This window comes from Moschus berezovskii, chromosome 22 (genome assembly GCF_049115385.1).
Source record: "Moschus berezovskii isolate FMDL1 chromosome 22, NW_MosBer_1.0, whole genome shotgun sequence".
In the NCBI taxonomy this organism is placed as follows: Eukaryota; Metazoa; Chordata; class Mammalia; order Artiodactyla; family Moschidae; genus Moschus; species Moschus berezovskii.
This window is the reverse complement of record NC_142481.1, coordinates 181,157-309,627: the sequence shown is the minus strand read 5'-3', so window position 1 is coordinate 309,627 and position 128,471 is coordinate 181,157. Positions and strand designations below refer to the sequence as shown.

Below are 128,471 nucleotides of genomic sequence, written 5' to 3'. Positions count from 1 at the left end.
CTGCCATTCACAGTTGTCAGTGCCGGGCCCTCAGCCTCGTCTCCTGTGGCCCTGCCTCCCACACACCGGCTTGCAGAACACGCGCTCCCTGGAGGAGCCATCCTTTCTCCCATGGACGTGCCTTTGCCTCTGTGCCTGGAACCCTCCGTTCTCCTCCACGACGTCTCCCCTGTCCCTCCCCCATGTCCCCACTTGCGCTCTCTGCTCCCCAAGTGCCTCCTCCTGAGCCTCCTGCGTGTCATGGTTACTCCTCACAGAGCTTGGAGTTTGTCTTTCCCGAGGACACTGAGCATCCAGGAGCAGGGCTGTGTCTACTCAGTGTCCACAGCACACGGGCCAGAGGCGCTGCGTGACGGCTGCTGAACGCGTGACTGACACCTTTCCATGGGCGGTCACCACACTCCACACTGAGCCGTCCTCACAGATGTTTACATCGCTGTCTCCCCGAGTTGTGGGCCCTCCAGGGACCCAGCGCCCAGACAAGCCGGCATCCGTGGCCTCCACAGAGTGTGCCGAGCCGGCCCTCTCCATGGCCGCCGCGGCTGGCCGCGAGCCCTCTGCCTCCCCTCTCAGCTCTGTGCCCCCGTCCTGTTTGCAGGCTCCATGTCTGTAACCGATGTGGCAGCCTCTATTCCTGTCAAGGCATCAGCCTTCTAACCTTTGTTTCTCTGATGACGCTATGGCGTGTGACCGTGGCCCCCACCACACAGTTGTGTATCGTGTACTGGTCACAGACACCGTCTCTCCCTGTGTTTCTCCCTCCGTCTTGGATTCATCCTTGCTGTGTCATGAGGAAACAAAGACCTCTGACGAGCAAGGCTCAGAGCAGGAAGGCTGAGACGCAGGGAAACGGAGGTCTTGTCAGTGTCTCAGAGGGTCCCAGATGTACCTGGACACAGCGTGGCCGGGGCTCAGACGCTGGGGAACTGACAGGACATGAGGGAAGACTGGGAGGTGAGAGGCGTGTCCCCCTGCCCTCAGCCCCCAGCAGGCTGCACGGAGCGGAAAAGACCTGAACCTAACATCAGGCCGCCTTGGGGACCCCAGGTAAGTGACTTCCCTGAGCCTCAGTGACCAGTGCAGTCAGGAGAGGGGATGATGAGACCCGCAGCGCCTGATGCAGGCTCTGGGCACTGGCCCTGACTGCTGACATCTGATGCCCCCTTTCTGCCCTACCCTCCCACTCTCTGTCACTGAGGAACTGAACCTCCTCCCCACCCCGGCACTCAGAGCACCTGTAACACCTACTTTGTCTTATCTACTTTGTTTATATAAAGGAGAAGGAGCTCAGGGGAAGGAGTCTTTAAGGTCTTACATCCCATTTAAATGGTAAAATATTAATTCTAAGTAGACTGCAAAGAGTTAAGTATGCATACTGTAATCCCAAGAGAAATCTTTTAAAAAGACTATACAAAGAGAATTCATTGGAATGACTGATGCTGAAGCTTCAATACTTTGGCCACCTGATGCGAACCAACTCATTGGAAAAGATCCTGATGCTGGGAAAGATTAAAGACAGGAGAAGGGGATGACAGAGGATGAGAGGGTTGGATGGCATCACCGACTCAATGGACATGAATTTGAGCAAGCTCCGGGAGTTGGTGATGGACAGAGCAGCCTAGCATGCTCCAGTCCATGGGGGTCACAAAGAGTCGGACACGACTGAGTGACTGAACTAAACCGAACTGAAACAGAGATGATCAAAAACTCAGATGAGTTAAAAAGGAAGCTGAGAAACAAACCAAAAGAAAGCAGGAAAGGGGAAACTGACAGATAATAAAAGGAACAAACAGGAAAGAAAAAGGCAGACCAAACCGTAAGCTTATACATTGTTACATATAAATGATCTAAACATACCGATTAAAAGAATTTGCCAGAATGAATTTTTTAAAAAAAGAAAATAAGAAACTTAACCTTCAATATGATGATATAGGAGCTTCCCTGGTGGTCCAGTGGTTAAGAATCCACCTTGCAATCCAGGGGGTTTTGGTCCCTGGTCGGGGAACTAGATCCCACATGCTGCACAGAAACTAAGCACCGCAACTCCTGAGCCCACGGGCTCCGAAGCCGCCGAGCCACAGCGAGAGAGTTCTGTGTCCCAGTGAGAGAGCCTGCATGACGCAGCGAAGACCCTCAGGCCTCAGCTGAGACTCAGTGCAGCCAAGTAAATAAATATTTAAAAAATGAATATATAGGTAAGCTTAAGGTAAGAGTGGGGAAAGATATATATTATGAAATAGCCATCAAAAATGCTGCAATGACTATGTTAATATCAAACCAAGTAGACTTAAGAACAAGGAAAATTGCTAGAAATAGAGAGAGAAGTTACATAGTGATAAAGAGACAATTCACCAAAAAGACATAACAGTTCCAAATAATGTATGCATTTAACAACAAAGCCTTAAAATAACGAAGTAAAAACTGATAGAGCTGAAAGAAAATAATAGACAAATTCACAATTATAATTGGAGACTTCAACACCCCTTTCACTAGAATCAACAGAACAAAACAGAAAACCAGTAAGGATACAAAAGAACTGACCAATGTCATCAACCAACTGGATGTAATGGATGAAGTTGCCAGAAATAAGTAATTTCGCATGATTTAAGCTAAGATAAAACTTTTTAAGTCTGATATTGCTGCTGCTAAGTCGCTTCAGTCGTGTCCCACTCTGTGCGACCCCATAGACGGCAGCCCACCAGGCTCCCCCGTCCCTGGGATTCTCCAGGCAAGAATACTGGAGTGGGTTGCCATTTCCTTCTCCAGTGCATGAAAGTGAAAAGTGAAAGTGAAGTTACTCAGTTGTGTCCGACTCTTAAGTCTGATATTAAGCTGTTACTAATGTTTACCCCCAGAAGTGAATGGTCTAAGTTTCCACCTGAAGAAAATGAAAAAGAAGAAATTAATTCAGAATTTAGATGGAAGGATGATACAAGTAGAGATTCACAAAATAGAAAAGAGACAATACCAAAATGAGCACTCTCAAAAGGTAATCTGTTCTTTGATAAAGATAAAGATAAATACAATTGATAAACCTCTAGCTAGACAGAGAGGGAGAAGGGACACAGCATCAGTCATGAAAGAGGTGGCATCGCTACAGACCCTGCAGGCATGAGAAGACTACAGCAATGCTATGAGCAACTCTGCCAGTCAATCAGACCTCTCCGTTCAAGAAATAGGCAAATTTCTTGGAAAAACAGTTTACCAAGCATTAGTTGATAATGCTAGCCTTACTCACAACTGCTTTATGTCAGCACCTGGAGGGCCAGGCTGGGGCGGGTCAGTGGTCCAGGAGGGGTCCGGTTGGGGGACCATGGGGAAGAGCAGACAGGACTCCTCCCCTCGGCTGCGGGGTGGGCGGCCCGGCCTCGGCGCGGGACACAGCCCCGCAGCGCCACCTGGTGGCCGCTGAGCCGGGAAGAGAGAGCTGCAAAATGCAGCCTCTGAACCGCCTCCCATCCAGTCAAGGAGGTCCGGAGCCTCAGCTGCCTTCCACACCTGCGGGGGCTGGGCGGAGGTGACTGGGGGAGGAAGCTTAATGGGAGAAGGCAGGAGAAGGGGCCTCCACCCTCAGGATCCAGCCCAGAGACTACCCACCTTCAGGACTCAGGATCCCAGCCCGGGGGCTCCTGCCCCCGCACCTGGACCACCATGGGCCAGAGACATGTCTTAAAGGCTGTCTGCACATTTATTAGTTCCTGGGATGGATCAGGGAGAGGCGGCCACTTCCCCTGACCCCAGGGAGAACTCCAGCTTCCCGCTGCAGCACAAGGCACCGGAGGCAGGCTGGAGAAAGGAATTCCCGAGGATACCATCAGCACCTGGGTCCGCCATTGGGTCAGCTTCCTGAACCAAGTGGACAAAAGAGAGATGGTGGGGAAGGAGGCTCCCTGCGTCCTCCCTGGTGAGTCTGGGCGGGCCTCGTTGAGGACTCGGCAGGGCGGGGACTGGTCAGCTGCCCGCGAGGAAACACAGCCCCACCGCCCCCTACAGGTGCTCGTGACCACGCCCCGCCCTGCCTTGCAGTCCCCCAACACACACACACACAGACCCAGCAGTCTAGGCCCACCAGCCAGTGTCAGCGCTGGAGGGGCGCATGAAAGCGCAGCCCTGGAGGAGGGTACCATCCAGGCAAAGGCCTGGATTGCAACCCCCCTCCTCCTGGGGCTTCAATTCACCTGCCACCCGGAGCTCCACCGGGTCGCTGAGCTCCGATAGCAAGGAGTGGGGCCCGCCGGTGCGGTAGCGGCAGCTGTATGTGCCGGCGTGCTGGGGCCCCACGTAGGTCAGCACCAGGTCCGCGGAGCGGTGGATGGACCAAGCCTCCGCCGAGGGCTCCTCTTCGCCCGCGCGCATCAGCAAGAAGGATACGTCGGGCACCTGGGCCTCGCAGCGCAGGACGGCATCGCGGCCCGGAGTCAAGTCCCCGGTCCACAGGGCCCGGAGCTGCGGCCTGGGCAGCGGTTCTGGGCGAGCGGCGGGAGGTCAAGTGAGGCCCCTCGCCCCCCTCCGACCCTGGGCACTGCGCTGTAGCCGGCGGGCCTCCCCGCCCCACCCCCCAGACCTGCCATGAAGTCTGAGACCCCCAGGGGTCCCTATCACGGGCACGCAGCGCCCGGGAGGAAAACGCCACCCGCCCAGGGAAGTGGGGTTCCCGCGGAAGGCACAGCCGGGGCAGCGGCCGGGAGGTGGGACCTGTGCCCCCAGGAGGCCCGGACGCAGAAATCCGAGGAGCACACAGACCCAGGGCCGGCAGGGGCTCGGCGAGAATTACACCGAGACCCTCCGCGTAGGCACCTGCGCTCCAGGAGGGCCGGGGTCCTAATCTGACGACCACCGACAGGCGCGTGGCGCAGGGAAATCAAGGCACGAGCCGGTGCAGAGTGGTTAGGAGCCTGAACCCTAAAAACTGGATCCACCCTCCACGATCTCCACCAAAGCTCCCCAGCTGCCCGGCGCTCACGGCGGCGGCAGACAGGCCACCAGGCGGTGCGCCCCGGAGCCCTGGCTGCCGATCCCCCACCCCCTCAGGCCCCGGGCGCCTCCCATCGGATCCCGGGACAGGCGCCCGTGTAGAAGAGGGCTCCGGGCCGCCGTGCCCGCAGCTCACCGTCCACGCGCAGCTCCAGGGTCGCGCTGGGCTTGGAGCCCGCGAAGGGCGGCGACGTGTCCGCGTAGACGCAGGTGTAGTTGCCCGAGTCCACCGCCGAGACGCCGCGCAGCTCGAATTGGGCCTCGGGGCCCGCGGGGTTCAGGACGCGCTGCACCCGGCGCCCACCCGCATCCTTGCGCACCAGGGCGAAGCGCACGCCGGCGCGGGGTGCCCGGCACCGCAGCTGCACCAGCGCGCCCGGCGCGGGGCTCAGGGTCGCGGGTTTGGCCGTCAGCTCCGGCTCGGGGAGCGTCCCTGCGGGGAGCGCGCAGGAAGCTGGCGCCCAAACCGGAAGGATCCGCCCCGCTCCCTCCCGGAAGGCTGGCCGGGACCACCCCAGAGCCTTCCTCCCGACCCGGCCCGGTCCTCGCCGGATGCAGACACTCCTACGCTCTCCGCAGTAGTCCGTGAGCGCAGGAAAACGGTTGGCGGGCGCATTTTGTGGAAGGAGCACCCCCGAGCCCCCGACGGCCGCGTCCTCTCCTGAACTTTACGTCCCTACTCCGAGTCCTTAGGGGGCCTGCAGCTCCCCCGGCCCCCTCCACAGCGGCCTCAGGGCCCACCGGGGCCGGCCCTGCGCTCCTCGCCCTCGGTTCGCGGGGGAGAGCGCGCCCCGGGCACGGGCAGGGCGGCGTCTGGACTCCGCCCCGGCTCTCTCCGCCCTCGCAGCCCCGCGGTCTCATCCCGCAGGCTCACCGTCGCTCAGCATCAGCTCGGCCGGCGCACTGTCCCGGGACCAGGCCGCCGTCTCGCCGCGCAGCCGGTAGCGGCAGGTGTAGCCGCCGCCGTCGCCCGCGGCCAGCGCGCTCAGCCGGAAGAAGACGCGGTCCGGACTGGTGCTGGCCCGGGGTACCAGCTGCTCCTCCGCGCCCCGCCGCAGCTGGAAGTCCACGCCGCTCAGGGGCGCCACGCAGGTGAGCGAGGCGGGCGAGCCCGGCCTCAGGACTCGGGCCGACTCCCTGTCTACCGTCAGCGTGGGCGCCGGCGGCGGGGCTGCAGGGAGTGGGGTGTCACTGGGGCGGCCGCTGGGGGGCCCAGCCTCAGACCTCTGTTCCAGGAACAGCCTGCCTGTGACGGGTTCCGACACTGCTCCCCAGGCGGGCCGCTGCTTCCCACAGTCTTCCTGGGTGGGGCTGCTTAGTGTCCAGGGTAGCTTCTCGTCCTCCAGAATCCGCCTCCCCCAGGAAGCCCTCTGAGATGGTCCACCCACTCACCCAGCTCCTCAATGGTCACCGTGGCACTGGGCTCCGAGGGGGTGCCTGCCGCGTGGGTCCGGTAGTTGCAGCTGTAGTTCCCAGCCCGGTGGACCGGGAAGGTGGCTTGCGTGGCCTCTGGGGCCTCAGCCACCTCCAGAAACTGGTCCTCGCCTTCCCGCCTCAGCAGGAAGGTCACACCTCGAAGTCCCGCGAGACACAGCAGCGTGGTGTTCAGGCCGGGTGTGATCCAGGACACGGGACTGGTTGAGAGCGTGGGTGGGGGCAGGGGCTCTGCAGATGGGGCAGGGATCACGGCGGGGCAGGGGTCTCGGGTGGCTCTACCTGATCTGGGAGACATGGGGGCCCAGCCCGAGCTGGACCTCCACGCTCCTGACAGTCTGAGGGAGCCGGGAGATGGACGTCTGGATGGGGGCGTGAGCCGGGAATACAAGGGGAAGGCATGGGGCCGGCCTGCCCACAGCTTCCTGGGGATTCAATCATTTTTTCCTCACAGCCTTCTAGGGTCGGTGAAAACATCACCCTCTTTTTGTTCAGTCACTAAAGTCCAGTTGTTTGGCACTCCATGGACTGTGTAGCCTGCCAAGCTCCTCTGACCGTGGGATTCCCCAGGCAAGGATACTGGAGCGGGCTGCAATGCCTTCCTCCAGAGGCTCTTCCCAACCCAGGGATTGAACTGGCCTCTCCTGCACTGGCAGGCGGATTCTTTACTACTGAGCCACCAGGGAAGCCCAGTCACTCTTATTTTACAGATGGGGACACGGCTCAGAGACAACACCTGAACTGCCCGAGGTCACCGGCTGCTCCGGAGCAGCAGGAAGGGTGAGGAGTGGGCAGAGGAGCCTCCCCAGCAGCCTGCCTCCTGCCTCCAGGCCGTGGACCACACTCACCTGCTCCCGTCACCTCCACCAGGTTGCTCTGCCCGATCCAACGTTTGTTGCCCTTGTAGCTGCAGCGGTAGAGGCCCCGGGTGGCGCTGGTCACTGGTCCCAGCGGGAACCTGTGCTCATGGGCAGGGGACTCCAGGTGCACCGGTTCCTGGCCCACGCCATCCTTGAGGAGCTGGAACTCCTGGGTCGGCAGCGGGCTTTGGCAGGTCAGTGTCACGTTGGCCCAGGGTGCCAGCGGCGAGCCGGCCTCGGCCCACAGGGACGGCCTGGGGTCGAAGACTGCGTGGGGGAGGCAGTCAGAGCCGGGCGCCCACCTGGGGGGCTCACCCTGCAGCGCCCCCCCATGCCCAGGCCGGCCCACTCACACGTCGCCTGCTCAGTCACCGGGATCAGGGCCAGACCTGCAGAGACCTGGCTGTTAGGCCTCACTGCCGTACCCCCCGCCCCTGGCCACCCCGGGACCCGGCCTCACCCCAGAGCAGCAGGAGTGCTGCCCGAGCAGACATGGTCCACCTCCCACGGCCTCGGGGCTGTCTGTGGGTTTATAAGGCGCAGCTGGGGCGGCGGGGCGCACCCCCGCGTCCTTCCCGGAAAGCTGGGCTCCAGGGGCAAAGGGCAAACCTTGACCCCCGGAGACCCAGCCACAGCAACAGTCAATAACCATGCTGCCTTCTGGTCAGTTTTGCAAATCTCTCACATGCAGTTGCCTGGGGACTAGCAGCAGTCAGGATGCACGTTCCAGCGCCGGACACATCAGAAGGACTGAACACAGCTTCTTTTCAGGATCCTGCTGGCAGCCCTCGCGGGCAGGTTATTTTTCCCTTGGATATCCCAACCACAAAAAACCCGCCTGCCAAACAGGAGACGGGTTCAATCCCTGAGTCAGGAAGCTCCCCTGGAAAAGGGAATGGTAACCCACTCCAGTATTCTTGCCTGGGAAATTTCACATACAGAGGAGCCTGGAGGGCTATAGTCCATGGGGTCCCAAAGAGCCAACACGACTTAGCGACTAAACAAAAAAATCTCAACTACAGCAGCAGAGATGAATCAGTGGTCAGAGCTCTGGGGGAAAGGTTTTTGAGTGGAAATCAGCCACGCTGAATTAGTTTAAGGTGAAATTGTAGAGGAAGGCGCGGCCCACGGACAATGAGGGGCCACAGGAGCTGCGACCACTCCACTTGTCAGGGGCTGCTTGTCGGAATCGGGAAGCTGAAGGCCCCGATTTTGGAGTATCCCGTCTGGTCCTGCATTTGGCAGGTAACTGGTCTGAGGCATTCCCGAGAAATAGGCCATACAGACAGGCAGGACCTGAGGTTCTCACACACGTCACACACACACGTGGCCATTGCACAACCTCCCAGCCCCTACCGGCCTGTGTGGGCCTGGCCTTCAGCCCAGGCAGGTGAAGGCCTCTCCCCACACTGGTGGCACTGATCGGGGAATGCCTTGGAAATCCGGTGCCTCCCCCGCTCAGTGGCAACTTGCCACGTTGTCCCTCGGTTTCTCCACTTGACAAATCAGCCAGCTGGAGCTCAAGACCGAAGGATGGGTGCTGGGAGCCCCTTCTCCAGGCAGGCGTGAGGATATCAGGGTGATGGTGAACACTGGCATGCCATGCCCCGTGCTGAACTGTCCCCAGGGCCCTGACGGTCACCCGTCACCACGTGGGAGGATGTGACGGAGAAGCTCCGCTTTCCCAGAGCTCATGGGCTGGAGTCCGAGGATGCTCGTCCCAGGCGGGAGGTGGGCTGGCCGCCATGCCACCTGTCCACCTGAGACACCGACCATGCGGCTCCCGGAGAACGGGCCTGTGGGGAGCCGGGTGCACTGGGGGGCAGGCAGCTGGGGACTCACCTGCCCACCGTCCCAGCAGCTGGTGGGGCCAACCCGACCCACAGTGGACGCCAGCCCAGACCGACAGAGCTGGGGTCAGCGGCTGGGACTCCTGGGGGAGGTCAAGGGAGGTGTTTCTCTAGAATTTGAAGCCTGTTGTGCAAGTAAGTAGACCAGCCACAGGTTCTAAAAGGTGTCACTCATACGCCAGGACTGGCAGAGCGGTGGGCAGCTGGCCCTGTCATGTGTCGTCCACTGCGGCTTAACTGCTCAGGCACATCCAGCACCAGGCTCACACAGTCTGCCCTGTGAGGACAGACGGGCAGGAAGAGCTGGCTGGGGAAAGGCAAGTGCAGAATGCACTCTCACGTGGCAGCTGGGCATGGAAAACAGTGCAGCCAGCCACTGTGGACAGCCGCCCGGGCACGTCCCCAGTGGTCAGAGAGCACACCACACGTCCAGTCCTATGTGTCCACCTGAGAGACATGAAAACAGGCGTTCAAGCAAACACTTGTACACTAATGTTCACTGCAGAATTTCCTCTAACCACTAAAAGGTGGAAACAACCCAAATGTCCATCAACTGATGAATGGCTAAACAAATTGTGGTCCACACCCATAGGATGGAATATTACTCAACAATAAAATGGAAGGTACGTGGTCAGACCGCAGAAAATATCACAGTCAGGGAAAGAAGCCAGACACCAAAAGGCCACATATTGTATGATTCGACTTATATGAAAAATCTAGAACAAGAAGATCCAAAGAGTGAATTAGTGGTTGCTAGGGGCTGGTAGCGGAGAAGGCAATGGCAAGCCACTCCAGTACTCTTGCCTAGAAAATCCCATGGATGGAGGAGCCTGGTAGGCTGCAGTCCGTGGGGTCGCTAAGGGTCGGGGACACAACTGAGCGACTTCACTTTCACTTTTCACTTTCCACTTTCACACATTGGAGAAGGAAATGGCAACCCACTCCAGTGTTCTTGCCTGGAGAATCCCAGGGAAGGGGGAGCCTGGTGGGCTTCCGTCTATGGGGTCACACAGAGTCGGACACGACTGAAGTGACTTAGCAGCAGCAGCAGGGGCTGGTAGGCTGCAGTCCGTGGGGTCGCTAAGGGTCGGACACGACTGAGCGACTTCACTTTCACTTTTCACTTTCCACTTTCACACATTGGAGAAGGAAATGGCAACCCACTCCAGTGTTCTTGCCTGGAGAATCCCAGGGACGGGGGAGCCTGGTGGGCTTCCGTCTATGGGGTCGCGCAGAGTCGGACACGACTGAAGTGACTTAGCAGCAGCAGGGGCTGAGGAAATGGCAACCCACTCCAGTATTCTTGCCTGGAGAATCCCAGGGACAGAGAAGCCTAGTGGGCTGCCATCTATGGGGTCGCACAGAGTCAGACACGACGGAAGCGACAGCAGCAGGGGCTAAGGGGAGGAACAAAGGGGAGTAACAGCTGAGCAAGCAGTTTCATTTTGGGGTGTGGAAATGTACTGGAATTAGTGATGATGATGATCTCACAGCACAGAAAATACATGAACTAAAAAATATAACAAAAACTGAATTGTACACTTTGAAATGGTTAAATTATGTTCTGTGAATTTCATCTCAAAAGCAGAAGGCACTCAGGGCATAAGGTGTTCCTGCCTTTGGCGTGCTGGGGTGTCCACTTGAGGTGGCCGGGGCCAGCCCACCCACCAACATCCAGAAGTCATTGGAGCCCCGGCCACAGGGACAATACTGCATTGACAGGAGGTGAGTGCATATATGTTTAAGCAATATTTTTATAATAAAAACAAGGTCTTGGGAATTGTTAGGTAAAATAAAACATCAGCTTCTTGTCCATGGTCAGGCTGACTGCACCCTAAGCAGTTTTTACATCAGAAGCTTAATACAGGGTTGACAGCTTTCTCCCCAGGGCACAGACTTCTCTTCAACCGGGTGTCTGTTAATCCACTCGCTTCAAGAAGAAAACACTTTGTGGGAAGATGGAGACACCTGCCAGGAATAATGGACAGTGTGCGGGTGTGCAGGGCAATGCCCTGTGGAGGCCAAGCGCAGGGCACTTCAGTCACCACAGATGAGCTGTGACTCCACGAGGCCTGACTCAGGCAGGAGGTGCGGCTCGGTTTGTCTGACCCCCGAGCCCTGGCTCCACACCCGAGGGCGTTGGCTCCCACCACCCCCCACCTCATTCAGTGTCCGCCTCTCGCAGGGGTGGGCCTTACTCTGGCAGGGGTCTGCAGGGCAGGGCTAGGCTGCTACCTGCCCATTCTTGCTTGAGTCTCTGCCTCTACAGGTTTGACAGATTTCCTTGGTCTGCCTCCAAGAAGCCAGGCTGACCCTGCAGGGGACCAATTGCGAGCTGCTGGGGCAGCTGCCAGGACCTTCGACTAATGGGGCCAGCCCAGGGACTCCAGCAGGCGAGGATCTGGCGTCCCCATGCACAAGGGAGCCATGAGTGCTGACGTGAGGACCCCGCCACCCCTTCTCTTTGTACAGCTGCAACCCAAGTGTGAACCCAGCCCCACAGAGAAGGGGACCCCACGGGAATGCTGAGCCTTCGGAGGCTGTGGCCCTGCCAACAACTTGATTTCAGACGCCTGGCCTGTAGAACTGAGAGAATCAAGTCCTGTTGTTTCAAGCTGCCCAGTCAGTTGCAGCCACGTGTGCAGAGACCAGCCCAGCACCCTCGACGGGATGGGTGGGTTGCATGGGGAGGCAGCCTCTCCTGACCCCCAGTGATGCCCTCAGATGACTGCTCAGTGCCTGACAGAGGGTCGGGGGAGACGGGGTGGTACCTGGAAGCCGCAGCCCCGTCTTGCAGGAAGGGGCCGTGTACTCACAGGAGGCAGGGCTGAGGGCGCCTCCAGACATCCTGCCCCGACAGGTGGCTCCTCTGCGCATCTGCTGGGCCAGAAACCGGCCTCCCAGCAGCAGACCCGGCAGATGGAAGCTGCAGAGCGTGACTGTGTCTCTGCCTCTCCTGCCCTGCTCCAAGCCAACACCATCGAGCCACTTCTGTACCTGACCACCTGCCAGCCACGGACCCAGGATCTGAGGCTGCGCTCGGCAAGGGCGGCCGGGAGCCTGTCCCTGACCCCGATCTGCAGTTTTTCCAGGTGTGACAGTAACCTCCCGTCTGCCCTGGGAGACCACGGCCTCCACGCTGCGGGCTGGCCCAGCCTTCCTAACTGGCTGCCGGGGACTGAGATTAGGGCTCGAGGACCTTCGGGCCCGCAGGGAGGCTGGGAGGCCAATGTCTCCCGGGCTGCGTCCTGCAGAACGTCATGCCAGCTTCCGTGGGAAGGAGGTGAGCCAGCCTCAGCGTCCTCAGTACCTGGCCACGACCCCTGAGGCTGATAAGATTTTCCTGGAAATCAACAGAGGCAGCTTTGAAGCGCGGAGAGCAGGCCGGGGGCGGCTCCACCACCTCTTATCTTAGGCCAACCGCACCCCCACCGAGAGCCCTGGAGAACCCTAGCGTCTGTCCCTGCAGCCGGCGGGAGGGCGGAGCAGGACGCATAGCAGGGCGGGAGGAGTACCGTCTGCGTGCGGCCAAACTGCCCCCAACGCCCGTCCTCCCGGTGGTGCAGCCGCCCGGGCCTCGGCCTCCGCAACCGGGACGCGGGAGCCGGAGCCAGAAACACCACGGACAAGCCCGCTCGGAACTCAAGAGCCGACAGCGGTGCCCGCCCGGGCCGGAGACCGCGGAACGGAAGTGCGCCGGTCCGCCCCCGCCGGGACCTCGCGTGCGGCGCTGTGGTGGGAACCGGGATAGCGGCCGTGAATGGGGTCCTGGGCGCCGCGCTCGCAGGCTGGGGTCGCGGGAACGCGCGAGATGCCCGTTGCTCGCCGGGATGGCCGGCCCGGGTCCCCGCCCGCTCGCAGCGCGGAGCCTTCCACCGTCCTGCTCCGGGCCGCGGCTCTGAAAGGCGGCGCGGCTGCGAGGACGGGCGGGACCCCCGCCCCGGCGGGTGCGCGCTCAGTCCCTTCAGTGGTGTCCGACTCTTTGCGGACCCATGGACCGCAGCCCGCAGGCTCCTCTGTCCATAGGATTCTCCAGGCAAGAACACTGGGGCGGGCTGCCGTGCCCGCCTCCAGGGGATCTTCCCGACCCAGTGATCGAACCCGCATCTCCTGAGTCTCCGGCACTGCAGGCCGATTCTTGACCCACTGAGGAGTCTGGGACGCCCCGCCTCGCGGGGGCTGCTGGGAAGTATAGTCCCGCCGCGCCCGGGTCTCCGTCTGCCTCAGGACTCCGATTGCCATGGTAACGGAGGCCCGCAAGGAGTGAGTCTGCGTCGTCGCCAAGGAGATGGCGTTCGGGACCCGGCACTCCCGCGCATCTGGCCTGGGAGAAGCTGGTGACTGGCCAGGACGATGCTTAGTAGTCCTTGGCCGTGTCTGACTTCTGGGACATACGGACTGGGAAAGGCGTGGAAGAGTCGCGGGTGGAAACACCCGGGCTGCTCTGAAACGTCCAGGTGAGCGGGTCGCTCGCCTGAGGTGAAATCTGAATTTCGGAGTGGGGCTCGTGCATCTGGGTGTCAGAGCTCCGGGGCAGATTCTAGTATGTGCATTCCAGAGCCGCGACCTCCGGGGCCCCACAGGTGACGCTGAGCCTGCTCGCTCTGATGGGCGGGATGTGCCGGTTAGGCACCCCACCCGCCATGTAACCCGCGTCGGTGCCCGCCCTTCCCGGGACTCCTGCGCCACAACCACACGGACACACGTGATGATGTCGGCCGATGTGGCCCCCAGGTGGCACTCAGCGGCCCCGACAGTCTGCTCCCACTGTGTGTCCCCTTCTCAATCCTTGTGGGTGTCTGGACATCGAATGTCCTGCTTCAGTGCGGCCTGTTTGCCGGCCCAGCGGCAGTGTCAGGGCTTGCTTGAAGCTGTTGGTGGGGCTCACCACGCTCAGTGAGGTTGGAGCGGTGGCTGACCGACACGCGGAGGGCTGCTTGCCCGTGTGCCTACCCTGGTGGAACAGGAAGGCCTTGCCAGGGTGACTGCAGAGAAGGGATGGTGCGTCGGTGCCCCCGGGGTGTGGGCAGGCCCCAGCACTAGCTGAAGACTCTTGTGCACTCCCTGCGGCTTCTCACTGCTGGGTCTCCTAGGGCTCAACAGGCTTACAGAATTGGGACTTCTCAGGCCTGTGGGTGCACTGGTACTGAAGGAGCTTCTCCTTGCAAAAGGAACTCCTGGTCTGGGTGCACAGAAAGGGCCACTCCCTGGAATGAATTATCTGCTGCCTCAGGCCCACCTCCCAAAGGCCCTGTTGCTGTTGGGCAGTCCCGGAGGGTGGATTTGGCACCCGTGTGAGGGACTTGTTTGGCTGGGGTTGACTGCAGGGTCTGCTTTACAGAAGCTGGTTGCCTAAGATGACCTCCTGTCCTGCTCCTTGCCCCTTAGGGCTTATGCTGGGAGCAGCACCCAAGAAATACTTGAGTGCCCTGATGGGCTACAGGGGGTTTTTAGGGGCAAGACCCCTGGTCACACAGGGCACTGAAGAGAGAGTGGGGCTCCCGCATGGGGTCCCTTGAAATATCAGGCTCCTGGACCAGGGCTCACACCGGGCGCTAGCCCGGGGAGCCTGTGCCCTGGGCCAGCTCTCCTGCCACCCACCACTGCCCCCTTCCATGCAGGAGGGGGCCTCTCAGCTCTGTCTGCTGGGGTTCCAGGCTCCACCTTGGCCTCGCCTGAGGTCCCAGGACAGCTCATGGGGCATCAGCCTGCTCAGGGCACTTGGCTGGAGCATCCATCCCGGGGCCAGCCTCCAACTCAGGAGTCCTCGTTGCAGGACATGGTAGAGCTGAGGAATGGAGAGGCTGGCCATTCCCAAGAGGGGAAAAGCAACCTTCAGTGACTGAGGGATACTGGATGACTTGGCCAGATTTCCTTAAGACTCTTGAAAGCAGTAAAAAGGGGAAAGACATAAAGAAAGGAGTTTCAGGGCCTTCCCTGGCAGTCCAGTGGTTAGGACTCCATATTTCCATTGCAGCAGGCATGGATTCAATCCTTGGTTGGGGAACTAAGATCCACAAGCTGCTCGGATTAGCAAACAAAAAGAAAAAAGCAGGAGCTGAAGGCAACTGGTTCAGTGGATTGAAGTAAGTGGTCAGGAGGCAACTCCTGGCCTCTCCAGGCTTGGTTTCCCCCCTCCCCTGCACTGTCCTGTCTCACCTCTGTGATGCCTGGCCCTGTGCTGACCTCAGCCTTCCTCAGACACACACTTTTCACCAGCTGCCCCCAACATCCTTCCAGACTGCCCATCTGACAAGTCACACCCAGTGCTTGTCATTTTTTGGCTGTACAAGCCCCGCGATGGAACTGCTGCTGACCAGCGTGGAAAGTGCAACATGTACGTGTGGTCAGCAGAATAATGCACCGCAGCTGGATCCACATCCTAATCCCCAGAGCCTGTGAGTGTGCCACCTCATATGGCAGAGAGGACTTTGCAGGTCTGGTAAGCAGTCAGGAGATAGGGAGAGTGTTCTGAACCACCCGGGAGGGCCCTAAGTTTGGTCACAATGCTCCATATAAGAGGGAGGCTGGAGGTCGGTTGGCAGAGGAGGTGTGATGGCAGAAACAGGGCAGAATGACGCGGCCACAGGAATGAGCAGGGTCCTCTGGCCTGTCCCTCCCCATTCAGCTCCACGCAGATCCCTGAGGGACCTGAAAGTCCACACTAAAGTTGCCCAGTGGAAACAAAGGATGCTAAAAAGAGCTCACAGGGAAAGTATTTCTGGCACTCAGCTCCCTGTAGCTGCCTCTGGGTGGGTCTGGGGCTGTGGGCCATTTCTTTATACCTCTGTGATCATACCTTTCCCATCTCTTCTCCAATAAGTAGGTATTAGGAAGTTGGAGGAGAAGGCAATGGAACCCCACTCCAGTACTCTTGCCTGGAAAATCCCATGGACGGAGGAGCCTGGTGGGCTGCAGTCAGTGGGGTTGCTAAGAGTCGGTCACAACTGAGCGACTTCACTTTCACTTTTCACTTTCATGCATTGGAGAAGGAAATGGCAACCCACTCCAGTGTTCTTGCCTGGAGAATCCCAGGGACAGGGGAGCCTGGTGGGCTGCCGTCTATGGGGTCGCACAGAGTCGGACACGACTGAAGCAACTTAGCAGCAGCAGGAAATTGGAAGGCATCCCATTTTTGCTTTTACAACATTTCAGTGGCCCACTTGTCCTAATACCTGGGCAGTTATCTCCGATTGAGTAACAAGCACCCCAATATATGTATCCCCCACTCTTAAAAAAAGTTTGCTTTATGCCACTTTGCTGTGAAGAAAGATCTACATTAGAATCTATTTTTGCTAAATGAAAGAAATCTTTGAAGAGGATTTTCACTTTTAAGAAAAGTTAAAAAGGGAAAACTTCATTCCCTGTTTGTTTTGCAGTGAGCTAAGTGACAGAGGAAGCACACACATATAAATTAAATAAGCAGTGGGACAATATACAACCTTGATGTACTCCTTGCCCTATTTGGAACCAGTCTGTTGTTCAGTTCTAACTGTTGCTTTTTGACCTACATACAGACTTCTCAGGAGACAGGTAAAGTGGTCTGGTATTCCCATCTCTAAGAATTTTCCAGTTTATTGTGATCCACACAGTCAAAGGCTTTGGCATAGTCAATGAAGCAGAAGTAGATGTTTTTCTGGAACTCTCTTGCTTTTTCGATGATCCAACGGATGTTGGCAATTTGATTTCTGGTTCCTCTTCCTTTTCTAAATCCAGTTTGAACATCTGGAAATTCATGGTTCACGTACTGTTGAAGCCTCAGTTGGAGAGTTTTGAGCATTACTTTGCTAGCATATGAGATACGTGAAGTTGTGCGGTAGTTTGAACATTCTTTGGCATTGCCCTTCTTTGGGGTTGGAGTGAAAACTGACCTTTTTCACTCCTGTGGCCACTGCTGAGTTTTCCAAATTTGCTGGCATATTGAGTGCAGCACTTTCACAGCATCATCTTTTAGGATTTGAAAAAGCTCATCTGGAATTCCATCACCTCCACTAGCTTTGTTCGAAGTGATGCTTCCTAAGGCCCACTTGACTTCCATTCCAGGATGTCTGGCTCTAGGTGAGTGATCACACCATCGTGATTATCTGGGTCTTGAAGATCTTTTTGTATAGTTCTTCTGTGTATTCTTGCCACCTCCTTTTAATATCTTCTGCTTCTGTTAGGGCCATACCATTTCTGTCCTTTATTTTGCCTATGCTTGCATGAAATGTTCTCCAGGTATCATTAATTTTCTTGAAGAGATCTCTAGTCTTTTCCATTCTGTTGTTTTCCTCTATTTCTTTGCACTGATCACTGAGGAAGGCGCTCTTATCTCTCCTTGCTATTCTTTGGAACTGTGCTTTCAGACGGTTATATCTTTGCTTTTCCCCTTTGCCTTTAGCGTCTCTTCTTTTCTCAGCTATTTGTAAGGCCTCCTCAGAGAACCATTTTGCCTTTTTCCACTTCTTTTTCTTGGAGATGGTTTTGATCACTGCCTCATGTACAATGTCATGGACCTCCATCCATAGTTCATCAGGCACTCTGTTTATCAGATCTAATCCCTTGAATCTATTTGTCACTTCCACTGTATAATTGTAAGGGATTTGATTTAGGTCATACCTGAATGGCCTAGTGGTTTTCCCTACTTTCTTCAATTTAAGTCTGAATTTGGGAATAAGGAGTTCATGATCTGAGCCACAGTCAGCTCCCGGTCTTGTTTTTGCTGAATGTGTAGAGCTTCTCCATCTTTGGCTGCAAAGAATATAATCAATCTGATTTCAGAATTGACCATCTGGTGATGCTCATGTGCTGAGTCTTCTCTTGTGTTTTTGGGAGAGGATGTCAGTGCGTTCTCTTGGCAAAACTCTGTTAGCCTTTGCCTTGCTTCATTCTGTACTCCAAGGTCAAATTTGCCTGTTACTCCATGTATCTCTTGACATCCTACTTGTGCATTCCAGTCCCCTATCACGAAAAGGACATTTTTTGGGGTGTTAGTTTTAGGTCTTGAAGGTCTTCATATAACCACTCAACTTCAGCGTCTTCAGCATTACTGGTTGGGGCATAGACTTGGATTATTGCGATATTGAATGGTTTGCCTCAGGAAACGAGCAGAGGTCATTCTGTCTTTTTTGAGATTGTACCCAAGTACAGCATTTCAGACTCTATTGTTGACTATGATGACTACTCCATTTCTTCTAAGGGATTCTTGCCCACAGTAGTAGATATAATGGTCATCTGAGTTAAAATCGCCCATTCCAGTCCATTTTAGTTCATTGATTCCTAAAACGTCCATGTTCACTCTTGCCATCTCCTGTTTGACCACTTCCAATTTTCCTTGATTCATGGACCTCACATTCCCGGTTCTTACGCAGTATTGTTTTTTGCAGCATTAGATTTTACTTCCATCACCAGTTACATCCCCACTTCACAGATGGGAAAACTGAGGACCAGACAGTAAAGCCACGCATCCTGGTCTGGACACATGCAGCCAGACACGCAGCCACGGCCCACGACCGGGGGCTGATCTGCCTCAATCCCTCACCCCAGCCCCGTGACCCCGCCCCATCCCCGAAGGGCGGAAGGGAGCACCCCCCACCCCACCCCAGGGCAGCACCCAGGCGCTCCCGCCTCCCTCTCGGCGTTCAGCGGCTGAGCACCCGGCGGGAGAGGAGCCGGCGATCGTCTCCGGGCTTAGCCAGGCCTCCCGGTTACCGTGGCGACCACCACCTTTTCCGCGCCCCAGTCCCTCTCTGCGGGAGGCGGTAGGTACTCCAGCGTCCGGGTAAAGCTGGAGCCTTCCTGCGATTCGCCATCGCCTTGGAGACACATGGCGTCACCCAGCTGGCAATCACTTCCACGCTAGTGATTGGTCATGCCTAAGGGGAGGGCGGGGCTTTCCGTGTGGGTCCCGGCTGTTAGTCGGTTCCACGCGCAGGACAGTGGGAGGCCGGAGTGTTCCCCCGAACGTTTGAACTGTGTCCTTAGACTCCCCGCAAAATCCCCACGGCCGGCTCCTCCCGCTCCGGCCTAACTTAAGTTCCCGCCTGTAGTTTCGACAAGTCCGGATGCCAGGTTCTACCCCAGTTCCTGCCATTGGGTCCCACCCCCCAAATCCATGTACCCCTTTCTCACCCACTTAAGGCGTTGGGTTCCTCCTCCTAAAGTCCCGGTCCCACTTTCTCTCCGAATTTGTGCCCTGCGTATCCAGATCGCAGCCGCTAGTGTCTGTATCTGAGACTTCTGCATTCATACATCTGGCCTCCAAAATTTGAGATCCTGCACCCACTAATTCTGGATATTTGGATGTTCGAAATGTGTTTCTGGACTTATCCTTAATCCAAGCCTCTGAGAGCCCCTATTAATACCCTGTCCTAAGTTCTTCCTCCCCTCTATTCTTCACCCCATATGCTGCCAAGTGAGGAGACAGGTCTGCAGCTGCTCCGGCATCGCCACCCCAGCCCTGCACGTTCTGTCCTGTTGCCCGCTCTGGCCCTCATTCCGAAGAGCCACCCTGAACATGTGGTCCTGATTTACAACTAAGCAAATTGAGGACGGGGAATGGGATTAGACTAGCCCACCTAGCAGGTGAGCTGGCCCAGGCACCTCCTTTGCCTTGAGCTCTAGTCCTATAACAAGCATCCTGGATAAGCCACCCATCCCTGTGAGCCCAGACTGATGCTCAGTGGCCAGGGCAGTGGGAAAGATCAACTTGCTCTCTGCCAAGGAGATGGGTGCAGGTGTTGTGTATGTGTCGGGGGCGGGTGGCAGGAAGACTAACAGTCCTGCAGGGTTAGAGGAACGATAACTATGCTTGTTTGTTCACACTCATTTGTTCCTTTGAGCAGGTTTAAAATCAAAGAGACCATCCTTCCTTGGTAATTATATGGTTACTGGTTCATGAACCTTTTGTTTAATAAGGGAGGAGCTTAGGGGGCAGAAAGAGCCCCTCTCTGAATCATGCCAGATCCAGTGGAAAGGCCTAGAGTTGACTGGACTCATTTGTTCATTGGACACGTATTTATTGGGCATTTTGTACGTGCTGAGCTCCCTGGTACTGGGGGAGACATGATGCAGAGATGTGGAGAGGCCAGCTGAGGGAGGAGAGGTCAGGTTCTGGGGCAACCAGCTTAGAATTCCAGCTGTGCCCCCTTTTGCTGTGTTACCCTGGGTGAGTTACTGCACCTCTCTGGGCCTCCATGACTACCTAATCAAGTTGTTCTGAAGAGCAAATGGTCTGATTCCTAGATTCCTAATGCCTACCTGGGACTAGGAAGGGGTTTCCCAAGGCTGACCTCAATTAAGAGGTGGCCAGGAGGACTTCCCTGGTGGCCCAGTGGCTAAGACTGTGCTCCCAAGGCAGGGGGCCAGGTTTGGATCCCTGGTCAAGGAACCAGATCCTACATGACACAACTAAACCAGTGTAGCCAAATAAAAATTAATTAAAAAAAAATTTTTTTTAAAGAGGTGGCCAGGAAGAGGGACAGAACCAGGTGAGGAGGTGTTCTGAACAGGGGACAGAAGGACTATGGGTCTGAAATTGGTGTCTCATGGAGGAGGGAGGCCCAGTGACTCGATGTCTGCCTGAAGCCCACAGTGGGAGCAGCAAGACTCCGGAGACGTGCCACATCCATCCTTCCATCCATCGTTTATCCAGCAGTTACTGTGAGCAGAAACTGTACTTCCAGCTGGGGATACACAGAGAACAAGCCTGACATTTGACCCTCATGGAGCAGTTAGAAAACCAGGGCACAGAGGATGGCCAGGGCTCCTTAGCCCAGAGTGAGCATGCTGCATCAGAAACTGGGGGGGCGGAGGGGTGGGGTTTGCAGAGCCTTGCCCCTTCCAGCCTGGAGAACACAGTACCAGCATCCCAAGGTTTACAGCATCAGACTCCGGACTTTGTGCCTATGTCTGGGGACCTGGAGAAGTGGAACTACCCTAGCCCTGGCAAATAGTGTGTCATCTTCAGCTAAGTAAGGTGACCCCCGACCCCCCACCACAGAGGGCTTTACTGCAGGTCCTCCCACCTGCTCTTCACTGCACAGTGGTCACTCTTATCAGGTCTATAAAGATGTCCATTATCAAGTGACCACTGATGGCCAGGCCACAGACTCGACTCACCTTGTTTGATTTAGTTCTCATTTTCACAGACAGGGGAAACAGGTTCAGAGGGGTGGGCCCTTGTCAGCTTTTGAGGAGAAAGAAGCAGAATAGGGGGGGGCCTCTGGATCCTGCTGAGTGAGGGTGCCCAGTGCCTACTCCTAGCTTCCTGTTATCTCCTGGGAAGCACTTCCCCAGCTGCGTCCCCCAGTACCAGACAGAGCCTACTCAGCCCCTCCCCATCCCCACAGACCACGGTGGGATGCCCAACTCCTGCTCTGCACAAAGCAGGGCAGAGGCCAGGGGAAGGCCACAGGCTGCAGGGTGGTGGTGGAGGGGCCTGACCTCTGGGCACAGTTCCCAGACTTCCACCCCCCAGAGCCTGAGGTCTGATTCCCTGCCCAGACCAGCTTCAAAGCCTGTGTCCTCCCTGGACAAAGACATGAGCTGCGATTGAGACAGTCCAGAGTTTCAGAAAAGCTCCAGGAATTGAGATGGGGTGGGAGCGAGTCTTTATAGTCAGTAGTCAGTCAGTCAGTCAACAAACACCGCAGCTACTGGCCACCAGCAATGCATATGCCTGGACGGTGGACAAGTGGGGTTGCTGCAGACAAATGAAGGACCGCCTGAGTCACGAGGCTGAGCCCCTTCGGGTCTCAGAAGGGGAACTCCCACCCGTGGAGGTTGAGTTGGGCACTTGGAGGTGAAGAGGCTCAGGAGACTCAGCTCTGGCAGGTGCCGCTTCCTGCCATCTGCAGCCAGCACGGGTGTACAGCTGATAGTCGCTGCGTCTGCAAAGCCCGCCGAGGAGGCGGCCACGTCCCAGCTCGGCTCCAGGGCCTAGGCTGGGGGTGTGACTCTTGGCACGCGCTCTCCACGCCGATCGCCGGGGTCACTGAGTCCGGCTGCAGAGTGGACAGGGCAACCATTACGGTGCGGCCCATGCACTCGACCAGAGACCTCAGCAGCACAGGCCTTGGCTGAATCAGAAAGGGAGGGAGCTGTCCCCCAGGACCCCTCCCCGATCCCCTCCCGCACGCGGAAATGGGGCAGGAAACGCGGGCACCAAGGAGAGACACTAGGGGGAGGACCCCGGCAGGGGGTGAAGCAAGGGGTCCCCTCTCAGAGGCTCAGGCCCCAAGCAACCCCGGCCGCGGGAGTGAGGGGGAAGCGGACACTCGAGTGGAGCCCGGCCACACGCGCGGGGCCGGGACCACAGAGAAGCGCCGTTGAGACGTCCCGGGACCACTCAGCCGACTCGGCCTGCGACGCGTGCGTGTTGGTGTAGCGGTAACCGCGGGCCAGACTTCTGACCTCATTAAACATGGCGGTGTTGGCCTCAAAGTGACCTCTGCGCCTGTGCAAGTGCCCTTCGACGAGCTTTCAAGTGCTGGAAATTGGAGTTCCGCCAGACTGACTTTTGGGCCCACTTCTGCGAGAACGCATGCGCTGAATGTATACTTGTTCCGTCTGGCCCTGAGGGCGCGCTCACATGCTCTTTCCGGATTGGTCCATTACTAGGCCGTGTCGGTATGCGCACGCGCTACCTCCGCTGACCCGGAAGTTCTCGCCTGAGTTAAAGGCTTCGGCCCGCGGTGCGCGGCCTCTTCCTGTCTGTGCCTGGGCGGCGCGTGGTCAACGCTGAGCGATAGAGACGCCTCGGCTGTGTCTTCAGGTGAGGCTGCCGTGGAGTAGGGGGTCCGAGGGGAGATCCTGGGTCTTCCGGAAGCTGTGAGTGCGCCCCGCGCCCGGGGACTTTCCTCGTGCGGGTGACCGGATGGAGGCGCAGGGAAAGTTACTCTCGCTCTCTAGCTTCAGCCCCGCCGCCGCCGTAGCCTTGCCTCTCGGCGTACTGGGGAAGTTGCTGGCGGTTGCTTTGGTCTCTGCAGTTGTACTTTATTTACGTGAGAAGATTCCTTACATACAAGACTCAAACTTTGGTGACGCTTCCTCCTAAATATCAGCTCCTAATGATCCCCTCCGGAGAAGGCAATGGCAAGCCACTCCAGTACTCTTGCCTAGAAAATCCCGTGGATGGAGCAGCCTGGTAGGCTGCAGTCCGTGGGGTCGCTAAGGGTCGGACACGACTGAGCGACTTTACTTTCACTTTTCACTTCCACACATTGGAGAAGGAAATGGCAACCCACTCCAGTGTTCTTGCCTGGAGAATCCCAGGGACGGGGGAGCCTGGTGGGCTTCCGTCTATGGGGTCACACAGAGTCGGACACGACTGAAGTGACTTAGCAGCAGCAGCAGCAATGATCCCCTCGGGGTCAGACTCCAACGTTCGTATTGGTAAAACACGGAACTCTTATACTTCACTGATGAGGGAGCAGAATCCGAAGGAGAGTTGTAGATCTGTAGGTTCACAGAGCTCTGGAAGAACATGGTTGGGGTTTGAATTCTACCGGATGCAGCGTCAGGGCATTTGGACTTAACCTGCCCATCCCTGGGCCACCCTGCAACTGTTGAGGGAGTACGTGTCAGCTCTGGGCCTCAGGATTCCTGGGTGAGAGACAGATGAGTGGTTTTTCTAGGATTCAACACGGTGGTCCCAGATGTTCCCAGCGTTCTTTGGTTTCTGGTAATTTTCCAGTTCTCAGGTTGTGCTCTAAGCCGGCCTCAGAGTCAGTGATAAGTATGCCTGCGCTTTGACGATTTTTATCCTTAGGATGACGGAGTGGGAAACAGCTGCACCTGCTGTAGCAGAGACCCCCGACATCAAGCTCTTTGGAAAGTGGAGCACCGATGATGTGCAGATCAATGACATTTCCCTGCAGGTGAGGAGGGTGTTAACGATTGTGTTCCCCAGCTGGGGGCGGGGTTACCTGAAACTTGTAGCCTTTCTCCCAAGTAGAGTTGAAGGTGGGACAGGTAAAGGAGGGATTCCTTGACCACCACACCCACCATATCTGTTTTTCTTTGTATCCTGTTAGAGGTTGCTACAGTTTTTCCCAGGAGTTGATTCCTTCCACAGTAATTATCACATCCCACAGGTGGTTTAGTTTTTTTGCGTTGTAGTGAAATATTTTTTTAGTTTTATACATTTTGTTTTTTAAAGGTGTTTTTTATTTTACTAAAGTATTGAAAATGGCAAAGCAATACTATTTCGTTCAGGCTATAACATTTGAATTATATGTTTTAGAATTAAATAAAAATGGGCAATATGCATCAAGTTCAGAAGTTGTGCCCTGGAGAGAAGAGTCAAATTACAGAGATTCAAAATCCTGAAAGTCTAAACACTTTCCAGCCCCTCAGTGTCTGAGGGGATGTTGGTTCCAGGAGCCCCAGGTTCACCAGAACCCTCAGGTGCTCGCGTCCCTCCACGTGCACGAGCATTTGAAGTGTCCGAGCCCCAGATTACTTTGTGTGAGGAAATCCAGTTGTCCTAGCACATTTGATTTTTGTCTTTTGGAGTTTTGTGCATCTTAACAAATTTAGGCCATAAAATGTTACTTAAGTGTCGTTTATATGGTATATGTATGTATCCCACACCATTTGTTGAAGGGACTATTTATCCCATTGAATAGTCTTGACACCGTTGTTGAATATCAATTCAGCAAAGATGGAAGGGTTTATTTCTGGATTCTGAACTCTATTTCATTGGTCTCTATGCCTTTTTTTTTTTTTTGGCCAGTATCACAATCTTGATTACTACAGCTTTGTAATAGGTTTTAAAATTGGTAAATGGGAGTTCTCCACTGCAGTGTGCCCCCACATTGTTTTACACTTGAGATCATTAGGACATTGGTGGGGCCTTTATACAAAGAAATTTATGTATTGTGACTGCATTAGTATTGTTGTTCAGGGGCTAAGTCATGTCTGACTCTTTGTGACCCCATGAACTGCAGCACATCAGGCTTCACTGTCCTTCACTGTCTCTTGGAGTTTCCTCAAACTCACGTCCATTGTGATGCTACCCAACCAGCATTACTATTTGTTGCTTCTGTGCAATGCAAGGAAACCCAGTTTGATTCCTGCGTCGGGAAGATTTGTTGGAAAAGGGAAGGGATAGGTTACCTACTCCAGTATTGTGGCCTGGAGAACTCCATGGACTATAATCACAAAGAGTCCGACACAACTGAGCAGTTTTCACTTTTCATGTATATCACAGTACCTAGGCACTGAGCGCAACAGAGAATTCAAACCTGTTTTTCACTGTGAGTGTCTTCTAGAGCTGTTTTATTTCATGGGTTTGTTGGAGGAGGTTTGCAAACTTAAAATGACCAGATAGTAAATGTTTTAGTCTTGGCAGGTCACATGATGGTCTGTCACATATGTGTTTGCCTCTTTATTTTTTTCTTCTTGCTTTTTTTGGTACAAAACTTTAATAATGTAAAAACAATTTTTCACTTTTCCCTGGTGTTCTCCAAGAGGCTGGGGAAGCAGAAGTCAGCATGGTATCAAAATTCTCACTATCAGACGTCCCTGGTGGTCCAGTGGCTAAGATTCTGCACTCCCAGTGGAGGGGGCCCAGGTTCAATCCCTGGTCAGGGAACTAGATCCCACATGCTGCAGCTACGACCCTGTGCAGCCAAATAAATAAATATTAAAAAAATTCTCTCAAAGCTGTATTGGACTCTACCATGGGGCCCAGCAGCTTAACCAAATGCTTGCTGGGGTGTTTGGTATTCAGTTTTTTCTTGCAGTGCAACTCCCCGCATGTACACCCCTCTTATACTTCTGTTTGTGCAAATGGTTCTCTCCAGACGAGACTCCAGTCTGTCATGCCTATGTCAGAATCCTGTATTCTTTCCTGTCAATCCTTGGTTTTGTAGAAACTCGTTGTTTGTATATATTCTCGTTTGTATGTGGTAGAGTAACTTTTTTATGTACGGTTCATCCTGGAAATAGGTCAGAAATAGTCCTTTTCGGGTACAAGGAGTTCCTCTGACTCAGCCCCTCCCCCGATGATTTAGTGTTACTAGATATTGTCTTGGGACCTGTGTATATTCATAGGCAAAATTGTTGAATGATGTTTTTAAAACAGTGGTTCTCTGGGATGGTTCCCCCATCAGCCCTTTAGGGAACACTAGGCAATGTCTGGGCACATGTTTAGGTGTTAGTGGTGAGTGCTACTAAATACCCTACAGTGCATAGGACAGCAAATAATTATTTGATATAAAATGTCAGTGAAGAGTGAAGGATACTTTTAAAAGAAAACTGGAGTTGTGGGCTATCATCCCCTTAGCTCTCCATATCCCTCCTCCCGTTATTAGGAAAGTACTCTTCTAGTGACCTTGTGAAGTCACTTTGTTGTTCAGTTGCTAACTCTTATCTAACTCTTTGCAACCCCATGGACTGCATCACACCAGGCTTCCCTCTCTTTCACTGTGCCCCGGAGTTTGCTCAGATTCATGTCCATTAAGTCAGTGATGCCATCCAGCCATCTCATCCTGTCATCCCCTTCTCCCATCTTCAGTCTTTCCCAGCATCAGGGTCTTTTCCAGTGAGTCAGTTCTTAGCATCAGGTGGCCAAAGTATTGGAGTTTCAGGGTTGATTTCCTTTAGGATTGACTGGTTTGCTCTCCTTACAGTCCACGGAACTCTCAAGAGTCTTCTCCAGCACCACACAGTTCGAAAGCATCAGTTCTTCAGCACTCAGCCTTCTTTATGGTCCAATTCTCACATCTGTACATGACTACTGGAAAGATCATAGCTTTTCACTATACAGGCCTTTGTCAGCAAAGTGATGTCTCTAACTCTGTCTAGGTTGTCATAGCTTTCCTTCCAAGGGTCACTTGCTTAGATTTTAATTTTTGTGGCAGGCAGGGGCTCACATCCAAAGCCCCACAGGTAGGTAGGGGCTCCTGTAAGCGGGTGTTGGGTCCCCCTGGTACCCTCAGATGCCCATCCTGCTCTTGAGTGAGCTCCCTCCGTCCCCTCTTCCTCTGCCCCAGGATTACATTGCTGTCAAGGAGAAGTATGCCAAGTACTTGCCCCACAGCGCGGGCCGCTATGCGGCCAAGCGCTTCCGCAAGGCGCAGTGCCCCATTGTGGAGCGCCTCACCAACTCCATGATGATGCATGGCCGCAACAACGGCAAGAAGCTCATGACCGTGCGCATCGTCAAGCACGCCTTCGAGATCATTCATCTGCTCACTGGCGAGGTAGAGCCCAGGGCCAGGCAGGGAGAGTGCCCTCAGCGCCCCCACCATACGCATGCCAGGGTCCTCCAGGGATGGGGAGGGATGTGGGCTGGGCTTCTTGCTCATGCGCGTCCCCCTGCGCCTCCCCAGAACCCCCTGCAGGTCCTGGTGAACGCCATCATCAACAGCGGCCCCCGGGAGGACTCCACCCGCATTGGGCGAGCTGGAACAGTGAGGCGGCAGGCTGTGGATGTGTCCCCACTGCGCCGTGTGAATCAGGTGGGCTTGGGGCCTTTGGGCATACGTGACCACCCAGGAATAGCACCAGCCTGGGTCAGAATGCTGCCTGGGGCAGAGGCTAGCAACTGGGTATGTTCACCTATGTCTGCATGATTTACCTGAGTGTCATTTCCTCCAGGAAACCTTCCAGGGTTCCCACCCCATGCTCCGGCCCTCTCCTGGGCATCATTTGGCTGAAGGGCCAGTTTCATTTGGGTGTATGTTTTTACGTTGTTTTTTATTTTCTTGGACCGTGTGAGAACCCACCCATTGCAGGTGTTCTGACCATTTTTCTGTTAACACTTCAGTGGGTGTCTCCTAGACAATCTAGTCTGTCCCCACCGTCACTCGCAAGGAATTTAACAGCAATCTGTCGTTCACGTTGCATCACCGGTCCAATTTGTGGAGCTGTCCCCAGCACACCCTTTATAGTTGTTTGTTTTCAGTCAAGGCTTCCGGGCCAGGAGCACACATTGCTTTCCCCATCTTAGCTGGTTTAAATCTGCTGCCATCAGGGACCCAGGCTTCAGTCTTTGACACCCTTTCCTGTGGCCCTCAGTCTGATCCCATTCTTAGTGGCCTGCTCTGGGCAGCACCGTGGGCTCCCACTACCACGCTTGGTGGGCCTGCAGGTGGCAGCATGGTCACCGGGGTGTGTTAGGGGCCCCGGTACCCGAGAACGGTGGGCCCTTCTGGTGCGGGGGCACCTTTTCAGCTGGCCCCTGTCCCTAGGCCATCTGGCTGCTGTGCACTGGCGCCCGGGAGGCTGCCTTCCGGAACATCAAGACCATTGCTGAGTGCCTGGCGGATGAACTCATCAACGCAGCTAAGGTTGGCGAGGACCCTGCAGGAGGGCGGGGGATCTCAAGGGGAAGGGGGTCCGCGTTGAGCTAAGCGTCTCTTCCTACAGGGCTCCTCCAACTCCTACGCCATCAAGAAGAAGGACGAGCTGGAGCGCGTGGCCAAGTCTAACCGCTGATCGCCGGCTGCAGCCGCAATAAACCTGTTTGCCCTGTGGGGCGGCCCCTTCTCCGGTGTCTGTCCTTGGTGGGGGCGGGGTGGGAGCCATGGGTGAGGGACGGGCTGAGCCTGGTGTCTGAGGAGTTGGCCGCATTCATTCCTGGCGTGTCTTCGGCCTGTGGGGACCTGGATTCACCAGGGAGGACTCAGCTCAGGAAGCATCTCTGACTCAGAAACCGTGGCACCCTGGGCTGCAGGCCTAGCTGCCTGGACCGTCCGGGCAGGTGTCGGAAATGAGAAGGGTGGGGTTTTCCTGGCAGAGATGGCACTGGGAGGGCACTTGGGAGGTGCAGCCCACCCTGAGAGTTTCCAGGGAGCAGCCGGGATCAGGGCCCGGGCCCTGGGCTACAACAGTGCCTCAGCCCTTCTGCTGGCGGCATGGCGCTGACCCACTCCAGTGCACTATGGAGTCTGCCTGCCTTCAACCCCCAGGACCCCAGAAGGCGGCTCTGGGCACAATGTCCCCGACCCAGGTCTCCCACCATGGACACACTGGTAACCCCGATAGCTGTCATCCCACAGTGACTCTGGGTGGAAGGTTCATGAGCTGGGGAAGGCTGGAGGTGGCAGGGGTCCCCCTCCCTGTGCCTCCACCCTCCAGCTGCCCCCGAAACCCCGGTGAGGTCAGGCTTGTGCGCTCCGTCCTGTCGGGACCTTACTGGGGGTGGTCGGACAGGTCCAGTGGGAACCTGGAGGGCGCGGCCCCACCGCGGGCACCGCCCACGGGGAGGGGCGCACAGTGTCCACCTGAAGGCAGGTCTAGGGATGGGGTCAGAACCCGCGCTGAAGTGCCAGCCCGAGAGTGGAGGCGCCGCCAGGTAGGAAGAGGCTGCTGGGGTCTGTGCTTGAGGAACCTCCTGGCCTGGTGGGCTGCCGGATTACATCCTGAGGCTTGGGGCCTCTCCCTCCCCTGCATCTCCCTCGAGTGTGTGATCTTTCCCCGGGTCTGTCTCTGCCCAGCTCTCCTGGGAGCCCGTCGGGTCTTTCCTGAAGTCCCTCGGGTTCACTCTGCTCCCACTTGGGAGTTCCCAAGTCTGACTTGAGTCCGCGGTGCTCAGCCTCTGGACTCCACCCGCTCGCCGGCGGCCTCGGGTCCACATCCTCCGCCGCTCCCCGCACCCTCCTGCCCTTCCAGCCGCCTCCTCCCGCCTCTGTTTCTCTTGCCCTTCCCTGTGTCGGTGGACCCGCCAGAGCCCAGCCGCTGACCGCCTTTCCCCGCAGGCCGGCCCGGATGCCCTGCCCTCGGCCGCCCTGGCTCCGCCGCCCGCGGCCCCCCCGGGGCTCGGGCCCCAGCACGCCGGGCTCCGCGTGCACCCCGCGCTCCCCCGGCAGGGGGGAGGACGAGGACGAGGGCGGTGAGGAGGAAGCGGACGGCAGCGCGGGCCCCATGCTGGCCCCTGCCTCCCCGGTGGAGTGCCTCATCTGCGTGTCGCCCTTCGACGGCGTGTTCAAGCTGCCCAAGAGCCTGGACTGCGGCCACGTCTTCTGCCTCGAGTGCCTGGCGCGCCTGTCGCTGGCCACGGCGGGCGGCGGCGCGGCGGTGGCCTGCCCGGTGTGCCGCGCGCCCACGCGCCTGGCCCCGCGCCGCGGGCTCCCCGCGCTGCCCACTCAGCTCGGCCTGCTGTCCGGCCCCGCGCGCGCCCCGCCGGCGCCCCCGGGCTCCGTGCGCTTCGACCGCCGGCGTGGCCTGCTCTACCTGCGGCCGCCGCCGCCCGGGCCCGGGCCGCGCAAGGCCCGCGCGCCGCCGCCGCCGCCGCCGCTGCGCCTCGGCCGCCCGCTGTCGCGCCGCCTGTCGCTGGCGCGCTCGGCCTGGCTCTTCCACGCGGCCGTCGTCCTGGCCGTGCTGGTGGCCGCGGGGCTCGTGGTCTCGGGCGTCTACATCTTCTTCCTCATCCCGCGCGCCACCACCTCCCACCCCGCGCGGCCACAGCTCGTGGCGCTCGCCCCGGCGCCCGGCCTCTCCTGGTTCCCGCCTCGGCCCACCGCCCCGCCGCTCCAGACCCCCGGCTGGACGCCGCGCCCCGCGGCCCCCGACCCCTCGGGTGCCGACCCGGACGCCGCCCCACCAGGGCCTTCGGAGGAGGCGCTGGAGCCCGAGGGGCTCCTCAGAGACACAGAGACACTTGCTGGGCCCTCGGAGCGCGCGCGGGGCGGGGAGGCTGGCCCTGACCAGACCGCGCGGGCACGGGGCGCGGGGACCCGGGGGTCGTCCCGAGGCTCCCCGTGATCCCCGCGGAGACCTCGGCGGGCGCGGGGCAAGGGCGCCCTGCTCCAGCCATGCCGGGCGGCTCATTCCGGGCGGAGCAGCCCCGACTGCAGTCCCCGTGGGCCACCACTGGAGGAGCCCCGTGGGTGTCGAAGCCCCGCGGGGAGGCACTCATCAACGGGCCAGGGGTGCCCTCGGTCCCCATCTCTCCTGGGATTCCAGTCCCCCGGGCAGCATCCCGCGGGGCCCTGCTAGGGGCACCCCCGACGCTGAGCCTCTGAAGTGTCCCCCCGAGTCATCAGCGACCCAGGAGGACGTTCAGCCCTGGCTGGCACCAGGGCGCCGTCTCTGATTTGACTCATCCTTTGGGCTTTCGCTGAGTCCCTGGCCACGTCTGCGAGTGGCCGGCACCAACCACCCTGCTCCTCCCCGGGCTGGGGAGTTTGTTTTCCACTCTGCTGCCTGCATGCTGGGCCTGGGTGGGATCCAGCCATCTCCATGCAGGGCCTGAGTGGCGGCCTTGTGCACCCGCCAGGGGTTGGGGCTGGGGCTGGGGCCTGCCGAGGAGGAGCCTGGGGCCTCCCAGACAGGCTCCCATCTGGGCCCTGAGCAGCAGCTTGCAGCGGCCCTCGCTCCCGCTGTCGGGGGTGGCTTCTGGAGTTCTCTAGAAGCCTCCTCTTGTGAGGGCAGCTGTGGTCTGGCTCAGAGCGGCCAAGGCTGCCTCCAGGTCAGGCTGTGTCGGTGGGGATCTCTCCCGACATTCCTGGCCTGACCCAAGGGTTCCTGGCCCCTCTCCCCACCATGAGCTCCCATCACCCGCATCTCCACCCACCAAATGCTCAGGGTCAGTCTCTGCTCTCCTCCAGGGCTCCTTCAGCACTAAGGGCAAGGGGCCTCCGCCCTCCGTGTAGACGGCAGTTTGCAGGGAGGGTGTCCTCCTCCTGGAAGCCTTCCTAAACTATCACAGTGGGGCAGACGGCAGCCCCTTGCCACACAAACTGGACCAGGGCCTTCTGTCTCCCCCGCAGGCCCTGGGGCCCCTGTCTGCCTCATGTCACCCAGTGCTGGTGTGCTGTGCGGCAGGGCAGCGTCCAGTGTTTTCCAGGGAGAAATGTCACTTCTTTGGGGCTGGGGGCACCTGGTTGATTGTTTACATGTGTGTCCTCAGGACCTGGCACACAACAGGTGCCGAATAGCTCTGTAGGGAGGGATGGCCCTGCAGGGACTGCTGCGGGCACCTTGGTTCACCCAACTCCAGGGATCCTCACCCAGGCATGTCAGCAGAGCTGCTTCCATTGGGATCTGCTGCTTCATCTGAGGGAGTGTCTCCCTGGACCAGTTCCTGTCCAACATCTGGGCCAATGACGCCCACAGGGGCCTGGACCCGGGTGCTGCATCACGGGGCAGGCCCGGCCCAGCCCCACAGGGTCTGGTCGGGCAAGAGCAGGGCTGACTGGTGGTCTGTATAGGTTTGCCCAGCTGCTGCAACAAATCACCACTGACTCAGTTCCTTACAACAGCACATGGTAGTTATCTTCCTCACTCTCTTCCTCACTTTCCTGCTGCACGCTTCCTGAAAAGGACACCAGGATTGCACTGAGCCCACCTGGATAATCAAGGACATCTCCAACTCCATATCCTTAATTTCATCACTTCTGTAAAGTCCATGTTTACTGTTAAGTAACAGATTCACATTCTAGGTATGGGGGGGCATTATTCAGCTTTCATAGGGTCGCAAATATCTACCTCCTCATCCCTCGCCTCCTGCACTACAGGCTGGGAAAAGCTGAGGTGAGGGCAGAGGGTGGGCAGAGATGGGCCCGGCTGCGGGGTGCTCAGAAAGGGGCCCTTGGCTGTCAGGTGCACAGAAGAGAAACAGACGATGCTTGCCACCTGAAGGTGCTCAAGCAAGGCTACCTGGAGGAATAGTACCTTCAAGAATGCTCAGGGGAGCGTCATCTGGCACTGAGGCAGGGGGACCTGAGGGAGGGAGCTGGTGGCTGACTGCAGCTGGCAGGGCTGGCTCCTCCTTGTGAAGCAGAGCAGGACCTTGCTCCCAGACCTTGTTCTCTGCCTGCCCTTTGCCTGTGGATAAGTCTAGTCCAAGAAGAAGTTTAATCAGAGAAGTGGAGACAAAGGAAAACAGTCTAAGGAGACTAATAATAATATAGTCATTAAGTGTATTCAAGGACCTCCAGTTCTTTCTCAAGGGCTATAGATAACATTCTGAGCCATAGCCTGGGAGGTCTTATAGATACCAAAACACCAGCTAGAGAAGTTGGTCACCAGGTACGTGATGACTAGACTGTACCCAGGACTTGAGCTGCCACAATTCTGAGAATTGATCGCAAAGAATTGGGAACAAGTGCACCCGGGACTGAAAAACTGTATTTAAAACAACCAAGATGATGCTGGTCAGACCACTGACGACCAATCTGAAGCAGGCTGTTAGAGATGACGGTGCTGTTTCTGCATGTTGCCCCCCCCCAACTTTGTCTATAAAAGCTCTCACCGCATGCTTATCAGAGGGGGCAGTTGGCCTTTGGACAGATGGCTGCCACCCTCCCCTCCAGTTGCCAGCATCTGAAATAAAGCAAACCTTCCTTTCCACCAACCTGCCCTGCTTATTGGCTTTTGAGCAGCAAGCAGCCAGACACTTCCCCATGCACACATTTTGGTAACACTTGTCCTAACCTGCTTCCCCCTCCAAACTGTGGGGAGTGGTTGCTTCTCTACCCTCCCAGATGGGAGCCTGAAGCCTCGTTCTCTCTTCCTGTAAAATGCAGCTGATGACAGAACTCAGGTGTCGCTGAGCAGCCCTGTTTGCTGATTACCACCTCGATGTGCGCCCACCCGCTGCTCGTGAACAAAGGAACTGCCTGCAACCACCACCTGGGCCTGGACTGCTGGGCACCTGCAGCCTCTGTGGCCACCTGGCGCTGTGCTCTCCAGGCCTGCCTGGGCCCCCTCCATCCCTGCTGGGTGCACCCTCCACACCTGCCCGTGTTGCTCCTCTTCTTAATGGTCCTGATGCCTGTGAACACGAGGTGGGGGGAGATGGCTGGTGGTGGGGGTTGGTGTCTCAGTGCCTGGCATGGTGCCAGGGAGACATTTACCAGTCAGACTTTATTCTATCTTCTGTAAAATGGGAGATGATAAACTTGCAGGAGGAATTTTTCGTTTCTCCACAAGTATTTATTGAGTGCCTGCTCTGTACTTAGGGCGCACTGGAGGCACCATGGGAACGAGGGATTTGGCAGGGCAGTTGATGTCCAGAGGGCGAGAGGCAGCCATCATCTTGGGCACACGACCTCTTCCTACACGCTCACGGGGCCCTCTACTCCCCAAACCTTTCTCAGGCCCTCCCCAGGTCTCCTTCCCTTGCAGACAAGGTGCGCAGGATGCTCCACGCCACCAGAATCCAGCTGGCCTCTCTTCATGAGGGCCAGGGAGGCCTCTGGCCACACTACACCCGTATCTGGCCATGGGTTAGCCTCTTATGTTGAGGTTGAGGGCACAGGGCCATGGGGGGCCCTCGCTGGACGCTGAGAGCAGAAGTGTCCAGCTTATAGATGGGAAATAAGGCTGAGGGCAGGACAGGGCAAGGACTCGAGTAGGGACCAGAGAGCCTTCTGCAGAACAACTCCTTTCAAGTCCATTCCCTGGCCCCGGCCAGGAAGAGCCGCGTTCTTCCTTCCTCCTCGGGCCCAGCAGCCGCAACTCTCTCCTCCATATGCCAGTTTCCCAACCTCTTTATCCTTCCAACTCACAAACCTAAGTGGCCACAGGACTGGAAAAAGTCAGTTTTCATTCCAATCCCAAAGAAGGACAATGCCAAAGAATACTCAAACTACTGCACAGTTGCACTCATCTCACACATTAGCAAAGTAATGCTTAAAATTCTCCAAGTCAGGCTTCAACAGTACATGAACTGAGAACTTCCAGATGTTCAAGCTGGATTCAGAAAAGGCAGAGGAACCAGAGGTCAAATTGCCAACATCCGTTGGATCATAGAAAAAGCAAGAGAATTCCAGAAAAACATCTACTTCTGCTTCATTGACTACATGAAAGCCTTTGACTGTGTGAATCACAACAGACTGTGGAAAATTCTTCAAGAGATGGGAATACCAGACCACTTGACCTGCCTCCTGAGAAATCTCTATACAGGTCAGAAGCAACAGTTAGAAACGGACATGGAACAGACTGGTTCAAAATATGGAAAGGAGTACCTCAAGGCTGTATATTGTCACCCTGCTTATTTAACTTATATGCAAAGTACATCATGCGAAATGCCAGGCTGGATGAAGCACAAGCACAAGCTGGAATCAAGATTGCCGGGAGAAATATCAATAACCTCAGATATGCAGGTGACACCACCCTTATGGCAGAAAGCGAAGCAGAACTAAAGAGCCTCTTGATGAAAGTGAAAGAGGAGAGTGAAAAAGTTGGCTTAAAGCTCAACATTCAGAAAATGAAGATCATGGCATCCGGTCCCATCACTTCATGGCAAATAGATGGGGACACAAGGGAAACAGTAACAGGCTTTATTTTCTTGGGCTCCAAAATAACTGCAGACGATGCTTGCAGCCATGAAATTAAAAGATGCTTGATCCTTGGAAGAAAAGCTATGACTAACCTAGTGAAAGTGAAAGTCGCTCAGTTGTGTCCAACGCTTTGAGATCCCATGAACTATACAGTCCATCGAATTCTCCAGGCCAGAATGCTGGAGTGGGTAGCTGTTCCCTTCTCCAGAGGATCTTCACAACCCAGGGATGGAAGCCAGGTTTCCGTCATTGCAGGCGGATTCTTTACCAGCTGAGCCACCGTGACCAACCAAGACAACATATTAAAAAGCAGAGACATTATTTTGCCAACAAAGGTCCATCTAGTCAAGAATATGGTTTATCCAGTAGTCATGTATGGATGTGAGAGTTGGACCATAAAGAAAGCTGAGGGCCAAAGAATTCATGCTTTTGAACTGTGGTGTTGGAGAAGACTCTTGAGAGTCCGTTGGACTGCAAGGAGTTCCAACCAGTCCATTCTAGAGGAGATCAATCCTGGGTGTTCATTGGAAGGACTGATGCTAAAGCTGAAGCTCCAATACTTTAGCCACCTGATGCGAAGAACGAACTCATTGGAAAAGACCCTGATGCTGGGAAAGACTGAAGGCAGGAGAAGGGCACGACAGAGAATGAGATAGTTGGGTGGCATCACCAATTCGATGGACCTGAGTTTGAGTAAGCTCCGGGAGTTGGTGATGGACAGGGAAGCCTGGCGTGCTGCAGTCCTTGGGGTCGCAGAGTCGGACTCCACTGAGCGACCGAACTGAACGGAACCTCAGCGGTGTTCGAGGCGGGGAAAGCTAAGACGGTGTCAGCAACGCAGACCAGTCGGAGGCCGCATTCCGGGCTGGGGGCGTGACCGCAGTTGCCCTGGCAAGTTGGCCCGCCTTCGCCGCGCGGCTCCGTGGGACTGCGCGTGCGTCACTCCCTCCCCGCGCCGGTGCGAGGGACAGAGACGCTCCGGGACTGACAGCCGGAGGCGCGCGCGCGGCGGCTGTCGCGGTGGCGATTCTCCCCGCAGTCGGCCCCTCGCGCGGTAGCGCTGCGCGCGCACAGCGGCCAGGCCGCGGTCTAGAGGGAGAGCCTGCGGGAGGCGGCTGTGCCCAGTCAGTCAGGGGCGCGAACCTGAAGCGCAGCTGTCATGACGACCTCTGGGGCGCTTTCGGCAACGCGGCCCCGGGGCCGCGGGAGGAGGCAGTGATCCGGTTTGTTATCACACCTCTGCTGAGCGCAAGGCTCAGCGCACTGGACAGACACGTCCCCGCCCTTGCGGTCCTTGGTGCTCAGCTAGTGCTCATCTAATAAATTTTAACGCAGACTAATGCGAACACAGGTAGATTACAAAGGAAGAGCGTGCCTCAGATGTGCTCTCCGTAACCCTAACCCCAACCAATGGCCGACCTGGGAAGTGCTGGGACCCTCTGTCCCAAGGGGAAAGTAGGCTTGGTTGGGGAACGTCTCCCCTAGGGGCACGCCTTGGCAGGGCAGCTGGGCATCTCTTCCTAAGCTGTGGCTTTCTCTGCCCTCTCAGTCTCTGCAGAGACTGGGGCAGAGGAACCAGGAGGGACCTGAGACCTGCATGCCGCTAACTGGGCATGGGTATTTCCACTCTAGTGGCCATGAAAAACTCCACACTGGATATGGGACTTTTCCAAGGAATCTTCCAGAAATTTGCTCGTTTTTATTTTTAATAATAGGTTTCTTGAAATGTAATCTAAACACATTCATACCATTTGCCCAGAGTCTACAATTCATTTTGTTGTTAATATAATCATATAGTTATGCAACCATCACCACTAATTCCAGAACATTTTCAAGAAATTCCATCCTGATTCAAGTCATGTCCCATTTCTCCTTCCCCTTAATCCCTGGCAACCATGTCTACTGTTTGTCTCTATGGATTTACTATTCTGGGCATTTCATACCAGTAAAATCATACATATGCAGAAATCCACCCTTTAGAACAGCAACCTGTGGATTGTTCTTCCCAGCCAGTGGAACCAACGCAGCCATGCATGTGAACTCTTGAGCCAAAGAGATGTGGGTGTGAATCCTACTTCCAATATAGCCTTGTTCTTAGTCCTTCTGAAACTCACTGTTCACTTGGGGAATGGTGGGGGTGGGGTACACTTGGCCTTGGGTGTGCCTGGATTCACACAGGCTGTGCTCCCTGCTCTCAGGTACTCGTGGGCTGTGAGAGGACTGTGGGCCTCTGCTGGATTAAAAAAAAAAGATTATTTTCTTTTTCAGCTGTGTTGGTTCTTCATTGCTGCACGCAGGCTTTCTCTAGTTGCGGTGATTGGGGCTACACTGTGTTGCTGTGTGTGGGCTTCTCATTGCGGTGGCTTCTTGATGCATAGCGAGGCTCTAGGTGCCTGGGCTCAGTAATTGCGGTGCACTTGAGCTTAGCTGCTTTGAGGCACGTGGGATCTTCCTGGACCGGGGAAAACCAGTGTCCCTTGCATTGCAAGGTGGATTCTAAACCACTGCTTCCCAGGTGGCGCTAGTGGCAAAGAACATGCCTGCCAATGCAGGATCCATGAGTCAGTCAGTCAGTTCAGTCACTCAGTCGTGTCAGAGTCTTTGCTACCCCAAGGACTGCATCATGCCAAGCTTCCCTGTCTATCACCAACTCCAGGAGCTTGCTCAAACTCATGTCCATCGAATTGGTGATGCCATCCAACCATCTCATCCTCTGTCGTCCCCTTCTCCTCCCACCTTCAATCTTTCCCAGCATCAGGGTCTCTTCCAATGAGTCAGTTCTTTGCTTTATGTGGCCAAAGTATTGCAGCTTCAGCATCAGTCCTTCCAATGAATATTCAGGACTGTTTTCCTTTAGGATTGACTGGTTGTATCTCTTTGCAGTCCAAGGGACTCTCAAGAGTCTTCTCCAACACCACAGTTCAAAAGCATCAATTCTTCAATGCTCAGCTTTCTTTATAGTCCAACTCTCACATCCATACATGACTACTGGAAAAACCATAGCTTTGACTAGATGGACCTTTGTTGGCAAAGTAATGTCTCTGCTTTTTTAATATGCTGTCTAGCTTGGTCATAGCTTTTCTTCCAAGGAACAAGAGTCTTTTAATTTCATGGCTTCAGTCACCATCTGCAGTGATTTCAGAGCCCCCCCAAAAATAAAGTCACTCACTGTTTGCATTGTTTCCCCATCTATTTGCCATAAAGTGATGGGACCAGATGCCATGATCTTAGTTTTCTGAATGTTGAGCTTTAAGCCACTTTTTCACTCTCCTCTTTCATTTTCATCAAGAGGCTTTTTAGTTTTTCTTCGCTTTCTGCCATAATGGTGGTGTCACCTGCATGTCTGAGGTTATTGATATTTCTCCCAGCAATCTTGACTCCAGCTTGTGCTGGAAGGAAGAAAGAGAGGAAGAGAGAAAGGAAGGAAGAACGCCTTCCTCAGTGATAAATGCAAAAATAGAGGAAAACAATAGAATGGGAAAGACTAAAGATCTCTTCAAGAAAATTCGAGATAACAAGGGAACATTTCATGCAAAGATGGGCACAATTAGGGACAGAAATGGTATGGACCAACAGAAGCAGAAGATATTAAAAAGAGGTGGCAAGAATACACAGAAGAACTGTGAAAAAAAGATCTTCATGACCCATGTAACCCCAGTGGTGTGATCACTCACCTAGAGCCAGACATCATGGAATGGGAAGTCAAGTGGACCATAGGAAGCATCACTATGAACGAAGCTAGTGGAGGTGATGGAATTCCAGTTGAGGTATTTCAAATCCTAAAAGATGATGGTGTGGAAGTGCTACACTCAATATGCCAGCAAATATGGAATACTCAGCAGTGGCCACAGGACTGGAAAAGGTCAGTTTTCATTCCAATCCCAAAGAAAGGCACTGCCAAAGAATGCTCAAACTACCACACAATCACACTCATCTCACATGCTAGCAAAGTAGTGCTGAAAATTCTCCAAGCCAGGCTTCAACAGTACGTGAACCGAGTATGTGAACAGTACATGAAACGTTCAAGCTGGATTTAGAAAAGGCAGAGGAATCACAGATCAAATTGCCAACATCTGCTGGATCATTGAGAAAGCAAGAGAATTCCAGAAAAACATCTACTTCTGCTTTATTGACTACATGAAAGCCTTTGACTGGGTGGATCACAACAAACTGGAAAATTCTGAAAGAGATGGGAATACCAGACCACCTGACCTGCCTCTTGAGAAATCTGTATGCAGGTCAAAAAGCAACAGTTAGAACTGGACATGGAACAACAGACTGGTTCCAAATAGAGAAAGGAGTACGTCAAGGCTGTATATTGTCACTGTGCTTATTTAACTTACATGCAGAGTACATCATGCAAAATGCCAGGATGGATGAAGCACAAGCTGGAATCAAGATTGCCAGGAGAAATATCAATAACCTCAGATATGCAGATGACACCACACTTACCCATAAGAGACACGGGTTCAATCCCTGGGTTGCAAAGATCCCCTGGAAGAGGACATGGCAAAGAGCCCACACCATATTCTTGCCTGGGGAATCCCATAGACAGAGGAGCCGGGCAGACTACAATCCATACAGCTGCACAGATTTGGACAAAACTGAAGCAACTTAGCACACATGCACAGACCCCCAGGGAAGCCCTGATGTCAATTTTCAAAGGGCAATGGAGACTTCCCTGGCGGTCCAGTGGTTAAGACTGGGTGCTTCCATTGCAGGGAGTATCGGTTTGATCCCTGGTCTGGGAACTAAAATTCCCGCATGCCATGTGGTGCAGCCAAAAAAAGGAAAAACAATAGATTTGGACATCACACCAAAGAAGATACACAGATGGCAGAGAGGCAGATGAAAATATTCTGAACATCATACGCCATTATGGAATTTCAAATTTAAACACTATCACTACATATCTATTAGAGTAAAATCCAAAATACTGACAAGTGGTACCAGAACTCTACTGCTGTCCAGAATGCAAAATTATATAGTCCTTAGAAGACAATTTGTAGTTTCTTATAAACTTAAGTACACTCCTATTATGTGATCCATCTACCACACGCCTAGGTATTTATACAAATGTATTGAAAATATGTCCACACAGACAGTGGAACAGGAATGTTTATAGCAAATTTATCCGTAATTGCTTAGAACTGGAGTCAAACTGAGATGCCTTTCCATAGGTAAATGAATAAGGACATTGGTACATTCATACAAAGGAATATTATTTAGCAATAAAAAGAACTGCGCTCTGGAGCCACAAAAAGGCATGGAGGAATCTTAAATGTGTATTCCTAAGTGAAAAAGTCAGCTGAAAAAAGTACATACTGCATGATTCCAACTTTATGACATTTTGGGAAAGGTAAAACTAGAGAGAGTGAAATAGTGGTTGCCAAGGTCTCAGGGGAAGGGAGGGAGGGATGAATAGATGGAACCGATCAGATTTTTCATGCAGCAAATCTATCCTGTAGTATACTGTAATGACTGACGTGTATTTAAAAAGTGTAAATTCATGTTTCTTACTTTGAAAGCAACAAAACCAGTATAATTATACTCTTTGGTCTGTAACAAACAAATAAATTTGCCAATAACCGAAAGGCAGGTGGGTGGGACAAAACCGTCCTCCGCCCGCGACCAGGTCCAAACGTCCAACCGGAAGTCCCGGGCCCGCCTCGCCGCTCTCCCGGAAACACCCCTCTCCTGGCTGTCGTCGGCTACGTCGGGACAGACGCAGTCTGCGACGTCGCTTACGCCACAGGTAGTTCGCGCGCGCCCCGAACGGGGTCACGGGTGACCCGGGAGTCGAATTAACGGAGGCACGCGGACAGAGGTGCCCCCTGGCGGCGCTGGCCGGCCGGGACTTCCGACGTTGCCGTCGGGTGTCCGTTTTGCCTCCGCTGGCGGCCCCTGCGTCACGGGGAGGGCAATGGGCTGGGCTTCCGGCGTTGCCCGGCGCTGTGAGGCGCCTTGAGGGCAGCGCTCTCACCGCAGAGACAGTCACCGCGCCTTTGCTCGCACCGTGACCCCGGCCACGACTCCCTTTTGCTGAGACTTGCTGTTGTCCCCCGAGAACCTTCCGAAGCGGCTCCTGGTCTTCAGTCGGCCGGTGGCTCGGGCGGGCTGGCGGGTACGGATCTCAGCTGAGCCCGCGGAAACTCCGCCATTCGGTTCCGATGGCAAAGGAGGCGCAGGTGAGTGGGAGGTGCGCCTCAGGTTCTCAGCACCCGAATCCCCACCCAGCAGGTCTGGACTCTGAACGGCTTGTGAGAGGTGAGGAAGGCTGTGACAGGTGAAGGGACAATCTGTGCACAGACAGAGACGGAGGCGGGACGGGGATCTGGGAGCTACGTGTGTGGTGTGGTTCCCGGCGACAGAGGGTTGCAGGGTGAGGACGTCCTCTGTGCAGAGCCGGGGGGTACCCTGGGCCGTGGGCCGTTGGAGGTGTGGCGGGACGGGGGGCGAGGCAGGATGGACTTGAAGTTGCTCCCCGTGGTAGCTCCCTGGAGACACCTGTGTGCACAGTGACGTGCGAGAGTTGCCAGTGGGGTGGACTGGTGAGGTTGTGCTGAGGGTGTGGAGTTGTACCATGCTGCGATACAGAGTTCTGTGCCTGGCGTGCAGGAGGGCAAAGTGGAGGGCCCTTGGAGTATGGTACTCAGGCCTGAGAAAGGAGACGGTACCGTGGGTTTTGTTGCTTCCGAATGGTGATCCCTGGGAGACAGGGAATTGACTGGCAGGATATAGGATGGACCTGTCTACTTCATGGCGTCCATTGATGGCAGCCTGTTGTTGTGGGCTGGATGCAGAGTTTAACAGAAACAAGATGAGAGAGGCACCAATGGTATTGGGGGCCCTGGGAGTCCTCTGAGCTAGGGGTCTTAGGAAGAGAGAGGTATGAGGGCTTGTGAGTGGTGGGGGCTCACAGGGAACCATGAGGACAGGCAGTGAGGGATGTGGCGGGACCTGAGGCATGGGTCAAGGGCGTGGGTGTGTTTTTCTGTCCATATTTTGGTTGACTTTCTGCCCATTATTGACCCTAAGGCTCAGTGGAATTCATCATTACAGGGCCTGGTGACTTTTGAGGATGTGGCTGTGTATTTCTCCTGGGAGGAGTGGGGTCTCCTTAATTTGACCCAGAGGAGCCTGTACCGTGATGTTATGCTGGAGAACTTTGCACTCATTGGCTCAATGGGTAAGTCACACTTTTCCCCAACAGACTGACCACCTCTGCCTTTTCTCCATGGGAAGTTCTGTTCATCCTAAAGCCCACAGAGTCTATGTGCCCTTCCCCGCCTCTCTCTGAGCAGCCCTGTTGGCAGCTTTGACACCTGTTGCCCCACAGGCTCCTGGAGTAGGGCTTGGGGTTCAGATGTTTATAGTTTGCCCAACAAATCCCAGCTCTGCCTCTTTCTGGCTGTGTGACTTTGCTGAAGCTTTGGCTCCTCTGTGCTCTAAGTTTTGCCTTCCTCCTCCAAAAGAAATTTTATAGGACCCTCCCTGGGCCAGATGTCAACCATGAATTGAAATCAGTAGATAAGTTTGGGCAGGATAGCCGTCTTATTTATTTTTTATTTTTTGCTGTGTTGAGTGGTTTGTGGGCTTTTAGTTACCCATCAGGGATTGAAGCCGCGCCCTTGGCAGGGAAAGCGTGGAGTTCTAACCACTGGACCTCCAGAAAATGCCAAGACTGCCACCTTTAATATCTTTCAATCCATAAACATGAATGTATTTCTGTTTATTTAGCTCCATATATTTTAAAAAAATAATTTTATGTATTTATTTTGGACTGTGCTGGGTCTTGGTTGCTGCGGGTGGGCTTTCTTTAGTCGCAGCAATCGGGCTACTCTTCCTTGCCATGTGCAGGCTTCTCACTGAGGTGGCTTCTCGTCGCAGGGCGTGGGCTGTAGGGCACATGGGCTTCAGTAGTTGCAGCAAGTGAGCTCAGTAATTTCGGCTCCCAGGCTCTAGAGCACAGGCTCAGTAGTTGTGGCTCAGGAGCTTAGGTGCCCCACAGCATGTGGGATCTTCCCGGACCAGAGATTGAACCTGTGTCTCCTGCATTGGCAGATGGATTCTTTACCACTGAGCCACCATGGAAACCCACTAGCTCTAATTTTTTAAACAGTGCTTTTAATATACAAGGCTACATTTATTTCTAAGTATTTTATTCATTTTGATGCTCTTCCCCCCCTTTTTATCTTTTTTTAAAAAATGCTCTTTTAAGTGGAATTTTTTTCTTAATTTTATTTTAGATTATACATTGCTCTAGTGTATAGAAATGTAATTGATTTTTGTATACAGATCTTGTACTCTGCAACCTTGCTAAACTCATTTATTAGTTCTTTTAGTGGATTGTTTGGTATTTTCTATATATATAATGTCAGGACATCTGTGAATAGAGATATTTTTACTTCTTCCTTTGCCTAACCAACTTGGCTATTGGATGTAAATTGTAAGAGTAAACGTCTTTTCTTGTTCCAGTTCTTACAGGAAAAGCACTCATCAGTCTTTCACAAATAAGTATGATGTTAGCTGTAAGTTTATTACATATGCCCTATTCAGGTGAGAAAGTTCTCTTTTTGAGTGCATTTGTTGTGAAAAGTTGTTAGATTTTGTGTAGTGCTTCTCCGTATCTATTGAAATTATCATGTGATTTTTGTGCCCTATTCTATTAATGTGGTGTATTACAGTAATTGATTTTCTGTATTCATAAGAGTTACCAGTGGTACAGTTTTCTTTTCTTGTATCTTTATTTGGATTGAGTATGAGGATAATTTTGGCTTCAATGAATGAATTGGGAAATGTTCCCTTCTCTTCTGTTTTATGAACAGTTTCTGAAATATCGGCATTAATTCTTATTTCTGTGTTAATATTAACCTGTGACACCATCTCTGCATATGAGTCTGAGTGAACTCCGGGAGTTGGTGATGGACAGGGAGGCCTGGCGTGCTGTGATTCCTGGGGTTGCAAAGAGTTGGACACGACTGAGCGACTGAACTGACCTGACACCATCTCGGCCTAGCTTTTTTTGTTTTTCCTGTGGGGAAGTTTTTTTTTTTTAAGTCTATTCAGCTATTCTATTTCTCCTTCAGTCAGTTTATCTCTGCTCTTTTTTTTTTTTTCTAATTGTCTTCCTTCTACTTTTGGTTTGTTTTTTTTTTTTTCTTTTTGTTCCTTGAAGTATAAAGTTAGGATAATGGTTGAAGGTCTTTTTTAAAAAATTCAATTTATAATTGAAGTGTAGTTGATTTACAGTGTTTCGGGGGTTCAACAGAGTGATTCAGTTATACGTATAGAGATCTTTTTTACTATGTGTGTTGTGACATTGTTCCCAGTTCTTTGGCATGCAGCTCCTAAAACTTTTGGAATCTCGGGAGTGATGAGATGCTTCTGTATGCTGATGAACGTTGACAGTTGCTGGGGACACCTGGATAGTCTCAGAATAGGGGCTGGTCATCAGAAATACCAGGGGATGATTGGAAGGTTGGATTTTCAGTTACTCCCAGTGTCCTCCTCTCACTTCCCTACCCTGACTTTTGGGGGGAGGGGGAGGGCTGGAGTTTGGGCCAATCATCAATGGCCACTGATTCAATCAATCATGCCTATGTGATGAAACATCCATAAAAACTCCAAAATGACTAGTTCAGAGAGCTTCTGGGTTAGTGGACACACCTGAGATACTAGGAGAACGGTGCCACCAAGGGCATGGATCCTTTCTGCATCCTCAGTCTCCACCCCTGGCATACCCTGCCCTTTTCATTTCTTCCACTGGGCTGTTCCTGAGTTATAGCCTTTAAAATAAATTGGTAATAGTAAGTAAATTCTTTTCTTGAGTTATCTGATCTGTGCTAGCAACTTATTGAACCTGAAGAGGAATCAAAAATTGTGAGAATCCCAGATTTACAGCTGTCAGAAGTATGGGAGGCAGGGGACTTCAATTGATGCCTGAGGTAGGGGCAGTCTTGTGAGACCAAGCCCATAACCTGTGGGATCTGGTGCTAATTCCACGTATCTGGTGTCAGAATTGAATTGAATCTTGAACACCCAGTTGGAGTTGGATAAATGGTATGGAAAACCCCCATGGATTTGGTGTCAGAGGTGTTGTGAATAAGGCAGCTCAGAGGTGTTGCTATAATTTTCCTTCTAAGCAAGACTTTTCCCCATAACTTTTGGTATGTTGTGTTCTCAAAGCGTTTTATAATTTTCCTTGTGGTGATTTAGGAGTACTTTAATTTCCATAAGTTTGTGAGTTTTCCAGATTCACAGACATGGAGAACTGACTTTTGGTTGCCAGGGGATGGGGCAAGGAGCAGGAGAGGGGTGGATTGGAGTTTGTGACTAGCAGATGCAGATTATTATATATAGAATGGATAAACAACAAAGTCCTATGTATAGCATAGGGAAGTATATTCATATCTTGTAATAAACCATGATGGGAAAGAATTCTAAAATATTTGTGAATTTCCCCAATTTTTTTCTGTTGCTTTCTACTCTGAAGTCTACTGAAGCTTGCTTTATGTCCTAGCAAATGGTCTCTTTTGGAGAATGTTTCATGTGCATGTCCGAATGGAGGAGAATATGTATTCTATTAAGTAGCATGTTCTATAGGTGTCTTAGAGGTCTAGTTGATTTTTAGTGTTATTCAAGTGTTATATCCTTCTTCATTTTCTGCCTAGTTGTCCTATCCATTTATGAAAGTTAGAAATTGAAGTCTCTAAATATTTTTGTCTTAATTCTTTAATTATTGTCGGTTTTGCCTCACAGGGGGTAATTTTCTAGAAAACTGTGGTAAAACAAACCATGATATTTACCTTCTTAACACATTTTTAAATGTACAGAAGAGGCTCCAACAAGGAGCTGCTGTACAGCACAGGGAACTATGTTCAGTATCTTCTAATAACCTATAATGAAAAATAATCTGAAAAAGATATATATACACACACATATATAACTGAATCACTTTACACCAGAAACTAATACAGTACTGTAAATCAACTATATTTCAATTTAAAAAAATAAATAATAATAAAAGAAAAAACAAACAAAAAAATAAATAAATAATAAATGAACATTCAGTTGCCTCTGACAGTTGTTTTAAAAAATGTAGAGTCCCATGTTCTAATACTTGATTTCCTTCATGGCTGCCATGAAGGAAATGAAAATGAGCTTCCTCTGTTTTTCTAGGGTTGGTCAGCCTTGATTTGGGCTGGCATCTTATTACTCTTCTCCCTCTTAGGCTTTGCACCTTCAAGGTCCCCCAAGGTTGCCCAAATGGAGGGTAGGAAGAGGCCTGGGTGCCCAACATGGTGGATAGTGTGGTAAGCAAAGCAGAGGCCAGGAAGGGTCCCAGACTCAGTGACTGGGGCTAGGGGAGGCCTTGGTTTTAGTGATGGGTATCAGTGTGCGCTGGCATTTGGGTGCTGGGGCCAGTGACCACCCCTTACTCCCACCTTGCCCCTCTTCTGGACTCAGCATGTGGTCTTGCAGTCTCTACCGAGGCTCTGGATGACCCACCTCTCTGGCCTCTGTCTTGTCACTCCCTCTTCTCTGTGCCACTGCAGAGCTGTCCACTGTGACCTGCTCTGCATGTGACTTGAGATGCACACGTCCTTCAGTAATCCATGAACACTGGCTGCTCTGTCAGTCATCTTTTCACTGGGGCAGACATCCTCTCCACAGAGCTTGCTGTCGTCAGCATCACTGGCCCAGCTGAAGCCTTGGCAGAGCCTGACTTGAAGACCGTGACCCCCTCCCTGCAGTGCTCCCCGTCTCTGACTCCTCGTCCCTGTTGCGGTTTCCCTGTTCTGGGGTCAGGCAGAGGCTTGTTCCCCTGGGCGAGCCCCTCCTCATCTGAACCTTTCCCGGCAACCTCCTGCAACTCTGTGGACACCTCCGTGGGTGTGTGCCACAGGCACCGGTGCTGAAGGTGCTTCCTCCCTGCACGCCCGCTCTCAGTGCCCACCTCTTCCGTCCCAGGTTGTCTGTGTAGACTGCAGGATGAGGACGCCCCTCGCGAGCTCGGAGAGAGCTACCGAGTCTGCATGTCAGAGAAGCCCTCTCTGTGTGGGACGTCTGGACGGGCCTTCCCTGCCGCCTTAGGCTTCCTCCAGCCTCAGGCTGCCTGCAGAAAGGGGGCGCCCCGCGGGAGCCCTGAGTGCAGCGAGGCCTGCCCACCTGGCTCCGCTGGCCAGCGGCAGCAGGGCAGCCACGCGGCGCAGACAGCCTTCCGGTGCAGGGACTGTGGGCAGGCCTTCCTCCAGGCCTTCATGCTCCTCGACCACCTCGTAGCTCACGCCAGAGAGAGGCGCTTCAGGGCCACAGCAGGTGGAAGCAGACCCACGGAGAACTCAACCCTGGTTCCTCACCGGAACGCTCAGCCTGGAGAGACGCCCCACGTGTGCAGTGAGTGTGGCAGGGCTTTCAGTTACCCGTCTAAACTGAGGACGCACCAGAAGGTTCACACTGGCATCAAGCCTTTCAAGTGTGCTGAGTGCGGGAAGACCTTCAACCGCAAGGACGCGCTCGTCCTGCACCAGAGAATCCACACCGGAGAGCGGCCTTATGAGTGCGGCGAGTGCGGGAAGGCCTTCAGCGTGCTGTCCACCCTCATTCGGCACCGGAGGGTGCACATCGGAGAAAGGCCATACGAGTGCCAGCAGTGCGGGAAGCTCTTCAAATACGACCACAGCTTCGTCCTGCACCAGAGGGTGCACACGGGAGAGAGGCCTTACGGCTGCAGCGAGTGCGGGAAGGCCTACGTGACCCGCTCCGGGCTGTACCAGCACCGGAAGGTCCACACCGGCGAGCGCCCCTACGAGTGTGGCCTGTGTGGGAAGACCTTCACCACCCGGTCCTACCGCAACCGCCATCAGCGCTTCCACACCGAGGAGCGGGCCCACGAGTGCCCCGAGTGTGGTCGCGCCTTCAAGCACGGCTCAACCCTCTTCCAGCACAGGAAGGTCCATGCTGCAGGAAGGCCGTAGCGGGCAAGCAGGAAGCCATCGGCCGCGGCTGGCGCCTGCTCAAGTTCTCAGTCTGGAAGGGAGGCTGTGGCTGAGTAGCTGAGCAGTGTCTGCAGGGGCTTCCAGGGAAGGTTGACCATCTTTATGGACTCTGTGGACGCTTGTCGTGGATTTATTCAGCCCTGGGACTGTCTCATGGGGTTCTGGAATGTCTAATAAAGACCTTGTTGTGCAGCCACCGTTAATCTTTGAGCTCTGATCTGTGTGTGTGGAAGGAATGAGAACCAACCTTGGCTCCTGAATAGAGGGCGTGGTTTCTCTGGAGGTCCCTGACTGTTGTCTGCCTCAGAGGGGACAGCAGTATGGCAGAGGCCAGCTCCAGTCAAGGTTGGCCGAGTTTGTACTGGAGCTTCAGACCTCCAGGGGAAGACCAAAGGGCTCTGTGGGTGCATCTCTGGCCTGGATGTCAGGTGTATCTCTGGGCCCAGAGCTTGCCTGAAGAATGGAATGGTGGGTAGAAGATCCCCATGTGACTGAGGACAGGTACCAGCTGGGCTTGTTTTTGGGGAAAGTTCTGCAACCTCCAGCGCTGGCCAGAAGTTGCTGCTTCTAGAATCAGCTCAGAAGTTGAGCTCTCTGAAACCGAGAACATGGAAGTAAGTTTGAGAGTGGCCGTACGTCCTGCAGGGGCTGCTGGGCAGAGTGAGTGGGCACAGGAGCACAGAGAAGAGTCCTGTGGAGCAGGGGGCCTGGGACATGTGAGGCTTGAGCTGGTTCTAAAGAGGAATCCATGGATGTGCTAGGAACATGGTTTCAGGGGGTGAGGTGGGCAGTTTCTCAGGAATTTCAAGCCTGTTCCCAGTGTCCAAGGTCTGTCAGCAAATAGCCTACAGGTTCCTTGGATCCTCAGAGCCTTTCTGGACATGTTCACCTCTTGGCCATCACCCTGGGGCTGAGAGAAGATCCTGTTATCCTGGGATGTGGCTTTCGTGACCTGGCTGGGATTCTTGGTGTCTGCACACTGCAGCCTTGACTTTTTGCTATTGCTGTCACAGGGCTCCAGGGAAGTTGTTGATCCACATACAGATCCAGATCTGCTGGTTGTGGGCCCTTTGATTTTAAAATGGTGGAAACTATTGTTTTACAAGGTAAATGTCAGTTCAGCGAAACTTGTTATGTGGTTGTCACTGTGTCTCTGGTCTACAAACAGTGCTTCACGTCAAGAAGAAAACCTTAGTGGAGGCGGGTTTGGGGAGAGCCAACCCGACTGGAGGCTTTGGGCTGAGTGGTGTTCAACCAGGACCATGTGTCGGGGTTGCAACCCGCCGCTGCTGCCTTTAGCTTCAGCAGTTCCTGTCAGACACCCCGCTGGCAGGAGGGGCGGCAGCCACGGGGGCAGGAAGTTTTTGGCCAGTCTGCTCAGTGTCTCCAGCGCCATAAGGCGCATGCCACCCCAGGCCTGCTTGGGCCCTTGTGTGTGATAATTGTCAGCCTTCAGCACGGCGGTCTGTATGGAGCAGAGCCAAGCAGGGCCCAGATGTCCATGCAGGTGGGGGTTAGGGCAGGCTGACCAGACTCCTCACCCCACCAACAGTGTGGCATGACCCGTCTCCTGACCTCGCGGCCTGCTTCTCCCCCGGTCCCTCCATGGGTCATCCCTGCCTGGTGCCTCTGCACTGCTGCTCCTTCTGGCTGAAAAGGTTCCTGGAGTCCCCGCCTCAGATTTTCCTGCCCACCTAAAAGCACGCAGTAGCAGCCGTCACTGTCACTCTTAACTTGTGCTTCATTTCTCTCAGAGCTGCGGTTGCTCCGCAGTGACCCTGTTCTTTAGTCCCTTTGCATGTTAAATCTCTGTACTGCACATCAGGTGGGAGATAAAATGCATCTACCACGGAGCTCAGGCAAAAGCCTGGTGCCCAGTAGGACCCCGGGGGATGTCTGGTGGCCCTGAGGAACGGTACTTGGCCCAGACCACAGCCCTGTCGGAGCTGACCCGGGGGAGTGAGAAGGTAGGAGACCTCAGGGAAAGTGGTGCTTATCCTGTCCTGCACTCATGTGAGTGCAGGCACACCTGTCCCAGGCTGTGAGCAGCTGCTGAGCCCTGGAGACTTCACTCCCCTGGCAAGATGAAACCCACAGGCCCCGCCTGTGTGAAACTGACATTGTAGTAGGGTGGGTGTAGACTGATCGCTGTGTCCCCCCACAATACTTAGGTTAAAGCCTAACCCACTTGGTGTTCTGTATTTAGAGGTGGGGCCTTTGGTAGGTTGATGAGATCATGAGGGAGGAACCCTTGTGACTGGGATTAGTGGTCTCATAAGAGAGGCCCCTAAGGACCCCCTCTCCTTCACTGTGAGGACACAGAGGATGGCTGTCAACCAGGAAGCAGATTCTCACCTGACACCAAATACCTGGCAACATGATCTTGGATTTTCCAGTCTCCAGGACTGTGAGAAATTTCTGTTATTTTTAAGCCTCCCAGTTTACCGTATTTGTTACATCAGTTGGAGTGGACTAAGACATGGGAGACAGACATACCTCAAGAAAGCACACAGCTGGCAGCTGTGAGCAGGGCTGTGAAGGGCACCTCATCTCAGGACCCCTGAGTCTGTCCTTATGTCTGTCTTCTGGGGGCTCATGCAACCCTGCAGTTGGCTTTTACCTTTCAGTGAAGAAAAACTTCGTGGCCTGGAGTCACGTCTGCTTCTTTTGTCGGAACTTTAAAAAACCTGGCATTTAATGATTCTTCTACAATCCATAAGGCTTATTAATATTTCACCAGTATACATGGACACACACATACATATATACACGCACACATATTTCTCCCTTGGTACAGTTTTAGGTATATCCCACATATTTTGATATGCTGTTTTCATTCCAAGTACTTTCAAACTTTACTTTTGATTTCATCTTTGACCATGGATTATTTATAAGTGTGATATTCAGTTTCTGAATGAGGGTTTTCCACACATCATTCTGTTCTTGATTTCTTATTGAATTCTGTTATAGTCAAGGTCCATACCGTGTATTATTTCTTTACCATTTATCAGGCCTTCTTTTATGGCCCAGAATATGCTCCATTTTGGTAAATGTTCTATGTGCATGTGAAAAGAATGTCTATTCTGTCCTCTTGGACAGGAAGTTCTATAAATATTGATTAGGTCAAGCTGGTTGAAAGTGTTGTCTTCCACACCTTTACTGATTATCTAAGAGGGTGTGAATATCCCAAAGTATAGTTGTGAATTTGTCTATTTCTCCTTGCAGTTCTATCAGTTTTTGCTTCATGTACCCTGAAGCACTGTTAGGTACATTAACGTGTAAGACTATCATGTGCCTTTATTAATGAATCTCTCAACCAGCATGGGGTCAGTTCATTCCCTGACCCTCTCAGAGGCAACAGGCAGCTACAAAGAGGTTTACGCTCCAGAGGGGAGACAGCGCTGTGTAGGTTCCTAGGCCACTCAGAAAGGGCAGGGTAGCTTCTGAAGGCATTTCCACATCAGTGACACATTAGGGAATTTCTCTGTAGTCTGCTGCCTGAAGTTTGATGTGGCTGAAGATCTCCCAAAGACCATCTCCATGAGGCTCCACTTAGCTGTGGATCCTTCTATGCTGCGCAAGGTTGCAGAGGCGGCTGAAGATCTTCCCACAGTGGCCACACTCGTAAGTCCTCTCTCTGGTGTGAACTATCTGGTGTCGAACAAGTGTGGATCTTTCACTAAAGGCTTTCCCGCACTGGCTGCATTCGTAGGGCCTTTCCTGTGTGTGCACTCTCTGGTGACGAATGAGGTGAGAGTTACTGCTGAAGGCTCTCCCGCATGCACTGCACTCGTAAGGCCTTTCCCCAGTGTGAACTCGCCAGTGATAGATGAGGCTGGACTTACGGCTGAAGAACTTGCCACATTTAGTGCACTCATAAGGCCTTTCCCCAGTGTGAACTTTCTGATGCTTCGTAAGAATGGACTTTTGGCTAAAGAACTTCCCACATTCATTACACTCGTAAGGCCTTTCTCTGGTGTGAACTCTCCAGTGCTCAATGAGACTGGAGCTGTGAGCAAAGGCTTTCCCACACTCACTGCACTCGTAAGGCTTCTCCCCGGTGTGAGTTCTCCAGTGCTGAACCAGGCTGGAGTTGCGACTGAAGGCTTTTCTGCACTCACTGCACCTGTAAGGCCTCTGTCCAGTGTGCACTTTCTGGTGTTGAATGAGGGTGGAGCTGTTGCTGAAGGTTTTCCCGCACTCGCCGCACGCGAAAGGCCGCTCTCCGGTGTGGACTTTCTGATGGCGAAGGAGGTGCGAGCTTTGGCTGAAGTCCCTCCCGCACTCCGCGCATCCGAAAGGCCGCTCTCCGGTGTGGACCTTCTGGTGCTGAGCAAGGTTGGAGTTGTTGTTAAAGGCCCTCCCGCACTGACTGCACTCGAACGGCCTTTCTCCGGTGTGAACCCTCCAGTGCTGCATGAGCGCGGAGCTGCGACTGAAGGCTTTGCCACACTGACTGCACTCGTAAGGTTTTATGTGGCTGTGGACCTTCTGGTGCCGAAGGAAATTGGAGCTTTGGCTGAAGGCTCTTCCACATTTGCTGCATTTGAAAGGCCTTTCTCCTGTGTGAACTTTCTCATGCCGAGCGAGGTGTGACCTGTTATGGAAGGCTTTCCCACATTCACTGCATCCGTAAGGCCTTTCTCCTGTGTGGATTCTCTGGTGATGAATAAGGGTGAGTTTGTGGCTGAAAGTTTTCCCACAGTCGTTGCACGCATAATCTTTTACTCCTGTATGGAGTTTCTGATGCCTCCTCAGTTTATATGGGTGGCTGAAAGCCTTGCCACACTCTTTACATACATGAGCTGTTTCTCCAGTGTGAAACCATTGGTCACTAATAAAGGCTGATTTCTCCTCCAAGGAATTTTCAACTTTTGGGCATCTAAATGGTGTCTCTTCAGAGTGAGCGCTAAGGTGGCTGAGGAGGACAGAAGTCTTCCGGAAGGCTTTCCCACTGTCATTGCAGTTGAAGGGCTTCTGTAAGGACTGGACCTCTGGGAGCTGCCCAGAATTGAAAGGGTGCAGTGAGGCCTCCCTGCCCTTTGTGCTGCTATGTGGCTTCCCACTGCCATCCGTGACTGGGGGCTGGAGGAGGTCATGGCCGTCTGAGACATCCTGGCCACCTGACCCACATGTAATGGGTTTCTCTGAAAGAGAGCCTGCTGAGCTCTTCACAAACAAGTCCCTGTCTCTATTCCACTGGAAGGGCTTTTCTCCATTGTACTCCGGATGCTGGGGAAGATTTGCACCAAACCAAAACTCTCTTCCATATGCTAAACGTGTGCAGGGAGTCTCCCCAGTATGTCTTTGATGGTCGTCCAGCTGCACAATGTCTTTCAAGAGTGGCTCACACGTGTCACAGCTGTCAGCCTTCTGCATGGAAGAACGTACACTGGGAGTCCTGACCTGTGACACCACTTCTCCAGAAGCATTCTTCTCAGAAGGCACCTCCTCATCTTCCACCACAGGCCAACAGCCTGAAAGCCGAGAAATTTCTGGTTAACGTGAGTGTTCCACTTAGTGAAAAGGGTGACTTCCTTAGAAGTGCGTCACTGACACATACAGGAATGGGCCAAGGGTTGGCTGACAGGCCAGGTGGGGCAGAGTTAGAGTGAAGGGCTCACTGGCGGGACAGGGCCCTCACCAGAGGCAAAAACTCAGAGGCAAAGGACCTGAAAAGACATTTTTCAAAAAAAGATATATATACACAAATGGACAAAAGTAAATGAAAAGAAGCTCAGCATCATTAGTCATTGTGTGTACTGTGTGTGTGCTCAGTCGTGTCCGACTCTTTGTGACCCCATGCACTATAGCCTGACAGGCTCCTCTGTCCATGGAATTTTCCAGGCAGAAATACTGGAGTGGGCTGGCATTTCCTACTCCAGGGGATCTTCCTGACTCAGGGATCGAACCCACATCTCTTCCATCTCCTGCGCTGGCAGGCAGAGTCTTTACCACTGCACCACCAGGGAAGCCCATTAGTCTTTACAGAAATGCAAGCTCAAACCACAATGAGATACCACTTTAAACTCACCAGGATAGCTTTAAGAAAAAAAGATAGTAACAAGTTTTTGATGAGGAAGTAGAGAAACTGAAACACTCATAAACTGCAGTGGGAATGTAAAATGACGCTGCCAACTGGGAAACAGTTTGGGAATTTCACTGCTATGTATTTACTGAAGAGAGATGACATATATCTACACAAAAACTTATACATGAACGTTTGTAACAGCCATAATTTTTGTAACAGTCAAAGAGTGGAAAAAAGCCAAATGTCCATCAGCTGATGAATGGATAAACAAAATTGGTATACCTATACTCTGGAATATTATTCAGCCATAAAAATGAAGTATTACTGATATGTTCTATAACATGGATGAACCTCAATAACATTATGCCAAGTAAAAGCCAGTCACAGAAAACACATATGGTATAATTCCATTTGTGTATAGTATCTATTAATAGAATAAGCAAATCTGTATAGTCAGAAAGTAGATTAGTGGTTGCCTAGGACTCAGGACAGGATGAGGGAGGATGAAGAGTGCCTGCTAAAGGGTAGTTTTTCTTTAGGTAATGAAAATGTTCTAAAATTAAGAGTATGGTGATACTAGTTTCTTGAAAAAGTGAAAGTGAAGTCGCTCAGTCGTGTCTGACTTTGCGACCTCATGGACTGTAGCCTACCAGCCTCCTCCATCCATGGGATTTTCCAGGCAAGAATACTGGAGTGGGTTGCCATTTCCTTCTCCAGGAGATCTTCCCGACCCAGGGAAGGAACCCGGGTCTCCCACATTGTAGGCAGACGCTTTACCATCTGAGCCACCAGGCAAGTCCATCTGTTTATTATTATCCTTAATTTTTAAAAATTTTATTGTTAAGTTCTGCCATAAAGCAAACTGCCTCAGTTACACATATGTTCTTTTTCATATTCTTTCCTATTATAGTTCGCTGTGCTATACAGTAGGACCTAATGTTTATCCATTCTATATATAATAGTTTGCATTTCCTAATTCCAATCCATCCCTCTCCCAACCCCTACCATTGGCAACCGCAAGTCTGTTCTCTGTATCTGTGAGACTTTTTCTACTTTACAGATATGTTCATTTGTGTTGTATTTAGATTCCACATACAAGAGATATCACATGGTGGTTGTCTTTTCTCCTTATAACTTACTTCACTTAGCATGATAATCTCTAGGTTCACCCACGTTACTGCAAGTGGCATTATTTCTTTTTTATGGCTAAGTAGTATTCCATTGTCCACATACACCACATCTTCTTTTCCATTCATCTGTCGATAGAATTTATGTTGCTTCCATGTCCTGGCTATTGTAAATAGTGCTACAATGAACACTGGAGTAAACTTATCCTTTCAAATTGCTGTTTTTTTCCCAGATATATGCCCAGGAGTGAGACTGCTGGATCATATGGCAACTCTATTTTTCATTTTTTCAGGAACTTCCATACTATTTTCCATAGTGGCTGCACCAATTTACATTCCCATCAACAGTGTAGGAGGGTTCCTTTCTTCACATGCTCTCTAGCGTTTGTTATTTGTAGACTTTTTAATGATGGCTATTCTGATTGGTGTGAGGTGACACGTCATTATAGTTTTCATTTTAATTTCTCTAATAATAAGCAGTGTTGAGCATCTTTTCACATGCTTTTTGGCCATCTGTATGTCTTCTTTGGAGAAATGTCTATTTAGGTCTTCTGCCCATTTTTCAATGGGGTTATTTTCTCATTATTGAGTTGTATGAGCTATTTGTATATTTTGGAAATTAAAACCCTTGTCAATCATAGCATTTACAAATATTTTCTCCCAGTTTCTAAGTTGTATTTTCACTTTGTTTATGGTTTCCATTGCTGTGCAAAAACTTGTAAGTTTTATTAGGTTCCATTTGTTTGTTTTTATTTCTATTGCCTTGGGAGACTGACTTAAGAAAACACTGGATGATTTATGTCAAAGAATATTTTGCCTATGTTCTCTTCAAGGAGTTCTATGGAGTATGGTGATATTTATACACTGAAAACATGAAAACCCACTAAACAGTACACTTTAAAAGGGTGAACATTAAAATTGATTTTTGTACAAAAAATAAATGGGTGAATGTTATGATATATATCAGTAAAGCCATGAAAAAAATGTCTCTGGGGGAAGGGGCAGAACCTCAGCATGACCCCACATTAGATCAGCCAGCCAGGCACTGGTCAAGTTGAGCAGGACCCTTCAGGCAGGCCAGAATGCCTGACCCCCAACCTCTGCTTCCACGAGGCCCCTGTGGGACCTAATAGATGTTAGGACTCCTCATGAGGCTGCTCAGGGAGAAACAGGGGTGCACACAGCCCAGGCCCAGCACTCATAGCAGCTACAACAGGAAACCTGGGCAGGAAGCAGTGTCCCTGGTCCAGCTTGGGGATGGGGAGAAGACAAAAGGCAGATGCTGGGCCCCCAGGCCAGGGCAGGGTGTGAGGGCCTTACCAAGTGAGGTCATGAGCTCCAAGGTCTCCAGCATCACAGTGTGGTACAGCTGCCTCTGGGCCTCATCGAGGAGCTCCCACTCCTCCCTGGAGAAGTGCATGGCCACTTCCTCAAAGGCCACCAGGCTCCCCCATGAGGAGACAGTGAGGCCAGGGGGCCAATAGGTGGGCTGGAAAACAAACAAAAAGGTCCAGCTGGCACATTCAGGCTCTTGATGTGCAACTCAGAGTTCTGCCACGTGTCCCACCAGCATCTCCTCTCCTCATGACCCCTGTCCATCTTCCCTCCACCCGCCTGCAGCTCACCCCCTCACTAGGCCCTCACTCCGAGAAGACCACAGGTGCTGGCCCCACTGGTGCCCTGCTCTCCTCACAGTCCCACTGCCCACTGTTCTCAGACCAATCCTAACGAGAGAGACAAAAGGAAGGTAGGTAGATGGATGCTGTTTGAGCTCTAAGTTGTCACATGACACCCCTCTCCCTACTACCAACTTCCCTTGTGTCCTTCAGGTCACACCTCCCAAATATAAGAAAATCTGGGCACTCTTTTCCTCCTTAAGACTCTGTATCAGGCCTCATTCCCTTACCATGTACACATCAATCCTCATCCCTCTACTTCCCACATCCCACAATACCATCGCCCCTCTCCCTACCCACACCACAGGCATGTTCCCCTGTACTCATTTACCACTATGCACTTAGCTGGCCAACAGATGCAAGCAGGATCCGATGCCGACCTTGGACTGTCCTTGACTGCAAAAACTTCCCACTAACAGAGACAGCCATCACCTCTCTAGATAAAGCCTCCCTTCTTGGCTCTGTTGCTCCAACCTTGCACCCCAGAACCAGGAGTAATAATCTCTTAACACCCTTATTCTCTTCCAGCTCTAACTTTATGCATGCTGTCCATTCACCAGTCATGGCTGTCCTTGCCCTTCCTAATACACAAATCCCTGACCTGCTTGTCCCCACTCTTGGCGTGGCAACTCTTAGCTTGGGCTGAGCCTTTTTGTCCCTGATACTCCAGCAGCCTAACAAACCCCCCTGGAAGTAAGGAGGATGGCCACAAAACCCTGTGAGCTGTAGAAAGGTAAAACAATCTAAACTCGGGCCCCGCTGTCATCCTACCTTATTTACTGCTGTGCTTTTTCTTTTGTATTTATTTATTTGGCTGTACTGTGTCTTAGTTGCATTATGCGGGATCTTAGTTGTGGCAGGTGGAATCTAGTTCCCTGACCAGGGACTGAACCCAGGTCCCCTGCATTGACAGTGTGGAGTCTTGGCCACTGGCCCACCAAGGAACACCCTGTGCTTCATTTTTTCATCCCAGGTCTACACTCTACTCAGAGGCTTGCTCGTCATACTGAACCCAGCTCACAACTGCAAACAGTGCGCAAGCACAAGCCTCCACTCGGTGGACGTCTCTAGTCTCAACCTGGCATGAAATACACTTGACATCTCAATTTGGCAGTCTCAGTGACAATCCAAATACGATATGGCCAAAACAGTTATTTTCCCTCTGAAATCTACTCCTTGAACCATCTTCCACATTCAAAAAAATATTCAGGGTCAACCATATCTCCCTGCCACGACTCTTTGCGACCCCATGAATCACAGCACGCCAGGCCTCCCGGTCCATCACCAACTCCTGGAGTTCACCCAAACCCATGTCCATCGAGTCGGTGATGCCATCCAACCATCTCATCTTGTCGTCCCCTTCTCCTCCTGCCCTCAATCTTTCCCAGCATCGGGGTCTTTTCAAATGAGTCAGCTCTTCGCATCAGGTGGCCAAAGTATTGGAGTTTCAGCTTTAGCATGAGTCCTTCCAATGAACACCCAGGATTGATCTCCTTTAGGATGGACTGGTTGGATCTCCTTGCAGTCCAAGGGACTCTCAAGAGTCTTCTCCAACACCACAGTTCAAAAGCATCAGTTCTTCTGAGCTCAGCTTTCTTTATAGTCCAACTCTCACGTCCATACAGGACTACTGGAAAAACCATAGCCTTGACTAGATGGACCTTTGTTGGCAAAATGATGTCTCTGCTTTTTAATATGCTGTCTAGGTTGGTCATAACTTTCCTTCCAAGGAGTAAGTGTCTTTTAATTTCATGGCTGCAATCACCATCTGCAGTGATTTTGGAGCCCAGAAAAATAAAGTCAGCCACTGTTTCCCCATCTATTTGCCATGAAGTGATCAAGAAATCTAGTCCAGGAGCCAACCACTTCTACCTTACAGGCACTTCCCTGCTCTAGCCACCAAAACCACACACCGGGACTACTGCAGTCACCTCCTCCATGATCTTCGGTCCTCCAACCTCACCCCACCTTCCAGTCTCTTCACCCAGCATCCACAGGCTTGTTAAAATCTGATTCTGATCACCTCCTCCTCTGCTCTAAACTTCCCGTGACCCGCACCACACTGAGAATAGAGGCCCAGGACCCCAGCCTCCCTTTCCTGGCCTGTCTTCAGTTCCCCTGCTCTCTATTTCCACCAGAAGAAATGGAGATCTGTCGTTTGCCTCAACACTGTCACCTTATGCCCACCTCCAGGCAACTGGCCCATGCTGGTCCCTGTGTCACGGATATCTTTCCAGATCTTATCCCAAGTGATCCGCTCCACATAACCTCTGGCTCAGGTTCAGGATGCCAGGGGAAAGTGACTCTCAGGGGCCCAGACTCATGTGCAGGCCGAGTTCGGGACGCCACCATTCCCTAACGGACCCCAGGGTCACAAGGGCAGGGATCTCAGCAGGTGAGGACCTGTGTCCTCTCACCTGCCACTCACCTGCCCCGGGTCCATCAGCGACTCTGCAGGACCGGTCACAGCCTGTGGGCTGGGCGGGACCGTGTCAGGCTGCGGCTGGGACGAGCCGGCGGGCTCACCCGAACCCCCACACACACACTGGGTAGGGTGACGCAGGTTGATGGTCGCACTCAGTGCTTCGACCGTCCCCAGTATGAAATGGAAGCTGCCTCCACGGAACTTGGGACCAAGGCGGGGCGCGGAGAAACCAAGGCTTAGGAAGGAGGGGCGGTGAGCCGAGGGTAAACGGGAGTGCCAAGGTGCCAAGGGGGTCCCAGAACGTCCCCCTGGGCCCTTCGCCTCACGTCCCAGGGTGTGTCTGCTGCATCCCCACCAGACACAAAACTAAGACTGCAATGGCGACGCCGGAAGTCCCGCCCCACCCTCCGAGGCCAGGCGAAAACGCCCGAATCCTGACCCTCACTGGCTTCTGGCTCGTGGACGTCTATGACGCTTTTCCCCGAGCCTATCGCGGTGTCGCCGAGTCGTTGCCTAGGTGATTAGGCAGGACGCACCGCATCACGGCTCACGAGACATGAACTACACTACCCAGAACTACCCTCGCCGTGCATTGATACCAGTATTGACCAATGATAGCCTAGGAGATAGGCGTTTCCGGGACGGCCACGCCTTGGAGGGCGGGACTTCCGGGTTCAGATGGTTGCTTTTCTGTCCTCCGTCGGCCGCGGATGGACCTCGTTGTTGGACTGTGGCTGGTGTCCAGGGGGCTCATCAGGCCCGCGGAAACGGGAGTGGGTAGGTACGACAACCTAGGAGGTCCCGACTGTGCCATGTATGTCCCGTGACCTCAGCAAACGTTCCGTCTCCCTGGGCTCTTGTGTCCTCGGCTGTCGGGGGACCGCCCGGCGCGGGGTTGTCCTGCGGGTCGTCCGTCAAGGCCCGTCTGTGCCCGTGGCCGACCGGGAGTCGTCGCCCTGTGCGTCGTGTCCACTTTACGGAGAAGGGCCCCAGGCTCAAAAGCCACCCGTTCCGAGGTCATGACCCAGCATGTAGCTGAACTGCGGGCATGATAAGCGAGCCGGGTGAAGTAGGGTTTCCTGGCCTCCACCTGGGTGGACTCCGAACCCCAGTGCCGCAAGTCCCTGACTGAACACCAGGCCTCGGTGCTCAGGACACTGGGGCTTTCATAGGTGGAAGTCTGCATTTCAGAGTCCAGTGTGATAAAATGTGGAGCGTGCAGGCGGAGGGATGTGCATGTGCGAAGACTCGGAGGTGAGACTGGCCTTTGAGCATTCGGGAAAGTTCTGCAATCTCCACTGAGGGGAACCGACAGCGTGAGCATGGGAGTCCTACCTCTGTTGACGGGCTTAGGGTCCTGGGAGCCACAGACTTTCATTAGAATATGGATGGCCATGATCTGAGTTAGGATTTTGAAACTGCGTAAACACAGAGTTGTGGTGGGGGCTGAAAGCAGGCAGCTTCAGGAGGATGCTGCTGCAAATGTTTCTCCAGTGACCTCTCGAGAATAGAAGTAGGAGAAGTGGGAGAAATAATCATATTCTCGATAAGTTTTTCAAAGTGGAGTCAATGGGATTTCCATTTACAAGTGGAGAGTGAATGTAGCGGAGGATAAGGGACTATCGCAAGTGTTACAGATAAAGAATGAGATGAAGAGCGGAGGTTGGCGGAAGAGTAGCAGTTGGATTATGTGGGAGTAGAGTCTGAGTTGTCTGGAGAGCTCTAGGTGGAGCTGACCCGCGTACCGTGAACAAACAGGAAATTTCCATTTGTCTTCCTGATGTCTAGACTGCCCTGCCCTGGTGGCCTGGACCAGGGAATGTCCTGAGATGGGGTTTTGGAAGGGAAGTCTCAGCGTGTGGTACCAGATGGCCCTGAGATGAGTGTGGGATGTCCAGATGAAGGACCAGTAGCTGAGGGGAGGAGGTGGGTGCAGGAAAGAGAAACTGTGCAAACTCCGATGGACGTGGGGACAGTGCACACCCAGGAGGCAGGCCCACGCCCCCAGAGGGGAACGTGTGAGCACAGGTGTCGGGGACGGGGTTTTGGAGACTTGAGGGAGGGTGTGGGCAGGACCGAGACTGGGGGCCCGGGCCCAGCGCCCAGTGCTTAGATGACATTCGTGCGCCCTTTGCCTGGGGTCGCAGGACCCAGTGGCTTTTGAGGACAAGAGCATGTGCCTTTTTTGGGGAAGAAGTCTGTCTCCGTAGTGAGGCCAGTGAGGCATCTGCTGGGATGTGGTGCTGTCTTCATCAGGTTAGGCTGCCATCTTCCCCAGGAGAGGTGCTGCTGGCCCTCGTGCTGGCTGTGTCCTGCTGCTTCTCCTCCCAGACCTCCGTGTAGACAACTGCAGCGCTGTTTGCCTTGGGACCTTGACGGCCATGGTCCAAGATCAAAAGCATCACAGCCTGAGTAGTAGCAGATCATTCGCCTTGGTTGTTTTCTGATCAGGTGGCCCAGTCCGGACCTGTGACGTTTCCCTCCCTATGTCACCTGTCTTCCGGCAGCGCGTGGGGTCTCTGCTTTGTTGCAACGTGCAGGCTTCTCATCGCGGTGGCTTCTGTGGTTGTGGACCACAGGCTGTGGAGAGCGAGGGCTTCAGTAGTTGTGGTGCACGGGTTTAGTTGCCCCAAGACATAGGAGATCCTCCTAGACCAGGGATCGAACCCATGCCCCCTGCATTGGCAGGCAGGCTCTCAACCACTGGACCAGCAGGGAAGCCTGGCAAGTTTATGTTTAACTCCTTGGTAGCTCCCAAACCATTTTCCAAACGATCTGTGCCTTTTTATATTACCAGCAGCACTGTACCAGCAGTACTGTAGGACTGATCCAGTTTTTCACCTTCTTGCCAACACCAAAACAACATGGTGGTGTCATCCTAGTGGGTATGAAATGGTATCTCAATGGCTTTTTACAAAATCATGGCAAAATATACACAAAACTTACCATTTTAACCATTTTAAGTATGGTTCAGTGGCATTAAGTAAATTCAGTTGTGCCACTTTAACCCCTATACTTCTCCAGGACATTTTCATTATCTTGAATTGAAACTCTTTACCCTTGAGGCAGTCATCTCATTGGGGTTTTGATCTATATTTTTCTGAATATAGATCAGTGGTATGAACAGTGGTATTTTCATGTGCGTGTTAACAGTCTGTTTATTTTCTTTGATGAAACATCTATTCAGATCTTTTCCTTATTTCTAATTGAGTTGTCTTTTTATCATTGAGCCATAAAGTTCTTCATAGATTCTGTGTTTAGAATCCATATGTAAATATTTTCTAAGTATTTTTTCTCAGTCTGTGGCTCATTTTTTAAAACTTTTGTTTTTTTATTAAAATAACTTTTTATTTTGTGTTGGGGTGTAGCCAGTTAACAAACATTGTTGTGATAGTTTCAGGTGAACTGCGAAGGGACTCAGCCATACATATACATATCTCCCTTATCACCCCCACCAAACTCCCCTCCAATCCAGGCTGTGTGCTCATCTTTTAATTTTCTGAATGGTGTCTTTTTCAAAAAAGATTTATTTGGCTGTGCCGGGTGTTCATTGTGGCATGTGGGATCTAGTTCCCTGACCAGAGTTCAAACCCAGGCCCCCTGCATGTGGAGCTCAGAGTCTTAGCCACTGGACCAGCAGCAAAGTCTTAATGGTGTGTTTTGAAGAGCAAAATTTTACATTTTGATGTTAAATTTTACACTCGTTGTCTAATATATTAGTTTTTCTATTTATATATTGTCTTTGTGTCATACCTAAAAAATTTTTTGCCTAGCCAAAAGTCAGAAAGTTCTCCTTTGTTTTCTTCTATAAATTGCGTAGTCTTAGCTCTTACATTTATGATCTTTTTCATGGTAACTTTTATGTATAGCTGAGATAAAGGTTTGAATTTATTTTTTTGCATGTGAATGTCTAGTTTTCCCAGAACCATTTGCTGAAAAGGCCATCTTTCCACATTATACTTTTGTTGGAAATCAGTTAAGGGTATTTTGTTCTCTTAAATCTATTGATCTATATGTCTGTCCTTATAACAGGACCACACTGTCTTGATTACCTTGGCTTTATAGACATTTTTGGAGTTTAGTAACCCTTACGGCAGAAAGTGAAGAGGAACTAAAAAGCCTCTTGATGAAAGTGAAAGAGGAGAGTGAAAAGGTTGGCTTGAAGCTCAACATTCAGAAAACAAAGATCATGGCATCTGGTCCCATCACTTCATGGCAGATAGATGGGGAAACAGTGGAAACAGTGTCAGACGTTATTTTTGTGGGCTCCAAAATTACTGCAGATGCTGATTACAGCCATGAAATTAAAAGACACTTACTCCTTGGAAGGAAAGTTATGACCAACCTTGATAGTATATTAAAAAGCAGAGACATTACTTTGCCAACCAAGGTCCGTCTAGTCAAGGCTATGGTTTTTCCCGTGGTCATGTATGGATGTGAGAGTTGGACTGTGAAGAAAGCTGATCGCCGAAGAATTGATGCTTTTGAACTGTGGTGCTGGAGAAGACTCTTGAGAGTCCCTTGGACTGCATGGAGATCCAACCAATCCATTCTAAAGGAGATCAGTCCTGGGTGTTCATTGGAAGGACTGATGCTAAAGCTGAAACTGCAATACTTTGGCCACCTCATGGGACGAGTTGACTCACTGGAAAAGACTGATGCTGGGAAAGGTTGGGAGCGGGAGGGGAAGGGGACGACGGGGAATGAGATGGCTGGATGGCATCACCGACTCTGTGGACATGAGTTTGAGTGAACTCCGGGAGTTGGTGATGGACAGGGAGGCCTGGCGTGCTGTGGTTCATGGGGTCTCAGAGAGTCGGACACGACTGAGCCACTGAACTGAACTGAACTGAAGCAAAGTGCAACTTTGTTTCTTGGCACTATTGTTTTCCTCTTGTGTTCTGCATGTCTACAAATTTAGGGTCAGCCTGTTAGTTTCTGCTCAGAATGTTGGCTGTGGTTTTGATAGGGAGAAGGAAATGGCAACCCACTCCAGTGTTCTTGCCTGGAGAATCCCAGGGATGGCGGAGCCTGGTGGGCTGCTGTCTATGGAGTTGCACAGAGTCAGACATGACTGAAGCAACTTAGCAGCAGCAGCAGCACACTCAGAACCAGCGGACCTGGGTTTGTTCTGGCACCACCGGTGAAACATGGGTATTCCACGAAGTGCACAGAGGCTGGGTGGGGAGGGTAACAGGCAGGGTAAAGACTTCTCCCAGGTGTGGGAGGCAGCGCCATGAAGCCTCGCTGACCACAGCTGACCGCTCTGGTACAGGGAGCTGAGCCTACCCTTTGCTCGGAAGCCTGAGGCCCCAAGGCACACCTGACTGCAGCTCTGATTGCAAGCCCCTGTCGTCGGAAGGGAAGGTCTGAGTTCAGGGGACGGTGGGGAGAGCTCAGGCAGACAGGCCCCAAGCTTGGCTCACCAGAGGCCAGCAGGAGTGTCAGCTTCAGGTCGACGATGGGGAGGGAGCGGAGAGGCGTCCTGAGAGCGGCCGCAGCATGCTGTGCAGCGAACCCTGGGCCCTGTGCCTTCCTGTCTGGGGACCCCTGGGCTCCTGGTTTGCCTTTTGTCCTGAGTCACAAATGGCAGCCCGGAAACCAACGTTATATATAGCTCTCTTTATATATAGAAAGAGGAGAGCTCATACATACCTATAAACTTTGAAGTTTGTGGGGGGATAGTCTTGAACCTTTATAAAATCAAAAGGCTCCACGTAAAACATGGATCTCTCACTCCTCTTGGAAAAGCAGCAAATGGGACCACAAAATGTGGACTCCACCATCCCTGCCCCTGTTCCAGGCCCCGCCTCAGTGAAAACCAGCAGATGACGAGGGCAGGTGCACCCAGGCTCACCTGCAGTGCCACCTGGACCCCTGAGATCCTGGCTGCAGACCTCTCAGCCCCAGGGCTCCTGCGTTGTGGTGATGGTGATGGCCTTGCTGGGAGCAAGCCCAGGGAGGCGAGGAGGCCGCCTGCCTGCAGACTGTCGTCTGGCCGTGAGCAACAAATCGCGGCTCACACCTGCTCTCAGGTGGCCTCTGCACCCATTCTCAGGACAAGGTGAGCCTGCACGGCACCTCCCTGCCAAGCTGAGCCCTCCTCTCGCCCAGGACTCTGCCAGCAAATGTGGCAAACGTGACACACCACAGCCCTCCTGAGCTCAAACCCAGTGTGTCCACATTCATGTGGGATGTTAGTTGGCACACCAGGGCTGGAACCTGTGTCTTCTGCATGGAAGCACGGAATATTAACCGCTGGGGTGTGTGTGTGTATGCACATGTCATGCTCTGTCATATCCAGTTCTTTGCGACCTCAAGGACTGTAGCCTGAGGCTCCTCTGTCCAAAGGATTCTCCAGGCAAGAATACTGGTGTGGGTTGCCATTTCCTTCTCTAGGGTATCTTCTTGGATTAGGGATCGAACCTGCATCTCCTACATTGGAGGCAGATTCTTTACCATCTTAGCCACCAGGGAAGCATTAGCTGCTGGACCACCAGAGTAAGTGCGTGTGTATGTGTGTGTGCATGCGTGTGCACACCAATCGAACCCACGTCTCTTAACTCTCTTGCATTGGCAGGTGGATTCTTTACCATTGGCACCACCTGGAAAGCATTAACTGCTGGAACACCAGGGAAATCCCTAAACTTTATTTTTTTAACATGGACATTCTTTATTTCTGGCCAGTGCACACTGTTCTTTTCCCGACTTTCTTCAATGTAACTCTGCATTGGCAGTAAGGAATTTCAGTCTGAATTTTGCAATAAGGAGTTCATGATCTGAGCCACAGTCAGTTCTCAGTCTTGTTTGTGCTGACTGTGTAGAGCTTCTCTATCTTCAGCTGCAAAGAATAGAATCAGTCTGATTTAGGTGTCGACCATCTGGTGATGCCCGTGTGTAGAGTCTTCTCTTGTGTTGTTGTGCTGTGACCAGTGTGTTCTCTTGGCAAAACTCTGTCAGCCTTTGCCCTGCTTTATTCTGTACTCTAAGGCCAAACTTGCTTGCTACTCTGGGTATTTCTTGACTCCCTACTTTGACATCCTTCTATGCTATGGTTTTTAGTTACCATAGAAATCAAGTTAAATCATATATAAGCAAGAATGACTTCCCTAGCCCGCAATATGTGAACATTTCTTCCTTTAACATCTACCAACATAAAAAGTGCACTGATTCTTGATGTAACAAGTAGACAAGTAGGCAATGCTTAATTTTTGTATAAGTATATTTATGGTAAGCAGGGCTTCACAGGTGGATCAGTGGGTAAAAAATCTGTGTGCAATGCAGGAGATGCTGGTCTGATCCCTGGGTCGGGAAGATCCCCTGGAGGAGGGTATGGCAATCCACTCCAGTATTCTTGCCTGGAGAATCCCATGGATGGAGGAGCCTGGTGGGCCACAGTCCATAGGGTCGCAAAGAGTCCAATAGGACTGAAGTGACTGATCATGCATGGTAAGCAGACTAAAGCACCATCCCCGCCAAAGATGTGGAGGACTTAATGTCCAGAACATGTTGTTACAGGGAAAGAGGGAACGACATTTAGATGGGAGGTGGAAATGAGGTTGATAATCAGTTGACTTTGGGACATGAAGATCATTCTAGATTGTCTGAGGTTGGCAGGGTGGGAGGGAACTTCGTAATAACAAGGGTCCTTATAGTAGAAAAGGGAGGCACAGAGACAGGGAGAGAGACCAAGTCAGAGTGATGTCATGTGAGAAAACCTCAAGGTGCCGTTGCTGGCTTTGAAGACGGAAAACGCCAGGACCGAGGAATGCTGGCAGACCCTGGAGCCTGGTACAGGCAAGGAAATCCCATTCCCCCCCAGAAACAGTGCAGCCCTGCTGAGGCCTTGGTTTTAGGCAGCTGACAAGAGTGTCAGACGTAGGACATTCTTAGATTTAGAATATCTGTTGTGTTTTTCTGCTTTCAAGGGCTTATGTGATTATACTAGACTAACCCGGGCAATTAGGCAAGAATACACAGAAGAACTGTACAAAAAATATCTTCACGACCCAGATAATCACGATGGTGTGATCACTTACCTAGAACCAGACATCCTGGAATGTGAAGTCAAGTGGGCCTTAGAAAGCATCACTACGAACAAAGCTAGTGGAGGTGATGGAATTCCAGTTGAGCTATTTCAAATCGTGAAAGATGATGCTGTAAAAGTGCTGCACTCAATATGCCAGCAAATTTGGAAAACTCAGCAGTGGCCACAGGACTGGAAAAGGTCAGTTTTCATTCCAATCCCAAAGAAAGGCAGTGCCAAAGAATGCTCAATCTACTGCGCAATTGCACTCATCTCACACGCTAGTAAAGTCATGCTCAAAATTCTCCAAGTCAGGCTTCAGCAATCCGTGAACCGTGAACTTCCAGATGTTCAAGCTGGTTTTAAAAAAGGCAGAGGAACCAGAGGTCAAATTGCCAACATTCGCAAGATCATGGAAAAAGCAAGAGAGTTCCAGAAAAACATTTATTTCTGCTTCATTGAGTATGCCAAAGCCTTTGACTGTGTGGATCACAAGAAACTGTGGACAATTCTGAAAAAGATGGGAATACCAGACCACCTGACCTGCCTCTTGAGAAACCTGTATGCAGGTCAGGAAGCACCAGTTAGAACTGGACATGGAACAACAGACTGGTTCCAAATCGGGAAAGGAGTATGTCAAGGTTGTATGTTGTCACCCTGCTTATTTAACTTATGTGCAGTGTACATCATGAGGAACGCTGGGCTGGAAGAAGCACAAGCTGGAATCAAGATTGCCGGGAGAAATATCAATAATCTCAGATATGCAGATGACACCACCCTTATGGCAAAAAGTGAAGAGGAACTAAAAAGTCTCTTGATGAAAGTGAAAGAGGAGAGTGAAAAAGTTGGCTTGAAGCTCAACATACAGAAAACTAAGATCATGGCATCTGGTCCCATCACTTCATGGGAAATAGATGGGGAAACAGTGGAAACAGTGTCAGACATTATTTTTTTGGGCTCCAAAATCACTGTGGATGCTGACTGCAGCCGTGAAATTAAAAGACGCTTACTCCTTGGAAGGAAAGTTATGACCAGCCTAGATATTAAAAAGCAGAGACATCACTTTGCCAACAGAGGTCCGTCTAGTCAAGGCTAAAGGCTATGGTTTTTCCCGTGGTCATGTATGGATGTGAGAGTTGGACTGTGAAGAAAGCTGATTGCCGAAGAATTGATGCTTTTGAACTGTGGTGTTGGAGAAGACTCTTGAGAGTCCCTTGGACTGCAAGGAGATCCAACCAGTCCATCCTAAAGGAGCTCAGTCCTGGGTGTTCATTGGAAAAGACTCTGATGCTGGGAAGGATTGGGGGCGGGAGGAGAAGAGGACGACAGAGAATGAGATGGCTGGATGCCATCACCGACTTGATGGACATGAGTTTGGGTAAACTCCAGGAGTTGGTGATGGACAGGGAGGCCTGGCATGCTGCGATTCATGGGGTCACAAAGAGTCGGACACAACTGAGCGACTGAACTGAATTGATGGGCCATGTCAGGTAACGTGTTAATAGGTTCCGAGCATTAGGGTGTGGGCGTTCTTGGAGAACTGTGGTTCTGCCTACCACACTGAACTCACATGGCTATTGCGTGTGCTCATTCACTCAGTTGTGTCTGACTCTTTGCGATGCCGTGGACTGCAGCCCTCCAGTCCCCTCTGCCCATGGGATTCTCCAGGTAAGAATACTGGGGTGAGTTGCCATCTCCTCCTCCCTGCTGTCTTCCTGACCCAGGGGTTGAACCCATGTCTCCTGCATTTCCTGTACTGCAGGCGGATTCTTTCCTACTGAGCCATTGGGGAGGATTTCTAGATTCACATGGTGTTCAGTTCAGTTCAGTTCAGTCGCTCAGTCGTGTCCGACTTTTTGCGACCCCATGAATCGCAGCACACCAGGCCTCCCTGTCCATCACCAACTCCCAGAGTTCACTCAAACTCACGTCCATCAAGTTGGTGATGCCATCCAGCCATCTCATTCTCTGTCGTCCCCTTCTCCTCCTGCCCCCAATCCTTCCCAGCATCAAGGTCTTTTCAAATGAGTCAACTCTTCACATGAGGTGACCAAAGAATTGGAGTTTCAGCTTTAGCATCAGTCCTTCCAGTGAACACCCAGGACTGATCTCCTTTAGAATGGACTGGTTGGATCTCCTTGCAGTCCAAGGGTCTCTCAAGAATCTTCTCCAACACCACAGTTCAAAAGCATCAATTCTTTGGCGGTCAGCTTTCTTCACAGTCCAACTCTCACATCCATACATGACCACAGGAAAAACCATAGCCTTGACTAGACGGACCTTTGTTAGCAAAGTAATGTCTCTGCTTTTTAATACGCTATCTAGGCTGGTCATAACTTTCCTTCCAAGGAGTAAGCGTCTTTTAATTTCACGGCTGCAGTCAGCATCTGCAGTGATTTTGGAGCCCCCAAAAATAAAGTCTGACACTGTTTCCACTGTTTCCCCATCTATTTCCCATGAAGTGATGGGACCAGATGCCATGATCTTAGTTTTCTGTATGTTGAGCTTCAAGCCAACTTTTTCACTCTCCTCTTTCACTTTCATCAAGAGACTTTTTAGTTCCTCTTCACTTTTTGCCATAAGGGTGGTGTCATCTGCATATCTGAGGTTATTGATATTTCTCCCGGCAATCTTGATTCCAGCTTGTGCTTCTTCCAGCCCAGCGTTCCTCATGATGTACTCTACATATAAGTTAAATAAGCAGGGTGACAGTATACAACGTTGACGTACTCCTTTTCCTATTTGGAACCAGTCTGTTGTTCCATGTCCAGTTCTAACTGGTGCTTCCTGACCTGCATATAGGTTTCTCAAGAGGCAGGTCAGGTGGTCTGGTATTCCCACCTTTTTCAGAATTGTCCACAGTTTCTTGTGATCCACACAGTCAAAGGCTTTGGCATAGTCAATGAAGCAGAAATAAATGTTTTTCTGGAAATCTCTTGCTTTTTCCATGATCTTGCAAATGTTTGCAATTTGACCTCTGGTTCCTCTGCCTTTTCTAAAACCAGCTTGAACATCTGGAAGTTCACGGTTCACGTATTTGTTGCTGAAGCCTGACTTTGTGAATTTTGAGCATGACTTTACTAGCGTGTGAGATGATTGTAATTGTGCGGTAGTTCGAACATTCTTTGGCATTGCCTTTCTTTGGGATTGGGATGAAGACTGACCTTTTCCAGTCCTGTGGCCACTGCTGAGTTTTCCAAATTTGCTGGCATATTGCGTGCAGCACTTTCACTGTATCATCTTTCAGGATTTGAAATAGCTCAACTGGAATTCCATCACCTCCACTAGCTTTGTTCGTAGTGATGCTTCCTAAGGCCCACTTGACTTCACATTCCAAGATGTTTGGCTCTAGGTGAGTGATCACACCATCATGATTATCTGGGTCGTGAAGATCTTTTTTGTATAGTTCTTCTGTGTATTCTTGGCACCTCTTTTTAATATCTTCTGCTTTTGTTAGGACCACACCATTTCTGTACTTTATCGAGCCCATCTTTGCATGAAATATTCCCTTGATATCTCTAATTTTTAGATATTGTAAAATAAGTGCTGCGCCTTCTCTGGCAGTCAAGTGGTTAAAACTCTGCACTTCCACTGCAGGGGTTCTGGGTGCCATCCCTGGTTAGGGAGATAAGATTCCCTCATGCCATGCAAGGCAGCCAAAAAATAAAATAAAACATGCAAAAATTATAAAAGCAGAGGTTTCCACAAAGAAATCCGAAGGTCTAGCTCCTCCAGGAAGTACACACCGAACAGAAGATCCTGAAGCTGTTTACCTTTCCTGCTTTCCTTTCTACGCAGCTGTGCCTCTGTGTCCTGAGGCTGGACAGCCGTGAATGTCCTGACTGCTGAAGTCACCAGGAACAGCCTGGGCAACAGGAGCCTCCCTGGCTTTTGCTGGTGGGGTGATAGCTCTCAGGAATCCGGCTCAGAAGACTGCAGGATTCAGGACAACTCCAACTGCTCGGTGGCGTTAGCATGGTGTCGATAGACAGGAGTGGGGCCCCTGTAGGCCTCACAGGCGGCGCCCTTGCATTCTGGGCCCTGACGCCCCCTTTTGCCTGTTCCCTGCGCCTCACCATCCCTATTCATGTAGAGAGGACCTGCCCCGTCTGCCTGCAGTGGGGGTTACAGGGATCCGGTTTTTCTAGCCTGGCACAGAATGATGGCTCACCTCCAGCTGGTGGCCTCGCTAATATGCGCGTGGTTTGAGGGACCTGCTTCCTTATTCTCAGACCGTTGTACCCCTCAGAATCTGTGATTCCACCTCAGGTAAGCTCTGGGCACACAGGTGACTCTGAGATCCTGGCCACAGTGCTTTTCCTGGAGGGCTTGAAGTCACAAGGCAGTTTGGACCACAAGAGGACAGAGTGCCTCCCCCGCCCTCCCACTCTGTCCCCAGAGGCACGTGGACATTGCTGTCACCACTGAGAATCTGACCCCTCAGCACCCTGGCAGTGACCCATTTCTGTTCTGCCTCCCAGGCCACAGCCCTGGCTCCAAGGTGATGTAACCCTTCCAGCTTTATTGTCACAGAGTCTGGAGCAGTCGGAAGGGAGTGCCCCTGGGTCATTCCAATTGCCCCCAGCAGAATGAGCCTGTCCAGGTAGCAGGGAATGTCCCCCGGCACTGCCAGCAGACCCTCTGTGGGGCCCTTAGCCAGAGAGCGTCAGTTCCCAGCTCCCGTGCAGTTAGGGCCTAACAAGTTTTGATTCTTTGCCACCCCATGTCCATGGAATTTTTCAGGCAGAATACTAGAGTGGGTTGCCATTTCCTTCTCCAGGGGAATCTTCCTAACCCAGGGATCGAAACAGTGCCTCCTGCATTGGCAGGCAGATTCTTTATGAACCACCTGCGAAGCCCCATATTGTGTCTCTCAGCTATGTCTTTCTTTTTAAAGGTTCTGTTTAAAAGAACCCCCTGTCCTGTTTCAGAGGGACCCACATGTGCAAAGGCTTGGAGGAGGGTATGTAGGACACCTGAAGCCCTTTACCACAAAGTCCCAAAGGAGAAGGATTCATGTTAGGCCTTTATCCTGGAGGGGATAGGGGTGGGGCATGGGTTGGGGAGACGTGATTGGAGGAGTGACTTGATATGACAAGAACCCCTTTTGGGACTTCCCCAGTGGTCCAGTGGTTAAGCGCCCACCTTCTAGTGTGGGGGATGCAAGTTTGATCCCTGAATGGGAAAATAGGATCCCTCATGCTGAGATGCAAATAAGCCCAAGTGCCACAACTGTTGAGCCCATGTGCTCTGGAGCCTGCAAGCCACAAGGAAGATCCCGTGTGCCTCAAATAAGACCTGACACAGCCAAATAAATACATTTAAAAAAAAGAGCTTCCATTTGACATCCACGTGAAGGGAGGGGGACTGGGTGAAGGTGGAGGGGATGGGCCATCTTGAGCCTCCACATGTGACACATTCCTGCCAGGCCCTTCGGTTCAACTGCCCCTTCCTGGTCAGCAGCATCATGCCCCCCACCAAAGATGTCCGCAGACTCCTAACCTGCCCGAGGGCCTCCATGAGGCCTAGAGTGGAGGAAGGTTGCCATCTGTACCAGTAGGGTCAGTGTCACAGTCCAGGACCACCACACAGACCCTGAAAGCTGGAGAGCCCACCCCAGTGACATGTGTGTACACATCTTCAAAGACACCTGGTTGTAGTAGGTGGAAGCCATTTACCCAGGGACGTGGTGGGGAGGCTGCTGGTTCAGCCCCAGCCTCCACCAACACCAAAGGCAGCTGAAATGGGGGTACATGTAGAGTCCTTCCCCAGTGCAGAGAAGCCCCAGAGAAGCTACATGACACATCCATCAGCACCTTGACAGTGCTGAGGCCAATGGTAAAAGGTCAAAAAGCGTGCGGTGGCCCAGTTCCTGAGAATATTCACCCCTTACCACAAATAGTTGGAAAAACCCTTCCATTCATTAAGTCTATGAAGTTACCCAGCTAATCACCCCATGTTTTGGGGCCTCTCGCTTTCTGAGATGGCCCACACTAGAGTGTTTCTCCCACGGTCGTTCTGGCCTTTTGAGGCTGACTGCATTCTATCTATGGAATGTGTTTCTAAATAAATCTACTTCTTACCTATCATTTTTGTATCTCACTGAATTGTTTCTGCGATGAGACATAAAGAACCTGAACTTCATTAAGTCCGGAGACCTGGTGTGTGATCTCAATTAAACGACCATGGGTTGGGACTTAATTGGCAGTCCAGTGGTTAAGACCCCGTGCTTTCACTGCAGGGGGTGCAGGTTTGATCCCTGGTTGAAGGGAATCCCTCATGCTATGCCATGCAGCCAGGAAAATAGAAAAAGACCTTGTGTTTGAGTCCCAATATATGGGTTTAGGGTGGGTTTGTAGTCCAGACACATGAGTTCAAGGTGCACCCCAGATGGGACTTGAATATTCTTTGTGTACAAGAACGGCAGGAAACATGTCCTACCCAGATACACATTAGATTTTCTTCAGTTTCAAGGTGAGCAAAATTTAAGCACTAATACTAATTGTAGTATTAAGGAAGTCAGTCCTGAATATTCATTGGAAGGACTGATGCTGAAGCTCCAATACTTTGGCCATCTGATGCGAAGAACTGATTCATTGGAAAGGACCCTGATGCTAGGAAAGTGAAGGCAGGAGGAGAAGGGGACGACAGATGATGAGATGGTTGGCATCACTGACTCGAAGGACATGAGTTTGAGCAAGTTCTGGGAGATGGTGATGGACAGGGAAGCCTGGCGTGCTGCAGTCCAGGGGGTCTTAAACGAGTCGGACACGAACTGAGCGACCGAACTGAACTGAACGCCAAAATGGATGCTATTTCTTACAAGGATTTACAAACCGTATTAATAATACAGCTGGACGGCCGGCTACTCCACTTCCCAGCGTCCCTCGCGGTGACGCGTTGCCGTTGCGTGGAGACAGGAGGGCCCTCCCGCCCGCAGTGCCAGCAAGCAGGCGGAAGCCACGCCTTCCCGAAGTCTCTGCGCGTGCGTCCGCAACGCACCACGGGCCAATGAGAGCTCGCGAGATTGGACTTCCGGCGCCCGGGACTGTCACTTGGCTACCGGTGTTGGGCCACGCCGGTGACGGCCGGAGAGCGCAGGGTCGCGGCCGGCTTGGCTGGAGGGTCTTGTGACCCGAGGCGCGGGCAGGGAGGACGCGCGGGAGCAGACGCGAGGCGCGGACGGCGGAGCCAGGTGGCCCACGGCTCGCAGCCGGTCTGTTTCCCCGGCTGCCGCGTGCGCTGCCGCGGAGCCGCGCGCTCTCTGGTCTGCACACAGCCCCGACGCGGCGCCCTTGACGGACGGGGAGAGTGAGGCCCGAGTCTGGGCGCCCGCCCTTTCTGCAGGTTCCAATGGCGGCGGCGGCGGCGCAGCCCGACCAGGCGCAGGTGGAGTAGCGAGAGCCCGGGTGCCCCACCCCACCTTGCCTCTTCCAGGGACCAGAGCCCCGAGCCGAGGAGGCGCTTGACCTGATGTCTTCCCCTCGCGCTTCGTCCTAGGCCCTGATGCTCCGGCCGGTTGGGCGTGCACGCGTGGGATCCCCACTTCTTGCAGCTAAGGGAGTGAGGTGTGGATAGAACTTCCGAGGGGACGTTGCCCCGTGTGCAAAAGCTGGGAGGGAAGCCTGAGTGTAGGCGCTTCCCAAACTGAAACTGCGGGACCGGGCGAGGATATGTCCGAAAGGACAGGCGGAGGAGTTAAGACTGTCGAGACTGGACGTGCTTCACGTCACGAGTGTTTAGATGTCCCGTCGTTTTCTGGATGGAGGGCAGCAGAGGGTATGGCGCTGTGCAGGCAGCAGGCTGCGGCCAGAGTCCGGGCAGTGGAGACGAGAATTCTGTGTAGATAGGCTCATGTAGCAAGTGGGATGTGCGTGAGTGACCAGTGGAAAGGCCATTCTAAGGTTTTCCGGGAGCACCTAACAGGATGCAGGTGCCTAGCACTTTCACAGATCCTCCTTGGGCAGTGGGGCCAGGATTTGGGAGCTGGTCCTGAAATTGAAAACCCTTGATTACATCCTTGCCCTGGGACTGTGTCAGTGACAGCTGTCACTCAGTGGGACGGAGCGGGGGATGGGGGAAGGAGGTGCTGTAGACAAAATTAGGCATTTGAAGGGAAAGTAGGTTTAGGGGGAAATTGGGAAGAGTCTATGGTATCTTAGAGTGGAGGTGTCACATGGACCTGGAATTATAGCTGTCCAACGACAGGGTCCTGGTGTCCTGAGCAAGGCCAAGCCTGGGAATCAAACGTAGGAGGAGGGGAATCTCATGGAGTCAGCCAGGGACAGGCCTGGATACTTAGGGCTCTAAGGAGATGGAAATGGCTGGCAGTTCTGGTGCTCTCGGGGGAAGTCTGGCAGGTGGCTGAAGGAAAGGAGGAGGCAGCCGAGTGAGGAGGAAATAGAGGAGGTCTGACTGTGGCGGGAGGAGGGAAGTGGCTTCTGTGTGCCCTCCAAGTCCTTGGGATCTTGCCTGTGGCGACTGCAGGGGATCAGCCAGCCCTCTGGTTCAAAGAGCAACCTCGAAATGTCGGGCGAGTTCAGCAGGAGAGGGCATCTCTGCAGGGATGGGCATGTCCTGGGGGCTCTGCTGCCGTCGCTTGCAGTTACTTGTGCAGGAGCAGCGAGGGCACCTTTGCAGCAGCAGCAGCGTTTGCACAGGCTGGAGAATGGGTGGGCACCAGGGGCTTCCCTTGGGTCTTCCTCTGGCTTCCTCCTGTAGCTGGCCGGGCGGGGTTAAAGAGGCATCTATGGCCCAGATAAGGAAGGTGGAGGGGCTCAGCCAGGTGAGGGGTGTTCCACCTGCAGAGCCTCGTGGGGGTGGGGGAGGATAGCAGCTGAGAGACGTGTGCAGAGGTAGCCTTTGGGGCAGAGAGCTGGGTCTTGGGTCACACAGCTGTAGCTTCATTGTGTCCACCTTCTGACTCTGGCAGGGCCTGATGGCCTTTGAGGACGTGGCTGTGCACTTCTCCCAGGAGGAGTGGGTGCTCCTGGATACAGCGCAGAGGGCTCTGTACCGCCGGGTGATGCTGGAGAACTTCGCCCTCCTGGCCTCTCTGGGTAAGCTCTGGGTCCCCACACGAAGCCAGGCTGGGCTGCCAGCACTAACCTCTCATTGCCTGGCAGCCTGGGAGCAGCCACGTGTCCGCTGGCTGAGCGTCCCTGTTAGCTGTGGTGTGTCAGCAATCAGTCCCCTGCTGGTGCTGCCAACACGGTTTTCCTCGCTCGTGGGAGGAGGTGTGACCCTACCCTGGGGCGTGCCGTAGGCCTCCTCATCCTCACAAAGGGTGCCGTCTGCGTTCCACGAAGCTCCGGCCCCTCCGACTGCCCCTCATGCGCCCATCTTCTCCCACAGGCCTGTCTGTGTCCCGGCCCCGTGTGGTCACGCAGCTAGAGCGCGGCGAGGAGCCCTGGGTTCTCAGTAGGGTGGACATGACCCTGGCCCAGGATGCCCAGAGGAGGCCCCACCATGGTGAGTGGGGCTCAGTGTGTGAGCTGGAGGCCAGCGTGTGAGCCGGTTTCGTCCGCCTCCCTTCCTGGACGCGGTCCTCTCTGGCTTCCCACCCGCCTGACTATTCATCTTCAGCCTCTTCTAGAGGCTCCGACTTTGGCCTCCCTGAGGGTGGCTCCGGGGCTGCCTCCAGGCCGTGGGGAGACCTGCCCAGAGTCCCATCCTCGACCAGTGTGTGTGGCCTCAGACCCTCCTGGTCTTCAGTCACCACCTCATCCGTGAGGCCATTTATTTACCGATGCATGGTTTCTTGAGCACTTGCGGTGGCCAGCTCCATTCCAGGCCCTGGGGACACCGCCTTGCCCAGATCACTTGTCGTCTTGCCTTTGTGGAGTCCTGTGGGGGAGAGGCAGTCAGTAGGTGCTAGGGCTCAGGCGGTCAGTACCAGAGTTGGTGGGTGTGAGGAGCAGAGTGGCCTGGGAGAACCTCGGGGCCAGCTCCGTGCTGGAAGGGAGTCAGGCCCCTGTCCCTCCCGCTCATCCACGCTGGGTCTGGGGTCCCCTTGCCCACCCGCACGGCCCACCCAGGATGACCCAGTCGTCCACCGTTTCTGTGCCTGCAGGTTCCCCTTCTCTGGTGGAGGACGGCGATGTTTCTGGAGAAGCCCCATTCCCGGGGGCCTTCGGGGATGGCTCCCCTTTGGCGCCTGCCAGGGTCCTCCCCACCGCGGGTACCTGTGAGCGCGGGAAGATCCCAGAGGGTCGGCGCGGCATCTCCCCTTCCCGGGAGAGGAGACCCACCGGGGTGTCCGTGATCTACTGGGAGAGGCTCCGGCTGGGGCCAGGCAGCAGCGATGCCAGCGTGAGCCTCAGGCTGACCTCTTCTCTGCGGCCGCCGCCTGGGGATAAGGCCCTCGCAGAGCACCCCGCATCCGGCCAGCTGCCCCGGATGTCGGAGCGGCGGAAGCCCTGGGCACGCGACGGCCCCGGGGGAGCCTTCTCAAGCACGCCCAGGGCTCCGGGAACGCGAGGAATGGGCCCGGCCTGGCGTGGGCCGCCCGGCTGGGCCGAGCTGGGTGAGGCGCTGCAGCCCGGGCCCGGCCTCCTCTCCGGGGAGAAGCCCTTCGAGTGCAGGGCGTGCAGCAAGGTGTTCGTGAAGAGCTCCGATCTGCTCAAGCACCTGCGCACACACACTGGGGAGCGGCCGTACGAGTGTGCTCAGTGCGGCAAGGCCTTCAGTCAGACGTCACACCTGACGCAGCACCAGCGCATCCACAGCGGGGAGACGCCCTACAGCTGCCCGGCCTGCGGGCAGGCCTTTCGGCACAGCTCATCGCTGGTGCGGCACCAGCGCATCCACACGGCCGAGAAGGCCTTCCGCTGCGCCGAGTGCGGCAAGGCCTTCAGCCACCGCTCCAACCTCAGCCAGCACCGCAAGATCCACGCAGGCGGCCGGCCCTACGCGTGTGCACGCTGCGGCCGCAGCTTCTGCCGCAACTCGCACCTCATCCAGCACGAGCGCACGCACACGGGCGAGAAGCCCTTCGCCTGCGCGCTCTGTGGGGCCGCCTTCAGCCAGGGCTCGTCGCTCTTCAAGCATCGGCGCGTGCACACGGGCGAGAAGCCCTTCGCCTGTGCGCAGTGCGGCCGTGCCTTCAGCCACAGCTCCAACCTGCGGCAGCACCGGCTGCTGCACACGGGCGAGCGGCCCTTCCGCTGCGCGGACTGCGGCAAGGCCTTCGCCAAGGGTGCTGTGCTGCTCAGCCACCGGCGAATCCACACGGGCGAGAAACCTTTTGTGTGCGCACACTGCGGCCGCGCCTTCCGCGAGCGGCCGGCCCTCTTCCACCACCAGAGGCTCCACACCGGCGAGAAGCCGGCGCGGCGGCCCCAGGCCGGCCCGCGCTCTCCAGCCAGGCCACCTTCCGGGGCATCGCCCCAGGGTGCGCTGGGGCGGGAAGCCGGGCGCCCCGCCACCTCGGGCCCAGCCACCATCCTGAGGGCCACTGAGGCCTGAGGGCATGGCCCGACCTTCCCAGGCTGGTGGTTGGGCCCTTCCGCGCACACAGCCCGGTCCTCCGCAGAGGCCTCCACTCTGGAGGAGCTCAGTGCGGGCACTGGGGTTCCTTGTGCACCTGGTGACGAGATCTGCCGCTTGTCAGCCACAGCTCACCCCTCCAGCCTCAAGTGGTCTGGCTGCAGAAAGGATGGGGGAGGCCGGCAGGGTGCTGCCGGTTCACGCATGTGTTCACTGTGGTACCAGAACGGGAGGTGCTGGGGGGCGTGGAGGTGGTCCGGAGACATTTCCGAGGTTTCCACCCAAACAAGAAGCTTTGTAGAGAATCACTGCATCCCCGCCGCCGGGAGATCCCCCATCCCAGACCTCAGTTCAGCCTGGGCTTCCTGGGAGCGGGCCCGTGGACAGGAGGCCTTGTGGGAAGCGGCTGTTGGCTTTAGGACCAGTGGCTGGGCTCTGAGGCTCAGCTCCCGCCTCCAGGGAAGAGAAAACGTTGAGGCTGCAGACAGCAATCTGCAATCCCTACCAGCCTCTGCCTGCGGCGGTTTCTCCTGACAGTGCTGAGGGGCTGCTGTGGCTGGGGTCCCCACTCCCCAGAGGAGGCTGAGGCGCAGAGAGCTCGCCCCTTCACCCCACACTTAGCCTGCTAGCTCGGAGGGCTGGCTCCCTGCACGAGGCCAACCCTCAGGAGGAGGGGAGTCCCCAGGGAGCTGGGGGGCAAGCTGCAGAGTACCAGTTTCCCAGCTGTGCTTATTCACTCAGATTGTGGTCCCAGCTCAGCTCCTGCTTCCTGCCCTCCCTAAAGTCAGCTCCATCCGAGCCTCTCCAGCCCCACTGCCCTGACAGGAGGTGACCACAGCAACAGGTTCAGAGGAGGCAGGTAGGCCACTTGCTTCTGTGGGATCCAGTGGCCGTGTGCCTGCCTGTGCCCCCCTCATGCGGCGGAGGACTTGCCACCACCTGAGGCTGTGTGTGGCGCCCTTCCGAGACCCCTCCCCAGGGTGCCAGCTCACCGGGTAGGGACACTGAGGCAGACAAATTGGCTGGGGGCCCGGTTGGCTTCTTGTGGCCTTCCACCTGGGGCATCTCCATCTGGGTTCTCACCTCCAGGGAAGTTAACAGTGCATTTATTGGAGGGGGAAAAGACTAGAAGTTATGGCTTGGAGGTACGTTTTAAACTCTTGCATGGCATTGTGCAGGTCCGCAGCCTCAACCTCCAGGTCGTGGTTCAGAAGGTTTTGATAAGACAGAGTCCAGAGAGACTCCCTAATAAAGGTTTCTTTTTAGAAACATGAACAGAGTTGGCCTGAAGCGGGTTTCATCTCAGTGTGATGCACACGTGTTGTCACACAGCTGCAGGGACCTGGCTTCAGGCCTGGTCCCTGTGAGGGGCTGCAGGGTAGAGGTGCAGCCTGTCCCCTGGGCAGCCGGGACCTGGACGGGGCGGGGCTGCCCCATGCTGCAGCTCTGCTAGGAGATGAGCCCTTGTGGGTCCAGACTCTGGAATCTGAGGCTGTGGCCACATATGGTGACTCAGAAGGTTGACCCCAGCCCGGTGAGTGCTCCAGCTCCATCACCTCAAGACCTCACAGGTGTGAGGTCAGAGACATGACATTTTTAAGTTTCTGCCTGCCAGCAGGCTGCCACCCCTAAAATCTCACAAGTCTTTGAAGGAAAGGAGACTTGGGGGTAAGGAGAGGGATCACAGAGGGCCAGGGTCCCCAAGACTCCTCAGGGGCAGGTCCTCTGAGCTGTCTTGGGCCCAACCTCTCTGCCCTGGTCCTTGCCTTGGCCTGGTTTTGTAGTCTTCCCCTAGGCTGGCCTTCACGAGGGAGCCTTGAGCAGGTCACATCAGGGTCTGTAGGTGTGGCTGTGAGATGCAGGCAAACCCCACAGCTTATAGAGCGCTGTGGTAGGAGCCCGTGGGACTCAGAGTAAAGGAGCCTGTTGAGTATCAAACAGTTTTCCAGAGAATCAGTCACATGCAACCTTTGTTGCATCTCAGAAGAAGCTCCTGGAACCTGGTTTCCACCCTGAGCCCTGCTGATCCCTCAGGCTAAGCCTGGTGCCCTGTCCAGCCTCCTTCCTGCTTCACTGAGGCTTCACTTCACTTTTCTTGCCATGTGGTTGGCTCCTACTACCCCACCCTCCTCGAGTCCACCCTCCCAGTACCCAGGGGTGGTCAGAGGCTCCAGCCCTGTTCCTGTAGGAACAGCAACCATAAGTACCCCCTTGCCCCCATGTCTTGGCCCCAGAGTTGTCCTCCAAACCTTTGTGGTCATGTTGGGTTGTATCCTGCCAGGCTGACCCCTCTGCTTAACCCCGAATGTGTTATGACTTAAGTTTTTGTGGGCTTTCTGGGTCAAGAGGATGGACTGAACACATGCATCTTACTTGGTCCAGAAACCCACTGAAACCACAGGGAACGTTTGAAACACTAACCCTTGGGAATTCCCTGGCAGTCCAGTGGTTAGGACTCCAAGCTTCCATTGCTGGGGGCCCAGGATTTGATCCCTAGTTGGGGAACTAGGGCCCCACATTCTGCGTGGTGTGGCCAATAAATAAATAAATAAAACACAAACCCGCAAGTAGGAGGATCGTGAAAGAGGAGGCAATGGCATATGGAAGCTAAAAGTGGGTGGAAATCGCTCTAGTACCGATTTTGGGAAAAGCCAAATACTGAGTTGGCGCTGGCGGACGTGCAGGGTGGTCCCACCAGGCTCACACTGTTGAAATCCAGAAGGCTTGAAAACCAGCAGCCCTCTGGAAGTGAAGTCAGTCAGTCGTGTCCGACTCTTCCAGAGCCCATGGACTGTAGCCTACCAGACTCCTCCGTCCGTGGGATTCTCCAGGCAGGAGTACTGGAGTGGGTTGCTGTTTCCTTCTCCAGGAGATCTTCCCAACCCAGGGATCGAACCCGGGTCTCCCGCATTGCGGGCAACGCTTTACCATCCGAGCCACCAGGGAAGCTCTAAGGGTAGATCCAAAACATGACCGAGGGAAAGCTCCTGAAGAGGCTGTTAGAGCTCCAGCTCTCCCCACATGGTAGATAGTGGAAGAGACCTTTCTTTGCAAGACTGATCTAGCTGAAGACATGTCTGAGAGTCTGAGGATATAGATTACGGGACAGTTTCCTCATCAGCAGATGGGTGCCTGCTGTCCCCGCACACCCGCAGGGCGCTCAGTGGTAGTTGAATGACGGACCCCAGCGCCACCTTCGCTGGAGAAATTCCTGGGGAAGGCGGAGAACGCCCTTGGGCTAGGCCAGCCTTCCCGGCAGGTCCCTGCTTCCTCCTGGGACCCCGAGAGGCGAGTCTCTGGGAAATCTCCGGCCGCCCGGGAGGGCAGGGCCACGCTCCGGCGGTCGCCTTGGAAATAGCGGGAGGCGGGCCTCTGTGCTCCCGCGGTTACCGGGGTGACCGCCGGCGCCCAGAAGGAGGCTGCAGGGAAAGCTCAGGCGGAGCGCCAGCCTGATTGGCCGAGAGGTCACGCCCCGCCCCGCCTTACTTCTCGGCCAATAGGCGCCGGCCTGCTGTGCGCATGCGCAAGGTTCGGAGGTCCCGTCCATCTCTGCAGTTGGTGAGTCTTCGGGGGCGTGTGCAAAGGGAGAGCGGCTGCTGGGACGGGGCGGGAGCCCCTCGAAGCCCGCGGCGCCGCAGATGCCCCTCGGAAGCACGGGGCGCCCCTTAGTCGTGCGAGACCTCTGAGAAAGAGCACCTGCTCCGAGACCGCTCCTGTGCTCGCGTGCTGAGGCTTATGGGAAAGGTAGTCCGACGGGAGGGGGCGAGGCCTCGGAACAGACGCGTGATTGACCAGGGCGGCGTCGCCGAGGCAACGCGCGAGGGGCAGGCCGATGGGCAGCGGAAGGGGTGGGGGCCTCAGAGCAGACGCGTGATTGGTCAGGGCCGCGTCGCCGGGGCAACGCGCAAGGGGCGGGTCGATGGGGGGGGCCGCGGAAGGGGGCGGGGCCACTCAGCGCAGTGGCCTGGGGTGGCTGGGTGAGCGCCAGACGGCGCAGCGAACGGGCCCCTCTCGCCGCCGCCCGTCGCGCGCGGGGCGTCCCTCCTCCGTGTGGGGCGCCGTTACTTCCTCGTGGAGGATCTCCGTTTCCCCTCTGTCTGTGGAAGGCAAACTCTGGGGGTCGGGCCCGGTCCAGCCTGTCGGACAGGCCCCCCATGTGCGTGTGTCTCCCTGCGGACCCTCAAGGCCGGGACACGGTTGCCCGCGGAGCGCTCCACACAGCCCTAGGCTCTGCTTTGCTTGGCTTCTGCCTTTCACAACTACGGTCCACACGGTGTGTGTCACGTACAGCTATCCGGTGTCAGCGAGCACGGTGTCTCGGGGTCCACGTTGGCCCCTGCCTCGGCCGTGGTGCAGGCCAGCCCCTCGGGGTGCCCCTCTTGTGTCAACGTGACCGGGAGATGGCGGGGACGGGCAGCCTATTCTTACCCTGGCTCCAGGCCCCACCGCCTCCCTGGCTCCTCTGCCTGACCCTGGAAGCCTGGGGTAATTCCCCTGGCCTTGTGTTCAGCATCGTCTCCTGTCTGTTCCCTGGAAGCTCCATCCGACTCCAAGTGGTTCACAAGGCTTCCTTCTGCTCTTAGTTTCAGCTCTTGTGACCTCTCCTTACACGAAACTTTCCCCAGTTCAGCTTCTAGCATTCCCACACTAGGGTCCTCTCTGTCCAGACATCAGTACCACCACCCCCACCACCATCCCTGGGCTGGGGCTGTCAGCACGCAGCTGCCTCACCTTGGCTGTGGCCTTGTGACTGGCACTCTGACCCCTCTTTCCTGCAGGTGGCTCCAAGAAGATTCCCTGCACAATGCCATCCCCACTGGGTCCCCCGAGTCTGCCCTCTCTGGACCCCGAGGCCACCCCAGAGGATCCTGAGATGGCACGCCAGCGCTTCCGGGGCTTCTGCTACCAGGAGGTGGCCGGACCCCGGGTAGCCCTGGCCCGGCTGCAGTTTCTGTGCCGCCAGTGGCTACGGCCCGAGGCGCACTCCAAGGAGCAGATACTGGACCTGCTGGTGCTGGAGCAGTTCCTGGGGGCACTGCCCCTCGAGATCCAGGCCTGGGTGCGGGGCCAGCAGCCAGGCAGCCCTGAGGAGGCCGTTGTCCTGGTCGAAGACCTGCAGCGTGACCCTGGGCAGCTGCTGGGCTGGGTGAGTGTGGTGGTGGTGGCTTCTCCAAGGGACAGAGTGAAACTAGCACCCCAATGACCCTCCCTGCCCCTCAGATTACAGCACATGTCCTGAAGCAATCTGTGCTCCCAGCCACGCAGAAGACAGAGGAGTTGGTGGGGGCTGTCCACCCCTCAGGGACAGTGGAGCCCCTCAGGGCAGCCTCTGGGGAGGGACCAAAGGATGCCCAGATGGAGAGCAATGCCCAGCTCAGCTGCAGCGTGAAAGAGGAGCCTGATGGCTACGTGCAGGAGACAGGTGAGGTGTGGGTGCATGAGGGTCTCATGGGCCCCTTGAGAGTGCGAGGGGAGAGTCCAGGAGAGGTTGTGGGGAGAATGGGGGCTCCTGGAGTGGGTTTGGCGTCCCCAGCCGGGAGGCGGGCCCCACAAGGACTGGGTCACCTGGAGGCTGGAGGGAAGGGCTGGCTGCCTACCTGCTCTGTGCCTGGTACACAAAGAGCATGCCTTCCTGCTGCCAGAGGAGGGCCCAGGCTGCAGCACCAACGCTAGTTTCTTGCCTGCCCGGGCTCACAGGGGCAGCCCCTGACCCCTGCCTGCCTGGCTTCCTAGCATCCTCCAGCCCCCCACCTCCAGTCCAGTCACAAAAGGAGCATGTCGAACAACAGGAACCGACCTCTGCACCCTTCCAGCCACCCCGGCTTCAGGTGAGCGGCCCCCAGTTGGTGAGTGCAGCCCTGCTGTGGGAAGAGTGTGTCCTCAGGGGCTGCTGTCTGTCCTGCCCAACGGTTGTCCAGACTCCTTGGCCAGTGCTTCTTGTCCTCTTTGCTGCCCCGAAGTGGAGTTGGTATCAGCGTACCCCTGGCAGGGCCTGGGGGACAGAACTGTGCTTGGAAAGAATTCAGGTCTCAGGGAATTGGAAACCTGGTTTAGAGTGATGGGAACTGGCAGAGGTGGGCTCCGCACTTAACAGACATGAGACGGAGGTTGGCAGGAGTCCTAAGCTGGCACCCGACCCTCATGGGCTTGGGTGGAGGGGACAGGGTCCCCAGTGTGACTAGAAAGCCTGAGTGCCACCCAGCAGTCTGGCCTCCCTTGCACACCCGAGGTCAGAATGAAGACACTCTTGCCAGGAAATGGCCTGGGGCCTTCCTCCAAGGCCAGTCAGCCCTCAGCTGCAGCCAGCTGGGTGTGGAAGTCCCTGTCACCTGGAAGGCTTGGGTCCTGAGTGCAGGCAGCAGGGTCTTGTCCTTTCTCAGTGACACTGTTCCTAACCTGCTTCACATTGAGAAGCTCCCAAGGACCCAGCTGCAGCCTGAAGGCCTGGTTGTTTCAACCACAGCTGGCCCGACTGTGTCCGGAGGTGTGAGGCGGTGCCTTCCCTCTGGCGCCCCATCCTCCCTGCAAGTTTGCTGAGGCCCTGGGCACTTCCCCTGAGGATCTCTGTTACCCTTGAAACCAGAGGCAGAGGAGAGGTGGTTGGGGTCCCCGCCATTCCCTGGCCTTTTGCTCCACGCAGCACATGCAGTCCCAGGGCCATCCAGGGGTCCTCAGCTTCCTTCTGCGTGGCCAGAACCTGGGGTGGGGCAGCTGAGGATGACTGGTGAGCTAAGAGGCAGCTCCCTTCCCAGGCCTGCATCCACTGCGCTCACTGGTTCCCATTTCAGCAGGTTAGGCTTAGGTAACCTGCCATCCCTCAAGGGACCAGCAAGGCTCTGACCAGGATCAACCTGGCAGGTGCAGGGTAGACAGTTCTGTGGGTGATGGGTTGTATCCCTGCAGGAGTGGGGGCTCCTGGAGCCATCCCAGAAGGAGCTGTACTGGGACGCGATGCTGGAGAAGTACGGCACCGTGGTTTCCCTGGGTGAGGTCCCCTCTCCTCCTCTGGGCCCTTGGGCACACCTTGCCTCCCAGTGCTTCCCAAGGGCCACCCCCCGCCCCTCATTTGCGCGAACCCCTCACCTGATGGGCCCCCCACCTCAAGCAGGGTTGTCGCACCCCCTGCCTGAGTCGTGTCCCAAGTCACAACCAGAGGCGTTGAGCACCGGATCCGGATCCGGAGCCGAGGGGCGGAGAAGCCTCCACCAGGGTGAGCGGCCTCTTGAGGTCCCTCGGCGGGAGTGGGGGTGCAGGTGCGGGTGGGGGCGGGCGGGGAGCCCAGGCGACCCTGGTGGGACAGTGCTGGGTCCCCAGGTGACCTGGCCTCCTCTGCTCCCCAGGAGATGAGAGCGAGGGCCGGCCTGGCGGCCCAGAGGCGCCGCCGCCGCCACCGCCAAGGAGCAAGCCCTACACGTGCTCTCAGTGCGGCGGCGCCTTCGACTGGAAGTCAGTGTTTGTCATCCACCGCCGCGCGCACGCCAGCGGCCCGGGCACCGAGAAGCCGCCGGCCGGCCCGCCCCCGCGCACGCTCCCGGGTCCGCGCGGATACGCCTGTGAGGAGTGTGGCCACAGCTTCAGCTGGAAGTCGCAGCTGGTCATCCACCGCAAGGGCCACGCCGGCCAGCGGCGCCACCTCTGCGCCGACTGCGGCCATAGCTTCGACTGGAAGTCCCAGCTGGTCATCCACCGCAAGAGCCATCGGCCCGAGGCCCCATGAGCGTGGAAAGGGCGGCCTTCCCGCCCCGGCGCGACCTGGAGGCTGCCCAGGACTCTGGAGCAGGTCAGAGTCCCAGGGGGCCCCCTTCCCCCCGGAGCCAATGCTCCCCGTCTCCTGCCTCCCCTACCACAGCTTTCTGAGAGGCCTGGGCTCCAGGCCTCCGCCAGCCCAGCGCCGCCAGGGGACTTGCAAGCTCCCATCGGTGACCTTGTGCAGGCTCCCCCGACCTCTGGGACCACTTGGCTTGGTGCCCAGGCCCCTCCCGCTCCTCCTGCAGAAGCTGGCCCTGAGGTCTGCGTGTGGACGGGCTAGGAAGCCCAGGAGAGCATGGCCCGCTTTCGTCTGCAGCTAGCTGCAAAGCTTAAGTTTATCCACTGTGCATTTCAGAGTTTTAACAGATTCCAGTTTTAAACTGGAGACATCTTTGCAGAAGAATCCTGGTATCTGGTCTCTGCTGGTCGGATCAGAGCATCTGCCCTCCCGCCCAGCCCCTGGAGCTGCCGAGCAGCCGGCCCCAAGCTGGGCCAGCGTCCAACCTGGCTGCTTCTCGGCCACACACCCCACTGCTGGCATTGTTGTCCCCGCCTGAGTGGACATGAAGGGAACTTCTCTCCAAGGATTTCTGGACAAGGATGGGCTCCGAGAACAGATGTCACTTAGGACTGCAGGTCGGCGGCTCAGGGCTTTGTCCTCACAGCCTGCACAGTGGGTCACTCACGGATGCCCGTCTGGGTCCTGGGCAGTCGTTCAGGTCTTGGCCATCATTCTACGGTACTTTCCTACTAACACGACGGCTTGACACAACCATGTGTCTCCTCTTGGGACTCTGGATTGGGTCTCCCTGAGCCCCATCACGGTGTCAGCAGGGCTGGTTCCTCCTGAAGTCTCTAAGGGAGAATCCACTGTAAGAGTTTTTCTGGCCTCTGCGCCCCTTGGTTTTTAGCCTTTCACTCCATCGGCAACGCTCACCGTGGATGGTGAGGTTCCACACTGCCTCCTCCTCATAAGGCCCTCGGGGCTGTGTCCAGAGTCCCCAGTAACCGTGGTGATCCTCATCTCAGGACCGCATGTCTTCCATGTCCACCCACCCTCCTGCTCTCGTCTGCAGAAGCCCAACTCTCATCTGCACAAGCCCTTTGCGTGTGAGGTGACATTCACGGCTCCAGGGGTTAGAACGTGGACGTCTTGGGGGCTGTTACTCGGTGCACTTTGGTCTCCATTCTGCTCTAAAATGAGCATTTCATGGGAGGTGATTTCAGGGAAACACGTGCGCCTAAGGATTGAGCCCGCTGTAGCCTCGGGCACATGTAGGGGTCGCAGGAGGGTGTTGAGTGCTGCATTAACCATCCTTAGTGGGCAAGGTGGGGGACACCTGGACAGGGGTGGAGGGGGGCTTACTGCAGCCTGAAACTGGGAGGGAGAAGCCTTCACCCTGGGGACCCACCTCCTCCTCCCTACCCAGTCTTTTGGGACCTTTGAGCTATTGACCATACTCAGGCCCAGGGAAGCACAGTCAGGCTGGAGGTGGAACTGGGCACTGGTGATCTCGTTACCGCATCCAAGCTTGTGCTGCTCGCTGCATGACAGGCGGGTGAATCGAGAGACTGAGTTGTGGGCAAGGAGTAGCGCCTGTATTCAAAAAGCCAGCAAACTGAGACGATAGGAGACTTGTGCCCCAAAGAACCGTCTTGTCTGAGTTAAAATCCAGGCTGCTCTTACACTGTAAAGGGATTGAGTCAGGTCAAACATTTCCTGGTTCTGAGGGAATGTGTTCGTTTTGTCCTTCCTGTAGACACTCACAGGTGGGTGTGGTCAGGAGGTCTCCTGTGAGCTAAAGGAAGGAATTTTAGCTTAAATGCTTACTACCTGGGAGTCAGGGCTCCTAGAGGTGGGCTATTATGTATAATTTAAGCTTAGAGGCAGCATTCCTCTAGTGACTGACTCAGGTGACAGAATTCAAAGGTTCTTACTCATTATAACACAGTCTGGCTGGCAGCCAGAGGTGAGGTCTGTGCTGGGGTCACAGAGGAAGGTGCCAGGGCAGGGCCCAGCCACACACAGCTGGTGAGGGGCAGGCGGGCAGCCTTCTTGGGAGATTTTCCATATTTAAAAGTAGTTTCAGTTCACTTAGAAAAGTCTGAGATATACCAGAGGACAAAAAAGGTCACAAAAGTGGTCGCGGATGCCACTGTTTTTCTCGGTGTTCACACGGGGGTGGGGTTTTACAGCCAGTGAGGCCCCTGCCTATTGTTCTGAACCCTGCTTTTCTCGCCCACCTCCCTGTGTTGCTAAAAATGGGACGTGTCATGATGCCTGGGTGGAGATTCCACTTCTTGGGTTTCCACCAGGCCCTGACAGTTCCTTGTTCACCTCTCCCCCGCAGCTCCCGGTGCCGTGAGGACACACCTGAGCAGACCCTCTGGGTGCAACCTGCATGTTTCCTCAAAACAGACTCCCGCAGGGTGGGAGTGGCGAGTTTTCTGGAGCGTGGGATTTCTGTTCTTGTTATTTTCTTTTTCTTCTTGTTTTAAGAAACAAAACAGATTATAGTTCTGAAGTCAGGAGGCGGGCACAGTCTCACCACGCTAAAGTCCAGGTCCCACAGGCCTGCTTTCCTTCTCTGATCTCTGGGAGAACCATCGCTACACTTTTCCACCCTAGAGGCGGCATGCCGCGCTCACCGCCCTTCCCCAAACCTTCTAGGCTGGCAGTGGCCACTCAGCGCTCACGGGGTCTCGCCCAACGCTCTCCTCTGCCCTCCTTTTCCACCTCTAAGGACCATCGTGATGACGCTGGGGCCACCTGCATCATCCTGAACAGTCCCCCTGTCTGAGGGTCAGCTGGTGCGGTAAGGGGTTTTTTAATTCTCCGTGGATTCATAAGCGTCTTCCGGACACATGGGCCCCGCCCTCCTTCCCTCCGGAAGGAAGGGTTCCTAGCAGCAGAGGCCCCAGAACGTCGTGGACTCGCTTTTCCAACCCTCCCTTTCCATCCTGCGGGCAGAGCCCAGGAGCCCTGTGTCTCCGCGGACAGCGGGCAGGCTCCGCCCCACCCACGCCGGCTGTGCGTGCCGCCCTGTTGGCGCAGCCTCGCGCATCACGGGGTCACATCCTTCACTGTCTTCCATCGGCTTTAGACCGCCCGCCCCTGCCAGCTCCGCAGCACGGTCACCCTGCCTCTTGCCGTGGTAACTGGGCCAATACTCCTCGGCCAGCCTCCCGGGCACCCCGCACCCCAGCATCGCCTGGGCTGCCTCTGGCCCGAGACCATGGGTGGCGTCGGCGTCTTCCCGCCCGGGCCCAGCTGCTCGCCTCCCACCCTGTCTCATGCGGTCCTCGAGGCCACTGAGAGCCTCCGTCCTCAGCTGGGCCTCCCTCCAGCCCCATCTTCCTCGGCCGTTGCTCCCGAGTTAAGCCTACTGGAAGCGGCCCAGTGGTTGGCCGAGCCGAAGTCTGACGCGGGTCTCTCTGACATCCGCATCAGCGGGTGTAGAAGGGAGGCTAAACGTAAGGCCTGATTTTGGTGCCGCCGTAACACCTGAAACCAGGGGAGCCTCAAAGGGCAGTTAGCAAATTCCCTTCCCCCGCCCCCCCCATGCTGTTCCTGGTAAGAGCCCCGAGTCAAACAGCTCCTCTCAAGTGACTGATTCCCCCGAAAGCCGGCAGCCACCCCAATAAGCCAGTCACACCCTCAGCAGGAGTCAGGTGCCCCCCAGCCTCTCCTGACTACAAAGCTTGGCACGTGACCCTGCGTGGGGGGAGGTGCTGTCCTCCCCAGGCTGAGATCACCTCCACGTGTTGTATGTTCAGCCATCTCAGTAGCCCTAGAGTCGGACACGACTGAAGTGACTTAGCAGCAGCAGCAAAAAGGCTCGTTGAGCAGGAGATGGTTACAACGCTGGGCCCAGGAGCAGACTGCCGACCACAGGCACCATGGCAGTCGAAGATGCTCCAGAGGCAGGTAGGGTACCGCACCCCAAAGCTGCTGAGCAAGGCTGGGGTGGGCGGGGAGAGTGGGGCAGGGAAAGCAGGGCGCTGGCCTGGGGCACGACTTTGAAGGGACGCCACAAACTCAGCCAGCAAGGTAGGTAAAGGCTTAATATGCTAAAAAAAATGCACGTTGTAAAACGTTAAATTTCAGTGTAGAGATTTCTTAGCAGCTTTATGGAGACAGCCCTATGCCATGCAATTCACTCCTTGCAGGTATACAATGCAGTGGTTTTTAGTGTATTCACAGAGCTGTGCCTCCATTGTCACAGGTTTAGAACTTTTTCTCTCATTACCCAAAGCACGCACCCCTGTTGGCAGTCCCCCAAGTCCACCTCCCCCCGCCCCTGGCGATCACTGGTCTGTTTTCTATCTCTCTGAATCTGTCAGAGCTGGGTTTTTTTTTTTTTTTTTTTTTGCTGCTGCTAAATAATACGCCATTTATGCATTTAGCACATTTGTTTTATTCATTCCTAAGTTCTCTGGGCACTGGGTTGTGTGCAAGTTTGGGGACTGGGAATAATTCAGCTATCATGTGCGAGAGTTGGTGTGGACATATGTCTTTATCTCAGGTATAAGATAACTGATAATTGACCTTATGCTAACTCCACATGTAACTTTGAGATTACTTTTCTCTGTTTTGCGCTGGGTCTTCGTTATGGTGTGTGAGTTTCTCTCTAGTTGTGGCACCTGGGCTCAGTAGTCATGGCATGTGTGTTGCCCCCAAGGCACGTGGTATGGGATCTGAGATCCCCAACTAGGGATCAACCCCTGTCCCCTGCATTGGCAGGTGGATCCCTTACCACTGAGCCACCAGGGAAGCCCTCCATCTTTTTTTTTTAATATCCACAAACATCTGTTGAGGTGGACACGATCCTCAGGCCCATTTTACAATGAAAGAAACCAGTGCTTGAGAGGCAAGTGGTTCTAGGCATTGCCTAGGCCACCCAGCCTGGAAGTGGCCAGCTGTCAATCCATGCTTCAGGCTTGGGGACCCACAGACCCAGGTTCCTGTCCAGCACGCCCCCTCGGCATGGCTCTCTGGGCTTCCAGCACACGCTCTTCTGTTGACGGAGTGGGTGCTAGCTGCTTCTGTCAAGAGGAAATGCAATGATAGCCTCAGCAGCCAGGGCCCCTTGAACTGGGCCTCATCAGGGGGGTGGCCACAGCTTAACCCCACTTGCAGCACGGCACGTGCCCAAGAAGTGGACGAATCAGTTGGTGGGGGCAGTTTGGCACAGGAGCCCAGGGACGCCTGGAGGGCAGAGTCCAGCACTAGACATGCCAGGAGCAGCTGACCACAGCGGGGCCGTCACCAGCACAGCTGCCCCTGCTGATGTCAGCCGACCTGTGGCTCCCGCAGTGCCCCTGAGGGCAATTCCAGCCCCAACACACCATGGCTCCCATTCTCCAGAAGCCTTGCCTCTGGCCCTTGTCAGACCACCCCTCACAGCGCTTCTCCCCACACCCTCCAGATCATGTACTCATTTGCAGCCCGGCCCAGCCCAGACAGAGGCCACAGGCAGACTCAGCGTGTTGTCTCCTGGAGTGACTCCAGCAGCGGGCTGCTGGCTCCAGCCACTCCTCTGGCCTTGTCCAGACAGGGCTGCCCCTCGGGGGGGACCCCACACCTCTGGCTTGTTCCCCATCCAGACAGACATCCGTGTACACATCTGGGTTTATTCTCACTCTGCTGTGGGCCAGGGTCACCCCAGCCTGTGAAGCTGGGGATAAGGCCAGGCTCGTCGAGTCTGGGGAGTGGGTGAGGGGACAAGCGGAGGCGGGGACCAGCGATGGGTGGAGCGCCTTCGGATGTCCAGTGAGCTGATGGGAGGTCAGAGTCTCCAGGCTCCCTCACACACTGCCTGGTATATGTCTGGAGTCAGGGGCCGGAAGGTTCGGGCCTGGTTGTCCAGGACGAACAGGGGGTCAGCGACTACGCTCACGTTGAAGCCCTCGCGCACCAACCGGGACTTCACCAGTTTGAACGTGCCTGTGATCTCCAAGGTGTCCTGAGGGGGGAGAGACTGTAACCTCGGCAACCGCCCTCCCAGAAGGGCCTCCCACCCACCCCTCCGGCCACCCGAGCTTACCTGTATACGAATGAAATGGGGAGCGGCGTAGGCCGGAAGGGAAGTGCGCACGTGCTGGTACAGCCTCTGACCGTCGAAGGCCTGGCCAGGCACCAGCTGCACGGCGGCCATGCCAACCTTGCCTTCACATCCTGGGGAGCACGTGCAACCTCAGCACCACAGCTGCCCTCTCCACTCCTCTCCCCACCTGGAACAAGCCTCCACCCCTCCCACAGGGCTGTGCACTCCTCCGCACCTGGCACAGGCACACCGTACACGTTCACCTCCTGCAGGAAGTCCACGACTGACAGCGCGCCCTCCACCTCCCGCGTGGACACGTTCTCACCCTTCCACCTGCGGGGTTGGCACGGGTGCCTGGGATCAGGGTGCGGGAAAGGAGGCTCCGCCCCTGACCAAGCACCACCTCCTGGCCCCTAGGCCCCGGCCTGTCCTGTCCTGAATATGTACGGAGGGCCCGCCCCTGGGAAGATTAGGCCCCGCCTCCTGGCCATAAGTCCCGCCCCTGGAAAGGGTAGGCCCCGCCTCCTTCCCCAAGCCCCCGCCCCGTCCGGCCCGAGGAGCCCCGCGGTACCGGAAGGTGTCCCCGAGGCGGTCGCGGAAGTACAGGAAGCCTTCGTGGTCCATGGCCAGCACGTCCCCGGTGTTGTAGTAAAGGTCGTTGGGGCGCCGCACGTTCTTCACCAGCTTCTTTTCTGACAGCTCCCGGGGCCCGCGGTAGCCCAGGAAAGGTTGGTGACGCAGCACCTGGGTCAGCAGGAGTCCCGCCTCCCCTGGGGTAGGAGCGGGAATCAGGCATTAACCATGGCCGAGAGCGTCAGGAGCCCCCCAGGCCGCGGCCTGGACTCTGCCAGAGAAGAAAAATCCCAGAAACGGATCCAGAGACAGAGACAGGAAATGAGGGTGATATCAGAGAGTTCTCTCAGAAGAGGAAAAAGTCAACAAGGATGGACAAGGGAGAGACACAAATGGTGATGGGAAGAGATTCCACTGTGACCTTGCCAGGCCCCAGGAGAGAAGACCCTCAGAGAAGGTTCAGGACGGGAGCTTGATGCCTGGGAGGATGGGACTTCCACAGAAAGCGCAAGCGAACACCTCCGATGGACACCCAGAGACGCAGCAGAGCCAGAGGTTGAAGCAGAGGAGCTGGGCAGAGCCGACCAGTTGAGAGGGAGGCCCCAGACCGTGGGCGGACAGACCAGGGACGCAGGGCCTGGCTGAGGACTGCGGGCACCGCCACTGGGTGTCAGCCACCTCGAGGCTTAGGGTGGCTTGTTCCAGCCACGGAGAAGTCCACGGCTCTCCCCACTTCGCACACCCGGGGACGTTCCCTGTACCTGGCCTCGCAGGGATGCAGAGGCCCCGAATGTCCCTCAGAGGCTCCTCTGTCTCCAGGCTGTACTGCACCAGCTCGAAGGGGGACAGCATCTGGGTAGACGGTGGGAGGCGTCAGCAGAGGTCTGGTGGGCTCGGCCCCAGTCAGGGCCCCGTCAGGCCCAGCAACTCACTCGGAGGAAGCAGCTGGTCTTGCCCTGGGCCCCGCAGCGCCCCGGATAGTTGATGAAGCCGACGTTGCCCTCGGTGGAGCCGTACATCTCCCAGATCCGAATGGGGCCGAAGCGCCGCTGGAATGTCTCCCACACTTCTGCCCGGAGTCCATTGCCAATCGCCAGGCGGACTTTATGTGTCTGGTCCTCTGGCCGCTGCAGGGACACCCCGAGAAGGGTGAGGAGGGGTTGCCCTTGGGTGTGGCCAGTAGCCCTTACCCAGGAGAGTTATCCTGGGAGGTGACGGGGGCCTGTATCTAGGGGATCTGAGTTCTTAACTTTAGAGTAGTTACTTGGAGTTTATACCTGGAAAGAGTTACTTGTAGGGCTTACCTGCAGAGGATACCTGGGAACCTTACCTGGAGGAATATGTAGGGGTGGCCAGAGGCTTCCCATAGGGTCTGACCTAAGGGAGACCTCTGGAGTCTTATACAGGGGTGGTTATCTGAAGCTTTTACCTGGGGGCGTTTACTGGAGGCCTTAGCAGGAGGAGTTTCTTGGGGCCCTTTACCTGAAGGTAACCTGGGTGACTGACTTGAAGCTTCATCTTGAGGAGTTATCCGGGGGCCTTACTTGGGTTAGTTACCAGGAACCTTTTCCTGAGTGGTTACCTGGCTATTTTATTTGGAGGGACGTTAGGGCTCCCCTGGTGGCTCAGATGGTAAAGAGTCGGCCTGCAATGCAGGAGACTATGGTTCGATCCCTGGGTTGGGAAGACCCCCCGGGAGAAGGAAATGGCCACCCACTCCACTATTCTTGCCTGGGAATTCCATGGACAGAGGAACCTGGTGGGCTACATACAGTCCATGGGGTCGCAAAGAGTCGGGCACAACTGAGGGACTAATGCACACTCATTGAGTCACCTGGGGTCCACGTGTCATTGATCCGTAGGATGAGACCTGCTCAAGTCTAGTGACTATCCCGAGCCACAGCCTGCTCTCGGTACTTTACATGTTTGATTCTTGCTGCACCCCTGTGAGGTATTATTCTGTTTCCCCAAAGAGGACACTGAGGCTGAGAGAGGTGAAGTCAACTGCCCCCACCCCCCTGCCCCAAGATAGCACAGCTGATCCTCAAAGCAGCCGTAATGGGAAACCTTGCGTGGGACCCCCTGTCCCGAGGGCCATTGTGTGAGTCCTGGCCCGAATCTGAGACCTTCACTGGAATGACTCGGGGGCGCTCTGCGCATCTCACCTGGGGCGTGTTGCACAGGTACCGCAGGATCTCACCCACGTACTGGATCACAGTCACACCGTGCTGCCGACAGTCGTCCCAGAAGCCAGAGGCAGAGAACTTGGGGGCCAGGACACAGGTCACCCCTGGAAGGGAGGAGAGGAAGGGGTTTCACGTCAGGCTTCTTGAGTTGCCGTGAGAAGCTGCTCTGACCACCTGGATATGGTCCATGAAGCCCAGGATGGCATCACGCTCATCTCTGTGTCGCTGGCCCAGCCAGGACTGTCCCCACGAGAAGAGCACAGCCCGACCTGAGTCCAAATCTTGTCTTCAGAATGTGTGGAAAGCTCGGTGCCTGGTACAAAACGAGCCCTGCGGAATGAGGGCTGTGAGCAGGAGTCATTCGTGATTGTGATAAATGTCTTCCGTTCCGTTCCGTCGCTCAGTCGTGTCCGACTCTTTGCGACCCCGTGGACCGTAGCCTATCAGGCTTCTCCGTCCATGGGATTCTCCAGGCAAGAATACTGGAGTGGGTTACCGTTTCCTTCTCCAGGGGATCTTCCCGACCCAGGGATCGAACCCGGGTCTCCCGCATTGGAGGCAGACGCTTTAACCTCTGAGCCACCAGGGAAGCCCTGATAAATGTCTTAGGAATGCCTATCTAGCTGGGCAGATGGATAGCTGGTAGAGGATGGATGGGTGATGGGGGGCTAGGTTGCTGGATGGATATATGGATGTTTTGAAGGATGGCCATGTGGATCAGTACATCTTAGGGGCCACTACAGTCACTCCATGGAGAAGGGCATGGCAACCCACTCCAGTACTCTTGCCTGGAGAATCCCATGGACAGAGGAGCCTGGTGGGCTACAGTCCATGGGGTCGCAAAGAGTTGGACACTACTGAAGCTACTTAGCATGCACAATCACTCCAGGAAACTGCTCCCTCTTTTTCTGATCCCCTCCTCTGCAGCTGGCCCTGTGGATTGCACTCTCCCTAGCTCAGCCCTAATCCTCAGAAAACCCCACAAGCTGATATCATCAGCCCTGCACCCAGAAGGATGACTGCTTCTGTGCTTGGGAAGGGAGCAGGTGTGTGTCTTTTTTGAAGCTGTATCTTGCTGGAGGTGAAGTATAATGTCCTCTCTGTGAAAATGGATGCTGGGTCCTTGAAAGAAACAGCTCTGTTGGCAACTCCAAGTGAAATGCCTGGATTCTGGAAAGGGCTTCAAGAGCTGCTAAGACCAGGGGGTAGGTTGATAAAGATTTTTTTCAATGAAAACGTCCCAATTCTTCTTAGCCTAAAATGGGATCCCAGTTTTAAGAAGTCTCCGGTGTGACAACTTAGGAAGCGTATGCACTGCACCAAAATTCTTCCCAAGAATAATTAAACTGAATCTAAAAACATCGCGGGGATTCCTCTCTGGTGGTCCAGTGGTTAAGAATCCACCTTGCAATACAGCAGACACAAGTTCAATCCGTGGTTGGGGATCCCACCTGCCACAGAGCAACTAAGACCGCGGGCTGCAGTAGAGTCCAGGCACCACATCGAAGGCCCCACAGGACACGACTCAGACCCACTGCAGCCAGGTAAATAAGGACTGTTGTAAAATAAATGAAAACACTGTGACAACCTGGAGTGGGATGGGGTAGGAGGTGGGAGGGAGGGTCAGGAGGGAGGGGACACATGTACACCTGTGGCTGATCCATGTTGACCTATGGCAGAGACAAACACAATATTGTAAAGCAATTATCCTTCAGTTAAAAATTAAAAAAAAAAAGGCGAGTCTCTTGTAAAGAAAAAAAAAAAAGTAAAAACAAAACAGGGACTTCCCTGGTGGTCTAGTGGCTAAGACTGTGTGCTCCCGATGCAGGCGCCCCAGTGTGACCCTTGGTCAGGGGACTGGGTCCCGCGTGCCACAACTGACCTACTGCGGCCAAAGAAGTGAAAACTTTTAAAAAGAAACGAGAACGTTTCTAGAAGGACTGTCTAGTTTTAACAAGAATGTGGGAGGGAGGGGAACAGAGACCAAGCAATACAAGCAGCACTTGAAAAAAAGACAGATAATCGGGCTCATTTTTAGAAAATGTATTTAGTCACTTATTTGGCTTCCCTGGGTCTTAGTTGCAGCATGTGGGCTCTAGCTTCCTGACCAGAGATCAAACCTGTGGCCCCTGCAGTGGGAGCACACAGTCCTAAGACTGGACTACTAGGGAACTCCCAGGAAATCTTTACCATGAAGTGAGCATCAGATAGTATCCAAGAGTTACTGGTAATTTTTCAGGTAGGTGTGATAATCACAGTGGTCACAGGTGTTTTAAGTTCTTACACATTGGAGCTACATACTGCAGTATTTACAAAGAGAAAGACAGTATCTAGAATCTGCTCCAAAATAATCCAGAAAGAAGTGAGTTCCTGTGAAATAAAATTGGCAACGTGTTAACAATTGTTGAGGCTGGGTGAGGATTTCAGAGACTTCATCAAACTATCTGCTCTGCTTTCCTGTATGTTTGAAATGGCCCATGATTTTAAGATTTTTGAAGAAATAATGAGACTAAAAAGAGTAAAGGGGAGGTGATAAAACACAGAAGAGCAAAATGCTGCTAGGGGCTGAAGCTGGGTGGTGAGTACCTGAGGATTCATGTAGAAAACTTTAGAAATTTTTATATTTCAGTATTTTCCATGTTAAAATTTCAGAGGCAACAAAACCAACCAGGCGTTCTGCTCACTGAATTCATGGCCAGTGATACAACCGGAACGAAGGCTTGCTGCCGGTTCCCTACTGGCTCCACCTGGGACACTGACGGCCAGGAAAGCCCAACACCCACAGCAGCGCCGCTCGCTTCCCGCCCGCAGCACAGCCACGAAGGACTCCCTGGGTGTCCGTCCCTCTGTCCGGGTTGCCCTGGGCTTCGCTGTCCCTTGTCAAAGATGGGAACCTGGGGTTCTGGCTAACCTATGGGGCTTGTCACCCTGACATCCAGGCTGGGAGTCCTGTGGATGGAGGGGGAACCTCAAAGAAAGAAAGGCTTACCAAGGTCCAGGCAACTGAGGACTCCAAGGACAAGCCCCATGGTGTGGTACAAAGGCAGGACCGTGTAGACCACATCATCGGCTGTGACCCCACACAGAGTCAGCATCCCTGCTACCTGCAGCACCCGCTCGTAGGTGAGGATGGCGGGCTTGGGGAGCCCTGGGGAGAAGAGAGGAGAGAGGGGTAGGGCAGGCCCGCAAGCTCAGGGGTTTGAGGCTCTGGAAAGATGGCCAGCGTGGGTGGGTTTTGGTCCGCATTTAGCGGATGAATTCCAAAGGTCAGGGTTTCAGCAGCTGTTTACCGGCCAGAGGCAAGGTTCTGGCACCGACCATTCAAATAACACTGGCTGTCAATGTCGGGGTCAGGGGTCACCATCCAGGGGCAAGGAGGGTTTCAGAGGCCAAGTTTGAGGGCACAAATCAGGCTTGAGGTCAGGTCAGCAGGAGAGTTCAGAGGTCGGGCCTGGATGTCGGGGCACGCTCACCGGTGGTCCCCGAGGTATAGATGAACAGGGCTGGGCTTCGCAGCTTGATGTCCGCCCGCAGGTCTGCCGGCACGGGGTCTGAGGGGGCGGCAGCCAGGGCGGCGCCCAGGGCCCCCACCCCAGGCGTGGGGGAGCTAAGGCCCAGGTAGAGGCAGTGCACTTTCTCCGCCTGCAGCTTGGGCAGGACCTCCTCCAGGTTCTCCCGGAGCTCTGCGGGAGGGGTCAGAGAAGGCTTCAGGTGCGGGGAGCCCTGCGGTGGGAGGGGAGAGACATGCCGAGGCCCCCCTGTGGCCATGAAGCGCACCTGCCTTACCTGTAATGGGTATTGGGGTGCCAAACGCCCACAAATAGACACGGTGAAAAAAAATCAACAGAACTCTGGTACTCTCAGCATTTCTGTCCAGCAACTGGGTTTGGGTCCTAAGAGCCAGCGGGCTGTGGGCTGTTGTAAGAGCCAGTCCCCACTGGGACGCCCTGGACAGCAGTCCTCTGCCGTCCTCTCCCACCCGCTGCCCAGCCCCTCTGATCCCCTTGTCCAGGGGTTCTCACCTGGGTCCACCACCAGCACGCGGGCCCCGGAGCTCAGCACCGCGTGCACCAGGGGCGGCCCGCGGCCGTGAGGGTTGATCCAGACCACGGGACAGCCCAGCTTGGCCAGCCCCAGCCACAGGCTCAGGGCGGGGAGTGTCTGTGAGGGCAGCACCAGCAGGGCGGTGGGCTCCCGGGCGTGCAGGCTCGTGGCGCCAGCCAGCTCGGCCTTCAGGGCCCAGGCCGCCTGGCAGGCCCTGGCATCCAGCTCCTGGAAGGTGACCGCACGGCCCCCTGGCCCGGTGCACACCAGGATCGTGCGGCCCGGCTGCGCCCGCGCACGCCGCTCAAAGGCGTCCACGAAGGTGTCTGGCGGCCGGCGTCGCAAGCGCGCCCAGGTGCGGAGGCCCAGGCGGATCATCCGGAAGGTGTAGGCCAGGTCAGCCGGCAGCCAGCAGAGGCCAGGTGGCGGCCGTGTGGGCAGCAGGGTTAGGAGCAGGGCTGCGGCCGCCAGGCTCAGCCAGTGTGGCGTCCAGGGACCCAGCCAGGGCCCTGCCAGCAGGGCCAGGCCCAGCAGTGCCCCGCAGGCGGGATCACCCAGGAGCCAGCGCAGGGCTGGGGCCGCTGCCGCCACCCATGGCGACTGCCCCAGGCCCTGCAGCAGCAGCAACAGCAGCAACAAGAAGGCCACTCGCCTCCAGAGCCCCATGGCACCTGCTCCTAACTCCGGGAAATGTCCAGGAGTGCCCACCTCCGCCCGTGACCCACCCTTGCGCCGTGACTCATGGACTGCTGACCGCGGTGCGGGCCGCAGGACTCTGCCCTCCTGCCTTCCTAACCCCAGGTGTTTGTTTGGCTCTGCCTGCTCTTCTGCATGTCGCCGGGCCCTCTGCCCCTGTTCCTGCCACGGGGTGCCAGTCTCTTGGGAAACAGTCCTCTGAACTTCCAGCCAGGCAGGATAGCAAGGAAGGTCCGGGGCAAGCAGGCCTCCCGGGAGGCTCCCTGTGTGCAACCTAACCTGACTCCGCGGGAGCTGGGTGGGGGCCAGGGACACAGCAGGTGCTCAGTAAGCCCTGAACCTCGCAGTGCCTGAGTTCAAACCCAGTCCTGACCCCCCTACCCAGGTGCCCCGTTCTGACGCTGCTGTACCCCTGGCATCAGTGGGGACCAGGCTCAGGGTTCAGGAGGCTGAACTTTGCCTGGAATGTGGGTGTGGCGGTAAAGCCTCAGCTGGGGAGCCTGGAAAGGAGCCGTGGGTCTAGGATCCTGACGTGGGCCCACAGGCCACACCCCATGCACACACCCCTGACCCCGACTCAGGATACTTTGCAGGCGGTGCCCAGGCCTTGCGCCAGCGATGTGAAGGAGCCCGGCGAGGAGGAGCCTCGAGCTGACCCTGGCTGGCATCTTCAGCAACCCCGGTAGGCAGCCCGAGGGGCCGGCCGCTGGTGTCTGTGCCGCCCCCAGCCCAGCCCGGCACTGGCGACCCTGCAGGCCAGGACAGTAGTTCTGGGGCTCAGGCCCCCGCCTAGTGGTAGCCTGGCCCCAAAGATCCCCTGCCCTCCAAAGTGAAGTGGTTCAACCATCACGGCCATCAGGACAGGGAAGGGGAAACCTGAAGGCCAGAGAATCTGCCGGGAAGATCTCGGGGGAGGGGCCTCGAAATCTGCATCTTGTTGCGGGGGTTGAGGCTTCCAGACCCTCATCAGAGAGGGCTGCCCCGCTAGGGAGCCAGGCGTCTCCTACCAGAGAACAGAGGCACGAGATGGCAAAAGCGGCCCGTCCTGCCACGTGCCACCCAAGGGAGCGCTGCCCAGCGGGGTGCTGCCCAAGCGCACTGCACCCCAACACCCACGACGGTCACAGACGGTGAGGCACACATGGGCCGGGGCTAGCGCTTCTGGGTTTGGACCCCACGGCCCACAGTCCTTTATTACAGAGCAGGGCTCCCAAGGCCGGGCCTCAGTCCGTGGCGATGCCCTAGGCGCCAGATGAGGGAGGGTTGGCTCGGGTCGGGGCGCTGGGGACCTCGTAGCCAGGCACGGGGTCAGAGGAGCAGCCCCCACTCCACGCCCTGGAGGGGGGCGTCGTGAACTGGAGTCGGAGCCGTGAATCCTGGGTCCGGCGCCATGGCTGAGCCCTAGGTCAGCCTGGAGATAATCCAGTTCTTGGAGGCGGTGGAGTACCTGATCACCCCCAACTGGCCGCCACCCGGAGGGCCGAGTACGCAGGAGGGGAGGAACGAAGCAGGTGAGGCTGGGGAACAGAGTGAGCAGGAGCAGGACCTGCGCTCGGGGACAGCGCGGGCCGGTGGCGGGAAAGTGGCCAAGAGGCCGCGACAGGTGTGACGTCGGCGGTGGACGCGGCCGCCAGCGGAGCGGCAAGGCCAACCCCACGGGCGCGGCCAGGCCCCAGGCCCGCATCAGGGCGTAGGGTGCGCAGCCAGGTGGCGCTCCAGCAGCGCGCGATGCGAGAAGACCTTGCCGCAGGCGGGGCAGGGCGCGCGCTCCGGCCGGTGGGTGCGCATGTGCACGTTCAACGAGCTTTTCTGTGTGAAGCGCTTGGCGCAGACAGCGCACTGGAAGGCGCGCACGCCCGTGTGCGTGACCATGTGCTTGAGCAGGTAGTCACGCAGCGAGAAGGATCTCCAGCACACGGCGCACTGGTGGGGTTTCTCCCCTGCGGGCGACAGGGCGGGAAGCGCGCTCAGGTCAGCTGGTAAGGGGCTTCGGGGCGCTGTGCCGGACCGCGACTCCCCTCCGCACCCAGACGTGTCATTAACCTGGAATTCCCCCACCCGGCAGGGACGCCCCTCTCCCAGACCCTAGTGGTGACACCAGGGTCACTACCTGTCACGACTCCCAACAGGTAGCCTCCTAGCAGGGAAGCCCTCAGATCTGGGACATCGTTGCCCATCGAGGCTCACTCAGGTCTATCCCCACCTCCAGGAACGAGACCTCCCCGCTCAAACTTCCTGGTGCTGGGCCCAGGGCCGGGCTGCCCCTCCTCCATCCCGACCGCGCCCAGAGAGCCTTCTGAACTCTGCTCACTGGCCGCCGTTCAGGCCCAGCGGCCTCACACTGGGAAAGACCCAGGTATACGTGCCCGTCCCTGCTGGCTGGGACAGAACCCCCAGGGTTACAGAGCAGGCTGCCCCATCACCGAATCCGAGAGGGGAACCAGGCTGTGATGACCCTTGGGTCATCGACAGTTCACGAAAGGCCTAGCTCCAAATCGAGGGGCCCAGAGACCCACCCCGGCTCACCCGAGTGGATGAACATGTGCTTGGTGTAGTTTTTCCGAGAGCTGAACGTCTTGTGGCAGTGGCTGCACTCGTAGGCGGGCGGCTCGGCACCCGGGGCGCGCGCGGGAGTGGTCGAGGGGGCCGCAGGGGGCGCGGCCGCTGGGGCCGGGGCCTCCCCTAGAGGCGCGCTGGGAGCTGCGTCTGGCTGCAGCGCTGGGTAGAACGCGGACGGGGGCGCGGAGGCCGGCCCCGAGGGCGCGGGAGGGGATTGCGCCGGCGGCCCGGGGGCTCCCAGGTGGAAGGGGAAAAGCGCCACCGGCGGCCCGGGGGTCTTCACGCCAGGTGGGCGGGGCCCCGACAGGACGCAGTCGAGAGGGGCAGGGGTCTCGGCTGGACAGCCTTCGGGGGCGGCCTGATCGCCATCTTGCCAGGTGGAGACGTAGCCGTCGGGGAACACGTCCTCGGCGGCCGAGGTCCCTCGGAGGAAGTCCCTGCCCGGCCCGCTGTAATCCGAAAGGCCGGCGGGCACGGGCGGCTCCTCCCGCGTGCCGTCCACCGCGGCGGGCAGGAAGCCCGCGGCGCAGTCGGGGAAGGAGGGGGGCGCCTGGCCCTCCCCGGGGCCGCCGCCCTCGCCGTCCTCGCCGTCGGTCTCGTCGTCGGCCTCATCGTCGTCGTCGTCGTCCGCGGTGAGCGCAGGGTCGGCGGCCGCGCCCTCCGCCTTGGTGGGCGCGGGGGGCGCGGGCAGCTGCAGGCGCGCCGGCTGGCGCTGCTTGCGCGGGTGCGCGGCGCCGGGGGGGCCCGGGGGCCTGGCCGCCAGTAGGTGCCGCAGGCGGTGGCGCAGCTGTGCGGGCGCCAGCGGCGGCGGCACGGGCGCGGGCGGGGGCGCGGGGGCACCCGGTGCGGGCGCGCGGGCGCGGGCGATGATCTGCGTGCACTCGTCTATGACCGTCTGGATGCGCAGCACGGACGCGGCGGTGAGCACCTGCAGCGCCTCGCCCTGCGCCACCACCAGCGAGCCGCTATAGAGGAACTCGACGAGCTGGCGCACCGTCTGCGCGGGCACCACCGGCGGCACGCGAATCTCCGAGTGGCCGAGCAGCAGCTTGTCCTGGAAGAAGGGCGAGCCGGCGGCCAGCACGCAGCGGTGGGCGCGCAGCGAGGCCTCTCGGATGCGGACCGTCACGTCACAGAAGTGCCCGCCCAGCCGCTGCCCGTTGAGGGTCTCGAGCAGGGACCGCGAGAAGTTCTGCAGGTGGATGTGGTGCACCGCCTCCGCCGCCGCCGCCATCTGCGCGGGAAGGGCGGTGTGAGCGGAGGGGATCTCCCCTCGATCTGCACCTGACGGGCCTGTGGCGGGGGGGGGGTCAGCCATCCCTTCAGCGGGTCAGGGGGCCGCACACCCCCAGGCCTCAGGAGCCCCAGCCCTCTCCAGTGCCCCTGGGCCCTCCAAGTCCCGGTTCCCACCCCAGCAGGACTCCCCTTCCCGCCTCCAGGACTTCTGTGGCCTCCCCACCCCCTACACCCGCAGCCTCCAGCGCACCACTGGGAGAGGGCTGGGGACACCAAAGCTTTGCAGCCCTCCCGGTCGTGCTTACTGCCAGACTGGGGAGACCCAGGGCTCGCCTCCCCTATTTTGCCCTACCGACCCCCTCTTCCCCTAACTCCCATCCATGGCCTCCCCCACCTTCTCCTCCAATAGGACACGCAGTGGAGAAGAGTGCAGGGGCCCCTATATAGAACACCCCCTCCCCACCCTGCCAGTTAAGACGCCCACCACTAGGGACTTCTTTTTCATCTCCCCTTGGCAGGGCCCTCGACCTTGGAGCAGCCAAGACCCTGGCAAACCCAGACCCAGACCCAGAGGTCTGCTGCCTCAGAACCTGGTTATATAGAGTGTACGTGCAGGTCTTCAATGGGGTGGGGCTGGAATGAATGGCCTCTGGGTCTAAGGGTGCTCATAGTCACAAAGAGTTGAGAGGAGGTTGGGCATTAGCCTGGCAGGTGTCCTGAGTGCACACTAAGTGGCTTCAGTCTTGTCTGACTCTTTGCGACCCCATGGACTGCAGCCCACCAGGCTCCTCTATCCATGGGAAGATTCTCCAGGCAAGAATACTGGAGTGGGTTGCCATGTCCTCATCCAGAGTATCTTCCGAGCCCAGGGATGAAACCCGGGTCTCTTATGTCTCCTGTACTGGCAGGCAGGTTCTTTACCACTAGCGCCACCTGGGAAGCCTGGCAGGTGCCACCGGAAGGGAGGGAAATACATGGTCTCTGGCTGAGGCAAGCAGGTCTAGTGGGAGACATGTCTTGCAGCCTGTGCTTCTTGGAATCTTAATGTGACCTTTGGGGCACCATCATGGGACCCAGGGTGTGGGTGTGGCATCAAGAGGGGCCTGTGGACTGCCCAGGGCTGTGTGATTGGTTGGGTGCAGGTGGAGTAGCAGAGTTAGGTTCAGCATGGCTGAGCAATATGGACACTTCTTGTCCAACTACAGCCTGGAAATCCCAGCACTGCCCTCTCAGGCACCGAAAAGGGGAAGGTGTTCCCAGGGATCTCTGGGAATCTGAGAAGCTCGGCTACCTCACCGTCAAACAGCATGCTTGCTGGGCCTCAGTTTCCCCTTTATCAAACGGATGAGAAACCCTGAGACGGGCCAACTCTGCACCAGTCTGGTTCAGGTGAGGCTTCGAAATACTCGGAGCCTGCTGGGGTCTCAGACTCACCCCCTCTGGCTCCTTACGTCCAAATCGACTTTCCTTTGATGGGGGCCGTTCATGCTCCGTATCTGACCCCTCGGACCACTTTGCACACCTCCACCAGGTTCCCCCACCTCCCGGTCTATTCCCCACCCGCCAGCCAGAGGGAGCCTGTTGAGATCTATTAAGAACAGATCGGGACCCTCTGCTCTGGGGTCTCCGTGGCTATTCCTTATGCAGGCCAAGTCTACACGTGCCGTTACCTCTGCCGCAAGCACCCTGCACTGGCTTTATTCGCCTGCACCTAAAGGACTTCCAGCCTGTGCCCGGGCGACGCGGACAGAAGCCCGCGCCCCAGTACGTGGGGACTGGCCCTTCCTTTTCCGCCCCGCGCCCCGGCAAGCTCCGGTCTCTGTAGGTGCAGCGGAGCCTCGGGCGCCTCGGAACAAAGGCCCACCTTGAGCCGCGGCTCCCAGGCATCCTCGCCGCCGCCCCTTGACCCACGCCGTGCTCTCTGCTCCGAGCACCCTCTCGAGTTCCCTGCGCCATGCTTCGCGCCCCCCCGACCCCAGCACCCCGTTCTCCGATCGGCTCCGGCTGCGCCCGCCCCGGCCCGGGCCGACCCGGGTTCCCGCCTCCGCGCCCCGGCCCGCGACATGCCCCAGTCCTGCAGCGCCCCCTCACGTCAGCGGCGAGCGCGCCGAGGGCAGCGCGGGCGCCCCTCCCCTGGCACGCCCGGGTCTCCCCGCCGGCCCTGCTGCAGGGGGATGCTCGCCTGACCCCACCTCCGGCTCCTCCTCAGGCACCAGGCCGGGCAGTGGCCGCCTCCAGCTCACCACCTCCGAGGCCGCACTTCCGGGCCGCGACGCCGGCGGAACCAAAGTCCGCAGCTGCCGCGACGCGGCGAGCCACTCGGTCAGAGCACGTTTCCGGCGTTTCCATGGAGACTAGTCGCCGCCGTCAGTTCTCACTTCCGGCCAAAGTCGCAGGGAGCCGGGGCCACCACGCAGTTTCGCCCTAGCGACGGGGCGGGGGCGGGGCCTGTGCTGTCAATCCTAGGCCACGCCCCTCTCACGTGCTGCCGGGCGGGAGAAGGTGAGGCGGGGTGAGGCGGGGTGAGGCGGGGTGAGGGCGGGAGGGCGGTGGACTCCCAAACCCGGGGCGGGTCCCAGCAGGTCAAAACCCCTCATGTAGATGAGGACACCCCAGGCCTCCAACTGTGTGGGTCAGGGCGCTGCGAGTGGAATGTGGGAACGGACAGGCACCACCTTGCCCTGGCCCAGGGAGAAGGCGAGCCACCCGGACTCGATGCCCATACAGCAGGCTCACCTGCACCAGGAACGGGTGTGAGGAGGGAATGTTCAGAGTGCTTTCAGCAGGCCACACTAAGTGCCAGCGCTCAGAAAATAAAGGCGGTAGAGGCGGTGAGATGGGTCTTGAGTCTAGCTGGAAGGTGGTGAGCAGCCAGACTCCAAAGAGGCACTTTAGAGCCCATAATCTGTGGGAAGAACTGTCCGGGCAGAGGAACAGCCTGGACCTCCGAGGACCTTGAGTTGGGCCTGGCTGTTCAGGGCCCCGGGGGAGCCAGGCCCACTGGATGTGGACCGGCCCGGCCTTAGGCTCTACTCATGGGGGCTGAAGGAAGCGGGAAGTGATGCCTAGACCGCAGTGCTTTGTGCAGCAGGTTCGGAGTCGAGTGGAAGGGGCCGACTTCTCCGCTCCAGTATGAGGATAAGGTCAGAGCCCCTACCTCCTGCCTTAGGCAGCTACTGAGCAGCTGTGTTCAAAGCAGGGAAGGGAGCATTCTGTGGCCCAGGCCCTGAGGAAGCCAATTAAAATCTCAGTCTGATGGCTTCATTGCCCTTGTTAAGACTGAGTCCTTCAACAGTGGCCGGCCCAACTCCCTGGATCTCTTCTGTCTAACCTCTCCTACCCGGTTTTGATCACTGATCACGATTCACTGGCTTTGCAGGCCCCTTGCTGAGCCCACCTCGACCTGTGAGGCCAGGGCCTCACCTATGTCCTGTGTCTTGACAGCTGTTGCCACTGTGACCTAAACAGGAGTGGAACTGCCAAAGCAGCCCTGGACTGGCCTGATTCCACAGGATTTGGGGGCATTAAGTGAGAATTCTAATAGTTCATAGTACATAGCAGTTATAATTAAGGTTACTAATCAGCTGACTAGATAAGGAGATAGTCCTGGATTGTTTGGATGGGCCCTAGGGAATCATAAGGGTTCTTTGTTGTTGTTCAGTGGCTAAGTTGTGACTCTTTATGACCCCATGGACTGTAGCACGCCAGGCTTCCCTGTCCTTCACTATCTCCTGGAGCTTGCTCAAACTCCTGTCCATCCAGTCGGTGATGTCATCCAACCATCTTGTCCTCTGTCATCCCCTTCTCCTCCTGCCTTCAATCTTTCCTGGCATCGGAGTCCTTTCCAATGAGTTGGCTCTTCGCATCAGGTGGCCAAAGTATTGGAACTTCAACTTCAGCATCAGCCCTTCCAGTAAATATTCAAGGTTGATTTCCTTTGGGACTGACTGATTGGATCTCCTTGCAGTCCATGGGACTCTCGAGTCTTCTGCAGCACCACCGTTCAAAATCATCAATTCTTTGGCACTCAGCCTTCTTTTTGGTGAAAATCTCACATCCATACATGAATACTGGAAAAACTAAAGCTTTGACTATGCAGACCTTTGTCAGCAAAGTGATTTATCTGCTTTTTAACACGCTGTCTATGTTTGTCATAGTTGTCAAAAGGGTTCTTAAAAGTAGAAGAATACTTGAAATAGGAGGAGGACTCCAAGGTTTTGAAGGCAGAGAGGGCCGTGTGATGAGGAATGCTTGGGTGGTGGTAGTGGACTCTCCAATCTCAGAAAAGCCCTGGGAGACAGCCAACAAGAGAATAGGGACTTCATCATACAGCTTCATGGAGCTGGCTTTTCTAGCAACCTGACTGAGCTGGGAAGCAGACTCTTCCCCCCACCCAACACACTCATACAGTTTTTGTTTTACTTAATGTTAATTATTTTTTGACTGTGCCGCATGCCTTGTGGGATCCTAGATGCCCGACGAGGGATGAAACCAATGCCCCCCTCCGTGAGAGCACAGAGCCCTAACCACTTGGAATCCAGGGAAGTTTGCACAATTTGTATCAGGAGTCAGAAGCCTCAGCCCCTCCTCCCAGCGCACCCAGGGTCCCCAATCTCCCTCCAACTTCCTGCTGTGGCAGCCACCGTCCAAGGGGAAACCCAGTGTTCAGGTCTCCAAGACCAGCCCTATCCTGGTGGACATGGGCTGTGCCAGGTGTGGGTTCTCACACACTTGCAAGGTAATGCTCAAAATTCTCCAAGCCAGGCTTCACCAGTACGTGAGCCATGAACTTCCAGATGTTCAAGCTGGATTTAGAAAAGGCAGAGGAACTAGAGGTCAAGTTGCCAACATCCATTGGATCATCGAAAAAGCAGGAGAGTTCCAGAAAAACATCTACTTCTGCTTTATGGACTACGTCAAAGCCTTTGACTATGTAGATCACAACAAACTGTGGGGAATTCTTCAAGAGACGGGAATACTGGAGCCCCCGACCTGCCTCCTGAAAAATCTGTATGCAGGTCAAGAAGCAACAGTTAGAATTGAACATGGAAAAACAGACTGGTTCCAAATTGGGAAAGAGTTCATCAAGGCTGTATAATGTCATGCTGCTTATTTAACTTATATGTAGAGCACATCATGCAAAACGCTGGGCTGGATGAAGCACGAGTTGGAATCAAGATAGCCAGGAGAAATATCAATAATCTCAAGTATGCAGATGACACCACCCTTATGGCAGAAAGCAGAGAAGAACTGAAGAGCTTCTTGATGAAAGTGAAAGAGGAGAGTGAAAAAGTTGGCTTAAAACTCAACATTCAGAAAACTAAGATCATGGAATCCGGTCCCATCACTTCATAGCAGATAGATGGGCAAACAATGGAAACAGTGAGAGACTTTATTTCCTTGGACTCCAAAATCACTGAAGATGGTGACTGCAGCCATGAATTGAAAGGATGCTTGCTCCTTGTAAGAAAAGCTATGACCAACCTAGACAGCGTATTAAAAATCAGAGACATTACTTTGCCAACAAAGGTCCATCTAGTCAAAGCTATGGTCTTTCCAGTAGTCGTGTATGGATGTGAGAGTTGGACTGTGAAGAAAGCTGAGCACCAAAGATTGGGACTTGAACCTATGATCTTTTAATTAGAATCAGTCACCAGGTGTCTGGACTTTCTGAGGCTCAGGTTCTTTGTGTCTCATGACAGGAAGAATTCAGTGGGAGACAAGGAGGTAGGTAAGAAGTGGATTTATTCAGCGAGAAACACACTCCATAGAGTGTGGGCCATGGCAGAGGGTGAGTGCTGCCTCGAAATGTATGTGGTTAGCTTTTGTGGGCTGGGTAATTTCATAGGCTAATGAGTAGGAGGATTATTCCAGCTGTTTTGGGGAAAGGGCAGAGATTTCCAGGAATTGTATCAGTTGTGTCCGACTCTTTGTGACCCCATGGACTGCAGCATGCCAGGCCTCCCTGTCCATCACCAACTCCCGGAGTTACTCAGAACTCATGTCCATCAAGTCAGTGATGTTATTCAACCATCTCATCCTCTGTCATCCCCTTCTCCTCCTGCCTTCAGTCTTTCCCAACATCAGGGTCTTTTCCAATGAGTCAGTTCTTCTCATCAGGTGGCAAAGTATTGGAGTTTCACTTCAGCATCAGTCCTTCCAATGAATATTCAGGACTGATTTCCTTTAGGATGGACTCCTTGCAGTCCAGGGGACTCTCAAGCATCTTCTCCAACACCACAGTTCAAAAGCATCGATTCTTCAGAGCTCAGCTTTCTTTATAGTCCAACACTCACATCCATACATGACTACTGGAAAGACCATAGCTTTGACTAGGTGGACCTTTGTTGGCAAAGTAATGTCTCTGTTTTTTAATATGCTGTCCAGGTTGGTTATAGCTTTTCTTCCAAGAAGCAAGCATCTTTTCATTTCATGACTGAAGTCACCATCTGCAGTGATTTTGGAGTCCAAGAAAATAAAGTCTCTCACTGTTTCCATTGTTTGCCCATCTATCTGCTATGAAGTGATGGGACCGGATTCCATGATCTTAGTTTTCTGAATGTTGAGTTTTAAGCCAACTTTTTCACTCTCCTCTTTCACTTTCATCAAGAGGCTCTTCAGTTCTTTGCTTTCTGCCATAAGGGTGGTGTCATCTGCATACTTGAGATTATTGATATTTCTCCTGGCCATCTTGATTCCAACTCGTGCTTCATCCAGCCTGGCATTTCATGTGATGTACTCTGCATATAAGTTAAATAAGCAGTGTGACAATATACAGCCTTGATGTACTCCTTTCTGATTTAGAAAATAGAACCAGTCTGTTTTTCCATGTACAGTTCTAACTGTTGCTTCTTGACCTGCATACAGATTTCTCAGGAGGCAGGTCAGGGTGTCTGGTATTCCCATCTCTTGAAGAATTTCCCACATTTTATTGTGATCCACACAGTCAAAGGCTTTGAAGTAGTTCATAAAGCAGAAGTAGATGTTTTTCTGGCACTCTCTTGCTTTTTTGATGATCCAAGGGGTATTGGCAATTTGATCTCTGGTTCCTCTGCCTTTTCTAAATCCAGCTTGAACATCTGGAATTGTGTGAATGTCCACTTTTTGGTTCTTGATGATCCCCTTGGAACTGTCATGGCACCTCTGGGTGTGTCAGCTTGCTAATGTGTTACAATACTCCTGTGTTACACTGAGTATATACTAAGGATCAGGAACTAGTCAAGTTGCCTTGTCTGCCATCTTGGACACATTCATTTGGTTCTAACCAGTTTAAGTTCTGCCCTGGGCTATGTTACTCTTTCAATAGTTGTGCCCTTTCCCCTTCCCTCTAGTTTCACCACTGTTGCTTCTCCAAGGTCTGGGCCCTTGGATTAATTTCCAAAAGTTAAAAAAAGAAAACAAGAAGCACAGAAAACAGTAGAACACACACTGGAGCACTCACATTCTGAAACTACCAAGTATTCTTGTCTTCTCTCTTTTTATTTTTTTGTTCTGTTTTTAGTACATTAAAAAACTTTTTTCAAGTAAAAATAAAAATTTTTTAAAAACTAAAGTAGGTAGCCATTCCCTTCTCCAGGGGATCTTCCCAACCCAGGGATCGATCCCAGGTCCCCTGTGTGGCAGGTGGATTTCTTACCAGCTGAGCCACAGGGGAAGCCCTACAAAGAATTATGAGGGAAGCCTTTAAAATAAAGCTTGTAGGTAAAGGGAAAGCCACTGGACTTGTCACACCTAGGTAATTCTGTCCTGATGGCCTCCTGTTCCACCCTTGGGTTAATGCATCCCTTGAGGCTAGGTTCAAATGCTTGTTTTAAGTAATGTTCCTCAGTGACTTCCCCTTCCTTCCCTTGCTCCTCCTTGACCTGGGGCTGGGAGTTCCTGGTACCCTGGCACAGGGAACCAGTACAACCTTTCCTACCTCTGAACACCAAAGTCTCTGATAAATTCTCCATGTCATGTACACATATGACCTAGTCATTTTTAGTCAATTTACCATTCTGTGGCTCAGCTGGTAAAGAATCCGCCTAAAATGCAGGAGACCTGGGTTCGATCCCTGGGTTGGGAAGATCCCCTGGAGAAGGGAATGGCTACCTACTCCAGTATTCTGGCCTGGAGAATTCCATGGACTGTATAGTCCATGGGGTCACAAAGAGTCAGACACAACTGAGCGACTTGCACTTGCACTTTCTTTAGCATCCTCCTGCTTTAGAACATTTCTCTCACCTCCACTGAGATCCCTCTGTCCTTGCGTGTGAGTCTCTGATCCCATCCCTGTTCTAGGCAACTGTAGATCTAACATCACTGTACACTTGCCTGTGCTGGACATTTCACAGCAGTGAAACCGCACCATATGAGGTTGCCATAGCTTTGGCCGGGCTGCTGTTCCTGCCACCCAAATGTGAATTTTGTCTTGTTGGATCGTTCCTGGTTTTCCTTACAGAAGCTGTGCCCTTGGCCTCAGGTCTGAGGAGCACTTCCCTGCTAATGTGGGTGACTGCTGCTGAACCCCCAGGTCTGCTTTTCCAGCCTGTCTTCCTGCTGCGTCCATGGAGGTTGAGGCCCACTGAGCCCTAGTCCCCTCCACTCTGCCCGCTTTGTGTTTAAGATGCTGGCTAACTCTTCTTTTTTTGTTTTGTCTTCATTTTAGTTTTCTTGAAGTATAGTTGGTTTTTAATGTGTTAATTTCTGGTGTTCAGCTGAGTGATCCAGTTACACATATATACATTCTTTTTTATATTTTTTTCCGTTATGGTTTAATCGCAGGATATAGAATATAGTTCTCTGTTTAGGACCTTGTTGTTTGCTGCTGATTGCTGATTTGTTGCTCAGTCATTTCTGACTCTTTCCAACCCCGTGGACTGTAGCCCACCAGGCTCCTCTGTCTATAGAATTCCCCAGGCAAGAATACTGAAGTGAATTGCCATTTTCTTCTCCAGGGGATCTTTCTGACCCAAGGACAGAACTCGCGTCTCCTGCATTGGCAGGTGGATTCTTTACCATTGAGCCACCTGGGAAGCTCACCTTGCTGTTTGTCCCTCCTGTATGTACTAGTTTGCGTCTGCCAATGCAGGAGACATGAGTTTGGTCCTTGCTTCTCCTACCCTTGGCAACCGCAAGTCTGTCCTCTAGGTCTGTGTATCTGTTTCTGTTCATAGATAGGTTCATTGTGTCATGTTTTAGCTTCCACATATAAATGATATCATATGGTATTTGTCTTTCTCTGGTTTCCTTCACTTATTATGATAATTCCTAGGTCCATCCATGTTGCTGCAAATGGTATTATTCCATTCCTTTTTTATGGTCAAGTAATATTCCACTGTATATATGTACCGCATCTTCTTTAGCCATTTATCTGTCAATGGCCATTTAGATTGTTTCCATGTCTTGGCTATTGTAAATAGTGCTTCTGTGACCTCTAGAGTGCATATATCTGGTTTTTTTTTTTTTTTGGCTGTGTGGCATGTGGCATCAAACCTTGCCCTCTGCAGTGGAAGTGTGTAATCTTTTTTTTTCTTTGGAGAGAAGGAAGTGTGGAATCTTAACCACTGGACAACCAGAAGTACCTGCGTATGTCTTTTTGATTTATGGTTTTGTTCAGATATGTACCCAGGAGTGAGACTGCTGGATCACATGGTAACTCTGTTTTTAGTTTTTTATGGGACCTCCATACTGTTCTCCATAGTGGCTGCACCAACTTGCATTTCCACCAACAGTGTAGGAGGGTTTCCTTTTCTCCTCACCCTCTCCAGTGTTTATTATTTGCAGACTTTCTAATGATGGCCATTCTGATGGGTGTGAGGTGATACCTCACTGTAGTTTTCATTTGCAGTTCTCTAATAATTAGCCATGTTGAGCGTCTTCCTGTGCCTGCTCGCCATCTGTATGTCTTCTTTGGTTAATTCTTTTAACTTTAGGATTCATCTTTTAAAAACGAGGATGGTTTCCTCGCTGCCTGTCTTCCAAAGCTTCCTTACTCCTTAGTGTGTCTCCTGCACATCCCCACGTCACCGTTTGTCCACGAACAGCCCTGAAGGCTGGCTTGTCCCTGCCTGGGACCCCCGCAGGATTGCTTAGGTCCTTTGCTCCTTACTGACCTGGAAGCCTCACCTCTTCTTTTGAAATAAAGGTGATTCACATAACACAAAAATTAACCATTTTAGAGTGAATAATTCAGTGGATTTTAGTATAGTTGCAGTGTTGCATAATCACACCTCCATTTAATTCCAGAATATTTTCTTCCAATAGCTCTCCATTTCCCCCTCTCTCCAGCTCCTGGCAATGAATAATCTCTGCTGTATGTTTCTGTGAATTTGCATATTCTGGATATTTCACGTGTTTTCAACGTTCATGCTTGCTGGAGCACATACTAGTGCCTTGTTCCTTTTATGGCTATGACTCCATTGTATGAAAATACCACGTTTATCTATCCATTCATCAGTCGGTGGACACTTGGGTTGTTTCCACCTTTGACCATTGTGAATCGTGCTGCTGTGAACAGTGCTCTACCAGGATTTGTTTGAACACTGTTTTCAGTTCCTTTGGATGCGTATGTGGTTAACTGCTGGATCAAAGTGGTAAGTCGATCTTTAGCCATTTGAAGAACTGCCAAATTTTTTTCCAGGATGACTACACTACTTTACATTCCCACCAGCAAGGCAGGAGGGTTCCAGTTTCTCCATATCCCTGCCAATACTTGTTATTTTCATAGAAAGAAATGTTTGTTTTATTCATTATTTATTTATTTGGCAGTGCTGGGTGTTAGTTGGGGCATGTGGGATCTAGTTCCCTGACCAGAGGTAGAACCCAGGCCCCATGCATTGGGAGTTCAGAGTGTTAGCCACTGGCCTACCAGGGAAGTCCTTATTTTAATTGTTTTTTTAAACCATCCCAAGTGGGAGTGAATCAGTATTTCGCCGTGGTTTGACTCATGTTTCTCTAATGACTGATGATGTTGAATGTCTTTTCATGTGCTTATTCTCCCAGCCCATTTGTATATCTTCTTTGGACCTTCTCTCCTTTTTCAGCAGTTGTGCTGAAGTATAATTTATATGCCATAAAGTATACCCATAGCAGATATACTTCATATTGTGCAGCCATCACCACAATCCAGTTTTATAACATTTCTCTCTACCTAGAAGCTTCTTTCTTGGGAATTCCCTGGCGGTCCAGTGATTAAGACGCTCTACTCCTACTGCAGGGGTCACAGGTCCAATCCCTGGTCAGGGAACTAAGATCAGCGTGCCTCACTGTGCGGCCAAAAAAAGAGTAGAAAACAGGAGAAGCCTCCTTTGTGCAGTCTGTGTCCATTTCTGCTCCAGCCCCAGCTAGTCGCTGCTCTGGCGTCTGGCTGGAGGTTTACAGTCCCCTCCATGAGGACGGGTGGGGGACAGTGGATCCTGGCTTCTGGAAGGACCTGCCCCATCCAGATGGCCTCTCTCCCTGCCTCCAACATCCTTTCAGCTCCCATGGATGGAAAATGTGATCTGAAGACTTGCTGGGCTTTGGGCCAAATGTTGTTGGCTGGAACCCCTCACAGCGGGCGGGAGATGAGCACCATCACATCCCATGCAGGTTCTCCTGCTGCTGCTCCTAAGGGGGCGCAGTGGTGGCTGGCTCCTGTCAGTCACATCCCCACCACCGTTCACCTTGCAGTGTATATGGCATGTATTCGGGCCTGCTCCAGACTCATTACCGCCTGGGAAATGATGTTTTCTGAATTCTAGCATTTAATTATCTCATCAAGGACTGGGACCATGTGTTCCCCTGAAAGCCAGTTTCCTTTAGGAAGACAGCATCAGTCTGCATTCTCAGTGAGGAGATGCTGTAGAAGCAGCACCATGTTGTGGCAGATGGCCCTATTTTTCTGACTCTTTTTTTTAAAAAATTTTAAGCTATAACATTTTCAGAAAGACTTTTATTCGCTTTACACAACAGTAAAAATTATATATTACACACATTGTTGTTTTAGTTGCTAAGTCGTGTCCGACTCTTTGTGACCCCCATGGACTGTAGCCAACCAGGCTCCTCTGTCCATGGGATTCTCCAGACAGGAATAATGGACTGTGTTGCCATTTCCTTCTCCAGGTGACTCTTCTTTTTGAGAACGCTTGGGCTTCCCTGGTAGCTCAGCTGGTAAAGAATCTGCCTGCAATGCAGGAGACCCTGGTTTGATTCCTGGGTTCTGGAAGATCTGCTGGAGAAGGGATAGGCTACCCACTCCAGTGTTCTTGGGCTTTCCTTGTGGCTCAGCTGGTAAAGAATCCACCTGCAATGTGGGAGACCTAGGTTTTATCCCTGGGCTAGGAAGGTCCCCTGGAGAAGGGAACGGCTGCCCACTCCAGTATTCTGGCCTGGAGAATTCCATGGACTGTATAGTCCAAGGGGTCGCAGAGTCGGACATGACTGAGTGACTTTCACTTAACTGTGGATAAGGTGGATTCATTGTGTGTCAGTCAATGACAGTGGCTGGTTTTTTTGATGCGCGAGTCCAATCGTTAGGTTTGGCTTCTGTGTTGTCTTAACAGGTTCCAGTCATCCTCTGGACGCTGACTGGTGTAACAAGGTGCTCCATGGGTGTGCTTCCACTGCAGGGGCACAGATTCCAGCCCTGGTTGGGGAACTAAGTTCCCTCATGTCCCATGGCACGGCCAAATAATAGAGAAAAATAAATAAATACACATAACCAGGTGCTCCAAGCTCACCTGGAGCTTCCTCTGAAATCCTTTGTCCCATGACCCCTGGTTCCTAACTGCAGGGAAAGAGCTAAAGCTCTGGGCTCTGGATGTCTCCTGTCCTTTCCCTCCCTGCCCTCCCTGGGGGCCAGAGATTCCCCAGGACTGTGGGACCCTGGACGACATGGTCTATGCACTGAGATCGGTTTTCCCATCTGTGAAATGGGGGCTGCAGTAGGCAGAAGGGTGGCCCCAAAGATCTATACGACGTAATCCTCAGAAACCACAAGTGTTGCCTCATCAGGAAAGAGGATCTTGGCAATTGTGATTAGGGACCTGGGATTGGGGAAATTATTCTGAGTTATTTGGGTGGACTCTAAATGTTAATTCAGATACACTTTTATAAGAGTGAGGCAGAGGGAAGTTTGTCATCTGTCTTACTCGGTTCTAGGTACAAAAACAAAATAGTGATACTATAGACCAAGGCCAGAAATTTGTTTCTCACAATTCTGGAGGCTGAGAAATTGAAGAACAAGATGCCCACAAGGTAGGTTTCATTCTGAGGCTCCTTCTCTTGGCTTGGAGGAGGCTACTGTATGGCTTTATGGTCACATGACCTCTTCACTGTGATCACAGCAAGCTGTCTGGTGTCTTTCCCTCCACGTTTTTTTTTTAATTTGTTTTTGGCCACTCCTTGTGGCTTGCAATGTCAGACTTTATTTTTTGGGGCTCCAAAATCACTGCGGATGCTGATTGCAGCCATGAAATTAAAAGACGCTTACTCCTTGGAAGGAAAGTTATGACCAACCTAGATAGTATATTAAAAAACAGAGACATTACTTGGCCAACAAAGGTTCGTCTAGTCAAGGCTATGGTTTTTCCCGTGGTCATGTATGGATGTGAGAGTTGGACTGTGAAGAAAGCTGATCGCCGAAGAATTAATGCTTTTGAACTGTGGTGCTGGAGAAGACTCTTGAGAGTCCCTTGGACTGCAAGGAGATCCAACCAGTCCATTCTAAAGGAGATCAATCCTGGGTATTCATTGGAAGGACTGATGCTAAAGCTGAAACTGCAATACTTTGGCCACCTCATGGGACGAGTTGACTCACTGGAAAAGACTCTGATGCTGGGAAAGGTTGGGGGTGGGAGGAGAAGGGGACGACAGAGAATAAGATGGCTGGGTGGCATCACCGACTCTGTGGACATGACTTTGAGTGAACTCCGGGAGTTGGTGATAGACAGGGAGGCCTGGCGGGTCGCAGAGAGTCGGACACGACTGAGCGACTGAACTGAACTGTGGCTTGCAAGATCTCAGTGCCCTGACCAAGAATTGAACTGGGACCATGGCAGTGGAAACCCAGAATTCTAACCACTAGGACACCAGGGAACTCCCTGGTCTGTCTTCTTAACTGGACACTTAATAGGATGGAGGTCCATAACATTGTACAGAAGGCAGTGACCAAAACCATCCCTAAAATAATAATGCAAGAAGTTAAAGTTGTTGTCTGAAGAGGCTTTACAAATAGCTGAGAAAAGAAGGAAAGTGAAAGGCAAGGGAGACAGGGAAAGATATACCCAAATGAATGCAGAGTTCCAGAGAATAGCAAAGAGAGATAAGAAAGCCTTCTTAAGTGAATAACAATACAAAGAAATATAGGAAAACAATAGAATGGTAAAGACTAAAGATCTCTTCAGGAAAATTGGAGATATCAAGGGAACGTTTCATGCAAGGATGGGCAGGATAAAGGACAGAAATGGTATGGACCTAACAGAAGCAGAAGAGAAAAAGGAGAGCTGGCAAGATAACAGAGAACTATCTGAAAAAGATCTCAATGACCCAGATAACCATGATGGTGTGGTCACTCACCTAGAGCCGGACATCCTGGAGTGTGAAGTCAAGTGGGCCTTAGGAAGAATTACTACAAACAAAGCTAATGGAGGTGATGGAATTCCAGCTGAGCTATTTCAAATCCTAAAAGATGATGTTGTTGAAGTGCTTCACTCAATATGTCAGCAAATTTGGGAAACTCAGCAGTGGCTATAGAGCTAGAAAAGGTCAGTTTTCATTCCATTCGCAAAGAAGAGCAATGCCAAAGAATGTTCAAACTACTGCATGACTGCGCTTACTTCAAATGCTCGCAAAGTAATGTTCAAAATCCTTCAAGCTAGGTTTCAGCAGTACATGAATCTAGAACTTCCAGATGTACAAACTGGGTCTAGAAAAGGTAGAGGAGCCAGAGATCAAATTGCCAACATTCGCTGGATCATTGAGAAACAAGAGAATTCCAGAAAAATACCTGCTTCATTGACTATGCTAAAGCCTTTGACTGTGTGGCTCACAACAAACTGTGGAAAATTCTTAAAAAGATGGGACTATCAGACCACTTTACCTGGATCCTGAGAAACATGTGTGCAGGTCAAGAACAGTAAGAGCCAGACATGGAACAATAGACTTTCCAAATTGGGAAAGGAGTATGACAAGGCTGTATATTGTCACCCTGTTTATTTAATTTTATATGCAGAGTACATCATGCAAAATGCCAGGCTGGATGAAGCACAAGCTAGAATCAAGATTGATGGGAGAAATACCAACAACTTCAGGTATGGAGATGATATTTGGAATGACAGACTAATTATAGCTCAAGCAGACAGATCCTTTATTAAACAGGTAGCATGTTCTGAGACATGGGAGCTGAGTGACGCTGAAGGATTGACTATGATCCCTTTTTGTTGTTCAGTTGCTAAGTCGGGTCTAACTCTTTGCAGTCCCCTGAACTGTAGCACACCAGGCTTCCCTGTCCTTCACCATCTCCGGGAGTTTGCTCAAACTCATGTCCCTTGAGTCAGTGATGTTGTCCAACCATCTCATCTTCTGTTGCTCCCTTCTGCCCTCAGTCTTTCCCAGCATCAAGGTCTTTTCCAGTGAGTTGGCTCTTTGCATCAGGTGGCCAAAGTATTGGAGCTTCAGTTTCAGCCTCAGTCCTTCCAATGAATATTCAGGGTTGATTTCCTTTAGAATTGCCTGGTTTGATCTTGCAGTCCAAGGGATTCTCAAGAGTCTTCTCCAGCACCATAATTCAAAACATTAGTTCTTCATAGCTCAGTACATGACTACTGGGAAAACCGGGAAAACCATAGCTTTGCCGATATGGACCTTTGTCGGCAAAGTGTTGTCTCTGCTTTTAATATGCTTTTGATAAGCTGTCTAGGTTTGTCATGGGCTTCCCTGGACCTCAGTTGGTAAAGGATTCACCTGTAATGCAGGAGACCCCGGTTCGATTCCTGGGTCAGGAAGATCCCCTGGAGAAGGGGTAGACTATCCACTCCAGTATTCTTGGGCTTCCCTGATGGCTCAGACCGGAAAGAATCTGCCTTCACTGTGGGAGACCTGGGTTCAATCCCTGGGTTGGAAGGATCCCCTGGAAGAGGGCATGGCAGCCCACTCCAGTGTTCTTGCCTGGAGAATCCCCGTGGACAAAGAAGCTTGGAGGACTACAGTCCATGGTGTCTCAAAGAGTTGGACACGACTAAGCAACTAATACTTTTACACTTTCATTTTCAGGTTTGTCATAGCTTTTCTTCCAGGAAGCATTTGTCTTTTCATTTCATGGCTGCAGTCACCATCCGCAATGATCTTGGGGCCCAAGAGAATTCTCCTTTTTATATCTGTTGTCTCCTCCTCTTGGTTCTGCCCTGTGCGAAAATGCAAAGACGCATATGCTCAAGGCCAATCAGGGAAGGGGGTGTGTCTGGGCACATGCAAAATAGACCTTTTTACATATTCATATAGGTGGGAGTGTACTGAGCGTTTGCAGGCTCTATTGCACTCATCTTTCCCATAATCCAGTCTGTTATAATCAGATGTACATATGTGTAGAATATTTACGAGCCCTTTTGGGCTCCTAGTTGCCTAAGGTTACTTGCGGACGCAGCTGTGCATCAAGGGTGCTTTTGCCAGAGTGGGAGAAACCTCTGTGGTTCCTTTGTAGCCTCTCACTGTGTGCTGGTGGTGCCTGTGCAGGAGCTGGAAAAGCCTGTGGTTATTTTTGTATCTGTGAGATATCCTGGGTGTGTCTGGGATGGGGCTTAGAGATCAGCTTGCAAGGTTTTTGGCTAGGCCACTCCTAGTTGCTGATGCCTAACTTCCTACATAACAATACAATGATACAGCTCTTAATAGCACAAAGTGAAGAGGAACTTAAAAGCCTCTTGATGAGGGTGAAAGAGGAGAATGAAAAAGCAGGCTTGAAACTCAACATTCAAAAAACTAAGATCATGGCATCCAGTCCCATCACTTCATGACAAATAGAAGGGGAAAAAGTGAAAACAGTGACAGACTTTATTTTCTTGGGCTCCAAAATCACTGAGGATGAAATTAAAAAACTCTTGCTTCTTGGGGGAAAAGCTTTGACAAAGCTAGAGAGTGAGAGATTTGGACCATAAAGAAGGCTGAGTGCCAAAGAATTGATGCTTTGAAATTCTAGGGTGGGGGAAGACTCTTGAGAGTCCCTAGGACTGCAAGGAGATCAAACCAGCCAATTCTCAAGGAAATCAACCTTGACTATTCATTGGAAGGACCAGTGCTGAAGATGAACCTCCCATACTTTGGCCACCTGATTGTAAGAGCCAACTCATTGGAAAAGACCCTTCTGTGTTTTGCTATCAGAGCTGGTTACCAAGGATGCTCACTGTACATGTGATGTGTATGCTTTTTGCTACATATCATAAGGCTGCATGAAAGGGTTTAAAAGTTTACAGAAACCGAAAACAGATCAGTTGTTGCCACTGGCTGGGAGAAGCAGGAATGGAGAGTAAGTGCAGATGGGTTCAGAGTTTCCTTTTGGGGTGATGAACCTGTTCTGGAATTAGATGAACTGGTGATTGTACAACATTGTGAATGTATGAAATGGCATTGATTTCACACTTCAAAATAGATAAATTGATAGGTGTGATATGTGAATTTTAACAGTTTTTTTTTTTAAAAAAGGTTTAAAAAGTAATAGAAGGGGCGTCCCTGGTGGCTCAGTGGTAAAGAATCCGCCTGCCAGTGCAGAAGACACTGGTTTGATCCCTGGTCCTGGAAGATCCCACATTCTATGGAGCAACTAAGTCTGTGCGCCATAACTATTGAGACTGTGCTCTGCAATAAAAGTCACAGCAATGAGACGCCGAGCACTGCAAAAGGAGAGTAGTCCCCGCTTGCAGCAACTAGAAAAATCCCCACCCAGCAATGAAGACTCAGTACAGCCAAAAATAAATAGATAAGTTTTAAAAAAGTAGTAGACCTTAAATCTCATCTTGTAGCCTACAGAACTGGCATCATTTTCAAGCATTTGTCCTTTTACTCACTGACTGAGTGCCCTCTGTGTAGCAGGCCCCAGGTGAGATGCAGCAGACAGAGCAGTGATGTAAACAGTTTGGAGCTCCTGTCTTTGTGATTCTCTCATGTTGAAACGTGAAAGAAGAGGAGGAGTCAGAAGGAGAGGTGGGAGAACGTTTTGGGCAGAAGGAAAAGCAAGTATAAAGGCTATGAGGTGGGAACAAATGGGTCAGCCTGTGTGGCTGGAGCTGAGTGTTGAGATCAGAGGTCAGAAGGGACAGACTCATCAAAGTCTGATTGTTATATGCATGGTAAAATACATAAAATCGCCATTTTGACTCTTTTTATGTATATGATTCAGTGGCAGTAAGTACATTGATAATGTGCAACTATCACAACTGTCTTGTTCCCAAATGAAACCTGTGAAGATGGAGAAAGAGATCAGAGTGATCCTGCTACAAGACTTCCCCAGGAAGTGGCTTTGGGGGTAATATCCGAAGGTTGGAGGTTGAGTCCTGTGCAAGCATGGAGTTTGGGAAGTGAAGAGGCAGTAAGGATGGCTGTCTGTAGGCAGGTACGCTGTCTGCAAAGCCAGAATATAGACAATTTCTAGTGGTCCAGGATTGGAAAGGGTGAGATGCCGTAAAGGGTGGCAAGGAACACAGGGATTAAGGGTATAAGGTGATACTGGCTTACTGGGGAGTAAGATTATGTCCTGCCATGCTCTTCTGGACAGGCTGGCTCCTCAGGGAGGACTCAGAGGCAGGTTCTGGCCTGGCCTTGCCCTCCTGCAAGCCCACTTGTCTCCACCATCGTGCTTCCCTGAGTTTGTCTGAGCCTGATTTCCACTCGAATCTGCCTCCACCGATGCTGTTCTGAAAGAATTGCCAGAGTCTAGTGAAGGGGAGTCTAGTGAAGGGATCGTAACCGGGGCAACAGGAGGACCCAACCTGTCCAGCAACTTCTAGGCACTTCCCACTTCTCCCGTCACTGCTCCCTCAGTGCCTGCCTGCCTCAGGGCCTGTGCACTTGCTTCTCCCTGAACCGTTCTGTGCTGTTGGAGAAGACTCTTGAGAGTCCCTTGGACTGCAAGGAGATCCAACCAGTCCATCCTAAAGGAGATCAGTCTTGGGTGTTCATTGGAAGGATCGATATTGAAGCTGAGACTCCAATACTTTGGCCACCTGATGCGAAGAGCTGACTCATTTGAAAAGACCCTGATGCTGGGAAAGATTGAAGGCAGGAGGAGAAGGGGACGACGGAGGATGAGATGGTTGGATGGCATCACCGACTCAATGGACATGAGTTTGGGTGAAATGCAGGAGTTGGTGATGGACAGGGAGGCCTGGCGTGCTGCGTTTCATGGGGTTGAACAGGAGTCGGTCACGACTGATTCCTGAACTGTTCTTCCCCCAGCTGTTAGGGCCAGTCCTGAGTTCCACACTCTTGACCATCACCTACTTATTTTGGCGTCGGGCCAGGATAGGTATGGCTCATCCCTACCCCACGCAACCCGGTGATTTTGGGGCCCAGCACAGAGGGCTGGATGGGGTCATGGAAAGTGCTCAGCAAATAATTACTAAAGGATTTCACGCCTCAGGCAGCGCACAGCCAGCCACCAACTTTCCTCTCTCTTCCAAGGAGGGAAGCGGGGTCTGAGGCCCAGGAGGGGAGGGCGAGGCCCGCGGTGGGGGAGGGGCGGGCGCTGCTGCCGGCGGGCGGGGCCGGGATTGGGGGCCGCGCCGGAGCCGAAACAAAGGCCGGCGCCGAGACAAAGCTCCGCGGCCCCCAGGCCCTGCGGGGGCCAAAGATCCCGCCGGCCTGTCCGTGCCGGAGGCACTTCCAGCGCCGCCTCCGCGTGCGGGCTCCTGGGGAGCTGGGGTAGGGGAGGCCGCGCCCCGCTCCCCTGGAGCTTTTGCGGGGTCGCTGGATCCCGCGCCGGTCGGAGTCGGGTCTGGGGGCCGGACGTGCCGGCCTTTCAGGTTCTCTGCGTCCTCGCAGAGTAGCCGCCGAGCCTCCTCCCGGACTGGAGGCCGCCGCAGGGCCAGGAGCCCCGCGCAGGGGCGGAGGCCCACCCCAGGCACAGCTCCGGGGCGCCCGTGCCTCAGGTTCTCTCTGCCCGGTGACCTTGCTTTCCTCTCAGGACCCCTCCTCCCCCAGCTCCGGCCGCAGGCCCTGCTCCCTTGCCCGCGGGCCGACGCGGCTCCTCTCCCCCACAGGTTCCTCCCCACCCCCAGGATTCTCCGCTTCTGACAGGATTCTCTACAGAAAGACCGTGTTTGTCTCCACTAAGATTCAACTCTCCCAGACACTGCTTCCTTCCTCCGACAGGCATACTCGCCTCCCACGCAGATCCTGCTCCCGGCTGAGGCAGGCTTACCCGCCCTACAGACCCTGCCTCCATTCTCGGATGGACCTCCCCACAAACTTCGCTCCCCTCTTCAGTCCGCCCACCCGAACAGTGTAAAAGCCAGCGCAGTGGCCGGCTAAAAGGGGGCCAGGCGGAATCTCAGTCTCGCTGCTCTGAGCCCTTTGCGAGCTAGCTGACTTAGGTTTCAGTGTTGCTCACGTTAAACAATAAAAAGGTTAGAGCGCCAGGAAGCGGCCCAGTCACGGGGTGGGGACGCTTGGCCCCTCCGCCGGGGCCAGCCTCTCCCCTAGGTCTCGGCCCCGCCCCCTCCTGAGAGCGCCGGGTGACACAGCTGCGGGCGACCTCTCCGGACGGCAGGAGAGGCGGGGACCCAGGCGGGGGCCGACCACGTGCGCGCCTGCGCAGCAAGCGGCCTGGCGCGGGCACTACAGTAGCGGGCACGCGCCCGGCCGGCGGGTCAGGCTGCGGCGGCGGAGACGCAGATGCCCGGCCCCTGCTTCAGGAGAGGCGCTGTGAGGGGTGCGGCGGGGGTGGGAAGGGCCCGCGGCCGCGCGTGCGTACTCGCAGTCTCGCGCGCCCCGGCCCCGCCTCTGGCCCCGAGGCGCCCAACGCGCGTGCGCGACGGCGTCGGCGCCAGTTATTTCTGTCCCGCCCCCGGACAGTGGCTCTTTCTGCGAGCGGGCGCTCTGGCGAGCGGTTGTGCGCGTGCCGTGTGGCGCTGATCTGAGCAGCCGCTGAGGAGGCGGCGCAGGCGGAAGCGGCGGCGGGAGAGTGGGCAGCGGCCGGGTGAGCTTCGGCAGCGCCCCGCGCGCAGCGGGCGGAGCCCCAGGCTTCGCCTGGCGGCGCTAGGCCTCGCGGCTGCAGCGGCCCAGCCGTTGGCTGCGAGCGCGTCTGCGCCTGCGTGGCGGGCCCCGCGCCCCTCCTCCCTTCTTCGGCGCCCCCGGCGGCGTGTGAATGGCGGCTTCGGCGGCGGCGGCCTCGGCGGCGGCGGCGGCGGCCGCCTCCGGCAGCCCGGGCCCGAGTGAGGGCTCGGCGGGCGCCGAGAAGCGCGCCGCCGCCTCCTCGGCCGCGGGCTCTGCATCGGCCTCGGCGGCGGCGTCCGCCTCGGCATCGTCACCCGCGGGGGGCGGCGGGGAGGCGCTGGAGCTGTTGGAGCACTGCGGCGTGTGTCGGGAGCGCCTGCGGCCGGAGAGGGAACCGCGCCTGCTACCTTGCCTGCACTCGGCCTGCAGCGCCTGCCTCGGGCCCCCGGCTCCTGCAGCCGCCAACAGCTCGGGGGATGGAGGTGCAGCGGGCGACGGTTCTGGTGAGTGCGGTCGGATCGGGGCCGGCCCCTCCCCCGCCCTGTAGCCAAGGTTCGGAGGAGGCTCGGGTATTGGGGGTCGGTCCCCAGCGTGACAATGGCAGGGGTCACCTGGGTGAGAGGGTCGGGACCGGACAGTGGCCGAAACTTGGGTGTGAGCTGTGGGTCTCGTACTCGGATGGGGCGACTGTTTCAAGTTAGCCCAAAGAAGGGTTTGATTGCTTCTCTCGGAGCGGAGGGTTGGCCTAGCATGGAGTGGAAGCTGGCCCTTGTGGAGGATGGGATCGCAGTCTGGATGTGAAAATGTGGTGATCTTGTTTTGCCCTGTTCTCCGCAGTGGTGGACTGTCCAGTATGTAAGCAGCAGTGTTTCTCCAAAGATATCGTGGAGAATTATTTCATGCGAGACTGTGGCGGTAAGGCCGCCACGGATTCCCAGGATGCAAATCAGGTATGTGTTGCCCAAGCAATCCCTGGAACAGGCCTCTGGACGTGGGTTGGAGTCTGCAGCGCAGAGCATAGTACCAGTTCCAGGCTTTACTACAACTTTAGCAGGTTGTCTAGGCTAAGTAAAGGCGTCATCTTACCAGGTTGTATGTATTTTCTGGGTCTGAATGCAGATGTGTCTGGTGGTGCTGTCTCTTCTGACTCTGCCTTTGCTCAGCAGTGCTGCACTAGCTGTGAGGATAATGCCCCAGCCACCAGTTATTGTGTGGAGTGCTCTGAGCCGCTCTGTGAGACGTGTGTGGAGGCGCATCAGCGGGTGAAGTACACCAAGGACCACACCGTGCGCTCCACCGGTATGCAACACGGAGGGGGCTGCCTTGATTCTTCCCCTACATGTTTTCTCTAGCTGCTTTTGATGCTGGTTGGAGATGGCGGTGGAGTGTCAGGGAATTTCTGAGGGGGTACCAATTGAAAGGCCTGAGGGCAGAATTCAAAAAGGGGGAGGTTGGTGCTCTGGTGGGTTGCCTCTGCTCATCTGGATAGAAGGGGAAAAGCCAGAGGCAGGGAGTGTGTGGAGTGCACAGGGGATCTCATGGTGCAGTAGAGGGTGAATCGCGGCTTTGAGGAAGCATTTCAGGGACTCGCCCTCCAGAGGTGGAGGGATCGCATGTACAGATAGGGAAGTGCAGACTGTTGGGGAATGGTGTGAGGGATCTCCTAGGCCTGAGATGCCCTGCAATGTGGTTTAAGGCTCCATAGGAAAAGTGAGGTCTTTGGGCCTTGTGTCCTCATAAGCCATGAGCGTCCTCAGACTGGCAGTGACCAGTGAGTGCTCTTATTGTTAGATCACAGATGTTTCAAAGTCTAGGTACCTTCAGAGTTTTCTGTGAACGTGGTGGCAGTTATTCGGAGAGGGGCTTGGGCTTGGTTTTTCGTCCAGAACTCCCCGTGAATGGTGTTTCGGTAGTCATGCTGTGGCTCCTGCAGTCCAGAGGACAGTTTTGATGGGAAAATCCAGATGGAGGTCGTTGCTGTGAGTCATGAGGAGCCAGGAGGGAAGGGCAGGGGTCTCCAAGGGGGTCCTGGGTTCTAAGCAAAGATCAGGGTGCAGGAGGGGGCTGTATTGGGGGGACTAAGATGTGCCTTATCTGTATCTCGATGATTTTGTGTCTCAGGCTGGGTCAGTGTAGCATTGAGACGTGATAGGGGAGGAAGGGGCTGGCTGTTCCCAAGCAGTTACCTAATTGCAGCAGATTCTGGGAAGCGGTGGGGGTCACTGGTGTATTAGTCTTTGGGGGGTTTTGCTTTGAATACTTAAGACCCTTTTCCCTGTGTGGGGGCCTGACCCCTCTCTGAGGGTCCTGGTCTGACATCAACTTTGTCCAGCCTGAGAAGGCTTTGCAAGGCTCCTCGTGGGTTGTTAAGATGGTGTGGTCTCCTTTTACCAGAGAAGAGAGAAGAGGTCTCCAGGCGTGTCTCAGGAGGAAAAGGTACCTGATATGTCTTTAGGTCCTCGTTTGCTTTCTGTCTGAGCCAGAAAGCTCTTGCGTGTGTCCGGATGCCATGGTTTCCAGAGTCCCCTTCCCTGCAAAACAGAGTCTTTTGAGTGGAGGAGAAAGGGAGCCCAGCAGTGGGGGCTGCAGAGGCGGGGGAGCTCTCTTGAGTGTCCTCTTGGAGGAGTTTTCAGTAGAGGGAGCAGTGGGGTGGTTGTCAGAGGCCATTGTCCTTACACTTTAAGTTGTCACTCCTAGAAGCTGAAAGAAGGGGAGTGCGGATCTCTTGGTCAAGATTAGGGCAGAGGGAGTTCAGAGAAAGGATTTGGGCCCTTCCCTGTCCACTGCTGTAGGCCCTCTGCGTATTTTAGCAGCTAAGCCAGGGCTGCAGGACAGACACGATGTGAGGCCCCAGTCTCTCTGCTCCTTGAGTTGAGGTGGTGAGGACCAGCTCCTGCTTCATAGGCCCCATTCCTCAGGGCCGGCCAAGTCGAGGGACGGTGAGCGCACTGTGTATTGCAATGTGCACAAGCATGAGCCCCTTGTGTTGTTCTGCGAGAGCTGCGACACCCTCACCTGCCGGGATTGCCAGCTCAACGCCCACAAAGACCACCAGTGAGTCCTGAGGCATAGTGGGTGGGTGCTGCCCATTCCCATGCTGGGCGCCTGA

General features: G+C 54.3%; 10 protein-coding genes and 1 non-coding gene across 25 annotated transcripts in view; 7 read left to right on the top strand and 4 right to left on the bottom strand.

Moving 5' to 3' along the window:
* Nucleotides 1–3,669: 3,669 nt before the first annotated feature.
* Nucleotides 3,670–7,920, bottom strand: A1BG (alpha-1-B glycoprotein). The gene is made up of 8 exons (XM_088830680.1): nt 7,770–7,920; nt 7,622–7,657; nt 7,257–7,535; nt 6,367–6,639; nt 5,849–6,145; nt 5,111–5,407; nt 4,179–4,466; nt 3,670–3,846 (listed from the first exon to the last, which is right to left on the bottom strand). Exons 1-8 carry the CDS (start codon nt 7,918–7,920, stop codon nt 3,839–3,841), a joined length of 1,629 nt encoding a protein of 542 aa, XP_088686806.1. The 3' UTR covers nt 3,670–3,838.
* A 14,796-nt stretch (nt 7,921–22,716) lies between these two features.
* Nucleotides 22,717–28,594, top strand: RPS5 (ribosomal protein S5). The gene is made up of 6 exons (XM_055411251.1): nt 22,717–22,871; nt 23,868–23,976; nt 27,097–27,306; nt 27,436–27,564; nt 28,297–28,395; nt 28,475–28,594. The coding sequence occupies exons 2-6, from the start codon at nt 23,869–23,871 to the stop codon at nt 28,541–28,543; spliced, it is 615 nt and encodes a 204-aa protein (XP_055267226.1). The 5' UTR covers nt 22,717–22,871; nt 23,868; the 3' UTR covers nt 28,544–28,594.
* An 815-nt stretch (nt 28,595–29,409) lies between these two features.
* RNF225 (ring finger protein 225) lies at nt 29,410–33,400 on the top strand. The gene has a single exon (XM_055411247.2). The coding sequence runs from the start codon at nt 29,816–29,818 to the stop codon at nt 30,809–30,811; it is 996 nt and encodes a 331-aa protein (XP_055267222.2). The 5' UTR covers nt 29,410–29,815; the 3' UTR covers nt 30,812–33,400.
* A 7,636-nt stretch (nt 33,401–41,036) lies between these two features.
* Nucleotides 41,037–48,527, top strand: ZNF584 (zinc finger protein 584). 9 transcript variants are annotated; one of them, XM_055411235.2, is made up of 4 exons: nt 41,039–41,601; nt 42,397–42,523; nt 46,568–46,649; nt 47,308–48,527. In XM_055411235.2, the coding sequence occupies exon 4, from the start codon at nt 47,373–47,375 to the stop codon at nt 48,312–48,314; it is 942 nt and encodes a 313-aa protein (XP_055267210.2). In that variant the 5' UTR covers nt 41,039–41,601; nt 42,397–42,523; nt 46,568–46,649; nt 47,308–47,372; the 3' UTR covers nt 48,315–48,527. The 9 variants fall into 9 exon arrangements, with proteins under 9 accessions (XP_055267205.2, XP_088686540.1, XP_055267210.2 ...); XM_088830416.1 differs by having other exon boundaries at nt 47,011–48,527; XM_055411231.2 differs by having other exon boundaries at nt 46,893–48,527.
* A 1,376-nt stretch (nt 48,528–49,903) lies between these two features.
* On the bottom strand, nt 49,904–60,005 carry ZNF132 (zinc finger protein 132). Its single transcript, XM_055411203.2, has 3 exons — nt 59,598–60,005; nt 56,814–56,982; nt 49,904–53,812 (listed from the first exon to the last, which is right to left on the bottom strand). The coding sequence occupies exons 1-3, from the start codon at nt 59,610–59,612 to the stop codon at nt 51,888–51,890; spliced, it is 2,109 nt and encodes a 702-aa protein (XP_055267178.2). The 5' UTR covers nt 59,613–60,005; the 3' UTR covers nt 49,904–51,887.
* A 272-nt stretch (nt 60,006–60,277) lies between these two features.
* On the top strand, nt 60,278–80,797 carry ZNF324 (zinc finger protein 324). 3 transcript variants are annotated; one of them, XM_055411215.2, is made up of 4 exons: nt 60,278–60,371; nt 76,553–76,679; nt 76,975–77,091; nt 77,693–80,797. In XM_055411215.2, exons 2-4 carry the CDS (start codon nt 76,559–76,561, stop codon nt 79,084–79,086), a joined length of 1,632 nt encoding a protein of 543 aa, XP_055267190.2. In that variant the 5' UTR covers nt 60,278–60,371; nt 76,553–76,558; the 3' UTR covers nt 79,087–80,797. The 3 variants fall into 3 exon arrangements, with proteins under 3 accessions (XP_055267190.2, XP_088686491.1, XP_055267188.2); XM_088830365.1 differs by lacking the exon at nt 60,278–60,371 and adding an exon at nt 74,561–75,009; XM_055411213.2 differs by lacking the exon at nt 60,278–60,371 and adding an exon at nt 75,022–75,188.
* On the top strand, nt 75,558–75,687 carry LOC129547379 (small nucleolar RNA SNORA30/SNORA37 family). The gene has a single exon (XR_008684056.2). It is a non-coding gene; the product is annotated as a small nucleolar RNA SNORA30/SNORA37 family (small nucleolar RNA).
* A 1,857-nt stretch (nt 80,798–82,654) lies between the features above and the next one.
* ZNF446 (zinc finger protein 446) lies at nt 82,655–91,262 on the top strand. Of its 3 annotated transcripts, none has more exons than XM_088830399.1 (7): nt 82,655–82,851; nt 83,886–84,253; nt 84,328–84,529; nt 84,805–84,935; nt 86,011–86,092; nt 86,216–86,317; nt 86,448–91,262. In XM_088830399.1, exons 2-7 carry the CDS (start codon nt 83,912–83,914, stop codon nt 86,822–86,824), a joined length of 1,236 nt encoding a protein of 411 aa, XP_088686525.1. In that variant the 5' UTR covers nt 82,655–82,851; nt 83,886–83,911; the 3' UTR covers nt 86,825–91,262. The 3 variants fall into 3 exon arrangements, with proteins under 3 accessions (XP_088686525.1, XP_055267203.2, XP_088686526.1); XM_055411228.2 differs by having other exon boundaries at nt 86,213–86,317; XM_088830400.1 differs by lacking the exon at nt 82,655–82,851 and having other exon boundaries at nt 83,874–84,253; nt 84,841–84,935; nt 86,213–86,317.
* A 699-nt stretch (nt 91,263–91,961) lies between these two features.
* Nucleotides 91,962–100,722, bottom strand: SLC27A5 (solute carrier family 27 member 5). Its single transcript, XM_055411204.2, has 10 exons — nt 99,685–100,722; nt 99,136–99,345; nt 98,652–98,810; nt 95,642–95,766; nt 94,409–94,603; nt 94,238–94,328; nt 93,475–93,673; nt 93,139–93,236; nt 92,904–93,034; nt 91,962–92,822 (listed from the first exon to the last, which is right to left on the bottom strand). The coding sequence occupies exons 1-10, from the start codon at nt 100,370–100,372 to the stop codon at nt 92,646–92,648; spliced, it is 2,073 nt and encodes a 690-aa protein (XP_055267179.2). The 5' UTR covers nt 100,373–100,722; the 3' UTR covers nt 91,962–92,645.
* ZBTB45 (zinc finger and BTB domain containing 45) lies at nt 100,686–106,528 on the bottom strand. Of its 2 annotated transcripts, none has more exons than XM_055411209.2 (3): nt 106,390–106,528; nt 102,929–104,195; nt 100,686–102,342 (listed from the first exon to the last, which is right to left on the bottom strand). In XM_055411209.2, exons 2-3 carry the CDS (start codon nt 104,193–104,195, stop codon nt 102,086–102,088), a joined length of 1,524 nt encoding a protein of 507 aa, XP_055267184.1. In that variant the 5' UTR covers nt 106,390–106,528; the 3' UTR covers nt 100,686–102,085. The 2 variants fall into 2 exon arrangements, with proteins under 2 accessions (XP_055267184.1, XP_055267183.1); XM_055411208.2 differs by lacking the exon at nt 106,390–106,528 and adding an exon at nt 106,062–106,277.
* An 18,682-nt stretch (nt 106,529–125,210) lies between these two features.
* TRIM28 (tripartite motif containing 28) overlaps nt 125,211–128,471 on the top strand; it is a 6,324-nt gene continuing 3,063 nt past the window's right edge. The window contains exons 1-5 of one of the 2 annotated variants that reach the window (XM_055411189.2): nt 125,211–125,865; nt 126,200–126,312; nt 126,529–126,661; nt 127,757–127,798; nt 128,281–128,416. In XM_055411189.2, coding sequence (XP_055267164.1) covers nt 125,514–125,865; nt 126,200–126,312; nt 126,529–126,661; nt 127,757–127,798; nt 128,281–128,416 — 776 coding nt within the window. In that variant the 5' untranslated portion in view covers nt 125,211–125,513. The remainder of the gene's footprint in view (nt 125,866–126,199; nt 126,313–126,528; nt 126,662–127,756; nt 127,799–128,280; nt 128,417–128,471) is intronic. The other variant, XM_055411190.2, reaches the window with a different exon arrangement.

Bases quoted from the DNA above. Each gene is read 5' to 3' on its own strand.
- ZNF132 (XM_055411203.2), bottom strand. The intron at 53,813-56,813 runs GTAAGGCCCTCA...CTCGGCTTTCAG, and splicing joins GGAGCTCATGACCTCACTTG to GCTGTTGGCCTGTGGTGGAA.
- ZNF446 (XM_055411228.2), top strand. From the start codon at position 83,912: ATGCCATCCCCACTGGGTCCCCCGAGTCTGCCCTCTCTGGACCCCGAG. The intron at 84,254-84,327 runs GTGAGTGTGGTG...CCTGCCCCTCAG, and splicing joins CTGGGCAGCTGCTGGGCTGG to ATTACAGCACATGTCCTGAA. The intron at 86,093-86,212 runs GTGAGGTCCCCT...CCCCACCTCAAG, and splicing joins CGGCACCGTGGTTTCCCTGG to CAGGGTTGTCGCACCCCCTG.
- RNF225 (XM_055411247.2), top strand. From the start codon at position 29,816: ATGCCCTGCCCTCGGCCGCCCTGGCTCCGCCGCCCGCGGCCCCCCCGG.
- SLC27A5 (XM_055411204.2), bottom strand. From the start codon at position 100,372: ATGGGGCTCTGGAGGCGAGTGGCCTTCTTGTTGCTGCTGTTGCTGCTG. The intron at 98,811-99,135 runs GTGAGCGTGCCC...TCTTCTCCCCAG, and splicing joins CTATACCTCGGGGACCACCG to GGCTCCCCAAGCCCGCCATC. The intron at 93,674-94,237 runs GTACAGGGAACG...CTCCTACCCCAG, and splicing joins CTGCATCCCTGCGAGGCCAG to GGGAGGCGGGACTCCTGCTG.
- ZNF324 (XM_088830365.1), top strand. From the start codon at position 74,974: ATGGCGGCGGCGGCGGCGCAGCCCGACCAGGCGCAG. The intron at 75,010-76,552 runs GTGGAGTAGCGA...TGACTCTGGCAG, and splicing joins CGCAGCCCGACCAGGCGCAG to GGCCTGATGGCCTTTGAGGA. The intron at 77,092-77,692 runs GTGAGTGGGGCT...CTGTGCCTGCAG, and splicing joins CCAGAGGAGGCCCCACCATG to GTTCCCCTTCTCTGGTGGAG.
- RPS5 (XM_055411251.1), top strand. From the start codon at position 23,869: ATGACGGAGTGGGAAACAGCTGCACCTGCTGTAGCAGAGACCCCCGAC. The intron at 23,977-27,096 runs GTGAGGAGGGTG...CCTCTGCCCCAG, and splicing joins TCAATGACATTTCCCTGCAG to GATTACATTGCTGTCAAGGA. The intron at 28,396-28,474 runs GTTGGCGAGGAC...CTCTTCCTACAG, and splicing joins AACTCATCAACGCAGCTAAG to GGCTCCTCCAACTCCTACGC.
- ZBTB45 (XM_055411208.2), bottom strand. From the start codon at position 106,262: ATGTCGCGGGCCGGGGCGCGGAGGCGGGAACCCGGGTCGGCCCGGGCC. The intron at 104,196-106,061 runs GTGGGCCTTTGT...CTTCCCGCGCAG, and splicing joins CCTGGGAGCCGCGGCTCAAG to ATGGCGGCGGCGGCGGAGGC. The intron at 102,343-102,928 runs GTGAGCCGGGGT...TGTCGCCCGCAG, and splicing joins GCACATGTTCATCCACTCGG to GGGAGAAACCCCACCAGTGC.
- A1BG (XM_088830680.1), bottom strand. From the start codon at position 7,920: ATGGTTATTGACTGTTGCTGTGGCTGGGTCTCCGGGGGTCAAGGTTTG. The intron at 5,408-5,848 runs GTGAGCCTGCGG...CGCTCCCCGCAG, and splicing joins CGAGCTGATGCTGAGCGACG to GGACGCTCCCCGAGCCGGAG. The intron at 4,467-5,110 runs GTGAGCTGCGGG...CCGCTCGCCCAG, and splicing joins CCTGGAGCTGCGCGTGGACG to AACCGCTGCCCAGGCCGCAG.
- ZNF584 (XM_055411230.2), top strand. The intron at 42,524-47,307 runs GTAAGTCACACT...CTTCCGTCCCAG, and splicing joins TGCACTCATTGGCTCAATGG to GTTGTCTGTGTAGACTGCAG.